The sequence below is a fragment of the Phragmites australis genome, chromosome 5 (genome assembly GCF_958298935.1).
Source record: "Phragmites australis chromosome 5, lpPhrAust1.1, whole genome shotgun sequence".
NCBI classification, from domain to species: domain Eukaryota; kingdom Viridiplantae; phylum Streptophyta; class Magnoliopsida; order Poales; family Poaceae; genus Phragmites; species Phragmites australis.
The window spans coordinates 24,524,562-24,668,740 of NC_084925.1; the positions used below are offsets into that span (position 1 = coordinate 24,524,562).

The window sequence follows — 144,179 nt, forward strand, 5'->3', positions numbered from 1 at the left end:
ACAACCTGAGGTACATTTGACATTGCTCATGCAATAGGGCCCTAGGGTCATCGGTGGTTACATGTCCGAGCGGAGCAGTTAACGCAGAACACAAGGGTCTTGCATGCAAGTTGGACACGACTTGGATTAAGTTATTCTCTTTGAAGGGATCATCATTCCCTCCACACACAACCTGCAATGAGGCATTAAGTGTTATATCGATCGTTGTACGTGTCCATAAGCCTGTACTAGAAGATCCCATCATAAATTTATTGATCTGTTCCTACAACTTCTACCTATGCACCAAAGCACAAATCCTTAAATATTTAAGAAACATTTCCTACAACTTCTACCTATGCACCAAAGCACAAATCCTTAAATATTTAAGAAACATAAAACTAGTACTAAATATCACAATTAATATGTAACAATGCTTAAGAAATAACTAATAAATAAAATTATATGCCATAATTATTTGACAAATAGTAAATAAATTAAAAATAATTAATTAATAATATAGCGAATAAGACATAGTAGGGATGACTACGACATTAAAATGAATAATACATGTTTAATGAAGAAGTATAAGTGCACCAATGAAAGGAGTGGTCTATCCATAGATGAGGATGGAGTTATTTATGGCGTATCTAAAGCCTGAGATTAGGACAGAGGTATTGTTATTTCATCGTTAAAGCTGTGTCGTGTGGTAACTACAATGTGTCTAAAGCCTGACTCATGACAAATGTGTTGTCATTTCATGCTTAAAACTTAGTCATGTGGTCACTTCGTGTCTAAAGTGTGGGTCACGACAGAAATGTTGTGCAAGCAGTAGGGAGTTGTCATTTAATGCTTAAAATCGAGTCGTGTGGTGGAGATGAAGTACTCTGTCTGTATGCACTAAAGTGTATAGTGAATGCATTCGATGCCAACCTGAAGCAAGGGGTCAGTGGATGCTGAGTAGTTGGTAGCATGTAGTCACATCGCTTATAAAAGGTGGCAGCATGCGGTCACATCGCTCAGAAAAGGTGGTTTCGTCCATATCTGAGAAGCCACTAATTTGTGGTCACATGTGATTTAGAAATGCATTAATGACATGGTAAGTAGTACATAGAAAGTAGACACATCCGAATATGTAAGAGTAGTTCACGAATCGAAGATGCATTATTAAACAAGCATGTAAGTTACAAAAGTAAAGGTAAAATCCTATTGCTGTCTCCCCCGCTGCCATCTCCCGTTCCCACCATCATGGTCTCACAGCCACTGCCGCTGGTTCGCCCTCACGTAGCTCCTAGAGTAGGTCAGGGTGTCCTATTGACAAACCTGACTGGTAAGCCTCATAGCAATCACATGTGTCGAGGCCTCCTACTGAGTTTGCTGTGTCGATAGTGGAGCACTGAGCAACCAGGACCGCATGATGATATCGTAGTCCGATGTGCCCCCGAAGAAGTCCCTCACAAGGTCTAACGGGAGGTTTGATGCAGGCTCATCCTCTTGACTTGGGTATGACGACTACGATGGTGCTACCATCGTCCATGCATAATCACTCGAGGGGCCTACGAACACATGAATTTATTAGATATAGTAAATCTGGAAATGAATGTATTAGTATAAAATGCAATGTTGTACCTGTATGGTATGCAGGTGCAGTAGCAGACAGCCATGCATGAGTGCCTAAGTAGGGTGTGACCGATGGAGGTCCAAACGGTGGAGGTGCGAACGCTCGAGGTGCAGATGAAGACATCCCAGATTCATCATCGTAGTAACCTGTAGACAGATGGTTATATTAGATATACTATTGAATATACTAAATGCAACAATATATTGATGCCCATTACCTGAGAGGCATTCGAATAGTGAAGGTGTCGGCAGTGGTCATGGTCTAGGTGTCAGCGTCGATAAGTGTGTAGGTGCACCTAATATATTTTTTAAAAGTAATGCATTAGTAACAAAAGAATATCGCTAACCGTCGTGCATATGAATAATGCGTACCTATTGTGTCTGGCCTTGGAGGCCGTAGTCAAGGTGGCGGTGTGGATGCTGGTGCCGGTGGAGGTAGTTGCACATCAGACCTCCTGGATGACTCTGCATGGACCCTGTTGGACTTGGAGGAGAACTGGTGACGTTTGCGGTGGATCGACATGAGGTAAGTTTCAGAGCCCGCATGATCTTATCAAAAACCCGCTTGACAAATCCCGCTACATCCTTCGCACTAAGCTGAATCCCTTGCCTGAGGCGCTCCATGGTTCCAACCGCGTGCAGCATTCTCATCCTAATGGCCCAGGTAGGCCTCTTTAGTCAAAGCGATGTGCGGTCGAATAGTATCTGGGGGTGTAGGTGGCCCATGTACTACTCCTTGAAGCCGGGTCGACAAAAGGATGAGGCTCCTCGATGAAATCCTCAAGGGCATGGGCCACGCCGAGATGTATGGTGCCAAGCGATCTGCCTAGAGGTTGCCACCCGGTTGGCCCTTACGTGTATACCTGCAAGTAAACCACATTAGATAGACTATAAATGAGATGAATGCTATGGATTATATATTTAATTTTAGTTACCTGTGAACATGGCCCGAAACCGTGCGGACGTTGATGAGGGGGAATGCCTGGAAGTGTTCAAATTGCCTCATCATGCGGTGGGGTGAGTACTCCTCGACGTAGATGTCGATGACGAACAGCTTCTTTGTAAGCTACTAGTTATCATTGCGGCTGCACAACAAAGATAGACCGAAAGGTGCACGGGCTTGTATCATCAAGTGCCTATAGGGGGGTCCAGACCACGTCCTTTGGACACAAACGGTTGAACTGCGACCTAAACTGCTTGTACGTGTTGTGGGCCTGCTCGTACGCCCAGTGCAGTTGTGGAAAAAAGATAGTAAGAAACCAAACTTAAAACATGTGTCAAGTGAAGAAGAGCTATGTTTCTTACGTACCCGACGTCGACACCATAACAAGCCCATGGTGGGCCCGTCCTCCTCGTGTTCCTTGTACTATTCCTTAGGGTACGGGGAGTGGTCCACAATGGGTCAATCGATCGTGAATCGCTCGTACGACCATAACTGCAACAGTAGTGGGCACCCAGCAGATATCGAATGTGGTTCCTTCTTCGTGCACGCATCGCACAAGGCCTGATACGTCACCGCCAGAACAGCGGAGGCCTAGCTCAACTAGGGGATACCATTGGGCTCCGCATCTGCGACCCCCCTCACATACGGAATAAGGGTCCTCAACACTAGGTGGACTTGGCTGCTGGTGAACATAACCTAGCCGAACAACCAAATCAAGTACACACCGGCGTCTGGGTGCATGTATGCAGGCTTGAAGTAATGCAAATGATGATGAGTAAAATATCCACTTCTTCGTGGACCCTCATGGATCTGACAGGAACTCGGGCATGTAGGCAGGTGCATTGTTCGTACGTTGAACAGGAGCGAACTGTGTGAGCATGACGTTCATCCAAAACTGCATCCATGTTGACAACTCCAACGGCGGCTCTGGCACAAGGTAAGCCTAAAAAGTAGGCTATGTCCTGTAATGTCGGAGCCATCTCACCATGGAGCACTGCCGTATTCAATATCTAGCAAAGCATGCAATAATCCTTCATGTGTATCATGAATCAAACATACATCAAGCCGGTCCAGAACAATAGCATGCTTAACCCGCTCAAGGAACCAATACCAGCTCTCCCTGTTCTCGCTCTCCATGAAAGCAAACCCCAATGGCATGACTTGGTTATTCTCGTGTACCCCAATTACAGATAATATCTGTCCTTTTTACTTTCCAGTGATGAACGTCCTATCCAAGCAAATGATGGGATGATAGTGCCTAAATGCCTTGATGGTTGCCGCAAATGCAAAGAAAACATGCTACAATACTCGCTTTCTAGGCTTCTCACTCGAGGGGTAATGCTTAATGTCAAAGTAACTTCTAGAGTGTCTCGCATATATTATGGCTAGTTTACATGGTAAATTGTCATATGAATCTTCGTATGTCCCAAACCTCATCTCAATAGCCTTCTATTTTTCCCTCCATGCCTTGGCATAGTTTATTGTGCACTAGAACCTTTCCTCAATAGCACAGATTATTGATCGTGGCTCATACTTTAGATTGTCCATAATCTCTTCCTACACAACATTGGCAACAAAAGCAGATGACAAGTTTTGATGGGAGAACTCTATTTCCTCAATGTGACAGTTATGCTCCCTAACTATTGAGCACTCTCAGTGGTCAACTCATTTCCTGCTGAATGCGTGCACCTGCCACGGATAATCAAGTTCCAAACACTTAACGTCATACTCCCTTTTGCTCAGCTTCACAACCTTGAACTACCACCAAAGAAACAACGACCATAATTTCATTGCATCAATAATAGCCTCCTTACTAGGGTACATAGCACTCTGGAACACCTCATTCTCATGATATTTCCAAGGTGTCCGATAAACCTAATGGACCACCAGCTTTGAAAATTTATGATTCCTCCACTCTGCAGGAACAGAAGCATTTCCCTCCTCATCAGATGAATCCTCATTGGCAATGGCTTCCTCTAGCTCCCGATCCTCCCTCTCCATCTCTTCAATTATGCTAGGGATTTGCTCCCCTCATCGGCTACACCCCTCGGTTGCATCTCTTGCACATCCCCAACATCTTACTCATCCCCCACAGTTATCGGGTCTGCTTCATCCACCAATATTTGACTTATTCCTGCTACTGCGTCCCCAATATTTATCTCTGTTAGATCCTTTTGGTACGCCTTAGCTAACAGCACAAGAGGGAGACCACGTTCACATGCTATATCTACATACTGCCTCCAAGTAGATGTCGCATTAATTGGGATGAGCTCCCCTAAGTACCCCTAAGTAGCATGGCTTAGCACAGCTCTCATCTTAAGATCATGTTGCTGGGGATCCAGTTGAAAATGTGCATCAGCCACTTGCACACACCCACTATGGTCCTCTCATTGGTTCTACTAACTCCCTTGATGATATGCTGAAATTCAGAGAGATCTACACTATTAGAACCATAACCAATCTGATTTTCACCATAATATATCTGAAAATATAGCTTATCGGACATCCCTAGAAATATCCAAAAATATATCCAATGTTAATACCAGAAAACTATACTTCTGATTATCAAAACTTTGACAACATTACCATAACCGATGATCACCTAACAATACGTTTAGTTCACTACAATCAATATTTCTCCTAAGCAAACAAACCAACCCCACTAATAAAAATAGAAGTCTAGAAAATTTACCGAAAACCGAGATCCAAAATCCGCAGATCAAAAATAGTAGAGCTTGCCATGCTATCTCCCTTTCCTCCCCCTCTCTTCCTTTTTTTCTAGATTTAAATAGCTATTTTGGCTGATTTTCAGTCATTTTATAGTGTGTGGACAGTGGGGGCCACGCAGGTGCAAGGCTAACCACCCCTTGAGAGGGCGGCAAGGTGGGTTATCCGCTCTCTTAGTAGGTGGTAAGGGGCGGTACGGTTGGTGAGCTAGAGGGTGGGGCCTACTTGTCCTCTCAGAGGGTGGTAAGAACTAATCGCCCTCTGATAGAGCGGTAAGAGGTTTTGCTGCCACATTGTCATCCTTACCACCATTTGAAATATTGTCATCATGTGTCTATTTATTTAAATATTAATATTAGAAAATATATAAATAAAAAAACTCACCGGTTCCAGCCCTCAAACTGGTCAGCTTTGGAGGACCAACAACCAAGATGTATGAGGGTGGAGAGTGGTGGGCTGGTGTGAGGAGTGGGCTGGATAGGTGTCGTGTGGGGATGGACGGTGGAGAATGGTTTGGATTTTAATCTTTAAACATGATTTTCTCTTAAACCGTTTACACACTTTTGAATCCGTTTGAACTGTGGTATTGTTTAGAATTAAAGCAACAAATCAGATCCAATAGGAATATTTTTATTTTTTAAAAAATCAACATTTCAAGTATACTATGTCAACAATTTGAATGTAATATTTCAATGTTTCTGATATATTGTTTCAACAATCACACATAAAATGTTGAAGTAGTTTTTCCAAAATGTTGAATTAGATTTTATAAATTGATGAATCAAGTTTTTAAAAATGTTGAGTACATATAATGTTGTTCCAACAAAATCACATATAAATGGTGAACATGCCATTCCAAATTGTTGGACAAGTTCTCTCAAATTGTTGAATCAAGTCTTTTAGATGTTGAATCAATATAAAAAGCATAAAATCATGATTTTATATAAAAATAAATTTATTACATGTATTAGAAAAAAGAACAAAAAATAAAAAGACACACCTTTTACCTCTAATCACTACTAGGATCCTAATTTAACTGTCGGGCATTAGAACGGTTAACCATCGACAACGATACCGTTGGCCACTTGATTACCGATGGTGCACCCTCGGTCATTACCTGACCACGCTAATGGAGAGAATGGTCACTCATCCAATGCCCGACTAATGGGTACACTCTCCGCCATTATGTTCTTGATTTAAAACATTATCATCTGTGCATTTTGTTTAAATATTTTAGAACTGAAAATACTTTTACTCCAGTGTGTTACTGTTTAATTTTAGTTATGAAATTTTTCATGTACAAGTACAACCTCTGCAAATGTTCAAAAGAGAATCGAAGGAAGGTCGGTAATCACTCATAAATATGAATATATGATTAGGCTTCATCAAGAAAACTTGTGCATTGGACGAAGCAAAAAACATTTTGCAGGAGTTACATACATTATAAATAAATAATCACACTACATATTACATATACAATCTAGCATATACTATCTCAGAATAAGATATCACGGACGGATGTTAAACCCTATCATAAAGGGGTATGGGTTCTGTCTCTGTAAAAGTGTCTATGATATCGAGTTTATTGCAGACGACTACAACTTCCACTACTACAGAACTAGTCATAAGTGACGCCTCATCTATGCCGGTTTAGCAAATATCAGTACTGATGTGATTATCAATGCCGGTTTGTAAGAAAAATAGTATCAGTACCGGTTTTAAAAAACAACCAGTACATATAAGTTATTATCAGTGCCGGTTTTAAAAAACAACCAGTACATATAAGTTATTATCAGTGCCAGTCTTTAATTTGAACTAGCACGGATGTGTGAATCGGACCCAAAATTTTTATAGAATTGACTTCGGGCTCACACCGCTCACATCTGCTCACGTTTATCTCTTCCCCTCATGGCTCACACCACGTTCAATCCCCTCCATCTCTCACTCACATTTTCTCTCTCTCTCCACCTTATCTGTTTTCGTGTCATCGTCCTCCACCTCCTCCCCCACTAGCCTCCCTATCCCTCATCCCCTCACTGGCCTCCTCCTCCCAGCCTCCCCCACCAGCACAACTCCACCCCTTGCGAGATCTATGCACCAATAGTGGTGGGGAGCAAGAGGCTAGTCCAAGGTGGATGAGGTTGGCACCCAAGCCAGATCATTGACGACTTAGGCGTTGGAAAGCGTGATGGAGCGGAGCCGGCGGAGCATGGTGACGCTGGAGTCGATGTGTGCGGGCAGCATGATTGGCTTTTGCTACACTTGCTATGGGCACTCGATTGGCTTGGTTTTGTTTTGATTTTTGGAATGCAATTTTTATGTGGATCTCGGTGTATGTGGTGGGTTTGAGCTCGGTGTATGTGGTGGCGGTAGTGGCGGTGGCGGAGCGACGGTGGCAATGGTGGCGGGGGAGCGGCGGGTTTGAGCCGTGGCAGTGGCGGTGGGGGAGCGGTGGGCTCAGTGTGCGGTGGCAACGTGGGAGCGGCGGTGGCAGTAGTGGCGGTGGCGGAGCGGCGACAGGTGCGGCGGTGGGAGCGGCATCCGAGCCGGCTCGATCCCAAACCGACTCGGATGCTGCTCCCACCGTTGCCAATTCTCCATTTTTTTTATTCCTTGAAAATGGCAATAGTGCCTGGTGGGCAACCTGCACTGATAGTCTCCAACTATCTGTACCGAGTAAAGAGTGCCCCTTGAAAAAACGGCACTAAAGCCATATTTTAACCGACACTGATATGCCTTTTCCTAATAGTGTTCATTAGTAACAGAGATACACATAGGTGGGTCTAAATAAAACCTAAGTCTGTAACATAGCTACACATATCAGTTTTGCAAATCTTACATACGGATCTTAAAGAAACCTATCTATATAAAGTGTCATAGGTGCATTTTACTGAAAAACTATCTGTGTGACTATTTCCCTCCCGAGAACCTATTTTGGTTCTTGGTTACCCTTATGATATGACATACATCACAAGCATCACATGCAAATTCATATAAAAACATCACATGCATATATATTGCACAGGCATATACATCACATTTAAATTAATTAACAAAAGAACATGGTTTGAAACATGGTTCACAACATTATTAAACATAGAAATGACATCATAACATGGTTCGGAATATAAACATATACGCAACATGAATCATTAATAGGTCTTGAAGGATTGAGCTTCAACATGCCTGTATTTCACCACAATCTCAAGAAAAGAACTGTCTTCATACATCTTCTCGCTATCATTAGGATCAGGCACCATCCTAACTAACTCAGTTATGCGTCAGAACCAAACAACATTGCTTCCAAATCTCTTTCCCTTGTTAAGTAAGAGATGACAGTTCACTACTATAGAAATAGGATTATATGCCGGCCCATCACTGCCGGTTTCTTACGAGCCGGCAGTGATGGAATATCACTACCGGTTCGTATCAAGGACAAGCACTAAAAGACCATTTGAAAACAACAGACAGTGAAAATCCACTATCACTGCCGGCTCTAGCCACGAGCCGGCAATAATAGTGGATGACAGCTTATTCTAAAAAATTTATAACTTTTTCATACGAAGTTGGATGGGGATAAACTTTATATAAAAAAATTGTAGCCCTCGACGAGATCTATAACTTTGTAGTTGAAAACCTTTTCATTTGATGTCATTTAGATATCTAAATAATCATTTGAAGTTTCAGACAGAATATGTCAAAAGGATTGCATATGCTAATGTTATCACTAGTACTTTTGTGGTGGGATGGTAAGGACGTATTGCGCGAGCTGAGAGGTTCCGGGTTCGAGTGCCACGAACCGCACGCGCGCGTATTTAGCGCGAAAAATCGCGTGACTTGTGACTTGCGCGAGTGTGAGGATTCCTCGAGTGCAAAAAATATTTTTTTTTTCAATTTTTCCGGCCCCAAAAAGATCGATTCAGTACCCGACTATCACTGTCTGCTGAAGCCTTCAACAGGCAGTGATAGTCGACTATCACTGTCGGCAGAAGCCTTCAAACAGCAGTGATAACCCAGGCCGACAGTGATAGTAAGGGACTATCACTGCCCATTGCCCACTGCCGGCTCCAAAACCGGTAATGAAACCCCTTTATGAGCCGACAGTGAAGGGGTTTTTTTAGTAGTGGTTCAAATCAGTTTTGCAAATCATGCAAAATATCTCCATTGTGACAAACACCAATAGAGAAATTTCTATTAGGAATAAAAGACATAAAAATACGATTCACATCATAAATTGGGTCCACTGTGGTGCCCTTCACAGCAACAAAGAATATATGTTTTACAGGACCAAAATCGACGTCAAGCATCCTTATAGTGGAAGCAAGCCTAGCAACAACCATATCCTCCCCGCGTTTGACAGCAGTGAACAAAGACATATTCTATTGTAGATCTGGGACACATAACAACAACACTCAATGCATAATGCATAAAAAATCACGATGCAATTCAAACTCACCTCAGTGTAGATCTAAACATTGATTCATCGCCCAAGTCTCGAACCTCTTTCACAAAATCAAACCCTAGCAAAGAGTAGATCGTCAAACAATCTCAACAAACCAAGCAGATCAAGTAAAAAAATAAAATCATCTGAATAAGATCTTAAACTCACCATTATGGAAGGAGATCAGATGACAACAAGGGAGACAAGTAGATGGATGAACTTCGTTGTTTTAGTGGGGGGAGACATTTTGTCTGTGTCTATATGATAGAAACAGATGGAGTGACACACCCAGACAGTCGGTTATTTTATAGACATGTCTGTTTAGTAAATATGTTTAAATATTTTATCAGTGATATATTTTAGAAAACTGTCTCTCACCCCATCTATTTTCATTGTTTCTGTGGTAGTGACAAGGAATGAAAAGTAAATCCATCTGTTGTCTCCACTTTTCCATATTGTCAGAACTCTAGAACCTTTGCAGCTCCAAATCAGACCCCGTTCGAGACAACAAATCTGAATCCAGAAAAACAGTCGAGAAGATTAGAACACTAGGATTTGAATACTATTGATCAATTGATCAGTGAAAAGAAAAAGGACAGTATGGTACATCCATAGGAAATAATAAAAAAGAAGGGATTGAAATCGGGAGTACATTTACATAGGACTATTGAATGTGCCACGGACAGTAACGTAGCCTGAAAAATAGCAAACATAAGAAGGGATTAGTTTAGGAACAGAAGGATTAAGGCCTATTCGAAGATATTCCTGTTACCTGGAAGAACAGATGGAGACTGCAGCGGGTGCGCGACGGCAACTACAGCAGATCGACCCCAGGATTAAAGTAGGCAGGCGGCGGTGGCGCTGCTGCGTGCAGAGAGGTGGGGATTGGATGAGGCGTGCCACAAGGATCTGTGCGAGCCATCCATGGAGCAGAACAAGCTGGGATCTGCTGGTTTGGAATTTTGGATCGGATGAGGAGATAAGGGAACAAGAAAGAGGCTTTGGTGGCTAGGGTTTTGGATAGGTGATTATATATGCTTGGGCATCAAAGTATGGATGATTCTGATGTGGCTACCAGATCTAACGGTTTGTGTGTTTTAACTACAACGTCGGACCAAAATATTGGAAGCTTAAGGACGGAAAAGCGACAATAGCCTGTTAACAAATATCTCTAATACTTAAAAAATTCGTAGTAATTTCCACACCAGACAAGACGTTCTGACACCTCCTCCTCGAACTCTGACAGATGGTCCCTCCCTCCGCTCTCATCTCCGCATGTCCCACTAGCTCCCCTTCGGTTCCTTCCCTCTCCCTCTCCCTCTGACCCCCCTCCCCGATCCAATCCCACTCGCGTGACCACCCCAACAACCGCAACCTTCCTCCATCCTCCTCCTCTCCTCTCAGATCCTGCTCTTCTGCACTCTCTCTGTCCTCCACGATCTCGCTACCCCACCGCCAGCTTGTGGCCTTCGATGTGGGGCACCTTGATTGAACCCGAAGCTGTGACCAGGCAGAGGATCCACAGTGGTGTGCATGGTGCAGGATCCAAGGCGGTAGCGGCGCTTCTCCTGTAGCATCACATCCACCCGCGCGCACAACCATGACGCCCCTAAGCCGCTATGCCGCCGCCTTGCCTCCTTCTGCCCTTTCTCCACTAAGGGGAAAGGAATAATGGCCCACTCGTTCCCAGCGAGGGCGAGGCCAAGGGTGGCCGCCGTGGAGGTTACCACTGAATCCAATAGATCCTTCACGAATCCAATTGATTCGAGGTACTATGTGCAAATTCTCTGCATTTATTCCCCATTTCGCGAGCCGATCGATCCGCGATGCATCCCCATGACTTCATCTTCTCCTTGGGTGGATTTTGGTATGTGTGGTGCAGGATCCAAAGTAGTGGCGGCTGCCAAATCTCTAGGAAAGGGCCTTCACTCCATCCGGAGGATGGTGACTCTCTCACCGGTATCCATCTAGTTCATGTGATGCTGCTCGCGCAGGTAGTACACTAGACTCAGCCCCTACTGCTAGGTGATATGTTTTTCCAACAAAAAAAACTTCTCCACAGATTTAGACTCATGCGTTTGTGTGTTTTTTACTTGGTGCTCCATCTCTTGCGATGTGTTCCCTGCTTGGTGGATTGCTTACAATGAGATTTCTATAGATATGCAATGTCGGTTTGCATGCATGGAGATATTACTGCCTCCATATAATGATAGGGTGTGAAACAACTGAGGTCCTCCATCACTGTCGGTTCCTTTATTCTTGTTGGTCTTTGAGATAGTTAGTTCTCAGATTTTGTATATTGGGTGTGTGCCACTGTTCATAAGATTGACTGTAAATTATTTTGGGTTTTGTTTGTGGCAAAGTAAACAAAAATCTATGTTCAATTGTTGAATTGGCAAGGGTCATATATTTGTCTACAAACAAACATCTATGTTCGTCATATGAACATGTTGCCTAGCTTGCTGTGGTTCTCCTCTCCTCTCCATAAAGGTACAACTCACCATATTGATTTTTAACTAATTTAAGGTTGCACTGCTATTTTGATCGAATGCATCTTGAAGTGTTGTGATTTTTTTGTCTGTTTGTCTCTGTTTCATAATTTAGATAGCAAATCGATTGATTCAAAATGAACTTGAAAAACAATTATCTTTTGCATATACATGTGACAATTGTGGATCTGAACTGCAACCGGTGTTGGCATGATTTCAATGAGGCACAACTATTAACTTGCTAGAGCACAAGTTATAGCTGTGCTTGCCTCAACTGAATATATCAAGAAAATTCACTTCCATTTTCTTTAAGGATTGGCATATAATATGATTCTCAGTAAGTGTTGCCCGCAATTTCTTTTTTCTATATGTACTAATTGCATTTTAAATAACATGCTTTATGTGATTGCTTTCATGGCTATAATTTGTAATAAACAACACCAGAGGCAAAATGTTTTTGGCATATGATTCTTTTTGCTTGTGTCAGTCCATAATGGTGATAAGTCATCGTGGAGTGAGCACTAATAGGAGATCCTATTTGTCAACCACAAGGTGAGTCCTCTACCGACTGATTTTTGTTCACTAGTTATGTTTTGTTATTTTTGTAGTGGCTTTTCAATAATCGATGATATGATTTGTCCCATATGACCGGTGATTGATTGTTTCATGACATGGTTGAGATACAAGTTCTCCAACATTATGCTGATCAATATACTTTTTTGAGTGTTATTTTGATTCTTTTTGCTCCACTTCGAGTATGTTCCCTATAATGAAATTTGTTTGAATGCACGCCAACACAAAATTTATGGTCACTACAGAAAATGGGACATATATACTTCTATGAGATCCTAGCTACAGAAAATGTTTGTTTGTTTTTGTCTCTGGTCATGTGAGCTTAAGTCCACTTTGTTAGGTCAACATATGAGAAGCTTATTGTGGTTCAAGCAAGAGTTAGTGACGAAAACCTTAATGCAGATTAATTACATTAGAATACCTAGCTTTCATGATTTTGGGCCTTAGGTAGAAAAAATATTTTAGTTCTGGTTTGCTGGTTATTATTTGCACAATTCATTTTATCAGTTCCTGTAATTAGATTGGCTTGGGCTATGGTGAGTTCATGCCTTGAAACAATTACCAAAGCATTAGGTCTGGTTTGTTCATTAGTTGGGCTTAGCAGATGTCCCTACAAACGTTTAATTCATGTGTACTTTGCAGTAGCTTATTTTGACGTCTAAGCATTTTCAGGTAACAGTAGTGTGTGCTACTGAATGTTGCAGGCTTGCAGCTCATAGCTTGGTAGTGCCATCATAGAACTAGAAATTAAATTTGAATTGAAGTACATGCACTTGTTCTTGACACTGAGATCCAGCAGGGAGACACCAATGTGCAGTCAAGTGATCATGGATAGTAATTTCTTCATTTTGATTTGATGTGTTTATCTGTATCATAGAAACTAATTTATTTGAATTATATGATTAAGCCACGAAGGGTAGCACTATTTGAATTGTTTCTTTCTTTCTTTGCATTCTAGGGTGCAGCAATTGCATCAACGTTTGGCAAGAACCATGCATAGGTGCACTTCTACTATTTAGTACTGGAAAAGATGATTCATATTTCAAGAAACTTTGTTGTAAGGGAGATATTGCAACTATCGATAGACGATGGTCCTTTGAATGGGGGAATATCATTTCTAAAACCGTGGCAATGGTTGTTGGGTTTCCAATTGTAGAGCACTCATGGTTATGTCCTTTCTCGTGATGAGCTGGTCAGCTATTTATGTGATATCTCTAAGTATTTGTACGTGGTAGCCAGTTATTGATTCAATTGTAGGAAAGTGTATGACTATTGAAAATTAATAGGAATGGTATGAGTGAAAGAGCTTATTGCCTATATGTTAGAATGAAGTTTTGATAGCTTGTTTATAGTGGTGTCCGTTGGCTAAGCACCAATATTGCCTACATGTTGTCTCTTTTATTGGGATAGACCGAAATTTTAATCTCCGTTATAACACATGGACACTTGCAATGCATGGACACTTACCTATTGTTTAAAATAAAGTATCATGTTTTGTTTTGTTTGTGTAGGAAGTAAACAATATTGTGGCCAAGATTTATGAACCAATCTGTTGTAATGCATAGGCATGGTACTAGTATAAAAAATGCACGCTTCCTACATCTCAGGCATAGGTCGTCGCCGGATTAGAAAAGGGGGTTTTCGAGATGGGTGGTTCGAGGTGTGAGACTTAGAGGGAGCATGGGGGTGGTTGCTGGACCAGTGGTAGGCCGCAGCTTACTGGTGTGGTGAGGTGATGGTGGTGGTGCGATGCTACGGGCGGCAGGCGGGCGGTGGACGGGGTTGGCGGCGAGGGAGCACAAAATGGAGTGGTTAGCATGGTAGGGTGGCAAGCGTGGATCCGGTTGCAGGAACACCGTCGGAGACGGCTATGGGCAGGTGGGAGGTGGGGGCATGTCGGAGCGGGATGGGCGCAGGTGTGAGGTTGAAAACAGCTATGAGTCGTTGAATGCATGTGAGGAACGGTGATATTCTAAAAGGGGTGAATTAGGACACTTAAAAACTAATGGCTTTAAAAACTTCACAAGATAAATCTATCTTAATTTCTATCTAAATGTGCTCTAGGTTTATCTAGTGTGTCTACTCTACTGCTCAAGAGGATTGCAACCTACTCTAGCAAGGTAAATTACATGTATGTAAATGTGGAAACGTAAATAAGGTAGAGAGCCAAACATGGCACAAGTGATTTTTATCTTGTGGTATTGATGGCACACAAGCCACCCCTAGTCCATGTTGAAGCTCCACAAAGGATATGTTCTCGGTCGTAAAGTCTCTTCCGGTCACGGCTCTTGAGATACCAAGGCAAGGCCTCAAGCACGATGAGACACCAAGCCACCAAGACTAGGTCTCATCACTAACCTCTCTTCCGATCACTTATACGTCGTCTTTACTTCAGAGCTTTAGTCACAAAGACAAGAGTCTCCACGTCCCCGTACAATCTTCTTGTCATCGCTCCACACCAAGTCGGAGGATCAACAAGTTACCGGTGAGTTACCAAGACTCCAAGGCGCTGGCATACCTCTCGATACACGGTTGGATCACTCCTTGATCTACTCTCTAGGTTGCAGCACCTAGTAACATTTCTCTCTAGGCGTATAAGCACTAATCACTCTCTAATCTTATGATTAATTGCCTTGTATGAACACTTTAAATACTTAGATAGCTTGGATGTCTTCTCAGATCTGTATGAGGTTATCTGGACTCTAGCACCTTCAAATGACCGAGTGGGTGGGTATATATAGACTCAAACCGGCCAATTAGTCGTTGCACCAACGGATCAGCTTTACTGTGAACATTGGATGATCCGGTGACAACAGTAGTACAAACACCAGACCATTCGGTGTGTACATCAGTGGTTACTAGCCATTAGAACCACACTCAAATACATTCTGAATACCGGATTGCCCAGTGTATCCTTTCTTTCCATCACCAGACTATCTGGTATGTTGTCTTGCGCCAAGCTGAGCCACTTCTTCTCTGTGCAATTAGTCTAGTGTGTAAACTCTCTGATTATCGGACTTTCTGGCGTGTTGACCTTCATCTGCTTTGACATCTTCCTGGAAAATACTCCAGTGTGTTGGCTTCTTCATCACAAGATCATCTGATGTGTTGAAATCTTTCCTTCCCTCATTTGAACAACTTCTGTTAAATGCTCTTGTGTACTTACTCTTCTAACACCGGATCATCCAATGTACTTAACTTCAGTTTCCTTCAAAGATCAATCATTCTATTAAATACTCTGGTGTGCCTCTGTTCCTATCACCGGACAATCCGGTGAGTATAACACACCCTGGAGGAATAGTCTGGTGTGTACAAAGTCCTGAGCACCAGACCATCTAGTGAGGTCATTTTTCTTGAGACTTGCTTAATTCAGTCCAAACTTTGTTCAGACTTTGGTGGCTTCTCCATATATTGCATCTATGAGACCTAATAATATATATTATTGACAAACATGTTAGTTCCAATGACTATGTTATCATTAATCACTAAAATCACAATCATAACCTAATATGGCTATTTTCGCTACAATCTCCCCCGTTTTTGGTGATTGATGACAACACAATCAAAGTAAGAGGCAAATGATACTAATTAAGAAAATGCATAATTTCAAAAGTTCAAAAGACCATACCTCTTTGCTTAGATGCATGGTAAGAACAAATTATGATACCAATTGTAAGGACAACCATGTTTTTACCAATATTATATCTCCCTCAACATTATGTCTCCTTTTTGTTGTGGTTGCCATGTAGATAGTTCTTCCTTTTTCTCTATTGCCACTTTCTCCTTTAATTGACTAATGTAAGAGTTTCTTCACCTTTGTCAACTCGAGATGCATCCCCCATTATTAACAATCTACTCAAGATAGTACTTGCATCTTGCATCTTGCTTTGGTCGCAAAATTCTCCCATTTGCCAATAATCTCAAAAAGACTACAAGCACATGTTCAACTCAAGGGAAAACACTCAAGCATTTGGAAGAGAGATTTATAAAACATGATCCATATGAATGATACTACTTATGAAGAATTATAAGGAATAATTGGTATCAATTGAAAAGTATAGGAGGTATTGATGTCAATTGAAAAAACAAACAAGAATCATAATTCATGAAACTCGCATGATATAATCTAAACTCTCCCTATATATGTGCATACATATAATGAGATCCACTTGTGAATACCACTTGTAGAAAAGTAGTAATACATACATAACTAGACAATAAGTAGAGGTAGAAAGTGTAAGCCATATCATGCATGGAGGTAGCTTAAATGTAGAATGAATTAAAAATGATACCAATTAAAGCATTTAAGCATTGCGTACCTTCGGAGACTTGTTAATCACTCCATGAGACTATAAAAGATATTACTTGAAATATATGTTTGTCTCAAAATCACAACCCATATGATATACTCCCCCTAAATATATGCAGATAAATATTGAATATTTGCAAGAGATATTCATTGGTTATTGATAACAATCATAAGGATACCCTATAGATTTGTTCATGGCATATAAAGAATACCAATTGTAGACTAGTGTCATATAAGAAATCTACAACTAATAAACCATGTAGATTTCTTATAAGAAAGAGAGGAATGTAAGCAAACTACCATATGAAAAACCTACACTAGGTATTGCAATAAATTAAATTGAGATCATGCCATCCTAGAAAAGGTAAATGAATTCATCAATTTAGAGAATTTAACATCTAAGTACATTTGTCTTGTTTACTTTTAGATGAAAATTTGGGTATAAATGATGATCATGATATTTATCAATATATCCAATCTTGTATACTTGGCTTCTTTGCTTAAACCTTCACTTCATCTTGTGAGCCAAGTTTCTAAATCCCTGAGCCGACTTATGAACTTCAAGTCTTCTTTGGAACCCAAACCGATTGGTGCCCTTCATGTTGGTGATGACTTCTTTAGACACTGAAATGGGTTCCACCTCCAATCCTTTCTCCCAACAATATGTGTAACTACTTTTTCATTGTTCATCTTCTTGAGCTTGTAGTAGCTGATCTTGGTCTTGTTCTTATAGTTGAGTTTGGTGTAGATGTTGGAGGTCTTTTTGGAGAGGTTCATCATGTTCTTTTTCTCCTTAGTCTACTTCTTAACTTGCTTGTATTGGAAGGACTTGTGGTATTCTTGATGGCACTTGATGTATGTCACGGTGAACTCCTCCGTAAGCTTGTTCATCATGCTATCACGATTATCTTGGAGAGGTTGGACATGTATTTTGCTCATTAATCTTGCCAAGTTTTCCTTGAACTTCTTCACTTCTTGCTTGAGCTCATTATTCTCTTGTGCAATAAGTTCATTAGATGATTCTACAACAACATTCTTAATTAATGTCTCATTATAAAAGGGTGGGCTAATTAAATCAATTAAATCCTCACAAGAAGTGGAAACATCTACCTTATACTTAAAATTAAAGGGAAAGATATATTGCTTCAAATATACCTTAGTTTGATATTCAATACATTCAAATTTAGTCGTAAGCTCTTCATACTCTTTATTTAACAAATTAGATCTACTCAATAATTATTCATAATTAGAAATAAAAATACTAAGCGTTTCTCTTGCTCTATCGCCCTCAACGCCTTCCAAATTGGAGCACCCTCTCTCTCCCTCGTTAGTACTATATTGCTAAATGTTATTAGGGAGATTCAAACTCAAGTAACACACTTAACAAGTTTAAGGATTAGATATCTATTTTAAGAGTATAGGGACTGAAATGATATTGTAGAATAAGTTTAAGGACCGCTGGTATATTTTACTCTAAATAAATCTTAGTTTCATCTAGTGTTCTATGCTACTTCCTATTCAGAAGGGGGACTTTTAAAAATAATACGACTCAGTTTAAATTTAAACTAAATAGTAAGGATTTCAATAGCTCTTTAAGTAAAAAAAAAAAAAAAGCACAACCACGATGAATCAGAGCTGGATCATTTCCTTTATCGCCTCCAACCGGACTCCAGGCGACATGTGCACGCAATGGCAGCGGATCGATCTGGCAGATAAGGTATCAACCCTCCCGATCAGGACAGATTGATGGAAGACGACTAGCTAGCAAAATATCGATCATTGAATCATGGCTGCTGAGTCACTGCAACATCAGACGCTAAACATAGCAAGGATAAGGTGACCACCTCAGCCTGACTTGTTTATTGCATTGCGTCGAACATTCTGCATGACCTTTGCATGCGATGTGACTCCACTCACTTAGCACCCCTCCCCCAACCATAAGAGCAGCCACAGCGTGAGCCTCAGAACGGTGCTCGAAGGAATATTTCCTAGCAAGCACCAAAGCCCACCACTGCAGGTGTTGGTGCTTGAAAAAAAAAGTCAGCACCGGAGCAACTACATGTATCGCTGCCAACTGAATATAAAATGATTTCTTTGCTAACATCCGAAGAATGGTTGTTGGCCTCATTTACTCATCAACGTTCATACAGCACAAGAGACTGTTATCTCATAAAACTCCTATATAAATTCATACAACCAGTGAAGAACATATAGCTACGTCATATAGACATGGATAAATTTGCTCAACTCCTCTAACACTAGTTCTGATCCAAACCTGCAACACCAGCTCAATTTCCATCCACACCACTATACAATGAAGTATCCACCCCACAAATGCCCCCAAATTTCCATGGTTACCCACACAATTTCAATCCCTTTGGAGGCCAATCAAGCTATCAACACTTCTCTTCCACATCAGCAAGCTATCATGGAGGTCTCAGTATTGGAAACTACCCACGGGGAGTGCTTGGTGCCTTTGCAGCCAACGGTCCATCATCTACAGTTGGATCGATGGCTTTCTTTGGAGCTAGTGGAGGCAGCAGTTCACGAGCTGATGAGAGCAGCCCGATTGCTTCAGCTTCTCCAGTGTCCAGAGCGTAGCCAACACCCCAAAGTCCTATAATTCAGATTGTAGGGGAGAGTGAGAGCAGCTCAGATGATAATGAAAAGAAAGCAGGGCGTCAACTTTGGACTGAAGAGAAGAACCTACGACTAGTAAGTTCTTGGTTAAAAAATTAACATGATCCAGTTCAGGGCAATTCAAAGAAGTATGAGCGCTATTGGAAGGAAGTTGTAGATTAATACAACAAGCATACACCTAAAGAGCAAAGAAGAAGAACAGCACAATGCAAAAATCACTACATGCAAAAAGTCATTAGTGACGGGTCCTATACACATCACTCTTATCGTGTCACTAATGATAGGTCATTAGTAACGGGTGATGACCTGTCACTAATGAGGTCATTAGTGATGGGTTATAACCGTGACCCGTCACTAATGTTCAATTATTAGTGACGGGTCGTAACCGTGACCCGTCACTATTGACTGAGTGACGGATTGTAATCTTGACCCGTCACTAATGATTGATGAACATTTTTTGTATTTTTTGATAAAAAAAGTCAAAAAAATATTTTTTTTCACCCGAGCCATACCAATGCAGGCTCATCCCATATGCCTCATAAGCCACGCTTTTTTCACATTATTTTCAAGTTTGCGTTCCATAGGAATCGAACCCGTGACCTCCTCCTCTCACGTGTAGCCACCTTACCACCTCTTCTATCACGTAGTTATGCTAGAAACCGGATATTTTATCTTTTAACCTTCTTTGTCAAAGGTCTTAGATCTCGCCGAGTTCTATAATATTCTTATAAAGTTTGTCGCTATCCGACTCCATATGAAAAAGCTTGTGTTCAACCTGTGCAGTGTTTAGTAAAACAACCATAACCTTTGCATACGGAGTCTGATTTTGACGTTTGACCTATACTTTTGAAGCAAACGAGGAGACGGATCCGAAAAAATACATGTCTTTAGACCTATACCTTTTTTGACCCTAAAAAAGGCTCGGAAGACCCTTGATAGGATCTCTAAAGTTTTTCATCAAAAATTGACCTTCTCCGATTTACCTAAAAAATTTTGGAGACGTAGTGCTACATATGAAAGTTAGTGCTGCGCAGACGTTTCATCAATCCGAGTTACCAATCACGATAAAAATATTTAAATTTGCAATTTCCAACTTTGCAACCATATGTGTCTTTTTCAATGATCCCTATTAGTTTTACACTAGATCTAGCACTTTAGTTTGTGGCACTGTGTGTAGTTCCTTTGACAGTCTTTATATATTTATTTGTGCATCTATATAGCTTCAAATAAAAAGGTGATCAAGTACAAAATTGTAGACCTCATCGAGTGCTATAATTTTTATATAAATTTTTTTCCCATCTGAGTTAGTATAAAAAAGTTATGAATTTTTTACATGACCAACAATGACTCAGGATCTGACCAGTCATTAGTGAATAGTCACCTAAAGGCCCGCCACTAATGAGTTAACCATTAGGTAACCCGTCACTAATGAGTGTGTCCTCTCTACTCGTCACTAATGACTCACTCATTAGTGATGAGCTTTGAGGTCACCCGTCACTAATGAGTGTCACACCCTGACTTTCAGATTTCTCCAATTTCTAAAAAAATTCAAGATTTGATTATAGTTGAACAATTAGAATAGGAGAAGTCCTAATTTCTAAATTCAAATTAAAATTTGAATTAGGATTATTATTTGTTTGAATGCATTCATGCTGAAAATAGGCATATATGTTTTATTTGGATTTTGTTGGATTTTATTTGAGCTCCTTTGGACTTATTTAAATTCAATTGTATTAAATCTAATTTTCAAAATACCAAAATGTTTTCATAAGCTCCACCAAAATATTTTATTTGGATTCTAAATATTTTCAAAAGATTGGTGATTTTTTCCAAGAGTTCGTGGGCTTTATTTTCTATTTATTTGAATTTTATTGCTTTATTTCTCTTTTGGAACTTCTCAAAATAAAAGAAAAACTCTAAACCCTAAACCGGCCCACATCTCTCTTCTGGCCCGCTAGCCCAACTGGACATCCCCTCTCTCCTCTCTCCCGCTCAGACTGGCTCAGGCCAGCTCGCACCCCATCTCCTTGGGCCACGTGCGCGTGCTTGGCCCTGCGCACACGTCACCGCTAGCCAGATGGAACCTCGTGCCAAGACGCCTCCGCCTTTTGTCGCCGCCATGTGGGCCCCCAAGCCATCATCTTCCTCACGGTCTCCTGCCGCCGAATCCGACTCGATCGCACTGCCACCTCCTTTCTAGGAGTACGTGCTTCAGACTCTTTGCCTTCACCTACTTAAGCAACCAAGAGCCCCTCCCAATCTCATACCTCCGCAGACCGCTGCCTTCTAATCCTATCTTGTCGAGACGTCGAAGATCTGATGCGCCATCGCCGCCATTGTCGAATTCTGGTTAAACTCGTCGATCCAGCTGATGGAGTCATGCCGGCATTCACATGCTCGCCCACAGCTCCACCAAGGCCTCCTAAGAACACATGTGCCCTCATCTTTGCTCTTTGGCCACCGAAGCTACCCTGTCGACGAGATCCATGTGTCCCTGCCATCTCCTCCATCGCCGACCACCTTCTGGTGCCACTTCGCTCGAGGTGAGCCTTCAAACGGATTCACCGACTCCCTCTCTTGCCTTTCCTCCACTCGTTGGTGATATCCGAAGCCGGCGACGAGATTTTCATCTAACTCCGGCGATGCTCCGCTGCATCCCAAGCTCCAGCTGCCATCTCTTCCACTCCGGTCGGTTGCCTAGCCTCTGCTCTCTCTCTCTCTCTCATCCATATGATCTAGGTTCGAGCGCCCGGATTAGATTTGTCCCTTACCCCTTCATCTACCAACATGTGGTTGCCATGTGTCCACTTTAATCTAGTCATGTAGCTTTGCCATGTCACTCTGCCACATCTTATGCCATGTCAACAAATCCACTCATGTGTCATCCTTGTCAGTTAGCCACACCACCAAATCTAGCCAGTCAGCAAGCCACTAAATAATTCTCAATTTCTAGTAAAAAAATAATTCAAGGAATCCCAATAATTGGCAATTTTGCAAATAGGCCCCTGAGCTTTCCCATTTTCACAAAAGACCCTATCATTTTTTACAAATCAGTCCCTAAACTTTTCCATAACTTCAAATAGGCCCCTCTATTTTTACACAAAGGTCCCCAAACTTTATGTGAGCTTAAGTCCACTTATGCTAGCGGCCAATCTGAAGATTAGCTCATGGAGAAAGTTCGTACAAAGTACATGTCAGTTGCGAAAAAGAAAAGACCATTTCCCTTTGAACATTGGTGGAGACAAGTGAAAGACCAAACTAATGGGGTAAAACTTTCCCACTTGAAGAAATGCACAAGAGAGCTAGGCTAAATGAATCAAGAGATTACATTTGTTCAACTCAAGACACTGATACTCCTAGACCACAGGGACAAAAGTTAGTGAAAGCCAAAAGGAAGGGCAAAATGAAAGGGAAGTCGCAATTTTCAGAAGGCAGCAGCTTTACAGATGAAAATTTGTAGCAATTCAATGAACTTCAAATGCGGAAGTCGATTGTTGCAGAAAAAATGGCTGATGCCGCACTTGTTCAAGCTGAACTCAAGCTGAAGGTGACAAAGAAATGGCTACAGCTGAGAAAGATAAGGCAAAGAATGGAAAACTGGAAAAGTACCTATGGGTAATTGATAAAGATACTTTAGATTTTGATGAAATTGCCAAGGCATGACATGAACAAGTGGTGGCTTACTTAGCTGGAGAGCTTTTTCTTTGAGAAGCTTAATTTGTACTTTACTACTTATTGTGTTGCTAGAAGTAGGTATCCAGTCTCCAACTTAATTTGTACTTTACTACTTATTCTGTTGATGATTATGTATGTGAATTGTATGGAATGAACATTTCTGTCTTTTTCCTAAATTCATGCATTAGATTGCATTTACTAGGACACATTTAATAGAGCAGTTCAGAGTTAGCTATTGGGAAAATATTTAATAGGGTAGTTAAGAGCTAGCCGTTGGAAACTCCCCTCTGTACATAGAGGATTCAGTTCACCATGCCCAGACCTCTTCTAAACATATTTTCCACTATACTATTTCATCCAGCAAACAATGGAACCAAACTCCCAGACTAATGTCCCTGAAGATTAGGTTGGTAACATCCAAGATTTCTTTTGGGATTTCATCAATGATCTAATGGAAGCTAAGATCGAGGCACAAATTCGAGCTCAGGTTGAGGCACATCAGAGAGGTATGTCTAATCAGCATCGCAGTTTTCCTAGAAGGCACATAGAAAGGGATCATGAAGTTGCTAACAAGCGATTGATAGCTGATTACTTCTCCGACAATATGGTGTACAATGATGTCTAGTTTCGCCGAAGATATCGGATGAGACGACACCTATTTCTACACATTGTGCAGACCCTTAGTAATTGGTCTCCCTATTTCCGTCGAAGGAGCGATGCATTTGGGAAAGTGGGCTTCTCACTCTTGCACAAATGCACTGTTGTTGTACGGATGTTGGCATATGGAACACCTGCTTATTTGTGGGATGAGAATTTGCGAATAGCTGAAACCACAATTATTGAGTGCATGAACCATTTTTGCCAAGGTGTGTTTGCAAATTTTGGTCAAGAATATCTAAGAAGGCCCACAAGTGAAGACATCCAACGGTTACTTCATATAGGTCAAGCTCGTGGTTTTCCTAGCATGTTGGGAAGCCTAGATTGCATGCATTGGCATTGGAAAAATTGTCCAGTGGCATGGAAAGGGTAGTATACCCATGGGGATAAAGGAGTATCCACCGTCATGCTAGAAGCCGTTGCCTCACATGACCTTTGGGATATGGCATGCATTTTTCGGTATTCCCAGGTCAAACAATGACATCAATGTTCTAAACCGGTCACCTTTGTTAAGTAAAGTACTGCAAGGAAGAGCTCCAGAGGTTCATTTTACTATCAATGGGAATGAGTACAGCATGGGATACTACCTAGCATATGGTATTTATCCAGAGTGGGCTATATTTGTGAAAACAAACCCATTGCCCCAATGTGAGAAAGACAAATTGTTTGCAAAACATCAAGAAGGAGAAAGAAAATACGTCGAACATGCATTTGGTGTTTTGCAATCTTGCTTTGCCATTTTGTGTAACCCGGCATGCATGTGGCAAATGTGATCACTTGCTAATATCATGTATGCATGTATTATATTGCATAACATGATTGTGAATGATGAAAGGGATTCTTACAGAGTTCGGTATGACCACGACTAGCAGAGCGAGTATGGCCAGGACAGCTCATCCGCACCATTAGATGGATACAGACATGGGCTAATTTATGGATTTTTCAGGGTACTGCAGGTAGAAGAAGATATTCAAGATTGAGATATGCATCGTCATCTAAAGGAGGACTTGGTTGAGCATATATGGCAGAAATTTGGAGGAGCATCATCGTGTGATGGAGGAGATCAAGCTTAGCAGCATTTAGTTTGTGTGCATTTTATAATGGTCCAAGTGTAATGGATTAGTTTATATTTCTACTTTCATCTCATGCATTCCATTGTTTGTTTGTACTTATTCAATTTAATCTCATGTATTTCATTATTGGTGCAAGAATCGTCCTATTTGAAACCTCAAATCGATAAAAAAAAAATCAAACTACTTATTAAGAACCCTAAAAGAATCAGTACAAACCTAAGCGCTACTTCTTCACAGGCTGTATCGAGTCTCGATGACCTTGATGGGCTAGGGGAGGAGCACCAAGGAATCGCATTCATGGTGCTCTACACGTGCCTCAGCTGGTCATTAGGCACCTCCCCATGACACTGGACTCCGCCTCCTTCGTCCCCATGGCAGCGCCCTCCACCATCTGGTTCGTTCCATGGCAGCGCCCTTACCGTGGTGCCATCTCTGCATTTCATTCCCATCTAGTGGCCTTCACCAGGCACCACGCACAGCGCCTCCTTCCAATTCCTACCGGATCTGTGTGAGAGAGTGATATGGGACCAAGATTTCAGGAAAGGGACCTTAATTTTGTGGGAGGTGCAAAGATCAATTTTGGGAAATTTTGCTGATAAGGGAAGAAAACAAAGGAGAAGGAGATTTTTCTAGTGTGAAGGCAGGGGAGGGATGAAGTTGTGGTTACGAAGACTTGTATATTTTTTATTTCGCATCAGGCCCACACTGCATGTGGCATCGAAGCTACACGCTGTAAGGTAGAGACAGGTTAAAGCACCTGGTAGATGTGGCGGAAAGAGAAAATTGCAAGCTCCATCTACGCTGCGGCTGGCCTAATGGATTGAACTAACAAAACTGCAGCGTCAGTGGCTCAATCATGGAATTGATGCGATCTGCGTGTCTTTGATTGCATTTGCTAATTGTGGGATAAAATAAAGTCCAGTGCGACATAGAAAGCAAAAATTTTTTGCAAGTGTTGTGAGAATAATGTTTGGTAGGCTAACGTGGAAGTAAAAGGAAGAAAAAATAGTTTTGCTAGTGATCGTCCTGGTTATTCTCAGCTTGGTCCTTGTTTTCGCAGAGCTTCAGCTATTTCCAGTAATATTCACGTGTTGTGCGTGGCTAAACAACTTCTCTAGAAGGAATATTCGCGATATTTGTCTAAATTTAGTTCACGTTTTTTAGTTTCTACGCATGCCTTTTCAGATGGTAAATTCATCGATCTCGTCTATCTTTTGTACTCCCTCCATTTCTTTTTTGTTGGACGTTTTAGGATTGGAAAAAAATCGTTTTGTAGGGCTTCTAATATGTAGTTAGTGATATGTAATACTAATTAGAAACATGAAAGCAACTTGAGTCCCTTTTTATCTTTTTTTTCTGTTCCTACAAAGTCCTGATGAAGATTTCTGAAAATCTCCCTAGCTAGCTGGCTCACTCAAGCCTCTTTAGTTGCCACAATGATTGGTGATATTTGTCAACAACACTACTAAAGTATGTATATTCAGATATGCGAGAGCAACATATCTAGTAAAGATATCACCCGTACCACAACACCAACAAATTGAAGCAACAATATGTATTTGGTTTCAAAAGAAAGAAAATGCTCACAGCAACTTGTTTGCGCCTTTTCTTCCAACCTGCCATGCTAGTGTGGTTCACAGCATCGATTCCAACATCATATACTCCCTCTGTCTAAAACAAAAAATCTCCAGCATTATATAAACCAAGTTGTATTAATGATATTTTTTAAGCCTTAGCAAACAAAAAAAATCTCAAGATCTGATCTATATATACACGTGGTGAACCCACCTAAACTCCTTAAAAAATTTCTTTGAAAAATGAAACCATCTAAACTATACTCCATCCGGTCACAAAAGAGTGTCATTTTAGGTTACGTGCAGTCAACACGTTTAAACTTTGACCATTAATATCTTTTTAAATATTTTAATTGAACTTTTAAAAATAGTATATCTAGACTTGTCTTTAAAAATAGTTTTATAATATTACAACTTTGCTATATTTTAGAGATAATTCCCTGTATGCTATTGAATACTAACGAAATTCTCAATTTGCCACTAAAAAATTATGATCCATTTCATACCACTGATTTAGTTTTTTTATCCCCTAAGTGTCATTGCAGTCATAATGGAGGTGACGGTTGTGGCACACAGGGGATGAAAAAACTTTATTTTTCATCATATATGTGCCACAACCTTCACCTCCGTTATGATGGCGATGACACACAAGGAAAAGAAAAAATTACGTGATGACATGGAAGGGATTATGATTTTTTTAATAATAAATTGAGAATTTCGTTAATATTAAGTGACACCCAAAAAATTATCTCTATATTTTAGATATATTTTATACTAATAATTAGTGATCAAAGTAGTGTGTTGGTGAGTATGTTGATGTCCAAAACAACGTTTTTTTTAACCGGAGAGAGTAATAGTTAGAAAAATCGAACCGCAGCCACTAACCACGAGACATGAGTTGCACTTGCCATGGATCGGCCTTGAAGCTCCTAGTCCACATTTCCGCCCGTGAACCTTGTGCGTCTCCACTCTCCAGCAGCGAATCTCTTTATCCTTCTGAGCAAGCTGACAAAATCCGAACAAGCAAGTGATGTAGCTGACACACGGCCAACAGCCAGCAATCAGTGGTGCGTACGAGTGTGCGAGACAGCGAGCGGCCGGGCAGTCGGCGTCGTAAGCATCTGGAGTTTCTGGACACGGCTGTCGCCACCAGGAACTCGGAATGTCACTTTTGGAACATGTACCACAGATAGAGCATCCGGAGAAAACAGAGCAAAACCTCACATAAAATGAGATGAATGGTAACGCTCTCTTTCGAAAAAAACTGCCATTAAATCTTTTTGGGTGTACAATTCGCCTTGTCTTTACCTTCATTTGCTTTTTTCTTTGAGGTCGTATCTTCATTTGCTTATATGTCTACACGGTTCACATTTAAAACTTTGAATAAAATCATATAGATTTCTCAAGTGAAAATTATGCTACTCATTCCTCCTCGTCGAATCTATTTTTGTATAATTTCTTTCGTATTTTCCTAGCATGTAATTAGAAAACTGTATTGATTAAAGATGAGTACCGAACATTCTGTGGATCACAAACTGCTCAACTTTAAGATAGTCATGAACCTATTCTCGCAACACAATATCCTCAAATCAGTTAGCTCGAGCACACATCTGCATGGTACTACAATGAATGCTCGTCAGGCACACAACACATGAAGGACAGAAAAACACAATAAAGATATAGGAATGTAGTGGCAAAACAAAGGATTGGAAAAAATATAGGAAATGAACAGGAAGAGGCATTGGAACGCACGGTCCATAATAGAGGAAATTTTATTTGTGTGGAAAACATGGGAAAGGAAAGAGGAGGTATTTGGAACGGATATCCATAATACATGAAATTTATATTTGTATGTGTGAGAGACAAAGAGAGGAAGAGATGTTCATTGCATTGGAACTATTGGAAAGATTTCCTAAAAAAGAGGAAATTTTCCCATGAGCTGACACCTCATTTTTCCTTTCCTCCAAAACTATAGGAAAGATGTAACTTTCCAAAGGGAAAAGGAACGAGCCAACACTACAACAGAAATAGTCATTCGTACCGCCTCATTAGTGCTAATTATGATAGAACCGGCACTGATGATGTATCAGTGACGATTCGTAACTTTCCACGCTCGATCAACGATCGAGCCGGGTTGAACCGGTACTGATACTTCAGTGCCGGCTCGTAACTATAAACCGGCACTGATACTGAGTATCAGTGCCGGTTCATATTACGAGCCGACACTAATAAGTCAAGTCTATATAAGATGTCGTTCTCTTCCCCAGCTCTTCGCGCCAACCTTCGTCTCTTCATGCCAACCGAGCTACCTCACCATCAAGCAGCCTCGCCATCATCTCTTCACGCCAAACGAGCACACGGTGAGCTTCGCGGGGTCGTGCTCTTCCTTTAGCGCTCCTCTTTTTCCCCTCGGCCCAAAGCCGTGCCACCTCGCAGGCTGTCGGTGGAGCTCCGGGCGGGCCCATGCCCCTTTTGCGTATCGCCGAGTCCGCATGTCCGCGTAGATTCTCCAGCCGCTGACCCTGGCCGAACAGCGCTGCTGTCGTCGTCGTCGGCGAGCTCGGCCGTGCGCCATGTTGAGCGAAGTGAACTTGGCCAGTCCCACTTTTCATGTGCTGGGCTAGGTACCGTTGAGTAAAAAAAGTACTTTAGAGCTTTAGATATTATTTTTATTTTAGTTAAATCAAAAATGCGAAATAGAATTATTATTCAATGGTTAAATCGGCTGAAAAATTGTAAAATGTGTAGAAAAATGAATATTGCTCCAAAAATTATGTAACTAATTTTGTTAGCTTTTTTTTTAGCATAATCTACATATTAAAAATGCTAGGAGCTATTAAATATATATTTAAATTTCAATGGTTAATAAAATAGGTTTAAGCATCAATAATTCATAATTAATTATTGGTAAGTCCAAAATTGGTGAAATCAATTTTATTAATCTTTTTAGTTTATTCCCTGTTCATTAAAAATACTCACCCTCATGATAAACATAATATTCATCTTTTTAGTTTTTTAAATAGGATTAAGCTTTGCTTAAGCGTAATTAATTCAGGAAATTATTAAATGTTTAACAATATTCCAATTAATACTCTAGTTGAGCTCTAATTGAGTATGTGATTATGACATTGTTATCTAGATCTCCAATTTTGTAGTAGTGATTTAAGGAAAAAAATGTTAAAATCACCTCTAAATAGATTAAAACCTAGCTCCAATTTTGTAGTACTGAATTAGTTAAAAGATTAAAATTACCTCTGAATAGATTAACATATTGAATATGAATATTGTGCTGTAGGATGGCAAATCCACCCGCTAGTCGCAAGTGGACGCGGCAGTATTTAGAAGGTGGGTCCTCCGACCGAGACCAAGTGCCGGAAAGTGATGGGCCATCTATCATGGAGCAATCAAGATGCGAGGTAATTCAATAAATTAGATGTGCATTTTGAAATATTGCATGGTTATCATTTCATTGGATTTTTATTGATTGCTAAAATGTAATGATAATCATAAATTTGCAGATGGACCGGACATGGATGTACAATTCTGACCGTCGCGGCAAAGAGTTCTTTCATGGCGCGGATGCTTTTTTGAGGGCTGCCACAGCGTACAGAAAGCCAAAAAATAAGAGTGATGATCACTATATATGTTGTCCGTGCGTTGATTGCACGAATGAGAAGCAGTTCTCAGGCATAGAGCAAATCCGTGCACACTTGCTCACTAGCTGGTTCTTGTAGAATGGAGATAATAGAGGAGAAAGGAGAAGAATAGATGATGTTTTTGTTGCTTGATAGTTTGGAGATGATGTCCTTTTTAGAATCTGTTGATGAAATGAGCTCAATTGTTGACATGTGTTGCAATTGATCAGCTAGCTCTTTGGGCATTTTGCACTACTTGATGTTTGGAGGTTGTACTAGTGGGTTCAGCTAGCTCATTGTTGAGTAGTTCTTGTTTATTTCGTTTTATATTTCATTCTATTGATGATATCCTTGTTTCACACTTTATGCTATTGTTGTGCTGCTGTTGCTAATTTGCTATTGAACCATTAGTACCGGAGGTAGTGGGAATGGCAGGCAGGATTGGTAGAGTAATAGATAGGCTTGTTACTCAATTAGAGTGCGATGAGGAGCTTATATGTTTAAATTCTTTATTTCTGCCATGTTAGAGATCCAATCTGTTTAAATTTTGGAACCTCCTCAGCTTTGCATGACACATAAGTTGGATAAGAGATGCAAAACTGCATGATATATATTTTCCTTCAAGTATTTGTTTCTCAGTTTGAGTTTGAGCATTCTATTCTTATTTTTGTCATAGCTGCAAGAAGAATCCTGCATTGTTCAAGGCATTTGTAATGCATTGCTCCTTTTCCCTATGAAGGCAACCTTGAACTTTAATTAGCTATACCATGGAGATCTAAATCTTTGCATCAGAATCTGCTGAGACCACCTCAAGGGAAGCATATCAAAAGAGGAGCTCACTAGGACAATCATTGCTCGCAACATCCTTTAGTCATTTGGCTGATTCCCGGCATATGCACTTCCCTACAGGCTTCCTTTTTAGTTAGCTTTGTTTAGACAGTCCATGTTATATGTTGAATAAGCTTGTGTGTTGTGAAATGATATTGCGCAAATATGTTTTCATTTGTGTTTTCTATCTGAACTGAGTTTTGTTGGGCAGAGGGGCAGAGGAAAGAGACTGTATACCCTTTTGTGTGCACATGATGTACCTGTTTGAATTGTGTTCTTTTCATTTTGTGTATACATGTCAAATTTGAACTTAAAACTCTTCGCCCATGCCGTACATGGGCCGAATTCTAAGAGTTCACCAGTTAATTAGTTACTGCCACTGCTTCATCCCTTGTCTGTTTTATGTTTTGGATCAGTTACGACACTGAAAGAAGAAAGGTACACAAAGATGCCCAACAAAAACTCTAAAAATATTCCTTTGGATGGCCCGTGTGTCCGCAACAAACTACACACGAAAACAAATGCTTGCAACTAACTTTGTCATGTCCTAGCTGACTACTTCCTATTATCGTCCCATCCCCATAATCTTTTTTTAATTGCTCAATTGAACCTTAAACTCGTGGGCCATTGAGTTCAACAATTGCAAATGATTAAGCATGTGAGTTGCATCCACTTTGACTAACACGTACATGATCAATTCTCAAATGTGTCTGAAAGAAAAGCCTTTACAATTGTTTAATACTCCACTTCCTCGATATCACCTTGTTTTTCTACGATATTTTGACCGGTCAGATAGGGTTCTATGTCATGTTATTGTGCACTGATTCAACTCGAAAAAATTTTAAATGGGAAATTGAGATTTAAGGATGCTTTATGTGTTAAAATATTTGGCTTTGTATGTCATTTAACTTTGTTCTGTTAGTACTTGTATTTATATTGATGTTGCAAAAAATCTGAATAGATCGAATTTTTATGTAGGAATAGCTAGTGCAAAATCAAGTCGTCGCCCACAGACGTGCCCCCCGATACAAGGCCCCTCCTCTGACCAGGAGCCAGTCGTGGCTGATGCTCAGGAGGGAAGCTCAAGTGCATACCTCAACCTGAATCAACTTGACGATGATGCTCCGGAGGTTCGGATCACTGATGCTGCTGAGGATGGTCCAACCACTGAGTCTGTGCCGGATGCTCAGTCGTCTGAAGGACCGAGGCGTGGCCGAGGTCCCAGTAAGATGCCTAAAGGCCAGTTTGTCATCACGGAGGTCGATTCAGCCGGGGAACCCATAAAACCTCTACACGTACTCGGGCCATTCAAGACAGCATGCGGGTGTCTCATAAGGGACCACGTTGCAATCACTTACAGAACTTGGAGAGGCAAACGAGGTGATAAGTGGGCGGTTCCCGATACCATCAAGGATTTCATGCGGGGCAAGTTGTCACAGTTTGAGTACCCTGAAGGATGCAACATGGCCATAGCGAAGCATCAGGCCCTAGTCATAATGGGCAGAATTTTTAAGAATTTTAAGGGTAAATTCTACAGAGATTATCACTTGAAGGGTCGAACGCCGGATTGGGATGATTATCCGATATTGAAAGATTTTTGGGATGATTTCGTGGAGTATAGGGATTCGGAGGAAGTAAAAAAGATAAGTGAAGCAAATAAGACTAACTCCCAGAAGAACATATACCCCCACAGAACCGGCTCACGCGGGTACGTTAGGAAACTTGACCAGTGGGAGAAGATGGAAGAAGACGTAACTAAAAGCGGTGTCACACCTGTGACGGTTGAGTTGATTCCACGAGCGAAGAACTACCTATATGGGAGAGGGGTGACTCTTGCGCCTGATGGAACCTTATGCTTCAAAAGCGAACGAGAATTGGAAGTCACACAGAAGATTAGAGATGCCCATGCCCATTGTTCCCAGGGCTCCTTCCAGGCAGACAGGGAGAACGATGAGCTAACACTGGCGCTGAGAAACAAGGAGCACACCGATCGCACACGCGGCAAGGGTTTTAGGCCTTGGAAGGTCGGATTTGAACAAAACGCTGACACTTACAAGAAATGAAGAAAAGAAAATATTTCAGAAATGATGGTCATGCTAAAAGAAGAACTTGCAGAGGAGAGATGGATGACAGACGCAAAAATAGAAGCAGCTATGCAGCAAGCTAGGCAGGAAGCAAGGTAGGAGCTGTTAGCCATCACAGAGAATGCTTTGGTGCCGAGCCCTGGTGATCCCCGGAGCAGCTGCGCATCCACGGGGCTTCGAGGAGAATCCTCAATCCGTCACCCCATGGACGACATCACAGAAAGCACACCATGCAAGCTTATCGTGCCAGTCTTGTGTGTTCCCACCACGATGGCTAGGGGTCTGGCTGAGAAATGGGTGGAAGGGACCCTCTTCAACGGTAGTCCAATAATACAGGGATACGCCAGGGTACGTGTGGACACTGTAATACATAAGTACCATAAAAGCAAGCTGGATTACCCTGGAGAGGCGGGGGGAACGAGGCTCTCAAAAAACGTAGGCCATTACATCCTGTGGTGCAAGCACGACATATTATTTGGCGAAGACACAGACAAGTCTGGGTCTAGTTCGGAGTCGTCGGACGCACCTAGAGGATCTCCGCCTCCTCCGTCGTCACCTCCACAGCCACCCAGAAGCTCTCCACCTCCTCCGCTGCCGCCTCCACAGCCACCCAGAAGATCTCCACCTCCGTTGCCACCTCCACATGCACCAAGAAGATCTCCACCTCCGTCTCCTCCACCGTCGCCTCCACAGGCACTCACAGGACCTCCGCCTCCTTCGTCGCCACCTCCACAGTCACCAAGAAGATCACCAACCCCTTCGCCGCCACTGCCTTTCCCGCTACAGAAGCCGGTAGCACCTGCACAAGCTCGGAAGTTGATGTCATCTCAGAAATCGACTTCATCATAGCAGCGAGCAGCATCTAAGAAGTGGTAGTCAGCATCTAAGAAGCCGACATCTCCTCTGCCTTATGATTTAACTGAGGAGGAAACCAAAAGAAAAGTGAGCGCCGATATCACTGCACACTTCAAACATACTAAGCCAGAGAAGATTCATGTGGATCCAGCAGTGGTCGGTAAGTTTCTTAACTCTTTGATGACAAGACCTAGGCCTCCACCACAAAAATCTAACTATGCGCGCATCATGGGTAAAAGCCAGTTGAGGAAGACGTCGATTGATAAGGTAAAAAAACAAAGAGTGCTACAACAACGAGAAGAATTAGAAAGAAACTTTCTAATGTTGGCTAGACTGACAAAAGAAGCGCTTTATGACGAGTCCAAGGTTGAAAAGGCAAAAATTGTATGGCATTTTAAGCTTGGCGAACCACTGGTTGAGTCCTTGTCGGAGCTAACAACCCAAATGCGGAGATTCCATGCCTGGTACTTGGAACAGTCAAAAGCCGGTAGAGAAATGTTCGTGTTCAAATACAAACATTGTGATCCCCTCCACGGGGACGGTGAAGTCTGGATTCATTTTGATGAAATGTATCAACTGTACCACCAAGACACTCTCGGCATTCAGCTCTTAAGTTTGTGGACTCTATAAGTATCTTACATGTACCATTCACAGTATATATTCTTGTGCCATTAAACTAAATATCTTAACTTCGTGTGTATGTAGAATGGAGATACATACATGCGGTCAAAAGGGAATCACTCATGTATGACTCCTCGACCCAATGAAGATAAACTAGACGACGGTCAAAACCAGACCACAGGAAACCGAGGATTATGCACTTCAATTTATTCAAATGTACCAATTAAAGCGATACATATTTCTACCTTACAACTTTGGGTACGTGTTTTCCTCCATATTTGTACTACTCTTTTTTAGCATCATGACGTTAGGACTTACGACTAATTACCTACGGTGACATATGTGCAAATTTCATTGGACCCTCTTTGTCATCCAGACTGACTACAGTTGTATTATTGTCCTTGACGGGAAAAAAAATCTAGTAGCCGAATACCAACCCGTCATAGACTTGTTACAATGGTAAACTAATTATTTCATTAACATTTTAGTAAACTTCGAATTGATTGAATCTAAGTCTAGTTATGGTCAATAATCACACTCGTACAGGGTGTACGTACGCTACGTCAAGAGGAAAGGACATCACTTTCCGTTCCGGAAGGAATGGAGTATCGTAACAGACTTTCATTGTAGCTTTCAGATCCAGGGCAATAATTTATGTAGCTACTATGTATGTGACTTCATGCATGGATGGACCGAAAGCAATTATAGTGACATTCTCAAAGCTGAGGTTAGTGGTATAGATATTGATGTTTAATTTTCAGTTCTTACTAGTGTTCAAATAGATTGATTTCTTCAATTCTGGTAATTGCAGAACCTCCTGCTGGAAACAGGTATCCTCACGCTGCAGACCATCAACGTAATTCAGGAACAACTCTATGGGTTCATCAATGACCAAGTCATTCCAGAGTCCGGGTGGTACCATGTTCCCAAATGGTGTATTTCGGACAAAGCCGTCCCTTCACAAGACCCGTGGAGTTCGTTACCTGATTCTTCAAAAGGCAAAAAAATGTAGTTCAGGGTCCTCAATCAACTAGGACAATTGAATAACATCGTTTTTTACCATTTTGTTGTATACTTCTGTTAATTATGAACTTTTGTTGTAAATTATTATTAGTTATGGTCTGTAGTCAATGACATGTGAAATAACATTGTTACGTATGCATGAATGGGATGAGATGAGAATGAATTATGTATGTGTGTGATACATTATGTGCTGAGATGATTATATGTGCATGTGCTTTATATAATATTATTTGTGCTGTTGTCGACAAAGTCTACATTCTGTAAGGGGAGCGGCTATCAGTGTCGTCTCAATATAAAAAACCGGTATTGATATGGATAATAGCAGTGCCGACTTTTACTAAAAACCGGCACTGATATTCTCTATATCAGTACCGGTTTTTATTCGTCAGCTAGCACTGATACTCATTATCAGTGCCGGGTCAAAAACCGGTACTAATAGTCCATAACTATTAGTGCCGAGTAATCAGTGTCGGTTCAAAAACTGCCACTGATGATACTTTTAAGCTGACACTGATGATCATTTCTGTTGTAGTGCAAACCTCCGTTCCAAATATCCATGTCCTTCTAAATTCGCTTGGAATGCAATTCCCCTACTTTTCCTTTGATAAAGCATTTAAACTTGTAATTTGAGATTTTACGAGCGATCTTGAATAGTTTATATGTTCATTATCGCCATTGATCCCATCAACCGATGTGATATAGGCTTAGCCGAAATATAGGGACATGGTCTGTAGAGTTTTCCAAGTCAAACACATCATAAATCTTGGTTGAATATCGCTCAAGTTATACGGGTCGGTTCTCTTATACCTAATCTAGAAGCTTTCATATTCTACAAGTTTGTTTTTAGTTAACAAAACATATATATGCTACGAGCTTTTGTTCGCATTAGTCCCACTAGGAGCAACAAAATTAGACTTTTAGGAAAAATTTGTGGCTAGAATTTTTGTGCATCGAAGTGTTTAGATTTCTAGCATGACAAATGGTATCAATAGATTCGTGTCATTGTGGTTTTCAGATTTTGCTAACATATCATTAGAGTAAAAGTATATTTATTTAGGAACTATATTCTAGTATAGGATGCATAGTGGAGCTTTTCTCATGCTCGATCTCAAGCTAATCATCATGCGCACAACACACCGGATGACACCTTCCTTGGGTTTCTAGAATACATTGGAATTTGTAATCGAGATTTTTCGAGCAATCTTGAACAGACTATTTGTTGACTGTCGCCATTCTAATCGCTGAATCATTTTACTGTAGCACAAAAATAAAAATGAAAATGCAGAGAAGAGTCAGACTTGGGGGAGGTGGTTTGATTTGGTTTGGTAAAAGGACAGGGAAACGGAAAAGTGGGTGGGCCCTACCCGAATATCCTTGAGGATAAACCCGAGAATATTCCCGCCACCACGTGCTTGCTTCGATTTCCACCCCCTCTCTATATTTTTTTCTTTTTTTTTTCCTATATAACCTGTCCAACCTGTTGCCGCCCAATTCAATTCGCCCAATTCAATAATTCCTCCGAGATCAATGGCCCAGCTGAAGGCCGCGCGCGTCGCCGATGTGCCCACCCTGGACGTGGTCGCCCCGGGCCTCGTGGTCGCGGCGGCGGCGGCGAAGGGCGCGACCGGGGGTAGTAGGTTCTCGGTGATCGGGCACCGCGGGAAGGGGATGAACGCGCTGGCGTCGGCGGACCGGCGGCTGCAGGAGGTGCGTGAGAACACGGCGCGGTCCTTCAACGAGGCCGCGCGGTTCGCCGTCGACTACGTCGAGTTCGACGTCCAGGTAATTCATACTCCGCCCGCCCCGCCAATTGATTGATCGTCAATTCAGTTTAGGCCCGCGATTACCGAGGCGAGGAGTTGGAGTCAACGAGCCTATGACGGGTGGGGCCCGCCACCGCCCCCGGTGTCTGGAACTTGTAGAATCGTCGGCGCGGAACAGGGTGGGCTGGGTTGGGTTCTTTGACGATTGCCGGCGCGATGGACTGCGTCCAGGCCTTTGACAGACGGGGACGATGGACCAGCAGGTGGAGCGGCGACGACGAGGCGCCAGCCGCCAGGCGGTGGTCGGCTCGGCTCCACTCGCCTGCCCCATGCGCCGGCGTCCCGGACAGGTCCTCTGGATGGAACCAGCCATCGTCACCAGCTACGCCATGCTACCACGGCGGGCAGAGGTGCCCGTGTCTGTGCCTTGTTGACATGCAAACAACGTGCCGGGGTTACCTCTGCTAAATCAAGAGATGCAACTAAGATTAGTCAAAAGTTCTCTTTTCTGAAAAAAAAATGATGACGAGGGGGGTTAGGTTTACCCTCCTTCTAGATATGGGAGATTCAATTCCTATCTAGAAACTCCACCAATATCTCTACCGACGAAATGAACCGTTTCGCCTACCGCCAGTACTAGGAGAGAAATCGGGTTTTTCAGGCGCGCCAAATACGATACGATACGATACGGCGTAGGGAGCATGGCAACACACACCTGGATGTTTAAGGAAGTTTCTCGAGTTGGCCCACATGATAGATTGCGCGCGTGTACGAAGGAAAGGGACTCACTATCTAAGAGCATCTTAAACAAGGATCGATGGTAGGTGGATCCAACTTATTTGAATATGGAGTGTTGGTCCACCACATCTGCCTTTGCAACGGGATATTGTAATCAAATGACATCTTTACCCTTGGTGTCACTAAATAGGTGTTCGGGACTGGGTTCCCACCTTAAGACGAAATTGCCTATCTTTACCATCTAAGATTGTAGGATTTTTCCGCACCAGCTTAGTTCCGTTCGTAATAGCTCCAAAATTTCACTAGATTCAGTTGCTAATGGATAAAAGCAGCTTGATATTTGTGAGAAAAGAATATATTGGCGTGTCCGAATGATCCTTTCCACCATGACATCTAGATCGGGAGCCTTTGTCGTTCCTTGCATTGTCCCACAACCGAAAGGTCGAATCTCGAGCTGTAACGTTATACACATGGAGCATGACATGGCGACCAAACTTTTGGAAATGATAGGTGGTATGGGTCCCATTTGCTTGAAACCATGAACCCGGCAGCTGCTTCTGATTTGGCCATTGACAAAAAAAAAAAAACAGCACGTAGTAAAATGTGTTTACAGTGCCGTATTTCTGGCTATTCTAATAGCATTGGTACTGACTGACTGTTGAAATGAATAATTGTTTCTGCTTGTTGTTTGCTTCAGTGCGATAGATGATTACTGAAAATGTTGCGAGAAAGATACTGATTTGTTTACTTTGGTTCTTGTCCTTCTCTCTTTGTCTCATGAATAATTCGGTGCGCAAAGATGTTGAGAAGAGAGCCATGAATATCGATTTTGCAGGTCACCAAGGATGGGTGCCCAATCATCTTCCACGACAACTTCATCTACACTGAAGAAGATGTAAGTTCATACTTAACGCTACTGTATCTGCAGAACACTTATATCATTCCTTTTGGCTTGGTGAATTACAGTAGCAACCATAAAAGCGCAAAAGTACGAAAACTTAAATCTCATAATGACCGTCTATTTTCAGGGTAAAATTTCACAGAAGCGTGTCACTGATCTTCAGTTGGAGGACTTCGTCCTGTATGGACCCCAGAATGAGCAGGGAAAGGTACGGCGAAACACCATCTTGCTCGTATGATGACACGAACAATCAAGGCTAAGACGCTAGGTAGCACCTGATGATATTTTTCTTGCTCCTGAATGCAGGGCGGGAAGCCTTTGCTTCGCAAAATGAAGGATGGTAGAATGCTGAACTGGAATGTGCAATCAGAGGATGCTCTTTGCACGCTTCAAGAAGCGTTTGAGAAGGTCAATCCGAGGCTGGGCTTCAACGTGGAGCTGAAATTTGATGACAACCTTGAATACCAGGAGGAAGAGCTCACTCGAATCCTCCAGGCGATCCTGAAGGCATGTATAGCAGAACAAACGTTCATGCTTCTTTCAAACGTTTGCTGAGAAGTACCTGTCTAACATTGCCATACATTTTATTTGCCAGGTGATCTTTGAGTGTACCAAGGATAGGCCTATTCTTTTCTCTAGCTTCCAGCCCGATGCTGCACAGCTCATGCGAAAATTGCAAAGCACATACCCTGTAAGTACACTGGACACATTGCAAGCATGATACATCGTAACCTTACTTTTCAGATTATGAATAGTACTGATGACCTCATTTCTATGATGCGCTTCTTGAGTCAGGTTTACTTCTTGACAAACGGAGGGACAGAGATTTACACTGACGTGAGGAGGAACTCGTTGGAAGAGGCCATCAAGCTATGCCTCACCAGCGGCCTGCAAGGCATAGTTTCCGAGGCTCGCGGAATATTCAGGCACCCTGCTGCCATTCCGAAGATCAAAGAGGCTAATCTTTCCCTACTGACTTATGGAACATTGAAGTAAGTGCCTCACAAATATTGTTTTGCACATTGCCTTACTAACATAGTGGCATGCCATCTGAATTTTAATGCTCAAATCACCATATAACCTTTGTGCAGTAATGTGCCGGAGGCGGTGTACATGCAGCACCTCATGGGAGTGAACGGGGTGATCGTCGACCTGGTGCCGGAGATCACCGAGGCGGTCTCCGAGCTCATCGCAGCGCCGGAGCCCGACCCGGAAGTCGAGAGCTTGAGCGACCAGGCAGCAAGAGGCGCCGCGTCGCCGAATTTCTCGCAGCGCGAGATCTCGTTCCTGCTGAGGCTCATCCCTGAGCTGGTGCAATAATGCATGGCCTTGCCTTCCTGGCTATGAAATGATTGTGAATGTATTACTTTGCATACAAGAAAGAAGCCCTTGTGAAGGGCACATGCTCACGTAGGTTGATATGTCTGTCCTGAAGCAAGTCCTGGTCCAGTTTTTACTTTTGTGCTGGGAGGGTAGGGGATTGATCATCCAAGGGTGGAGTGGAGTCGAACAAAAACAATCTGACAAGTGTTTGGACGCCACAAATTGGAAAGTGTTGTATCTCTAACTACTTGCTCGAGTGCATTCATAATGCCATGCTGACTATTGCTGAGAATTGGTAAGGGCAGTAAATTTTCAAGATTTTTTTAGAAAATAGAGTTTTATTAACTCTTATTATTATATCAAACTAATATAACTGCACAAGAGAAGATGCATAGAGCCACACACTAAGAAAAAAAAAAGGATTAAAAGAAAGGATCCGTCACATGAGACCTATAAAATGGAAGAAATACATCTCCTCTACCGAAAAGTTATTTTGTTTAAGCTTGGATACGAAGTCTGGACTGTCATCCAAATAGTGTAAATAGTTTCATGGCCGCCTGCTTTAGCTTCGTACATACTATAGTAACCATTACGCGATGCTCTTACCGATATAATACCAACCACGAACAAAGCTAGTATGTAATAATCTGCAAAGGAGATACATATTTCTTCTTGTTAAAGACAATATGGTTCCGGCATAGCCATAACGCTCAACAAAATGTGGCCGCCGCCATTATATAGCCTTTCATATTTTTACTAAGACCCCAAAGTTAGTTCCTAAGCATGTTTTTGACACTTCGCGGTTGGTAAAGATTTGATGCTACCTAAACTATTAGTCATGCAGAACATGCGGAACGACAATCAAAGAAGATGTGCTTAATTGCCTCTGGTTTGTGACAAAAATAAGGGGGAATTGCCCTCATACCATTATGAAGATTTGCATCTTGCCAAAATATCACTAGTGTGTCTATGACATATGAGGTTAGGTCCCATATATCATTGAGATAGTTCAGTGGTATTTTGGCAAAGTAGGAGAGAGATGGTGGTACGATTGTAATTTTTCCTAAAAACAACACTTCTGATCTCCAAGTCATTTTCTTTTCCTTAGGTTATCCCTTGTTAAGATAACCTCTTTGTGCAAATACTAAAAGAATATTTTAATTTTTAACGGTAGCTTCAATTTTCATATTTTACTCTTCTGGATAGGTTCATCACATTGCACTAAGGCCATGTACAAAGAGCTTACTACAAATTTTTCAGTTTGGTTTCAGCTCCATTTGAACGCATCTTGTCCCCTAACAAAGTGATGTTGGTTAGACAAACCGTCAATTCATTCCATACTACTAATTTCAGGCTATTGAGATCCCGTCTAAACGAAATATTTGCGAGGAATGACTCTATTGCCTTTGCTATGGCTATGGCTATGGCTGGAGTCCCATAGCAATTGACAGATAAAACGAGTCTACTTATTGAAACTATAATTAGTCAACAAAAATAAAAATCCTTAATCTATATCAAAACCGAGCCTTAAAGAAATCATAAGAGAGTTCCACAATATATTTTGTCTCTGCTACTATTAGGTAATCTTCCAATAGCCAAAAATAATTATGTAAACCCCTCTAGATGAGCCCCAACTAAGCTCCTCTAACATCCTCCCATCCTTCCTTGGTTGTCCTATTTTGCACAGCTTCTACAACAATTTCTTTAAAGGAAAAAAACTAAAGTTCTACCAAATGTCAAGACAGTAACATGTCAGCACAATGGGGCCAAGGTGATGAGGAAGACTGCTACCGAGGACCAAGCTGAGAATGAACCATGATGTGAAGGATACATCACATCTAAGTGGCTGATCGGTGCATAAGGTGTAGGGTGTCTAGTTAAAAGGAATGAGTCTGAGAGGGAGAGGGATGAACTGAATACTATGTAACTTTCCACTGAAACCCCAATCTAGCTGCTTCCCTTCCCAGGCCATCAGATCATTCTTGTAACAATTTGGCATCACAGTCTCGCAATCCTAGAACCACCTTATTACCTTCAAGTGCCCTGATATCGAACCCGCGAGCAGCAACACTGGTGAAGAGAGATCAATAGATAGCGGATATGCTTTTTTCCTTGTCACGGATCGAGTAGCAGAACAAGGCGACCCAAGAGACGGTGGCGGCCCAATCGGTGTCGATCGAGTCACTGATGAAATTGAAGATGGAGATGGAGGCGACCGTGGAAGAAATCAAGGCGGAGATGGAGGCTCTCGGCTCGATCTTGTGGGACCAGGAGTGGGTGCCCAGCCTCCCCACGCGAGACCTCGTCCCCGACGATGTCGTCCAGCTCTAGGTCAGGGACAAGGTGCCCGCGAACATGTACATGCTCCGGCTTGTCACATCCACGCTCCGAGTTGAGTAGAGCTTGCTCACCGGCGAGATTGCCTCCGTCAACAAGACCGCGCACGTGGTGCCCACAGAGGAGAAAGAAGTCTGAACCGTTATTTTGCAATGGCATGATAGGTAAATATATACCATAATTCACGATCCACAATCCAGAAGCAACCTTTCTCTGAATTATAGATTATGGTATAATCCACTTTCAGATTGTGGAATCTGGATTGTAGAATCGGTCTGTTTATTTTCAATTCTGATTCTAAAATCATCATCCTAGAAATATACTTGAATTGTTAAAAATTGAATTACATAATCTACATAAAATTATAAATTGTAACCATAATCCGCAAGCTGAAACAAATAGAGCGAAAATCAAATAGAGTGGAAGATGGGGAAAATTTTGTTTCCCTGACATCTGAGGCAGCTGGCCCACAATCAGCCTCCTCCCAGCCTCTTGGGCCTCAGCAACCAAAGTTGCACTGCGCCAGCCCACAAAGTCAGAACTCCCCAAACCTACAAGGAGAAGAAACCCTACAACCGCTGCTACGCTTGGCGGCTCCCTCCCGACTTGCCTCCGTCCTGCGGCTCCCATCGTCGCTGCGACGCCGCCTCCTCTGAGACCAACAGGCCGCCGCTCGCCGGGATCCCTCCCGCCTCCGTCTATCGACGGGTCTTACCACGCCGTTCGGCCTCGCCATGGCGCCAGCGGGGGTGGATACCGAGAAGGTGAGTTCCCGGCTCGATTTTCTTCCACTTTCTTTTTTAAAGAGGAATTGCTTGTTTTTCTCACTGACGCGATCATCTCATGGTTCCTATCTCCCACTGCAATGATGGTGCTAACAGGACGCTCTGGACGAACTGGAGATGAACATGAAGAAGTATTCGCGGGGGCATACTGCTGACCTGAAGGTAATCCGTTACTGTGCTCTTACAAGTTGCAAGTGTTAGTCAGCCTGAATTTGTTGGCCAGCTATGCTAATGTTCTTTTTTTCCTCCTTGAAACTTCCGATTGACTTGTTTGGTTTTGGAATGGCTCCTTAGTCGCTGAGGGACAAGAAGTTGAAAGGGCAGCTTGCTGTGAAAGAGAAGCTCTATGGCCAGTCTGCGAAAGCTGCTGCGAAGGCCGAAAAGGTGTGCGTATTTTTACCCCATTTTTGTCGATTTGCTGCAACATGCCTATACATTTATACTCGGATTGCAACGTCTGCTAGTAGCTCTCGCACTAGAAATCTGAGGTCCACCCGTTAAGACTGGACTGATAATACAATTGAATGTGATATAAAAACCTTAATGTTTAGTATGATGTTTTCCCGCACAGTTGATTTTTAGCTGCTCCAAGGGCCTCACGGGTATCTAAGTTGGATGAACTGATGAAATGAAGCACTCGCATATATATTATTTGCATGTTAAATATAACACGGGTCTCTGAAACATTAGTGCCAAAAAGGAAGAGCCAAAGAGATATCTATTTGTAGATTATTGATGCATATGAACTTGCTGAAAGTACGAATGAACTTAAATATACTTGCTTTGGAGCAGAACCTTTGTTGCCTTAGGTCAATTCCTAGCTCGTAGCCAATTATAGCTTGACATGCCTACCATTTTCAAGTCGCTCTGAGGGATTCTCTTGCATAAATTAGATATGCTTATTTGTATAGCAAATATAGCACCACCCTCATTTGAATTCCTTCGTTATATTTTTCATCTGTTTGACCCATTATGCTTCTTCCTCATCATACTTGATGATTACACTCTTGAATTAACTGTTGTAAATCTCAGAGAATTTGTCTTTTGCTTATCTCTATTACTCCATTTGCAGTGGCTTATGCCTACTGAGGAGGGTTGCTTAGAGCCAGAAGGTTTGGAGAAAACATACAGATTTCAACAAGAATCGATTGTGAACGAAGTGGATCTTTTGAGTTCAAGAAAACCATTTGATATGATCTTACCTGGTAAATCTGTTAAACCATTTGTGTTCTATGAGCCTATGTTAACATAGCTTGTATATTGCTCTTCTCAAAACCAGTTGGTACCTTTTTGATATTATTGCCTCATTAAAGCCTGATGTAGTAAAAAAATGAACATTACGAACAATTGTCTTTTAGTTCTCTGTACTTCTACATGATCCTGTACCAGATCCCACAATCATGCCCAGTGCTGATTTTGATTGAGAACACTTCTAATGTAGTATTGTGTATAAATTTGATATTATATATTTGTGATACTCATCTGTTATGCCTTTAAGGTTATCCCATATTTCTCTTTCAGTCGTTATCTTTTAGACTACCAAGAGTCTGGGCGAATTTTTTGCTTCATTGCACACCCTTATTTTGCCGGAGGCAGAGTAACCCTGTTCCATTTACCTAAATGAAATCTGCTTTTTGTTGAACATGTAACAATTGCTGCATATAATCTGGCTGTAGACTGCCCACAAACCTAAGCAGTCTATATTGCCACCTTCCTTACCATTAACTTTTCTGATTATGACTATTGAGGACTATGGGGATCTGACTGGCTCTTGTCTTATGCAGTACTTGGTCCTTATACTCTAGAATACACATCAAATGGCCGCTACATGTTAGTAGGTGGGCGAAAAGGCCATCTTGCAATGATGGATATGCTGAATATGGATCTCATCAAGGAATTTCAGGCCAGTTTTTAATATTGAAGCATTTTCCCTTATTGCAGAGTTACTTTTCCCTCCCTTGTTGAGAGCATACCCTTATTTTGCAATATCGGAGTTGGGTATCAGTTAGTATGGGAACTAGATGTGAGAGAAGGCTAAGATAAGAATGACTGATAAGAATGAAAGATAAAGTTTGAAAACAAAACTGGCTACTTTTTATGCTGTCATAGTTGATGAGGAAAATTAATTCTATGGAATGTATGGAGGTGGAGGCCAGAACTTCTTAGAGTTTATATATACTTATATAGAGTAAATTGTACCATAGATATAACAACTTGCAAGATGGGTGCAACTAAATTAGGTAACTTGACTGTTGCTCAAAGTTGTCCGTACTTGTTTAAGTGGACCCTCTACAGATCAAACTCACACGTGGCCTAATCACGCACACGTGGGGCTTGGCTATGACCTACCATGAATCCAGAGGTGTATGATTAGTACGTGGGGTTCATTTCACCCTGTTTATTTCCAAATACCCCTTCCAGATAGCTGTGAGCACCACAATGGCTTGAGGGTGGCGCCACTAGGGAGGTGGTCAAGTTGGCACCATCAAGCTCCCCTTTGCCACACTGGTAGCTTTAAGCACCAAATTATCTAATCTCGTCCATTGGAACTGGTTTTCTACCCAGCATGAGCACTTAAACAAATTCCATGACAATTTTGAACAGCTATCAAGTGGCAATTGTTGTAAATATGATGCATTTTTGTACCTTTTCATTTCATATGCTTTTATTGGTGGCAGCTAAATTTGGATCAACTTTGATGATTGTAGTCCACATTGGTCATTTTCTTAGGACAGTAGAAGCCTAGAAGGTCGCAAGAGGCTTTTCTTCTGTCTTCCCCTTTGTATTTTGGTCCATGTTTTCTTCGATGATCTCCATTATATGGAGGGATTTCTGGTTGCTGTAGGCTAATGGCGATGTGTCTTCTATTCCTTGTCGAAATATGTCTGCATCCTCCATTTTTTTGGAACTCTCTCAGTTTTACAATCACAATCATTGCTAATATCTTATTTCTGTCTTATTGCGCTTCATGCATATTGCGTTTCCCTGATCTGGCTTTTATTTCTGCAGGTGAGGGAAACTGTCCGCGATGTGGCATTCTTACATAATGAGCAGTTGTATGCGGTCGCTCAGAAAAAGTATTTTTTCGTAACTTTGCTTGAACTGTGTACTAAATTGTCGTTGCTCATGAATGTCAGCATGTTCCATCTTCTGATCTTAAATATGAAAAGAAGGGAGATTTGAAACCACACACCAACCTTTGCTCAGAGTCTCAGAAATAACAACCTTTAGCACATTATGCTTTAATTTGTTGATCAACCAGTCTATAAAATTGTTCAAAATGATGCTACATGTTGCTTATAGAAATATCCTGGAGTGATATCATCTCATGGAAACATTTGTGAACAAAAAGCGTAGTTTCTGGCAGCCTATTTAACTGCCAGTACATAATCTGAATTTTAACGGCTCGAGGTAGGAGCAGCTGAGAATTTCCTTTTGAGTTCTGACTGCCTTGAATTGCTTGTCTGGAACTGTTCGTTATTTCTTTATTAAGACATTTAACAATCCTTTACATTGAAATGTTTTTACTAGACTAGATCAAACAAAATTTTATGTACCAGTCGATGTTTAATTTTTCCAGGCAGTTGTATAAGGCTGTTGGTCTTTATTTCCTGTGTACTAAACATTTCATAGATTACTCATGGGAATATTTTTGAAACAGGTACCCCTACATATATAATCGACATGGTACAGAAATTCACTGTCTAAAGGTATGCATGATGAGAATGTCTTTTCTTTCTTGTTGAATATGGGAGTTGCTGACAGTTCTGTGAAATTATTATTTTTAATGTTGATTTTCACATGCTTCTAGTAAAATTGTAGAAAAAGGTAGACAAGAATGGAATTTTTCCTATTTTCTGTGCTCCTTTGATCCCCACAGAATTTATGGCACTTGAGCTACATGTAAATGTTGTGCTCGTTGATTACCTAATCACATATGCAACTTTTCTTTTCAGCACTACGGGGAAAATTAGTAAATGTCACTGCAGATCATGTGTTCTTGAAAAATACCCTTGTCTGTGAGACTGACAGGTGGCTCCCGGCCCACTTGTTAGTTGGACACACAATGGCTTTTTTCACGAGTGCAAGCTCTTAAGTGGTAAAATCCCCTTCATTCAGGAGCTCACTTGTCACTTAATCAACACCTTTTCGTTTACCTTTTTTGCCTCACTGGGCCTCCAAATGAGCTTATTTGTCTTAAACAGTTCGTTTATTGTTAGGTGGAGTTTTGTTGGAATATATTTTTGTTTTTCAAGCAGCATCAGAACAGTTAGCAACATGCATTCTTTTGGGAGTCTGATTGCTTCTTCTTTGTCCACAGGAACATGGCAAAGTGTTGAAACTCCAATTTCTGAATAAACAATTCCTCTTGGCATCGATAAACAGCTTTGGGCAGCTCCACTACCAAGATGTGAGCACTGGTGAGATGATTGCAAACTACAGGACAGGTCTGGGGTGTACTGACGTTATGCGAGTCAATCCCTATAATGCTGTTATTGGCCTTGGACATGCTGGTGGCAAAGTTACTATGTGGAAACCAACCAGTGTGAAACCCCTTGTCACTATGCTGTGCCATAGTGGCCCTGTGACTGCTGTTGCATTTGAGAGGGGTGGTCATCTTATGGCAACGGCAGGCATTGACAGGAAGATAAAAATTTGGGACCTAAGAAAGTATGAGGTTGTACGTTCTTATGCAGCGCGTGCTCAATCTTTGGATTTTAGCCAGAAGGGTTTGTTGGCCTGCAGTAATGGATCTCAAGTAGAGATATACAGGGATTTTGGTGGGCATGATTATAAACTTTATATGAAGCATAGGATAATGAAGGGCTACCAGGTTGGGAAGGTCTCATTCCGCCCTTACGAAGATATTTTGGGCATTGGGCACTCCATGGGCCTTTCTTCCATTCTTGTTCCAGGATCTGGTGAGCCGAACTTTGACACATTTGTTGACAACCCCATGGAAACTACCAAGCAGAAGAGGGAGAAGGAGGTGCATTCTCTCCTCGATAAGCTCCCACCAGAGACTATCATGCTTAACCCAAATATGATAGCCACTGTAAGACCTCCAAAGAAGAAAGAGAAGAAGACCAAGAAAGATATCGAGGAAGACATGGAAGATGCTGTTGAGGCCGCCAAGAACACTGAGCTCAAAAAGAAGACCAAGGGTAGGAACAAACCCAGCAAGCGAGCCAAGAAGAAAGAGGAAGAGGTTTTCAGAGCCAAGAGACCCTTCCTGGAGCAATATAATGAAAATACTGGGCGACCTGACAAGAAGCAGCGGATAGGCGATGAGGTTGAGCTGCCAAAAGCCTTGCAGCGGTTTGCCAAAAAGACACAATCATGATCATAACACAAAGCGTCGAGATATGGCAGTGGTCCTTATTTATCATTAGTGTGTCTTCATAATTTAGCTGGCTGTTATGTAAAATTTCCATGTGAGGAAATAGTGCACAAAAGATTGCACCAAAATTTTGTTCTGAACGTTGACATTCCAGTTGAGCATGATCCTCTAGGTTGAAATTTAGCTCTTTTATTCTCTTAGGTAAACAGGTTTTCCATTCATACGCTGAAGTAGGTGTTTCAGAGATCTGTCTTTGGGTGATCTAAGGTGGTAGCCTTGCACACAGAAAGCAATTGTAGTGGTGCCTAGGTGCCTTTGTGCTGTGAAACAATTTCTTGTGCTGAGCTTTGGGCCTTTGGTTCCCTACAGTGATCATATGCTGGGAAAGCCATTGCTTGTACACATTTGCAGCCTAGCATTCTGGACTAGTTTTCTTGCAGCTCGTCTGCCTGTAAGTAAACATGTAGCCGGCAAGGCCTGTTGTATCTCTGTACCAGCATATGCTGCAAGCGATAACTGAAATCATCTGGTTATGCGAGTTAATTTCAAATACACTAGAATGCGAATACAAACAGATTGGGCTGCTGAATGCGAATAGAGTGTCTACTTATTTTGGTCTGATATGGATGCCCGCTTTACTTGTTTAGTGCCAAGGTAGACTAATCATTCTAATGTGTGTTGTCGAAACTGCGGTCATCGTTACATCAGTTTTTTCCCCCCTACAGTTATAACAAAATTAAGATTCTACAAAAGTATGGTCCTACTACAAGAATCAAGTCGGTTCTGTCGATGCAAGATATTAAGATCTTAAAGCTTCGAGCATGAATCGAGATTCAAACAACCGCATTTTGAAGCTTGATCACCATATAAAAGTTGCAGACTCGGGCGGAAAACTCAGATAGCGACGAATGCATAGCAGACTGGACGCAGCGAGAGCGAGACGTTCGTGGTTTTCACTCCCTTCCAAAAAAACCCTTACGAAAAAGTGGAAAAGAAAAAAAGTGAAGAAAAAAATGGGAGAAGAAAAGTAAAAATCCCATAAGAGCCCGGAATGGGGTCCTCTGACTTCGAGAGGTGTAGTCAGAGTGACGTTAAATCGCTGTGAGCAGAACAGAGTAGAAGATCGCCAAGGCACTCCTCTCTCTTCCATCTCCAGCGGATCGAATGGCGTCCCGCCTCGCCTCGCGTGGATTTCAACAGCTTTTTCATTGGATCGTTGTATGGGTGGTACCGGTACGTGTAGATTTTCCATTGGATTTTAACTAAATCCATTATTTAAAAAAATCCTAGCTCTGCGAAACCTGAATAATTAACCCTAAGTGGTTGTCTGATGTGCCAGTTTTGCCTATGTATGAGTCGAGAACGGTGGAGGGAACGATCATATATATACGCCTTCGCTTAAATAGATTTCATCACCTGTAATGCTCTGTTTGTTTCTCTCTGAATTCTGGATTCTGAATTGTGAATTGTAGAAGCTCAACTTAAGTGAATTATAAATTGTGCTATAATCTAGACATATATTTGCAGAATTCACTTTCAAAATCTGACCGTTTATTTGCAAAATCCATAATCCACAATTCACAATTCAGGGCAAACAAATAAGGCCTAAGTAAACCAACAGCCTGCGTCGATCAATAAGCCTAAAATGTCCCTGTGCCCTTCCTAAGAATTCTGCTGCTTTCGCCTGTCTCTTTGCTGCTTTCTGCCGTCGATCGTGAACTCGGCAACCGTCGCCGGTGCCCCGGCCTCGGTGCCAACTTATCGCTGAAATCTCGACCCAACTTGGCATGAAAAACTAGTGGGTCGGTCCGGTCCTATAGGGTAACAACTTGCATCCTTTAAGTACAACTTAACAAGGTACACAACAGGCTACTCCATACAAAATATATACATCCTTTTTGTATATATTTTGCCTAATACAAAAATCATATATAGGCAAAATATTACAATTTTTAGCAGTCGAAAAAAATCTTTTAAGAAACAAGGTTTGTATGGTTCAAATGACATGCGTGGTTATAAAGTACCTAGCATATACATTTGCCCTTCCATATGAATGTAAGGACCTTTCCCTAGACGTTCATACTATGCAATCTCCATTAAGATGCGTTCCAGTATTCATGAACTAAATGGACCAAAAGCACGCAATGTTGGTTCCTGTAACTGCCGGTGAACTCCTGACATCGGTCAAGTGTCTCGGATAACAAAGTGAACAAGCAAAACAATCCATTTGCTGTTTACATCTGAAATCAGTATCGAATTCATTAGCTCTCCTGTTGAGATTTACAGCTCCGTAGTCCTCACTGCAAAACAGTAGCAGCAGCAACTCACTTGTGACCAGCACCGCAGTACTTCCAAAGTCAAGACTGGCCTTGAAAAAAGAACAACGTTCCACCAAGCATATCGCCCTGTAAGGCCCAAAGGAGCCCCCACCCGACCAACACAAAAGTTAGAGCAAAACTCCCCACAGGCTACTCCATCTTCTCAATAGAATATAGCAAGGAATCAATATCAGGTGTAACAATTGCACGATTTCCGACCTCTCCTAGGCTGCAGCAGTGCTTCTCCCTGGAGTCAATCGCTACAACCTCTTGAGCAAATGAGCAATTTGGGCCAGCTGAAACCTGTAAAAACTGTTGATTCTGAGTACATCGTGAAGGGGAAAAGAAAGAAATGCACCATACAGAAGTTTACAATTTTCAGTACTTACATCAAATAGTGCATCACCAAGAGTCATCTTCACTTTACCACTCTTAATCTCTTATGCACGAGTATCTTCCCCATGAGGCCACAAGGGAGCTCCTTCATATTACAGCCATGGATGGAATGATGTCTCCTCTTCCTGTTGTTTCCCTTGGATTTTGCATTAACATCCACATTTGTGTCTGTCTCTGTTTCAGCAACTGGGTCACCCTGCCTTGGTAAAGGAAGAGAAGCAGGAAACTGGAAGAAGAGCAACTGCGGTTTATGCACCCTTTCCTGTCAGGACAGCAATCAATACAAGGCAGTAGCTATAGGGAAGCTACTTAATCCACTTACAGCACGTGTAAGCTGTTCGTGTCCAAAGATTATATATACAAGACTGAATATGCAATCACCGACAGTTCGGTTAACATGTGAGTTTTGCTTTGATGTGAAACACCTGAAAATGAATAGTTTCGGAACCATGCAATATGGTATACATACCATCAGACCAAGTTCTTCAGCTGCAGTCAATTTACCATCTTGGGCTCTGCTGGAAGAAGACTGTCCGCACTCCTCTTCATCAAGAAAATCTGTCAAATATATGACGGAACATCAATGAGAAAGTCAGACAAAAAGTGACTCAGTGAATATCATGCCGCAAAATCCAGAAGAAACAAAAACAAGAGAACCTGGATCTCCAGAGTAGGGCCTTCTCAGTGGCAGAATAACAGGATAATTGGTACAGGTGTAATCCTGCAGAAGTTACTAACGGATGAAATCAACAATGAAAGAAGGTACATCACCTTTTTGTTTTTTGATGTGCCTACTCACCCATGGTTCATCATGCTCCTTTGGTAATTTTACAGCAGATATGCCTGAATACACATGGAACAAACTATAACTATCTTTTCAGTTACATAATTGCACGATACTTCAGAAATAAAAGCAGACGTAGTAAAGGCAGACAAAAAAAGCCTCTACTAATAACGAGTAAAGCCAACCTTAAGCTACTACATGACAAAGAGCTTCTTGGAGTGGGGAAAATTCTCGGAATTGAAGGGTCTGCTCGTCCAAATGCGACCTGGATACGGGTTTCTGCATCACAATGGAGGCATGGAACAGATGTTATTAATGACTTATGTAAATTAAAAACATAAATCACACAATTATACTGACAATATTGATCGTGACGCCATACAACGATGAACTAGTCAAGCACGTTTCTCAAATAGCATCCTATGACCTATGCTCCTACTGATAAAAGTAGTCCGTGTTTTTAGAACTTCAGGAAGTTTACAGTAGCTGTTCTGATAAATGAGCTATGACTTAATTCCCACTAGAGAAGTACATGGGGTATAAGATCAAATCATTGCTAGATTAAGAGGTTTATCGTAACAAGGGGTTTAAACTATAGTCACCTTGTTTCTCAGCCTTAGCTCTACTTCCCAGGGCATCAGTGCTCTGTCATATGAAACTATATATATAGAGAGAAGGGGAAACTAGTATGTACTTTTGGGAGTACATATTTCTTACTATGATTTATCACATAAATAAACTGGATATACTTCTTTATCACTATGAGTATATTTATATATTCATTCTAAGATACTTCAATATAAATTACATGAAAAAATTGAAAAAAAGTTCATCAATTTTATTAGATTTTGATAATACCTTCATATTTGTACATAAAATGTAATATAGTAAATATATATATATATATACAAACCACCTAAAAAAGTATACATACCATTTGGATGATCTTATATACTCACATGCTTCATATACATACCATTTATTACATGAGATACTGCTTATGTTATGAGATACGTATGTGAGAGTATATACTCCCGGGAGTACCAAATATGTTATATATATATATATATATATTATATACACACACTGTATGTATATTCTGCAGGTATGCTCACTGTAGTTCATGTCTGCGCACACCCCACAAGTTGTAACTCACAGTGTTTTGGGTTGTAACTGGGGAATATGCGCAATGCGAATAACAAGTTGTAACTCACAGTGCTAGCTTCTCGTGTTGCAATTATGCATTTATGGACTTGAAGTTGTAATTAATCTATCTAATAAGTTGTAACTCACAGTGTTACCTTCTCGTGTTGCAATTATGTATTTCTGGACGTAAAGTTGTAACTGATCTACCTAACAAGTTGTAACTCATAGTATTTCGGGTTGTAATTGGGGATGTGCGCAGTACGAATACAAGTTGTAACTCACAGTGTTAGCTTCTCGTGTTGCAATTATACATTTCTGGACGTGAAGTTGTAACTGGTCTACCTAACAAATTGTAACTCACAGTGTTTCGGGCTGTAACTGGGGGATATGTACAGTGCGAATAGCAACTGTGCATAGACGCAGAATAGCCTCACCGTGTATGTGTGTGTGTGTGTGTATATATATATATATATGCTTGATTTGGCAGGATTACACACACAAGTACCTGCAGGCACCTAAGTCCAATCATCATCCCGGTCAAAATTCTACAGCCACACTAGGAGTGCCACAAAGGAGTGACATCCTAATAACTGGTAACATAGAAATAAAAAAAATTCTAACGAAGCAAACAATCAATGGAGTGACATCCTAATAACTGGTCAATTTGAATTAAAAGTTAACACCCGAGTTTGATTTGGTTTTAAGCTGGTCAATTTGAGTTAAAAGTTGAGTTGAAACTTTCTTTGCATTCAAATTGAAAATCCTCATCCGATTTGAAAGTTTGATAGTATTGGAATTGAAAGTTCAAAGTCCAAGATGAAAAATATTTTAGAAAACCAAGTTTAAAGTCAAAAAGCTCTAGTGCAAGTTGCTTTAAATTAGTTCTTATGCGGAGGGGTGGTGGTCAAAGGCTGCGTGTGATAAACAAACTCTCATTGAATTATTCATTGCTTTTCTTATTTTAATTTATATTTAAGAATCTAACACATTAGGTTATAGGATTGGGAAAAAAATTATAGTAGTGTTTGGTTCAAAAATAGCAACGTAAACGTTAATGGTAATGAAAAGTGGTGGTAATGAAAATAGATCCAACGGATACATGATTTGTTTGGTTCCCTAATGTAATGGGATATGTTTCCATTACAAAGTTTGAATCAAAACAAAACAAGGAGCGTCGCCCCACCTCCTCGCAGACCTCGTGGAGTCGCATCCACCACCGCTTGGTCGTGCTCGGCACCTATACTCGCATCACAGCTAGCTAGTTCCCCAACCGTGCCCATTGTTGGTGTTGGCACCACCGCTTCCCTCGCCCAGTTCCACCATCAGTGATGGCTGATGCTGACGAAGGACACAACAGGAAGAGGGAGAAGAAGAAACTGAAGAGCACCAAGTACTCTCTGCCATCTCCTGCCCACATTCAATCCTCACATACAATCGTTGGCCTGCTCCTAGCCGCAGCCCATCTGCTGCCTTGTCATCTTCAACCAAACACCATATATGGTGTACTATATAGCACACATACATATTGCTGCATATTATATGACAGAGAACCGAACACCACATATATGGTGTACCATGATAGCACACATACATATTGCTGCATATGACAGAACCAAACACCACATATATGGTGCACCATAATAGCACACATACATATTGCTATGCCTTACAAGTAATTAGCGACAATGGATTGCCCTATCTTAGAAATTGCTATACAACTCTCATGCCTTCAAAGGGGGCGTTTGGTTGCTCGCATGCTTGAGCCTAGCTCGTATCTGCTAGCTAGGCTTAACTCAGTTAGGCTAAATGTATACAATAGCAATTTGTTTGGTTGTATGTATCTGTTTAGCCTGACTAAGAAGATATGAGGTTTGGTTGCTTGCACGAAGACATATTGTATGAGAGAAAAATATACAAATAAGTGTTATCATGATATTTATTTTATATTATTGTACTATTATAGTCATTAGTTTATCTTATTAAGTCTTAATATTCTTCAAAATACATTAATATCACTTAATATATACTAATCACATACTAATAACATCATTAGTTGGGTACTATGTTGCATCCAGTGAGCCTGGCTCTGCAGAAACCCATCTGCATCCCTTATCTACAGAGCTAGACTGAGTGCATACATTTACATCCCGAGAACCAAGCTCAAGATAGCATACGGACAATCAAACACCTGTTGACTATATTTCACGGGTCAGACCGAGCTATATGTAGATAACCAAACGCACCCTAAATGATAGAAAGTGGATATTGGTGGTGGCATGCAGATCCAAATAGTGTACTTATCACTATAGATACACATTGTACTGCATCGATCGATCGATCTATCCTACTCATCAATCGTAGCTTGATGAGGATTAACGAGGAAATTAAGGGCGAGGCTATTTTTTCAAATTGAAAGCTCACCGATGGAGAATCCTATCAGAAATCAAACCCCCGCTATAAAACCTCATCGACTTCTTCAGTTCAATTTCGCCTGAAATCTCACACCATTTTCAGACATCTGAGAAATAAGAAGCGTGAGAAATTAAAGAGTAGGGCCTTCCTTGAGTTACAAGAGCCACTCCGAGTAGCCAAGGAAGACATGCCTAATTAATCAGGCTCAGCTCAATTAAACTATAACAGCCAACATAGGCAAGTCATCCTTGGCTACCGAATCAGCTCTGTTCCTCATGCAAGGCCTCCCTCTTCTTAGTTTGCATGCAAAACCCTTTTTAATTTGTGTATGCATGCACCATGTATCTGCTTCAGGTATTTATAGGGTAAAAAGCACTCAGAAAAGCTTGCATGCCTGTATGCATCTATGCAGGGAATAATCAGGTTGATGTTTGACCCCTGCCTCCTCCACAACTTTTTGTTCGATGCTACTCTTTGACATTTGACTATTTTTTCTGTACCATTAGAATCTGTTCTCTCTCTTTTAGTTTGCATTTGGATGTGATTGATAATATCCATGAGGCCCAGTACATACCTGAGGTTGGATCGGGATCATCTGTAGTACTGTAGAGGATTCGTGTCCTCTGAGGTCCTATCTGTTAAAGATAGAATTTATATGTTGTACATTAGCTTTAGAATTGTTTTCGGTTTGTTTCCTTTAGCAACCGATCCCTGTAATCTCGTTGGTTTGTTTCCTTAACAACCGACGCTGTAATCTCATCCGATTCTGCCGGCCTTCTATAAAATAGGTGCGCCCCTGCCCTTGAGCTATGTGCGACGCTTGCGCATATCCTACATCTCTACATGGTATCAGGCTTCCAATCCTGAGCCCCATCCCCACCCCAACTCCAACCGACGTCAAGGCTCACGCTGCCGTCTCCAAGCCTTCGGCGGACTACTCCCTACCTTTGTCGCCATCTTCCGCTGCCCCACCTCGAGCGCTCGTGATGGGTTCCACCGAACCCCTGCACAGCACCTCGACTGCCATCTCCACGGTGGTCGCCACCTCCACCTCTTCTATCAACGTCGTCAATGTCAAGATGCACATTCCGATCATGCTCGACTTTGTCATCTCCAACTACTCTAAGTGGAGTCAATTCTTCACGATGATGTGTGGCAAATTCGATCTCTTTCACCACATCGACAGCACTATCGCTTCGCGCCCCGACGATCCAGCATGGGTTCAAGCCGATTATGCCATCGTCTTCTGGCTTTTCGGCTCCGTCTCCAACGATGTTCTTAATGTCACCATGGAGCCTGACCAACGTGCCCATGATCTCTGGCTTGTGATCAAGGGAAACTTCCGCAACAACAAAGAGCCCCGAGCAATCTACCTCTCCGCCCAATTTCACTCTCTCATCCAGGTCGACATGATGGTGACTTCCTACAGTCAACGCATGAAGCAACTCGCCGATGCTCTGCGCGACCTCGACCACCTCGTCTTTGATCCTTATCTCGTCCTCAATCAGCTGTGTGGTCTAGCTCCATGTCTCAGCCATCAGGCCGACCTCACCACCAGGAAAGACCCCTTCCCGTCCTTCGCCTCGGCACGTAACGCCCTTCTTTTGGCTGAGATGCATGCCTCACATGCTGCTGGCGCCGCTGCCGGGACCACCCTCATCGCCTCATCCCTGACCCCCGCTTTCGGTGCGGGTGGGTGCCAAGGCACAGCTTGCGCCAATGCCCCTTCCTCCAGCAAGCAGCTCGGTGGCAAGAACCGTGGATGTGGCAAGTAGCAGCAGTCATCTCATCCCAACCCTCGGGCGGCGACTCAATAGGCTCTAGGCCCCCAGGGTCTATGGGTCTGCTTCAGCCCTTGCGCCAGTGCCCAATGGCACCATTTCAACAACACCTCTGCTGGTCTCCTTGGCCATGGTCGTGGATGCCCCAGCAGGCTCTCACCACGTTCACCGCTCCCTCTATGTCAGCGCCAATGCAGCAATCCTAGGACCAAGTGAGTCTCATCGCTGCTATGAACGCCTTGTCAACCCAGACCAGTGGGTTGTCGACTGGGGCGCCATGATGCATATGACCACGATTGAAGGTATCCTGCATTCTAACCATCCCCTTCCCTCCCCCTCTCATGTAACTGTCGGTAACGGTGCTATTGTACCTATATTCGCTCATGGCACCTCCGTTCTCCACACTCCTTCTTCCAACTTTGTTCTTAACAACATTCTACTCGTCTCATCTCTACTGCAAAATGTAATTTTTATCCGACAGTTCACTCGAGATAATTTATATACCATTGAATTTGACTCTCGTTATTTTTCTATCAAGGACCTCCAGACGCGATGCGAGATCATTCGGTGCAATAGTGATGGAGACATCTACACGTTTGTGCCCCCACCACCATCCCCCCGGCACACATGTTCCTCGCCATTACCGCCCCTTCCTCCATCTGTCGTCAGAGTCTCGGTCACCCCGGCACTGTCGCCCTTACTACACTTCAGCAACCATCTAAATCAGATGGCAGTCTATGTCATGCCTATTAATTGGGCAAACATGTACGTCTGCCTTTTAGTAGTTCTCATACTTCTTTGTCATCGCCTTTTGAGCTTGTTCATTGTGATGTTTGGACGTCACCCATTTTAAGTTTCTTGGGTTTTCAATACTATCTAGTCATAATTGATGATATTTTTGCATTTTTGTTGGACCTTTCCACTTAAACGAAAATCTGATGTTCATACTACCCTTGTTCACTTTCATGCTTACGTCCATACACAATTTGATCTCCCTATTAAATCCATACAAGCTGATAACGGCATGAAGTTTGTCAATAATGGTACTTCTGAATTTCTGCTTCATCATGGCATCCTATTGTGCCTTTCTTGTCCATACACATCACAACAGAACGGCAAGGACGAGCATGCTCTTCGCACTATCAACAATAGTGTTTGCACTTTGCTTCTTCATGCGCACATGCCACCTCCATTGGGTCAAGGCTCTTGCTGTTGCCACCTACCTGTTAAATCATCAACCCTTGTCTGCCATTCATAATTCCACACCCCACCATCGCCTTTATGGCCAACCACCATCTTACTCCCATTTTTGTGCCTTTAGATACTTATGTTACCCTAACATGTAAGCCACTTCCCCACATAAGCTCGCACCTCACTCTGTAGCATGCGTATTCCTTGGATATCCTACCTCTCACAAAGGTTATAGATGGCATGATCTCTCCACAAACTGTGTTATAATCGCTCGCCACATATTTTTTGATGAGACGGTGTTTCCTTTTGCTTCTCGAGCTACCTCCACCAACACAACCATGGATTTCCTTGGTGTTTACCCCTCTACTCGTTCCTCACACCAATGGTCTTTCATGCACCCACGGTTCCTCACTCCTCTATGCACGCCCTAGGTGCACGGCTTGAGGTGCTCCCTGATGATGGCACAGGTCTGCCACTCATCATGCCGTACCACGCATTATGTGCCTCACCTCATCGATCGGCTATCACGGAGGTATTTTCACCTCCGACTGGTGCTCTTCCTCAACCGGTTATCGCAGAGGTGTCCTCACTTTTGGCCGGTTCCCTCACCTTCATCCAGCTGATGCAGAGGTTCCCAAGTCTCTCACTGGTACTGCCTCCATCCCCCCAGTTGTTGTAGAGGCACCCGTTGTGCCTCTGATCGGTCCTATTCCTCAACCAGCACCGGGTCATCACCATATGGCAACTCGCACTACTGCTGGCATTGTCAAATCGGTTGATTGTCTCAACCTCTTGGCTTTGCATACTTCAGTGTCACTATTCCCGACCAACTATAAAAGTGCTCTCACAGATGCCAACTGGCGTAGTGCGATGACAGACGAGTATCAAGCTCTTGTTGATAACAATACTTTGACTCTTGTTCCCTGTCCTCGCTCCACTAATGTTGTTACCAGGAAGTGGATCTACAAACACAAGCTCCATACCGATGGTTCCCTCTCTCGCTACAAAGCTCTCTGGGTGGTTCGTGGTTACTCTCAGCAGCCCGGTGTTTACTTCGATGAGACTTTTAGCCCAATTGTCAAACCCTCCTCCATTCAAGTTGTTCTTAGCATCACTGCTTCTCGCTCTTGGCCCATACACCATCTGGACGTCAAGAACGCCTTCCTTCATGGCAATCTTGATGAAACAGTCTACTGCCAAAAGCCACCAGGTTTTGTTGATCCCTCTCGTCTCGAGCATGTTTGTCCCGAGCATGTTTTGCTTCTCATATCCGCTCGATGGGCTTTGTTCCCTCTATCTGTGACAACTCCCACTTTGTCTTCCAGGATGGTGACCACCTTGCCTACCTCTTGTTATACGTTGATGACATAATCCTCACTGCTTCCACCACCTTTTTGCTACAACGGATCACCACCCTCCTACACTCCGAGTTTTCTATGACCGATTTAGGAGCTCTTCATTTTTTCCTTGGCATCTCAGTCACTTGCTCCTCCTGTGGTCTTTTCCCATCTCAGCGTCAATATGCCGCCGATCTCCTGCAGCGTGTCGGCATGTCCAAGTGTCACTCCATCGCTACCCCTACTGATACCTGATCCAAGCTATCCACCTTGGACGGTGTGCCAGTTGAGAGTACCAGAGTCTTGCCGGTGCTCTTTAGTATCTCTCACACACTCGTCCAGATTTGGCTTATGCGGTTCAACAGGTGTGCCTCTACATACATGATCCCTGTGAGCCTCACCTTGCACTCATCAAGTGGATTCTCCAGTATGTTAAAGGTACCATCGACCATGGTCTCCACCTCGGCGTCTCTCCTCCGTCGACCTTGATGGCCTACTCTGATGCTGACTGGGCTGGCTGTCCTGACTCGCGCTGCTCCATGTCCGGCAATTGTGTGTATCTTGGTGATAATTTGGTCTCCTGGTCCTCCAAGCGGCGGACTATAGTCTCCAGTTCGAGTGCCGAGGCTAAATATCGTGCTGTCGTGTGAGGAACCATCCAAATAGTATTCCAATTAATCATCAGGAGGATCATTTGCTTAATTACAATCTCAATGATTAACTGAAATACCATCCCAGTAGTCTCGGCACGTGTTTTGTGTTCAAGATCGGAACACATGCCTTTCCAATATATAACATCACAACAAAGCTTAAGAAAGAGCGAGTAATTAACATTAGATTATAAGTTCTTAAGCATTGAACTATTTACAATAATTTACACAAAAGATTAGATCAACTACGCAGCGGAAATAAAACTATAGACAACAAAATAAGAGTGGAGCCACATACCCTTAGGCTCCACCCCAAAAGCTTTACCACTTGAGAGTACTTGCCTACTCAGGCCCGCCACCAACATCGGCATGCGTGAAATAGCCAAACACTGCATGTTCGTCACCGGAAAAACTTGAAAAAGTAGCATGAGTATGAAGGTACTTGCAAGACTTAAACCATAAAGGACACATATAAATAGCCCGAATCCAAGTATTATGCATTGAGCTATTAGCAAGAAAATGCCACATGGTTAAGTAGAACATATGCAAACGCATCCTAGACACATATGTGTGAGCATCTAAACTTAACCGACAACCTCTCCAAACCTGTAACAACATGAACATAACTGTAAATAGAACCAACTCCCAACATACCATATACAAACCACCGCACACATTTGTGACTCTACAACTGCTGCAAATGGATAGAAGCATGCTTATAACCAAGAGTGCAACATTTCAAAATCTTTTCACACCCTACAGGGGTACAACTTTACCTAAATGGCTTGAAGACTATATGGCTTGCATGACTACACAGGTCTATACAAGGGGTACTCATGTCAACCTTTTCCAATAAGCCTCGACCGTCTGAACATGCGCCGATAGGTGCAGGGATCATCCAGAACTACTTTCAGAGCAAATTGGATACCCCAATCGGCCTCTAATGCTTGACACCATTGACTTGTATGCCAAAAAGCTATAGTTACTAAGGTAATCGGCTTATCGTTCCCGTATGCGATATGTAGTAAGCACAGAAAGTGCTAAAGCCAACTGCAACAACGATCAGTGCTTAAACAATGCAAACGGTCTATAACGTCCGGGGTCATCTCCTGACCTACCACGGGGAACTCCACATTGGGGCAGGAGAAATACCCCTAACAGCGCCCACATCTCTCCTCATCCTCACTGCTCAACCAACTCAACATCATCGTTGTATTTTGTGAACACTAATTAAGCCCTAAGCTTGCGAGCAATAATCAAATCATTGCTCGTCTTCTACCGATGACCTATCCATTGCTAAGCATATTAAATCAATCTTGTAACTTAGACAACAACATTGTTAACTAGGCTACAAGTATATGGATAATCAACAACTTAAGGTAGAGATCATGCAGCCAATATAGGTTCTACCTGAATAAGCCCGACACTTGATTTAATACATGCAAACATACATAAGTCATAATTTATCAATTTTATACTCCATTCAATTTGAACAAGAAGGTGCAATATGCTTATGTGCTTGCCTTGCTGCTCCGGTATCTACCTGACACTCCCCGCATAACACTCGCAACACTCTGGGAGGATGGCATCACCTTCACTCGTTTGGATTGTCGGCGCAACACTCTCTAAATAGAATAAGAATGCATTGCATAAATAATAAACGATGAAAAAGTGTGCACATGATGCATGCTTGAATAATTCTAGAGCGTCGTGCTTTGAAAACATTTGCAAAAGATCGCTAAGTTATTAGGTTTCAAAGTTTGAAACCCCGGATAAGCTAACCTAAGTCCATCTAGCTTTCAGAGGCTGGTGGTTAGACCGACATTGAACTGACGATCAGACTGCCGGTGTGCAAGAGGTTTTGGCCTATGGCGGTCAGACCGATGTTGTGCTAGTGGTCAGATCACCGATCAACGGTCAGATCGGCACTAAGTGGCGGTGTGACCCCTGTATAAGGTTTTCAACTCAGATTCTCTGGCCCTAACCGGTAGGGCTGGTAGCGCCTTTGTGAGGTCGCCAGTGAAAACTCTGGTGAAATCTTCGACGATGAAGGGTACCAAAATGCTCTATGAGACTAGTGGAGTGCTTCTAAATTGATTTGGACAATATTCACCGAGCTAAACTCAAAATACCCCATGGATTGAATCTAGGCTAGGTTGAACTTGGGTCTAAATGACATGAGGGTCGAATCGAGCTCAGAAACAATGGGAAAATAGTAGGAGATGCCTCACCTTAGTGTATGGTAGCTTTCTAGCAGATCAATCCACTCCGGAGAAGCTCTGGTTTAGAGATCGAGCTCTGGGGTGGCGTGCGAGCTTGACGTTGGACAAGCATACCTCTGGCGAGGGAGAAGAGGGGGAAGACTTGAGGGGGTTCCCACCGTCGATCTCCGGTCATCCTGGATGTCGAGGTGGAGCTCTCTTTATCTCTCTAAGGTGGAGTGGGGAAGAGAGTGAGGAAGTGAGTGAGTGAGAGAGAGAGAGAGAGAGAGCAAGAGAGGGTGATTGATTCACTTAAGTTGAGCCTCTGCACTCTAGCGGTTGGACCATCAATGCTCCCGGTCAGACCACGTTAAGTCCACATGGCAAGCCCATGTGGCTACACACCTGATGGTTAGACCGCGTGTAAGCCTGGTCAGACCGCGGGGACGGTTTTTGCTAAATTTTCCTAAGTGTCCCCTTATCTTCACTCTCCACCTTTTTCTAAGTATTTGGGGCTTCTCCAAAGTGCTCTAAACCATCTCTAAAGTACTTGAAACATATTTCAACTCAACTTGATAAACAAATACATATAATTACATGCGATGATGATCATGCGTGCTTAATTATGTAATTACCATTTTGGGACGTGACATTTCGTGCATGCTATCACCGAGTGTTACTGGATTCATCAGCTACTACAGGAGTTGCACCTCCCCCTTGCCTCTGCCTCTATCGTGTGCTGCAACAATGTCAGCACCATCTACATGTCATCGAACCCCATTTAGCATCAACGTACCAAGCACATTGAAATAGACATCCACTTCGTCCTTGAGAAGGTACTATCGGCCAAGTGCGTGTACACCATGTGTCATCCTCTCATCAGTTCACTGATGTGATGACAAAGGGCTTGCTGACACAGATTTTGGTTCAATCTTTGCATCCGAGATCCTCCCGCTGCAACTGTGGGCAGGTGTTAAAGATAGATTTTGTATAGTTGTACATTAGTTGTAGAATTGTTTTCAGTTTGTTTCTTTTAGCAACCGATCCATGTAATCTTGTTGGTTTGTCTCCTTAATAACCAATGTTGTAATCTCGTCTGGCTTTGCCGGCCTTCTATAAAATCCGTGTGCCCATGTCCTCGAGCTATGTGCAGTGCTTGTGCATATCCTACGTCTTTACACCATCGAGGGGCCATGGATGAAATTTTGAAAATTCTGCAATAAACCTACCTGACTTGCTACAAGACTCGGGTGCCATTACCAGCAAATCTGTTTGTTGTGGTTAGGTTTTGGCGGCTTAAAAAGTCTGAGTTCTAGTACAGATCGTCGCACACATATGTAAGAATGTGGTTGCAAACTTTCAGCACAAACATATATGTTACAAAAGCTTAAATCATGACACTAGCCAGGCTCCACTTATTTCCGCGGGCTATGATCAAAGGACACGCCTAAGTGGCTAAATCAAGACACATTCATTCTAGCCCACCTCCCCATGCACTGCCTCCACCTCCACCACCTCGATGGTGCTTTGGCACCAGGGCCTCCTCTCCCTACCTCACTACCCTCAAATCCGCACCTCTACCCTTGAATTTGATGGTGATTGGATGGTAGCGAGGTCTTGGGGGAAGATCTACCTAGGGTTACCCTCGCTGCCGTTGATGGGGGGTGCCGTCCTAGCTGCCCCTCCACTGTTAGAGCCCCTCCCATGCATGTTCCCTCATACTCCATGCCACCCTTTGCATCCGCATCAACCCCTCTGCATGTGGCCATCCCCTTCATCCCACATCTTCCCTCATTAGACTTGACAGCCCACACCTCCTCCTCCCGTCTCCACCGCCCCACCATCCTCCTCCATTACTGGTCTTCACATATCCACCACCCTCTCCACCCTCACAGACATCCCCACCTAGCACAACGACCCTCCTCCGTCGGTCCATGCCCTCACCAACATCTCTACCTCAAGGTCATGAGGGCTCGATCGCCAGCTCTCACCTGATACCCTACCTTTCATGCCACCGACCTCGATGTAGGTCTCCCGCTCTAGCTCAATGTCTGCATCTATCGCAACCCGCACGATCACCTATGGTTGTGCTTGTGCTAACGATGCACCCTCATTCTCTTTCAGCCATTGTGCCACCCGCACAAGACAATGGGGAATGGCAGGTGTTGGCGTCAGTTATTATGCCATTTTATAGTCAACTTCTCTTAATATATGACAGAATTATCACCATGATTATATATAATCATCACTAATAGATGATTTTGTGATATAGTGCATTTAAATTGGTTTTTAAAAATTCCCCAAATAATGGCTCAAAATGATGAATTACAACAAGTGCTAACACTAGGCCCAGTTCTCCATCCAAAGGTAGGCCGGCCAAGACCCATCAAGCCTAAAAGCATCCCATGACGGCCCACAAGATTCTTGGTGCAAGACCCAAGGCCATGACTTACCACACAAGTCTTCTAAAAGGTCAATCCAAAAGCATCATGAAATTAGAATTATTTGTGCAGTCTAGGATAACACATTCTAACAAAGATTTGGAGTCCAAGACATCCTAAAATGGAAAACTTGATAATACGAAAGTTGTAGATCTCATTAAGAGCATCGATTTGCATATATGGAAGACATACTTTGGGCCTTGGATCTAAGACATATTGCCCCTAAAATGAGTTCTACACAGAAGAGTCTGAAACAGAACGGGTTATCTTGCGGCACGTTTTTAGCGATGAAGACGACGTTTTTAGGGAAACTTAACAAGGTTATAAATATTTTTGAGGACTACAATCTAGACATCAGTCATACTCGGCGGTGGAGGTGGTACAAGATTGTTCTCATTGGAACCCTCAGTAAGATCTCCCAGACTTTGGCGGGTTCTCATCCTTTTAGAGACGACAAAAAGAAAAATGGCAAAAGGTTAAAGTCCAACTTGATGGAAATGGCACCGATCGAACCAATGCAAATGATGCACACTAGAGCATCGTAATAAGGAGAATGCATGATCAAAAGTGTAGTGCAACATATGCGAGAACGTAGCCTAGCTCACCCTCGCAACGTTTTCTGTGCAATGCCAGCAATCAGACCGCCGCTTGGTGGTCAAACCACAGGCAATGTCATGGTGAGACCGCTGCATGCCTGGCGGTTAGACAGCTGGGAGTCTGGCGCCAGTAGCAGTTTTGCCGCTGCTTTCTACACACGACGAGCTTCTCAACAACGGAAATGACTCGATTCTTATCTACACGTTTCTTTCTCGAGCATACCTCTTCGTAACAAACATCAAGATCACAAACATTTATACATACCACGACTACCAACCATCACCCTTCACGCTACTTCTTCTTTCTCGCGTGAACAGTACTTGTACATCTCGTCGCACAAGCGACATTCCATACATTTATGCCAACATATTCACTTCTCGTATCGTTGCCTTATGGGACACCCCATGTAATTGACACACGGGTAGATGACAATAACTACCATCGTATGGTGCATGTTGATATGTTATTGCTAACGTATTCACTTCCTGTACCATCGCCATACGGGACACACCAGGCCCCTACCTCGCACTGGTTGAGCCCCCGATATTATCAACCATCAGGATGCGTTCCTTACCCCTTTCGTTGATGCAACAAGATCCATAAAAACATCGCCATGCAGAAATGAACACTCAATGCCACAAACAACCTTTCATTATACTTAGGGGCATAATATAGCAAGTTTATACATATTAGCTACTAACCCACGTCTTAAGTGTTTTTAGGCTACTTCATTAAACCAAACTCTGATACCACGTTGTGAGGAACTGTCCAAATAGTATTCTAATTAATCATCAGTATGATTATTTGCTTAATCACGACCACGATGATTAACCGAAATACCATCCCAGTAGTCTCAGCACGTGTTTTATGTTCAAGATCGGAACACATACCTTTCCAACATATAGCATCACAACAAAGCTTAAGAAAGAGTGAGTAATTAAATTATATTACAAGTTCTTAAACTTTTAACCATTTACAACAATTTACATCAAAAGAAAGCTAGGATGATAAAGAACAGATCACCTCCTAACCAAAACTAGAAACTACGCAGCGAAAGATTAACATCTATGAACTAACAAAAGCTAGGTGAATCCATATGCCCTTAGGCTTCACCCAAAAGCCTCGCCCCATGAGTAGTTTGTACTACTCATTCCTGCCACCTACATTAGCAGACGTGAAGTAGCCAAACACGAGCTCCTCCTCACTGGTAGAATCTGAAAGAGTAGCGTGAGTACGAAGGTACTCGCAAGACTTAATCCATAATAGGTACATATAAATAACCCGACTCCAAGGAGAATGCATTGAGGTATTAGCAAAGAATCGGCCACATGGTTAAGTAACTTTCAAAAGCGAAATGCAACTTGACATACACATATGAGCATCTATACATAACCACAGGTACCATTCTATCCCATAATCACCACAAGAACACATATAACTGGAAGCATAATAATCATATATCTAACTAGAACCATCTCAACCATAACCCAACATGCCATACCACTGCATCTGACAATCATGACTCTACGACCGATGCAGATGGACAAAAGCATGCTCATGACTGGGAGCACGGTAATTTGAATTGTTCTTACACCCTATAGGAGGGTAAAACTTTACCCACATGACCCATACATCCTCTTGGCCCTTGAGACAACCTTTATCATACCCAAAAGTACCCACTTGTACATGCCCCTATGGTACCGGGGTTATCGCGAGCGTGTCTCAGACACCTCTGACTCCCCGTCACCTTGCTTCTCCTTTATTTTTCTTACGTGCTGTAGGGCCGTCAGGCAAGCGTTAGCATGACGTATGATACTTAGCTCATTCGTCCATTATCCAAATATGTAGTTGTACGGAAAGTGCTGAAGCTAACAGCACCGATGGATAGTGCTTAAACAATACAACCGGTCTATGACATTCGGGCTCCTCTCCCGACCTACCCCTAACACCGCCCGCATATCGCCTCATCCTCATATCTCATACAACCCACATCATTATCGTTATGTTTGTAAACAATAAGTAAGCCCTAAACTCACTAGCAATGGTTTCACCATCGCTCAACTTTTACCCAAGACCTATGCATTGCTAAGCATTTTGAATAACTCTTAAGTTAGACATCAACAATGTTATCAAGGCTACAAGGATATGGATCATCAACAACTTAAGGTAGAGGTAATGCAATTCATCAACATAGTTTCTACCTACAAAAACCCAATAATGGACCCATTACTCATACAAACATACATAAAGCGTAATTTACCAAGTTATACAATACAAGATCCAAAGTGGTAGGTTGAGTATGCTTAGATATTTGCCTTGCTGCTCTGGCGATTGCCTGATACTCTAGGCGCAATACTCACAGAACTCTTGTAGATTGGTGTCGCATTCACTCGTTTGGACCGTCGGTGTAACGCTTTCTAAACGAATCAAGAATGCATGGCCCTAGTGGCAGTCTAACCGTGAGACCCTACCAGTGCCACTTTGTGAGGCCACCAACGAAGGCTCCAGCGAAACCTTTGACCATGAAGGGTACCAAAAAGCTCTATGAGACTAGTGGAGTGTTTCTAAAGTGACTTGGACAACATTCACCGAGATAAACTCAAAATACAACATGGATAAGCCCTAGGCTAGGGTTAAGCTTGGGTCTAAATGGAATGGGGATCGATTAGAGCTCAGAAATGATGGGAAAATGGTAGGGGATGTCTCACCTTAGCGTAAGGAAGCCTTCTATTGGAGGGGATCACTCTAGGGAAGCTCTGATTTGGAGATCGGGCTCCGAGGTGGTTTGGGGCTTGAGGTGGATGAACTCGCGTGGAAACGTCACCGATGATGAGGGCGAAAGGGATGAGCTCGAGGAAGTTCCCTCTGTTGATCTCGGGTCGTCGTGGATGTCGAGGTGATCTCTCCCTATCTCTTTGTGTGGGTGAAGGAGTGAGAGTGAGAGTGTGAGAGAGTTAGCCAATTTTCTTAAGTAGAGCCTCTGTGCTATGGGGTCAGACCACGGGATGGGTCAGTCAGACCATGGGAATTCCATGTGGCAAGCCTACGTGGCTACCCCTTGGCGGTCAGACCGCAGGAATTCCCAATTAGACTACGAGAGTGGTCTTGTACTGAAAACTTGATTCTATTCCCCTTTTATGTTCTTCTTCATCACCAACACATTTAGGTTTTTCCTAAAGGGCACTAAACTATCTCCAAAGTATTTTTAAAACATGTTTAAACTCAAGTTATGAAACGAATATACATAAACATAATGTCATGATGATTATGAATGCTTAATCACGTGATTAGCATTTTGGGACGTGACAAATTTCATTTATAATTAATCTTTTTATCCTATTTTAATCTTTTAGAAGTCATAACTTGTCAATCGTAGCTTCAATTTGACTTGTTCTTTCACCAGAATGTCCATGAAAACTTGATATTATGTGTGATGATAATTGGTGTGTGATATTTGGTTCTTTTTAAATATTGGTGTTTATGTGTTTCCTTTTTGTTTATGTTTGCAAGTAGATGCCTATGTTCCCGGAAGAGCTAGAAGGACTTTAGGACCAAGACTTCGAAGATCCAATTGAGTATAGTGAATGCAAGTTGTGTTCTTGACCATATTGATCTTAGTTTTTCAAATGTTTTGTTTTACAAACATGCATGCCGATAATATTGTCGAGAATCCCAAAAGTTAGGCTTTACCCTAGTTTCCCTTATCATCCTTGTCACCATGGTTATAATTTTCTTTATGGAAGGATAGGTTATGCTTAGCCTTGTTTTGGGATGGTAATCATGATAATGCTCAATTGAATATGATAATGGTCCTCTGCAACTATGATAAAAGATGATGACCTAATTTTTGTAACTACATAGAATTAGGATTTGAGCAATGGTTGGATGAGACCGGTACATGTTGCACGTGTAAGATCATGTGATGAAAAATTAGTTTGAATGATAAAATCGGTAGAGCAAAGTGATTTAGCATAATGACCTTAGGACGATTTTCATGAGTTGCTAAGATATTGCTTAGATATGCTTCGATAGCATATATAGTTTGATGCACTATCAGTAGTTGGGTTTGCTTATTTAAGCATGTTGTTTTTGCTTAAAGTTTGTGTGATGTTGCGTGAACTGATATTGAGTCAAGTCGGGATGGACTTGTGCTCGTACTCATTTGTTGATTCATGTGTAGGTGTTGCTCGAATGTGAACGTGGTTGATGATGGATCGATGAACTAAGTTTAGGGAGAAACTGAGGTTCAGCAACTAGGTTTAGGAGGAACTAAGGTCGTAGTGATTGAGGATGTCATGTGGGACATTAGGGCTACAAAATAGTGTACGTAAAGACAATGTTGCATGTGTGCAACTAGGCGCATTACGAAGATAGGCAGACGTACGGGAGGTCACGAGAAACCAGATGGTGTATTCGGATGATGGAGTCATTCAAGTACATGGTAAGGTCAGGTTGCAGTCTGATTGGTCGAAGAGTCCATTCCCATAAGGAATTGAGTGCTAGTCTGAGTTGGATTCAAGCATGAATTGAGTTGGTGATGGGTGGATGTATTTTATTTTCATTTGTGTCCGGGTAGGATACATCCAGGATTGTTTCCAAACCAAGGTTGGTTTAGAGGGCTATATATTGAGAGGGTCTCGGTCAGGAAGTGGTGTGCGCTAGGAACAAGATCAGATCAGATTTAGACTTTTGATCTAGAGAACAGATCTATCTAGGGTTTTGAGATTTTGTGGAAATCCTTATTAGATGCTTTATAGAGGCATCTTGTAAACTCATCTGTGCAATGAAAATCAACTTCGTAAGTTGATGAGTTGCTGATTCGAAATTTTCTCTCCGTTCTATATTCTGCATACTTGGTTTTGGTTTTCGATTAATTTCATGTTTCTATCAAGTTTCATCTTGGTTTAATTGATCCAAAACCTTTCTAGAATATTTAGTGTTTGATCTGTGAAAATTTTGAGTGGATTTGGCTTGATCTCGAGTTACTTTTCCGTCAACTCGACTAGGTTTTGTTCTACTCAATTTTGGTTGACACAATATGCTTCAACTAGGAATAATTCTTGATCCATATATCCAATTGACTCAATTATTATTTGGTTAGTTTGGCATTTGAATCTAGTTTCAGCTATCTAAATTTGAGGACAATCGAACATATAGATCTTTCTTTACATTGTTTTTACTAAAGCATGTACAATCTGTTTCGAGTGGAATACCGAGTTTAAATTGATTTTCGATATGGGTGAGTTAATCTTTGAATTTGGTTTCTGCAATAATTCACTCCCCTCTGATTGCCTGACTAAATTGTAATCAATCCTACAATTGGTATCAAAACCTTAATCCTTTTTTATTTGATCTTAATAAATAATTAGAAATATGGCTTCACGTAGGTATTCCACAAAATCTTGTGTTTTCGATGGAGTTGATTTTCAATTTTTTAATGCGAAGATGGAGGCCTATAGTCAAGCATAGGGATTTGCAATTTGGGAAAAGATCTACAAGTAATACGTGGTTCAAGAGAACAATGAGGTGATGACGCAGAACTTGCCAGCCATCGAGGTGAACAGCAAGGTAAGGAATTTGATCATCTAAGACTTGGAAAGAAGCGATTTTGACCATGTGATACATCTCAAATCCGTGTATGAGGTATGGAAAGCACCCCGTGATTATCATGAAGGTTCATCTACCACTAAAGAGGTACACAAAAATTTATATAAGAAAGAATACATGAAATTTGAGATGAAACCCGGTGAGTCTCTTGATGATTTCTTCTGGGCTCGCTTTAATAAGATTCTTTGTAATCAACGTGTTGTTAATATTGTATATATTGATACTGAAAATGCATGACAACTGCTAGGAGCTTTAGACATGTTAGTATGGGAGATAAATGTGGCATCTATTAGAGAATCTACTGTCATGAGTACACTTACATTAGATATTCTTTATTCTAAATTAAAAACTCATGAGCTAGATGTTTTTGCTAGGAAGAACGCTAATAAATCAATTGCTTTGATCTCTCAACTTAGCATGTCTCTTGTTGAATCTTCTTCATCAAGTTTTTCTCTATCTTCTATATCTTCATTAACTGATGATCAGTTTGAGTTGATTCCTAAAAAAAAATTAGCACTACTCTCTACTTGTTTTTCTAAAACATTACAGAATGTAAGTATGAGGAAGAGAGAAAGTGGAGTTCCTCAAAGATGCTACGAATGTGGTGATCTCAACCGTATTCATTCCATTGTCCTAAGTTTGCAGAAAAGGCATCAAAAGAGGAGAAGGAGAAAAAGAAGCGCTCGTTAAATGACAAGAAGTAGAAGAGCTTTCTCAACCGTAAGGTTATGCATCGAGTTCTTTCAGCGCTTGAACAAGTCAACTTGAGTGATGTTGATTTGGAGAGTAGCGATGATGACACAACAATCAAGAGCAAGACATTGCATGATTTGACTGGGTTATGTCTCAGGCAAGCAACAAAGTTATGAAATTGCAAGGCTTAAGATTTTAATTCCTAAGGATGATACTTGCAAGTAATGTGACTTAATTTATACTGAGCTCACTTCTCTTATAGATGTTCATGCTTTTACTCTTGAGAAACTCAGAGAAGAATTTGAGAAGAATGATAAACTTGTGTTAAATTGCAGATAAGTTAAAAATGATAGTTATTCAATAACTGATTTGCTTGATTCAACTTCGTGTCTAATTGTACAATTCTAGAATTGAGTTGTATGATGCTAATGCTAGCATTTCTTAGATAGCTAATGACATGATTACTCATGAGGTTCTTTCATGCTCTAATGGTTGTAAACAAAAGAAACCTATGAATGTTGCTTGTAATAAGTGTCAAACTTTTTCTAAATAGGTTGATTACTTGAAAGAAACTTTAGAACGTTTTTCTAAGGGAAAGAAAAATATGAACCTGATTTTAGATTCATCTAAGGCAAGCACATGTAAACAAGGTTTAGGTTTTGGTCCCTATGCTCGTTTTAAGACAAATGCACCTAATGTTGCCAGGGCTCTTGGTAGTGGCAAATTTGAACTTACTGAATATGAACCTAAGAATATTGTTTTGAAGTCTGCTGTATTTTTATTTTCTACAATAAATACAAATGTAGCTTCTTCTTCTAAAATCCACACATCGGGTTAAGTGTACTTGCACTCATTATGATAGAGATGGACATTTAGTAGAGTTTTGCTTTAGACTAGCTGAACAACAAAGGAAAGAAAAGTTTAAGGCCAGGACTAATTTTTGAAAGGTACGTGTTATCCCTTGTGAGGTTGTTGCATCTCATTTTGTGCCTCGGGTGAAATTGTCATCACCTTTTGCTACTCGTGTAACTCGTCATGAGCCTACTCAAGCTTCTCGAGTTAAGACTACTTGGGCTGCTAGTACTTTTCGAGTTGAACATACTCGAGCTTCTCGAGTTGAGTTTACTCGGGTTACTCGTATTTTTTCCACTCGTTGTTCTAGTTGGGTGACTCAGTACTGGATTCCTAAATGCTTTATTACTAACCCCCAGTATTGAGACATCAATATCTTTTGTTGCTTTGTAGGTTTCTCGAGTAAGGAAGGAGAACATATGGTTAGTCGATTCCATATGCTCACGCCATATATATGCTGATAAGAATCGGTTCTCCTCCCTTGCCCGTGCATCTCTTGTTGAGATACGTCTTCTACTTTTGTTGTGGCAAAATATACAATGTAGGTAAATGATAAGTTTATATTTAAGGATGTTGCTTTAGTCGAGAACTTAAAATTTAACTTGCTTTCTATCACAAATGATTGATGAAGATCTTGAGGTGTGTTTTAAGAAAAATGAATGCAAAGTATTAGATGTTTCAGTGATCTTGTTTTTAGTATCTCTCATTTTAGAAGAGTTTTTATGGCTGATTTTGATGCATCGCCTTCTTCTAAGCTTAGATGTCTTATTGCAGATGATTACAAAGATATATTCTTTTGGCATCGTAGACTTAGTCATATTGGTCTAGATCATCTCAATCGAGTTAGTGGTTTAGATTTTATTCGTGGCTTGTCTAAGCTTAATGGTGATGGCAAGTTAGTTTGCTCTTCTTGTAGACATGTTAAAATGCGTTCAGGTCCATATCCTCCTATTACCATGGTTATGACAAATGCACCCGGTCAACTTTTGCACCTTGATATTGTTGGCCCCTCTAGAGTACAATCTTTTGGAGGTAAATGGTATGTACTTATTATTGTTGATGATTTCTCTAGATACTCTTGGGTTTTCTTTATGCCATCTAAGAATGAAACTTTTGATCATTTTAGGAATCTATTTCTTAGATTATTTTTTTATCTCCCAGGTTCACTTAGAGCTATTAGAAGTGATAATGGAACAAAAATTAAAATTCTTTTTTGATCACCTTTGTGCTGAGAAAGTTATTAAACATCAATTTTCATCACCTATAGTACCTCAACAAAATAGTATAGTTGAAAGAAAGAATATAACTCTTGTTGAGATGGCTAGGACTATGTTAGATGAATTTTCTACTCATAGAAAATTTTAGGTTGAAGCTATATCTATTGTTTGTTATGTTTCAAATTGTGTTTTCTTGAGATCTATATTGGGTAAAACTTCATATGAGCTACGGTTTGAATATAGGAATAGTGTATCTTATTTTAGAGTTTTTGGCTATAAGTGTTTTTTGCTGAAATCTGAAAATTTAGATAAGTTCGAGTCTAGATCAACTGATGGAGTTTTTTGGATATCCTGCTCTTACTCGTGGCTATTGTGTACTTGTTTTGGAGACTAACAAAATTGTTAAAACCTGTGAGGTTACTTTCGATAAGGCTAGTCCTGAAACTAGACCAAATGATACAGGTATAAGTACATATGTTCAGGGGGAGTCTGAGAGTATATTTATGGATGATGATGATGATGAGGATGAGATGTTAATTCCTGGGACACAGTCAGTTGAAGATCATTTGGTACCTACTACTACTTCAGCTACAGCTGGACATCCTCAAGCTACTACTTCATCTGTGCATGTTGAAGGAGAAGAAGAGATTGCTTCTAGAGTCAATGCTCCTTTGCACATTCAGTGGAGTCATTCACCTGATCAGATGATTGGAGATTTGCATGAACGAGTCACACGGTCTAGGTTTATCGATTGTAATTCTTATGCTCATTCAGCTTTTGTTGCTTCTTTTAAACCCAAAGATATTTCACATGCATTAAGTAACGAATCTTATATCAATACCATGCATGAGAAACTTGAAAATTTTGAACACAACAAAGTCTGAAAACTTGTCGCACCTCCTCCAAGTCATACACTTATCGGTACTAGATGGGTTTTTAAAAATAAACAAAGTGAGAATGATGTTGTTACTAGAAACAAAGATAGACATGTAGTTTAGGGTTTTACACAGGTAGAAAGGTTATATTTTGAGGTAACTTTTGCTCTGGTTGCTATAGAAGCTATTAGAATTCTTTTAGCTTTTGCTGTATCTAAAGGCTTTAGATTATATCAAGTGGATGTCAAAAATGATTTTCTAAATAGCTATATTAATGAGGAAATTTATGTTAAGTAACCACCTGGTTTTGAAAATCCTATATATCTAGATCATGTGTACAAGTTATCTAAAGCTTTGTATGGTTTAAAACAAATCCCTAGAGCATGGTATGATATTCTTAAAACTTTCTTGCTTAAAAAGGATTTTGTAATAGAAAAAGTGGATAAGACGTTGTTTGTACTCAAGCATGGTAATAATCAACTATTTGTTCAGATTTATGTAGATGATATTATCTTTAGTTGTTCTTCTCATGCTTTGGTGTTCCAGTTTTCAGAAACGATAAGCAGGGAATTTGAGATGAGTATAATGGGTGAACTAACGTATTTTTTGGGTCTTCAAGTTAAACAAACCAAAGAAGGTATTTTTGTTCATCAAAGGAAGTATACACAAGACCTACTAAGACGTTTTGAGATGAAAAACAGCAAGTCGATCATGACCCATATTGGAGCAACAAGGATGCTTGATCCTGATGAAAATGGTGAGCCAGTTGATCAAAATGAATATAGAAGTATGATTGGATCACTTTTGTATCTCACAGCTTCAAGGCTAGACATAAATTTGTTGTATGCTTGTGTGCACAATTTCAAGATTCCCCACGTATTTTACATCAACAAGCTATCAAACAGATTCTCAGGTATCTTCATGGCACTCAAGACTTTGGCATATAGATTTTTGCTTCTTCTTGTATTAGCTTAATTAGCTTAAGAGCTTTTTCTAATGCTGATTTTGGAGGTTGTAGAATTGATAGAAAAAGTACATCTGATACATGTTATTTCTGGGGTAATTCTCTTGTTGCATGGTCATCTAGGAAATAGTCTTCTATTGCACAATCTACTGCTGAATCTGAATATGTAGCTGATGCTAGTTGTTGTTTACAAACTCTTTGGATATTTACTATACTAAAAGATTATGATGTTAATTTAGAGAGTACTCCACTTTTCTGTGATAATACTAGTACTATAAGTATTGCTAAAAACGCTGTGCAACATTCTTGGATTAAACACATTGATAATAGATTTTATTTTCTTAGAGACAATGTGAAAAAACCGAGCATTGAACTTCTCCATGTAGATACTGAACACCAATTGACAGATATTTTCACAAAATCTTTGGATTCTTCTCATTTTACTTTTTTTTTTGGGAGAACTTTGTGTTATTCATCCTATGAGATTGTTTTGAGGGGGGTCCTTATATTTTGGAGCTTGTCAGAGTTTAAAAATGAGAAAATAATAAAATATGATGAGCATCATATCTGATACATATGTGACTTTTGAAGCCAATGCTTATGCTACATGGGAGTTTTTGCACTTTCATATCTATATGTTTAATTGTGTAATTTTTGTCATAATTTTTTAATCGGAATGAAAACTCGAATTAAATCTTGTCATGATCAAACTCTCTTGATTACTTTGATCTTTGATATAAATGCTATATGTGAAAGACTCAAAGAAATAAAAAAAAGTGTTGAACAATAGATGATAGCTAAAGATCAAGGAAGTACGCACAATCGCACTTCTTCTTTACGAGACTGCTTATCTTTGCACTTTGATATGAACTTGGAAGAAGTCGTATATGACCGTAACCATTGTGTTAAGCTTCTGATTGTCTTTTTGACATAGGCTTGGCATAGTTGGATAGAATAAGGCTGATAGTGCATATAATTCCTTGCAAAAGAACATGAGACGTTCTTGATAGCACAATTGGTATCTTGTTACATGTATTTTTGATCAAAACAATGACATATTTTTTATATCCATATTTTTGATAGCATATAAATTAATGATTCGAGTGATTAAGTTTGGGAGACCATGCCTTGCAAATAAATCAATATTATATTTGATAAGTTGTGCTCACACTATATTTTTACATATGTAGACGAATTGGTGCATATATTCTTGATAGTGTGGCTTGGTCAAGTATCTATTATATATGTGATTAATCTATGGTGCTTATTATTATGATAAAAAAGATTCTCTCTTTTGAATTTTTGATGAAATCATTGCCAAAGGGAGAGAGAGTTGCTCATTTTGGGAAAGATTTTTGGTTTTTCTCAAAGGGGAGAGATTTTTTGTGTTTGATTTTTTTTCACTATGCGTTTGATTTTAAAATTAAATCATGTCTGTTCAGAGGTTACCAATGTTCATATGAGGGTTGCCAATGTTTTCATCAAAAGGGAGATTGTGAGATCATGTGATGAAAAATTAGTTTGAATGATAAAATTGGTAGAGTAAAGTGATTTAGCATAATTACATTAGGATGATATTCATACGTTGCTAAGATATTGCTTAGATATGCTTCGATAGCATAGATAGTTTGATGCGCTATCAGTAGTTGGGTTTGCTTATGTTAGCGTGTTGTTTTTGCTTGAAGTTTGCATGGTGTTATGTGAACTGATCTTGAGTCAAGTCAGGAAGGACTTGTGCTCGTACTCATTTATTGATTCATGTTCAGGTGTTGCTCGAAGGCGAACATGGTTGATGATAAATCGATGAACTAAGTTCAGGGAGGAACTGAGGTTCAACGACTAGGTTTAGGAGGAACTGAGGTCATAGTGATTGATGATGTCATGCGGGACATTCAGGCTAGAGAACAGTAAACGTGAAGATAATGTTGCATGTGTGCGACTAGGTGCGTTACGGAGAAGAGAAGACGTACACGAGGTCGTGGGCATCCAGATTGTGCATTCAGATGATGGATTCATTTCGAGTACATGGTAAGATCAGGCTGTGGTCTGATCGATCAAAGACTCCAGTCCCATAAGAAACCGAGTGCTAGTCTAAGTTGGACTCGAGCACGAACTGGATTCGGTGATGGATGGACGTATTTTGATTTAGTTTCTGTCTGGGTAGGATACAACTAGGATTGTTTCTAAACCAAGGTTGGTTTCAAGGGCTATATATTGAGAGGGTCTTGGTCAGGGAGAGGTGTGCGCAAAGGACGAGATCAGATTTAGATTTTTGATCTAGAGAGTAGATCTGTCTAGGGTTTTAAGATCCTTTTTGGATGCTTTGGAGAGACGTCTTGTAAACTCATCTATGCAATAAAAATTAACTTTCGTAAGTTGATGAGTTGCTGATTCGGAATTTTCTCTCTGTTCTATATTCTGCATACTTGATTTTGGTTTTTGATTAATTTCATGTTTCTATCAAGTTTTATCTTGGTTTAATCCATCCAAAACCTTTCTAGAATATTTAGTGTTTGATTTGTAAAAATTTCAAGTGGATTTGGTTTGATCTCGAGTAGCTTTTCGATCAACTCGACTAGGTTTGTTCTACTCGATTTTGATTGATATAGTCTACTTCGACTAGTCGTAATTTTGATCCACATTTCCGATTGACTCGATTCTTATTTGGTTAGTTTTGTATTCAAATCTAATTTCAGCTATACAAATTTGAGGGCAATCACACCGACGGATCTTTCTCTACTTTATTTTTACTAAAGCATATACAATCTATTTCAAGTGGAATACCGAGTTTAAATCAATTTTTTATTTGAGTGAGTTAATCTTTGAATTTGGTTTTCACAATCATTCACCCCCCTTTGATTGCCTTATTAAAGTGTAATTGATTCTACAGTACGGTTGGGTTATGGTGGTCTTGCTCAAATCTAAGGGCCGGTTCGTAGATAGATCTTTTCAAGTAAACAGTACATCCACAAGCCTAGTATGGGACGGGCCCAGGGGCAGATTTAACGGGGCAGCAAGGGGGGCTCGAGCCCCCCTACATGGCTGGCGGCCCGACGCACTTCAGCAGTTGAGCGCCCCCCCTGAGCACCCCGAAGGCTTCAAGACGGTCAGCCCCCGCTGTCCGCTGAGCGCCTGAGCCTCAGCTGGTCTGCTCTCGGCTCTCGGCTGGTCTGCCTCTCAGCTGGTCTGCCTGGAGAAGCCAAGCTGTCGAAGTGCCGACTGCCTGCCATGGCCTGATGGGCTGGCCCAACCGCCCAAGTGCTAGTATGCTACCCAAAGCGGCAAAGCCCAACCCACGTTCGGACGTTCCCCAACTTCCAATCGCACATGCACACAGCACAATCGGGCAATCGGTAAATCCCTAAATCCCCAAATCGTGGAGCAGAACAGCACCTCGACGGTGCGAGCGATCTCGACGAGCCGGCGACTCGGCAAGTAGTGGAGCAAGGCGGGCCGGGAGCACGGTGAGCCGGTGAGCGACAGAGCAGCTGAGCAGGGGCGCAGGCGGCCAGCGGCCTGGCGCGATGAGCAGCGCTGCAGCGGCCAGCGGAGTAGGGCGGGGCGGCAGCCAGCAGGCGTGGGCACGCCGCGCGCGGTGAGCAGCGCTGCAGGCCTGCAGCGGAGCAGGGCGGGGCGGCAGCCAGCACGCGCGCGGTGAGCAGTGCTGCAGCGGAAGCAGGGCGGGGCGGCCGGGCGGCAGCCGGCAGGCGTTGGTGCGCTGCGAGCAGGCGAGCAACGACCAGACCAACGGAGAATCAGAGAAGCCGAGAAGGGCTGGCGTGGGCTCAAACTGAGAACTGAGAAGGTATAAAAATGAGAAATGTATGTTTATGTGAATTGGATAGACAAGCAAAATGAGAAATGTATGCTTCTTTGAATTGATTAGCTAAGAAATTTCATCTTTTCTGAATTAATCTGCAAAGAACCGAATTACAAATGTATTCATGCACAGTTCACAATCTTTAGACTCTGTAACTATAATGCATATTTTAGTATGTGATTTATGGTATATTTTTGATAAAATTGTAGATTTGCAACATGTCCAAAAGAACATTGCTGACATATTATTCAAGTTCAAGCAATGCCAATACTAGTAATACTGATGAGGGCACAACTCAACCAAAGAAGTCTAAAGTGGAGTTTCGTTTCTCGGATATAGTAGGTGATCTAGGGAATCGCAAACCAATTGATCACTATGCATTTGAAATTAGAGATCAAGTAAAGAGGGCATATGCTTTGAGTGGTCCAACTCAACCGGTTAATCATACATTTCCTCGTAGATGGCAAAGTGGTGAATGGAGATCCTTTCAAAAAATCTGGTTTGAGAAGCATGATTGGCTAGAGTATAGTGTCTCAAAGGATGCAGCCTTTTGCTTGTATTGTTATCTTTTCTTTGAGCCAGGAAAGCCTGAAAAATTTGGGAGTGATGTATTTGCAAAGTCTGGTTATGTCAATTGGAAGAAGGCTTTGCATACTTTTGAGAGACACGGTAATTGCAAAACTCATAACAATGCAAGGCTGAAGTGTGACGACTTTATGAACCAAAGAACAAGTGTTACTCACAAATTTATTAATACCAGCAAGGAAGATGAAATTCGTTACAAGATTCGCTTGACTTCTTCTTTAGATGTTGCAAGATATCTCATTGAGCAAGGTGATGCTTTCCGTGGACATGATGAGTCTAATACTTCTATCAATAAGGGTAAATTTAGAGAGATGATTGACTGGTACAAAAACAAGAAGAAGAAGGTTAAGGATGCATATGAGAAAGGTTCTACACGGTGTCAAATGATATCTCATCATATTCAGAAGAACCTTACAAAAGCTTGTGCACGACGAGTCATGGCAGTGATTATGGATGAGATTGGAGATAGGAACTTCTCTGTGCTTATTGATGAGTCTCGAGATGTATCAATAAAGGAGCAAATGGCTGTGATCTTGAGGTTAGTAGTCCGTACTTTACTTTGCATTTTTATTGCTTTTGTATAATTTCAGATTTTATGTACTACTAAGTATACTAACATAGAATAAATTGGGTTGTGTAGGTTTGTGAATGATCAAGGAAAGGTTATGGAGAGGTTTCTTGGACTTCAACATGTCAACAGATGTATAGCTGCTGCATTGAAAGAAACTTTGGTTAGTATGCTTTCCTGTCATAAGTTAACCATTTCTAGGCTTCGAGGGCAGGGTTATGACGGAGCTTCAAATATGAGAGGTGAATTTAATAGTGTGCAAAAATTGATTCGGGATGAAAATCCTTATGCTTTCTATGTGCATTGTTTCGCCCATCAGTTGCAGTTAGTGGTTGTTACCGTTGCAACTCTAGTCCAGTCATTGCAGATTTCTTTAACTATGTTCCTTTAATAGTGAACATTGTGGGTGCATCGTGTATGAGAAAGGATGTCTTACTTGCAAAGCATCATGATGTGTTGCTACAAAAGGTGGATAATGGTGAGATTAGCACTAGAAGAGGACTGAATTAGGAAAGTAGCCTAGCTAGACTTGGAGATACTAGATGGGGTTCACATCTTAAAACATTGCTTTGTATTTTCCAAATGTGGGAAGCTACCTTGGAGGTGCTTGAGATTGTAAAGCAAGATTCCGTTAAGCTGACGTGTAATGGTGGAGCATTTGGTTTAATTGGTAAAATGCAAAACTTTGATTTTGTATTCATCATGCTTTTGATGATAGACTTGTTAAGCATTACAGATGACTTGTCGCGTGCTTTGCAAAGGAAGGATCAAGACATTGTTGAAGCAATGAGTTTAATTATGGATGTGAAAGATCGTTTGCAGGATATGAGGGACAATGGATGGGAGTTGTTATTCAAAAGAGTGAAGTCCTTTTGTGACAAAAATTAGATTAAAGTGCCAAAAATGGACAATGAAGTAAATGCTAGAGGGACGTATTCACGTAGAAGGCAAAAAGTAACAAATATGCATTTTTACCATATTGAGATTTTCATTGCTGCCATTGATGCCATTTTGTCAGAGATGAATCATCGTTTTAATGAAGTTAGTTCGGAGTTATTAGTATGCATGGCTTCTCTTAATCCAAGGAACTCCTTCTCTAGTTTTGATGTGGATAAGCTTGTGAGACTTGCTGAGATTTATGCTGAAGATTTTACAGTAGCTGATTGTTTGTTGTTAAGGAATCAACTTCAAAGCTTCATTCTCAACATTAGGAGAAGTAAAGAATTTCTTGGATGTAGAGATCTTCCAAAGGTTGCTGAAAAAATGATTGAGACCGGAAAGAACAGATCTTTTCCATTGGTTTATCGGCTCATTGAGCTAATATTGATACTTCCAGTGGCAACGGCATCAGTTGAGAGAGTCTTTTCAGCTATGACTCTTATAAAGACAGATTTACGCAACAAAATGGGGGATGGATGGCTTAATGACTTGATGATATGTTACACCGAGAAGGAGATATTTAGAAGCATTAGCAATGAAAAAATCATACAAGAGTTCGAAGACATGAAAGAACGCCATATGTTAGTGCCAAAAGATAATTTAGTGGTATGCTTCATTCTCTATTTCTCTTCTAATTTGAAAGAGCACCATATTTGAAAGTCATTGTTTGTAACTAATTTATCTTTTGTTTTACAGATTGCTTCTCATGAAGATTAATAGGCTATCGTCATGTACGCACATGCTATCCATTGATTTGGTACGAACATATTGCCGATTCATCTTTTATTCCTTCTTCTTTAATGTATTTTGCACTTCATCTTTTATCTTTGCGTATGAAATTGCCTTGAAAAATGAAACTTGCTAATTTTATACATGAGACATATTTAAACTTATATTAGCTAGTATGTTCAGCCCCTCCTATAATTTTGGTCTGCGTCCGCCCCTGGACGGGCCTACCCGATTAATTTACTTTACTCTCAATATGGTGTAGGCAATTTTGTTGCGAAATCCAAAGTTTCCATTAGCATAAGAGGGAGATGGATTCATGCGGCGATGAAACCTTAGCGTGTATGCACATGCTGAGATGGGCTTTCTAAAGACTTTGAAATAATTTCCTCATCGTACACCTCGGAAGTGTGTAAGTGTTTGATTATCACAGGCATAATGGATAATCATAACTTGTAGGCAAAGTGTACAACCTTTGTAGAGTGTAGAACTGGTTAATTAGCTGTACTCACGGTTATAAGTGGCAAGGAAAACCTCACGTGATCAGAATTTGATAGTTTGGTTGGTTTGGTCAATCATAGTGGTGGAAACTATGATTGAGGTGCCGTTCAACCTTTGTAGTGGGAACCATGGTTGAGGTGTGGGAAGATTAGTTAAGTTAAGATGGTTAGAATCTTGAGGTTTTTTGGTTTATTTATTGTTATTCATTTAATTATTTAATTGCTTTTAAATTGTTTCAAAGTAAATATTCTTTCCGAAAATGAGCCATATTGTCATATTATCGTCAAGCCTTCATATGCATAATATTTCCTCATAACTTGCTGAGTACGACATGTGCTCACTCTTACTATCACCAAACACTCAGTTAAAGAATGTGTTGGAGAATTTGCTAAAGATAGATCATTTTAAGTTGCTTTCTATGTTGGTTTGCATGTGGAGTCGGTGTAAGGGTTTTGTCGATTGGCACCGGCGACGAAGAAGCGTTGAATGATCTAGTGGAGGAGACTCACCTCGTTGCTGCTGCTAGCCTGGTGAAGTACCAAGTAGAGACCAAACATTGGGTTGACAAAAAAATCACTGGTGTAGCCTACTGGCCTAGAGACCTGGTACTCCGGCGCAAGTTGAACCATGAAACGGTGGGGAAGCTCTAGTCCAAACGGAACGACCCGCTCATCGTAACAGAGCCCGGCGACCAGGCTCGTATCGCTTGACCGCTTTAGGTGGTGAAACACTGACTCACACGAGGAATGCGGATTCGCTCCGCAAGTACTTTCCTACAAAAATATATAAGTAAGTACCTTTAGAGTTGTACTCTTTTCCTTGCAGGGAAACCTCAATATGTGGTGCAAGGTTTTTTATGAGGCAGCCTCCTTATATAATCCCTAGAGGAATGAGAATTAATTCCCCAAAGAAGAATGTGCATTTCCGTGTTGTGTGATAAAAGGTGATAATTTGAGGACTCACCTATGGCCGAAGTCCAAGGGCGCACCATCTAAAAAACCAGATGGGCCCCAGGGCCCTGGAGGGTTGATACCTAAGGGGCTCACCCGTAACAAAAGAGGGTAGCAGTCTAAGAGCTCCCCTAGGGCTGAAGTCTAAGGACTCATCCATAATGAACAGAGGGTTGATACCCAAGTATGGGGTTGACTCCTTCGATAAGCTGACTGGATCTAAGGGTTCTAAAGGGCTGGAGTCTAAGAACTGACCCATAATGAATAGAGGGTTGATACCCACTTATGGGGTTGTCTCCTCCGATAAGCCAGCTGGACCTAAGGGTTCTGAAGGGTTTGAAGTCTAAGGACTCGCCCATAATGAATGGAGGGTCGATACCCACGTATAGGGTCGACTCCTCCGAAGCCGGACGGACCTAAGGATTGCAAAGGGCTATAGTCTAAGGACTCACCCATAATGAACGGAGGGTCGATACCCACATGTGTGGTTGACTCCTCTGATAAATCGGCTAAAGGGTTCCGAAGGGCCAACATCTAAGGATCCATCCATAATAAATAGAGGGTTGATACACACGCATGGGGTCGACATCCAAAAATCCAACCAGATCTGAAACCGCGTAACACCTCAAGAATACCAACGCCATTGTACAACATCATAATGGCGACTGTTCACTTCCTAACGCCGTTGTATCAATGTCAACATCACATGATGTTCACGCTCAACCAACATTCCCTCCCACCATCGAGCCAGCAATGTCAAAACTCAGTGAAGTCCCAAAAAGCTAGCCATGGAGTGGGCATGACTCCCATGGCCAGGCCTTCATGCCATCATCGACTACCTCGATGAGCCAAAGGACTTCATGTCCTTCAGGACAGTTTTGCTCTGAATGGCGCAACAATGTCCGCCGCGGAGAGCACTCAGAATTCATCCCCTGGATCCTCCAGATAGACGAGGTCCATGAGTCAGGCAAAGTTTCATTCTATTCACTGACATAGGAGCAGATCCTCGTCGTGCACGCCCCTTCATTCACGGGGCGCAGAACAAGAATCATGACCTTTGAGGAGAGCTACCTGATAGGGTTTGACTGCGATGATGACTCTGTGAGAGTCACAAACCCGTTGACTTGAGAAGCATTTGTGTTGCTCCCACTCACTTGATGTAATAACGAGAAAGGAACAATTATTACACCAGCAGTTACAGTATTATTCATTATATTACGATCACGACCCCAACAACTCCCCCTCTTCTTAATGAATAAGTTCCAAAAAAAAAAGCTAAATCAAAATACTGTGTCACACTTTGAGATTGACTCTGTAATTAACAACTGAGCTTTAGTGCATCTAAATAACAACCTACATCAAAACCATATCTTACCTACCATAATTACCATGTCTATCATAATTAACTCTTATCATTCTCAGTTGAATCATGGTTTCTGACCAACCACCTGTTCGACAATTTTCAAATCCGTAGTTCCTTTTGATATTTTGTCTGTCCTTTTGACATTCTTTCAGTTGATAGGCATCACATATCATGAAGGACACTAGCAACTTTCCATCTGTATATATGTCAGTACGTGTGTCAATCTTGAGTGATCATGTTTTTATTCCACCAGTGTGCATCATGCGCAAATCAAATGCTGCTGAAGTGGGAATCTGGCTGACCTCTTCGACCGGATAGACTAGTTTAACTGATCTCTTGTCTTGATGCAAACAAAAGCCGGTATCTAACTTTGCTTCTCTGATATTTTGGATACAGTAAGATGACAATGTGCAAATACAATAAAAAGAACTTGAGTTCAGTTACTTGATTGGCACTTGATGCAAAGGCCGCATCTCTCCAACTAAAAGATGCTCCGGAACTTCCCTCCTTTTGTAACAATTGATTAACGCTCTTATGTTTGTTCAATGGTATGAGTCAGGGGTCCTAAATCATAAGGTTTTCTGCTCTTATGTTTGTTCAATGGTATGAGTCAGGGGTCCTAAATCATAAGGTTTTCTTTAGAACAAAGGAAAAGTGAAGGAATTTAATCATATGAAAATATTTTCAATAGGGCTCTTTCGGGAAAAAAAAAAGGAACGAGCCTCTTAAATTTTCTATGCAATGGCTTTGTTCAACAACAAATTTGGAGAGATTCTAATATAAGGTTCAACCTTATGGGGAAAGTCTTTTTTTTTCCCCTTCTCTCTCCCTCTCTCCAAATTCATGTATTTTTTATCCTGTATTCTATGCAAACAATTATTATTGCAATTTTTTTATTATTTATGCAACTCACTGCTTTACACTTGTATTCCTATGGATTCTTGAACTGTTCTCTGTTCCTTTGTTCCGAGGAGGTCCTTGTTAAAGTGCATTTTCTTGGATAGAGCTAGTTTTTCTTTTAAGACAATGTATCATATATGAACTGACACAATGAGCATCCAGTCCATTGTACAGTACAAGTCTATATTTATCAGTTTGGCTATTGCGAGAGCATTATGCAAATGATCATGGGAATTCCAGAAAAAGATTCGGTTATATAGGGTACGCTATCACAAGAAACAAAAAGGAAGACAAATTTTGAGTAGCAGCTTTACCTTTTCTTTGTTTCTCCTTTTCTTTTCGAAATCCCTTTTCAACATAAGTTGCCATCTTTGTTTTTTTCGATTTGTCTAAAAAATTTCATAGTCATTCGCATTTTTAAAAGGATTAGTAGCGCTTGATTTATTCTCCTAGATGGAATGTGCTTGTTATATCCGGCACATCTTACACTTTCAACGCATCCTAACGAAAAACACAAAGGTAGTTAGAAATATTTTGAGGAAGCAAATTCAAAGGGTTACATGATATCAAATATCATTCAAAATTAAATATGTAGTTTTGCGATAGTTTCGTCAATTTGTATAAAACTCTGTGAAATTTACTCTTCATAAAAGCAACCGGCGACCATCTAAAAATTCCACCAAAAAAATTCCACCAAAAAATGATAACCATGATCCACATCGACGCGAAATGGACCCAAGTGTGGTCTCTCTCTCTCTCCCGTAACGTTGAAAGTTATTGCTTTTTCATAGGGTTGGAAGTTATTTTTATTATTGGGGAACGCTAGGGTGATGTTTGGTTGAGGAATGCAAATGTAAACGCAAATGGTATTACAGACCACTAGAAATAAAACAATGTAAACTAATACCGATTTTGTTTGGTACACCTACGTAATAGAATACAGAAATCGTCATCACCAGCCAATAGCCCTCTACATCTTGCAAATCGCTTGTCGTCCTTAAAACGAAAAGGGAATCCAACAATTGCGAGGAGAAGGTGGGTGCATAGGCAAGGACATTCCTCGTGGTGGTGCTTGGCATGGTGGCATCGGGTAGGACGGGAAGGCGACATCAGTCCAATAAGCACTGATCACGCAGGGCTGCGGCGGTGATGGCTTATGCCGCGAGCACGTCGTGTAGGGGCAAATCGAGTCCCTGCGTCGCCGCCGCCGATGACCACGTCCGACATCGTTGATACGGCCAGCGGATCGAGGCACGGGGAAATCCTGCTATCACGGGAGGAGAAGGGATTATAGCACTATTGTGCGTATGAGCCGAGTTTTTCATTTTGCGTGTGTAGGGTGCGGTATCTGTTTACGTCGAGAGTTCGGTGAGATGAAGTTTCTAAAGGGTTATTAACAGATCTCACAGGATCTATTTACATGCCTACCAAAACAAACGAAAGTAACATATTTCATTACCAACGTGATCAGATTATAGGAGAAATGGCCGAACCAAACACCACCTAAATGTTCTTGTAGTATCAATGTCGCATTTGGAAGGCCCAAAGCTTAAGCCTGCCAATTCGGATAGGCTATTGCTGTCAAGCAGGACAGCATCCCAACCAGGCCCACTTTGCCACTCACGTCCACAGAAAAACAAAGGATGGCGCTGGCGATAACGCTCCCTGCCCGCGTGGGCTCGCCTCCACCACCTCACCCTGTACACCGGCAGATCGCCCAGCGTGCGGTGCCCCTCGTTGCTCGTTGGCACGTCCTCCACGGAGCGGGCAGGTCGACGGTCCATGGATGATCTGGTGAACCCTGATCACGTGGGGCTGGTTCGTTCTTGCACATGGCTCTAGCACCAGTAAAAGACGGGGAGGGAAAAAAGAAAAAAAAGAAAAGAAATGAATAACACCATGGGAATCATCGAGCGCTCTTGCTAGCTTGGTCCAGGAGCAATCCGTGCCGGGGGAAGAAGAGGCTAGGTGGCGAAGCAATCCCGTTCCTCCTCCTGTCATCTCGCGCTGCCTGCAGGTTGAATCTTTTCCTTTCACCTTGTTTTCTTGGCGCTTGTGCGTCGTCTCCTCCATCCCCTGGCGCAACAAGAAATGGGGATTAGGTTTAGGAGGAGGTGGATGCTTTCTTGAGCATTTGTTGTTGATTGAAATGATCTTGCTTCAGCTTCGGATTCTAGGTCCTAGGAGTGGACATATACATCCTACTAGTGGGAAACATGGGTTGGAATGCTCGTGTGAAATTGTCTGTTTCATCTGACCACGCAGTCTTCTCTGCTAATATAATGGCTTCTGTGACGACTCTCGGCTCATCAGGAATTCTCATCCTTGTTTTCTCGTCCAGGAATGCATGCTTCTTTCTCCCTGTGCGCCTTTGCGATGCACTGATCAATAGTCAGGAGTCATAGTAATCTGTAATGGCTGAATGTTCCCTGGCAACACTGAGAGGCCAGTATCGAAGGAGATGGACACAGTCCAACAGCAGGCTCTCCTCAAGGAATATGCCGATTAGGATGTCAACGAGGTTGGTTTGTCTCTGCAATTTTTGTAGTCCTGGTCATCTTTTCGGTTTTTTTTTTGGGGGTCATCCTGATCATCTTGCGTTGCTAGGTTGTAATTGATCTTTGCTTTTTCTATGTTTGCAGGAGCTACACCCACAGGATTCACCTTCCATGCCAGTCCAATGCTGCTAGAAAATGGAAAAATGCTGCATTTACTCCTTCTGATTTTCATGGAAGGGGTCACTGGGTGGGAACTTTGGTGAAGTGTTCTTTCTTGGAGTCACTGATGGATTCTGAGAGCATCGTCTCACCAAATGTAATGCTGATTTCGGATGAAGCTCTTCTCACCATCAGCATAGTTTTCGCGTATTTGGCCGGTGTTGTACCCTCTGGGCAGACATCTCATGCCAGAAATCAGAGTGCAAACCAAAATCTTACAGCACCAAGCTCATCTGATTCTGGTAGGTAAGAGTAGCTGCATAAAGTATTACTTCTAAATTTCAGACTGTTGGCTTATCAGGAGAAATGACTGCTCATTCAATTGCCTTTTCCAAATTTTAGGGATATAAAATGCTTACCTGAAAGGAATACTGGGTTTGACCCCAGCGATATGTGGAGTGAAGTGAGAGCTAAACTTTCCGAAGCCTTACAAGCAAATGTTCAAGATGCCAGTTTGGATAGCAGAGAGAATGAACTCACTAGTGATAGGAAAAACTATCCTTTGAGTATGCTTGCAATTCATGGTGGTCCCAGGTTGCGGCTTCTTCTGGTCACATTCCAGCTTCTTGAAATGGAGGCAAGATGCGCACCGCAACTCTTTGTTTAAAATGGATTGCCCGTATATACTCACCTAGTATCTGACCTATTTTCTATTGAAATAGGGGTAGTAGCACTCTCCTGCTGTAGATTTTTGTTGGCTCAAGTTGTATAATGTTCTATTTTGTATCCTTTGCCCCTCTATTTGTCTGAAATAATTATGGTTTTGCACTAGAACTTCTGTACTAAAGTGGAACCAGTATAATGATTTTTTTCACAGTAATATTTGACCCAATTCTTATAAACGTTGAACATATTGGAATAAAATATGTTGAGTTGCTCTAAGTTGGTCTGATATCATGCAGGTAAGAAACATCTCCGGAAATTCTGAATTTATCGATGGGATCAGGTGGTTGCAAGTATCAAATACGTTGATAGATGGTTTGATTCAACCGGCATTTGTGAAATGGATTGAAGAAGAACAAGCCTTGGAAAATGGCAAAATCAATGAAGTATGTCACTGTTTTGAACTGCTGTCCATTTCTCCATATTGGATATGCCCCAAGTCACTGATATCCTTTTCTGTTCCTGAAACTTATGAAGATGATAGGTAGCAAAATAAAGGAGGACGATAGGATCTTGAAGAGGTTTAACAGATTCGGGAAATCTGAACTCTATTTGGATCTGCTCTTTTTCCTAAGATTTGGTTCTGCAAGGTACTATTCAAATGCTATTCTTCATCCTTATAGCAACTTTTCTGTTCAATTTCTTTCTGTCCTGAAAATTATATCATATTTAAGAAGAACTGTAGATATTTTGATTGGTTAATATCTTGACTTATTTTGTTCTTTTGCCGCTTGCTGAAGAGTGGCCCTTTGTGAGGTGCATAAATACATTCTTACCCTGATATTGCCTGATGGTAGGTCTGATAGCTATTTTGATGCTAAATTTCTGGCTGAACATGGAGCAAGAGTTTTGGAGGACCTGGTTATTTCCTTAGCTGATGTGATTGCTAGTATTTATCTGGAGCTTATGTCAGTTGATGGAAATATGTCTACTGAGGTTGTTAGTTCTAGCTTAGCTCTATGCTCTCTGTCAACTAGAGAACTTCAAAAGTTGCGTAATGAGGTAATAATTGTGGATGGTACATGGTCTTGTTCCTTCCTTTGTTATTATTATTATTTTAGTGAAAAGATGCTACTTCTTTAACCTCTTGTCTTTTCCTGTTCAAATGTGCTTTAAATGAGATTATAAGTTCTTGTTCACTGTTTATTTTTTATTTATAAGCAGGGCATCAAATCTTGTAGGTTTACATGTAATTTCAACTTCTTATTTAAATTTGAACTCCTGTTCCCAGTGATGAATGGCTGGGAGCAACTTCTCAATTCAAACTTGCATTTTAATTCAAGTGAGAAAACCATCTGGTTTCTCCCCAATTCCTGGCGGTAATTGGCTGGGAACCAGTACCATTCTAGGCCTTGGATTTTCCAAGAACTGGTGTCTGGAGTTCGGACCTTTGGATCTTCCTAATGACTGCACCTAAAGGAACATATTTGTGCTCAATGCTAGGAGAGTCTGTGGCAACAGCCCAATTACAACTGGTGGAATTAGATAAATTGGGTACTTCATAATTGTGTTTTACATAATATTATGTATGATTGATGATTCATCCAACCATGTTTCACACCTTTAATTTACGAGAATATCTATTATCTCTTGGAAGGTGGCTATTAATTGGTGGTTGCACCAATACTTCGAGTCAGTTGTTTCAATGTATGAAGACAGGCTCGAGTTGTATGTTCTATGCAGAAAAAAATGTGAAAAACCAGCAGATAATCAAGCTGAGAAGACAAATTGGTGGAGGCTTGCATTTGGGAAGCCTAGTGCGCCTACTATTCTGAATTATGTTAACATCAGCCCATTTTCCCTTCCAGCGAGAAGGACGAAGGAATTAAGAGCTTTGACTGGATGGTATGCCCCAGCTCCTTCCAGTCCATGTTCTTTATTTCATGAAAAAATTGTTGCAAAATTTCACATGCTACCTGGATTAATAGATGGTGAATTTTCAAGTATCTTGTTCGCTTGTTTTGATTCCCCAAGTCCAACAGAACTAGGGGAAGCATTTGTCTTGACCTAGTTAAAAGTGCCCCCCCCCCCCCCTTTTTTCTTTAAGAAAAAGAAAGACAGCTTCTTTAGGGGTTGTTTGGATCTGTATAACTCAAAATTCTGTGTGCAAATCGAGTCCAAGGCGTTTTTAACAAAACCAGCGTACTCTACGCTTATTTCTCTAGCTGCAAATCTCACACTCCTGTTCATTCACATACCTAACATGCTTTGATGATGAGGATTGGATTGCATGGTAATTAATTGTGTGTAGTTGTTTTCGGAGCCTAGCACACGGTTGAGTACTTGCAATCCAAACACAATAATGTGTAAACCAAGAATAACAGAATAACCATTTAAAACTTGTTTTTCTAAAATTCCTAATAAATGTTAAGGCCCATATTAGTCCATCTCATGGCTATATATACACATCCACCCTAATGACGTGATCAAGGTTTCTAATCCCCAAGGTTAGTAACCTGTTTTCTGAAAACTGATTTCTAATCTTGAAATCTAAACAACCACCTAGAATAGTGCCACAGATCCATGTTGTGTTACTTTAAAAGGTATTGTACTTGTGACTAAATTTGCAGATAACCATTTTACGGTGTGGTAAATGGATTAATTTTTCGTTTTTATCATACATGAATTGAGAAAACATAACATTGCTGTCTTCATCAATTGCAGGAGGTATTACTTCAGCCTGTTCTTAGAGTTGTCAGACATTGCCATGCCTTTCGTAAGGGCTGCTGTCGGTAAAGTGAGCACTGCAGTGTCCTACTTCTGGGTGTCCATGATTGGAAGATCTCTGGGACTGATTTTCTCAGGGGTAAGGCAGGCACTCGGCTGGAGATGAAGTCTATGCATGTTCAGTTTTGAATCTGACTTCTTTTTTCTTCCTCCACTCTACTGCTACTGAATGAATCATTGATGACTCCTGCAATCTCTATTCAGCTTTGTCAACTGTTAGGCTATGCATTGGAAATCTTTATTACCCTGAGAAGGCTGTCTTTTCCCTCTCTTTTTTTTTGTATTTCACATCGCATTGTGTAAGAAACTTTATTAATTTCGTCAAAGATTGAAGAATGATATGGAAATCTGAGAATTGCTGGAATCAAAATCATTTGCTTATAGCATTTGTCAAAAATAGTTGAAGACAACATTACCATAATGTATTATATTCTGTACAGAGTTTCTCATTTCACCCATGCATCTATAAACAGAAAGCCACGGGATCTTGTTCCAGTAATATCAACAAATAACAAATACTATTTCACAAATAGTAACATGAAAAGAAACTGAGAAAGAAGCTTGTGATCTTAGAACTTGTGCAGGAAACTGAACCAGGGGTTCGATGTTCTTGCATTAAACAATCAAAATACATAACGTTTCCGTCCTACTTCTTTCCCTTAACAACACAGACGGTAGAATGAAATAATATTGAACCTACAATACATCGCTACTTACACACGAAATTGCCTAAGATCAGTCAGCATTTGTCTGGTATGTGTCACAAGGTTTCTGCAATGAAAAGAGAGAAGATTGTTAGATGGTCCATGACAAAAGGTAACCTGTGAAAAGAGCTGTAAAACAAAGACATAATATCTAGGGGCACTGAAGAATCTTATCCTTGCTACGGACCACATATAACAATGGAAATGCCATGGTTCTTTGGCACAGCCGCACATGTTCAAATCCATGCAAGCAGCCTAGTCCTCCCTTAGCACCTTGGGAACTCATAATGATACTAAAATTAACAAGCAAGAAACATGCTAACATCATAAGTCAATGGTATGTCGTATGGTCATTCTCCAATTACACTTAATATTCCAATTTGTGTGTTCAAATCGTTCCATATTATTTTTCAGGAAAGAACATAACAATCACGTTCAAAGAATAAATTTTCGTTGTTCGATAAAAAAGAATCATTGCTTCCAAGCAAATTAAGCAAAATACACCTAGGGACCTAGCTCAAAATTACTGAGAATTGCCCATGACAATCTTGAAAACAATGATGAATAATCTATGTCACGCATAAGATTCCAAGAAGAACTTCTGTGTGGTATAAATGTGATTGACCATTGAATTAAAGGAAGCAAGATATTTTAAAACAAAAGGCAATGGGGATCCATCATCTTTCAGTAGTTACTTACCCTTCATCCTTGTGCTACTTGTAGTTATTTTTGCTGCGTGCTGGTGGGACAAATCAGCCAGTGACAAAGGAGTTAGTGGTGGGGAAGAAAGATCACTGCCTTCTCTACTATGTCTAGCCTCCAACAACCTATTCACGGTGATGATGGGTATCCTCTGGCTATTTGATGGTATGGAATAGCTGCGAGTGAGGGTAGCAGGCGGTCGTGGAAGTGGCGAGGCTGTTTGCGTTGTTGGTGAGACCCAGGCTGGTCCTGTAAGAGTTTGAGTTTGGCGCTTTGATACAAGGGGACCTGAGTAACCAACCAAGCCAGAAGGTTTGAGGGACTCCACATTGGCTGGAGGCCTAGGCAGCTCATGAAGCTCACTAATTTTCGGTGATATTGTTGGATGTGGCAAGATCTTAGGGGGCACCTTTGGGGACACAGATGATGGCTGCCGAGAATGGCCATGCAATTTTACTGGCATTGCATGAGGCTGAGTCATGGGTGACCTGTGATCATTCAGAGAAGATGGTTTGCTTGACCCTGGTTTGCTTGGAATTGGACCTGACCAAGATTCCCTCTTCATTTTCTTGTAATCAGAAATCGACTGGGAGAACGTCGATAACCCCTCAGTACTTGATGGCATTTTAACATGGCCATTCGGCTTAAAATCTTTCGTCAATGGAGATGAATGCCACAGATTCCCTGCGACACGAGGTTTACTTTCAAATTGCTGTGAATGATGTGATCTGTGAGAACCTATTAATCTGGGATTCTTGTCATCAACTGGTGTTGGGAGTTTGTACGAATGCTTGGCTGAAGGTGGCTTCATTTGCCAAAAGCTCTCAGATGGATCTGGCAAATTGCCCGCAAAAATTGGTGCGGAATGCGTAGAAAACTCAGGCTTCACTTGTGGAGCTAAGACATCTCCCTTTGTTTGTTTGGCCTCCTCCTGCATATAAGAGGACACCAATATTAATGACTTCAGAATATGGCCGTGGTTTGATAATAACTAGTTAAGTATCAAGTTTTTCTAATATTCTATGCACTTAGTGGAAGCATACCTGCTTGCTTTCTTGTAGTGGCTGTGGAGAAGTTGTCACATCTCTTCTATCCAACTGTGCACAAAATTATAGATTTTTAATAAAAAAAAAGACAAGGTAGGTTTCTTTTATCATTTTACAGCAAAAAATGAAACAGAAGAATCTGAATGAGAAGTATATCAAGAAGATGAAGAGCAGTGAAAAATATAGCAACAGCCATACTTTCTGAAGTAGAAAAATACAAAACAATAAAAATAGAAGCTACTCATATATCAGTTCTTGATCAGAATTGCACTATTACGCGCTAACAACAATACCTCTAACTCAGCACTGGCCCATGCCAATTGCCAAATAGAAAATCCTTTAGAAACTTAGTCTCTGAGGCCATATTAGTTCTGTCAATCAGTTCGGACAGCAAACTGTGAAACTGGAGTCCTAAACACTATAGAACACATCAACTGGCACTAATTAGTTCTTTTTTTTAGCCTGGCACTTAATAGTGTTGGAAGAACAAGAATGTAAATAAAAGAATAGTACACATTTGGTAGGAGTTTTGATTTAATTTGGTGATGCAGTTTCTTCTGACATCCTCTAAAAAGTTTCTTCCGACACAATGCATCTAAACTCAACATCCTTTTTCAGTTCTAACAATATTTGAGCTAAATCATCTTAGGCTTACACTGGAAATGAAATACTACTGTGATACACTTTGCATGGTAAAGCAATTTTCTACAAGTAAATATTCTTGTTTAACAAATATAAATACATTGTTAAGAGCAGTTTGTTAAACATGCTGTGCTGGCATAAATCTATAAAAAGCAGAACTGGCCAATGCTACAAAGGATGAAAAATAACCTACCTCAAATGCTACCAATAATGCTTACTGACAAGGTATTTAAGTTGCGAGAACAAATGCGACAACATTAATAGAACAAATGTGACAACATTAATAGATGGACGAGTCTATATGAGAGGCCGCTAGTTGCATAAAAGAGAAGAACAAAATTACAAACAGAACTTACGTCCATTGAACCTCTTGAAGCAAGATAATCTTGATCCTTATCATTTATTTCATAGTCGAAACTAAGTTCTCCATCGTCACTGCAATTATTCTGGTCGGAGCTGTAATCATCGTTCTCATATTCATCATCCTCAAGACCACTGAACTGGTAGTCAATATGTTGTTTCTCAGCTATTGCTTTTACATGAGGTTCGAGTGTCTCAAGACACTTCAGCCCTCTCCTGAAAAAACTTAACTAAAAGTTCAAAGAACAGTAAGATAGTTAGGTTATGTGTCACTCAATCTCAGGACCAATCGACAGCCTTCAAGGAAAAAGAGTAAACCTACCTGAGCAGCATGATGGCGAGCAGCCTGTGTTAAAAGACTATGGAATTGCCCTTGCCTCAACGATTTTAAGCGAAATATGAACAGTGCTGCATCCTCTTGATACTCAGCGAAAGAACTTTGCAATTGTTCTGTGGAGAATGACTCGATTTTGGAATGCTTTGACCTTCCTTTTTCTCTATAGGATGCCCTCATAGCTTCATATGCCTCCCTGTGATGAAAGGAAAAAACATTGGTCAAAACAGAGTATCAATTATAAATGAGGATAGAATGATTTCACGTGTATTTGAACCTTTTCATGTCGCATTGTTGCTTCATGTCCTGCATCAATATGAAAGAAAATAAAATGTATTGCATGTCAGGATCTCACAGAAAAAATAAAGTAAATTAAGGGTCTATTTGGATTTTTTTTGGGAGGGGTGGTTGCATCCAAATCCTTATAATATAGTTCATACTGAACTAAATCCTAAAAGTTCCCAGAGCAATCCCCCTCTTCCAGACAGGGGCTAATTGTTTGTTTTCCCCTTCTTATTCACAGAAAATGTCCTACAACCATATTCATGATCAACAATCTTCTAAGACCTAATAGAAAGTTTGTAACAAGTAGCTAGTATTTTCATATTGAATCAGAATACATAATTGTATAAATTTAAGGTAAATTTCATAAATCAAACCTCTACTGTTTGTAGCTCCTTGAGAAGTGACTCCGATGGGGTTGTGATTGTATGAATAATATTTGAACGCTGGATAACCAATGTAATCATGTCAGCGTCACCATATTCTAATGCACTTAACATCCGGAAAACCTGATGAATTTTCCAAAGCATGTTTATGCAGAGCAATAGCGGAAGGAACTTACATAAGTATCTACAATTTTTTGTAATTCAAATTGGGCCTTTCCCAGCATCATCAGCACTCTACCTGCAGTCAAGAGAAAATTAGTATACCCCGCTATGCTCTTTTTTAAAAAGACGCTACCTTTCATGGTTTCCCAGACACAATTATTTTTATAACTTTGCATTAATACAAATGAATAAATTACAATATTAATAAAACAATTTAAATGACAAATCTAGTGGTACATTGTTGACGGCCAGTTTGATAGTTTTAAGCATATTAATTCTCACATTTTAGAAAGTTTCAGCAAGAGGATTCTAAAGCGTCATTTATGAAAGGATGAAGGGAGTCGTGAACAGTGTAAATGTTTATAGAGAGCAGTAACTCCACAAACAAACACCACAGCAGTTTAGCTTACGGGGTCAAAACTTAAATATGTAAGCTCGGAAAAACAAAAGTAGTATTATGAACATGAAAAATACTAAAATCAACTTACTTTGGCATTTTTGGCATTTTTGGTCCAAAAATGCCAAAGTCCAAATCCTGGGCTATATTTTAGGAAAGACCCGGTGGTCTAGTTCTATATGAATATGTATGGGAGATAGCATAAAAAATTAAGTAAGCTGTTACGATTTATTCAAGAAACTTGCATGACAGCTTAGCATATTGTGCTTCTATAAAAATTGCCTCTACAGTCACTGGCGACTTACAATCTGCTTTATGTTAGATTTATATGCGCAGTTGTGTATTTACTCTCTAGTATAGGGTGTTTTTTTATATGTACCATACCCTTTATATCCCCTTTGGGGCTCAGTAATAGAGTGAGTTGCTCATTTGTTTCATGGTATTAGGACCATGTCCACCACACTGCCGCCGACGTGCCACCGTCAATTCGTCGGTGAGCCACCACCGCCGGCCGGCGAAGGTAACTCCCTCCTCTCCCTCTTCTCTCCCTCTTTCCCTCTCTTATTTCAGCCAAACCCCACGCGCTGCTTAAGCCCCGCCGGAGCTGCCACCGATTCGTCGGTGAGCCACCACCACCGGCTGGCGAAGGTAACTCCCTCCTCTCCCTCTTCTCTCCCTCTTTTCCTCTCTTATTTCAGCCAAACCCCACGCGCTGCTTAAGCCCCGCCGGAGCTGCTCAGACTCCTAGCCGATCCAGGCCGCCGCCGACAGAGCTGCTCGATTCGCACCTGATTTGGCCTGCTTCGCTTGAGCCTCCATCGGCCAACTGCCTCCACCTCTAGTTCAAGGCTGTCGTCGCCCAATCCCCTGCGTTGGGACATTGTGGCCGCGGGCCTCTACTCTTGCGCCTTCACAGGAGCTCCATCGCCGCCCAAGCTAAGGGCGCTAGGCCCGTGCACGCCTGGGGGGGGGGGGTTGCAACCCTGCTCATCCCTTGCTGAACCGCCGCCACTACCAGAGCCGCGCTCTGCCAACCGTCCGTTGTCGCCTGCTGGCGTGATCGTCAGCGCCGCTCGCTTGCGTTGTCGCCTGTTGCTGAATCGCAGGAGGTAGCCACGACTGTCTGGCGTGATCGCCTGCTGCTTGCTTCCTGCCTGTGTACTTGCGTGCATGAGTAAAAAAAAAAGTGTTCTTCTCTAGCTGTTGTGTTCATGGCGTCCTTCAGGAGGCCTGGTGCTATTCTGATCTTGCGGTGTCCAGTCTTCTTCAATGGCACCAACTGGGGAGTTCGCGTTTCACACGGAGATCTACATGAATGGTCAGCAGCGAGGGGCTACCTCACCGGGGAGTAGGCATGTCCTCTTTATCCCCTTCTGACTCCACCCAGTTACCCGCTGGATGTTGATGATGATGCTAAGATTGCTTTTCTCAAAGCGTTTGAGGCTAAGATAGAGACTTACCAGTTTGATCTCGCCGTCTACGAGACTTGGTTGTGTGAGGAAGCCTGTGCCAAGGCCATCTTGCTTGCGACCATTGAGGTCGACCTCACGATGTCCCTTAAGGGTCTCGCCACTACATAACTGATGTGCACTCACATTCGCCATAGTTAGGAGATTCGCAATGAGACGATGTACTTTGCTGTTGTGGAGGAGTCTCAGCCATTTCGTCAATTGGACTCTACTGTGGAGGAGTTCCACCGTCAGATGTTCGCAGTTTGGCAAAGCTTGGACAGTTTGGGTCCGGAGTTATGTGGTGCTGGCACTTGTAGGTGCTGTGACCATCATAGGAGTCAGAGAGAGATTATTCGTCTTCACAAGTTCCTCTCTTGGCTCCGCCCTGAGTTTCAAACTGTCAGATCACAGCTCCTGACACATCGTCTATGCCCATCGCTTGATGAGGCGATGCCTGAGCTACGTGCTGAGGAGACGTGTCTTCGGGTAGGGGGTGTGAGTTGGGCTCCACGGTCCCCGAGTGTCCTAGCTGCTTCTTTGGCTCACAGCTCCTCAGGTGCCTCTACCTCCTTTGACGCCACAACCCTCCCTAGTGGTGGCAAGGGCCCCTTCTGGTGTCGTCTGCGACTACTGCGACAGGCTCAATCACATTGCTAAGGCTTGTCGTAAGAAACAGTGTGACAAGCAGGCATGTCGTGGTGGACGCTCCCCTTAGGGGTCGGGTGGATCCTCTCAGTCGAGCTCTCGTTCTGTGTCTGCCGTAGGGTAGGAGGTCCTCGCACTGTTCCGTCGTCTCACCACTGCAGTTTCTACCTTAGTACTCGGGACTACTTTTCAGGCTTCTGATTACACACCTCCTCCTCCTCACCCAGGTATATCATCCACATGGTTCTTTGATTCCGGTGCCTCCTTCCACACAACTCCGAATTCAACTCTTTTGTCTTCTATGTCGTCTCCTAGCTCACCTCTCATAGTTTAGACAACAGATGACACCTCCCTTCCTGTTATAGGACGGGGCACTCTCTCCATTTCTTCATTTTATGTTCCTACTGTCTCTCATGTTTCTAAACTTACAATGCAACTTTTGTTCGCCAGTTAGATCACTCATCATAGATGTCGTATCATTCTTGAGGCTGACTCTTATTGTGTTCAGGATCTTTGCACTGGCCTTCTGGTGGGGACTGATCCTAAGCATCATGACTCTCAGAACCTCTAGGAGCTTGATTGACTGTGTCTTCCTTCAGTTGTTTCGGTCAGTCCGTCATCCAATTCTACCGCCTCCGTGTTAGCTGCTTCCTCTACCACAACTTTTGCACAGTGGCATCGTCTAAGCCATCTCTCTGGTTCTAGGCTTTCCACTTTGGTTGGTAGTGGTGTCTTAGGTCCTGTTTCTGATGATACTACTTTTCATTGTATGGGTTGCAATCTTGGCAAACGGCTGCAACTCCCTTATCCTTCAAGTGATTCTGTGTCTTAGCGTCCCTTTGATCTTGTTCACTCTGATGTATGAGGGCATGCTCCCTTCGTTTGGAAAGGGGGTCACTCTTATTACGTGATCTTTATCGATGATTATTCGAGATTCACTTGGATTTACCTTATGTCCACTCATGGTCAGTTTCTTTCCATATACCAGCAGTTTGCTACTATGATTCGCGCTCAGTTTGACTCTCCCATTCAAGTGTTTCATACCGACTCTGCTGTGAGTACATTTCAGATGTGCATCATCGCTATCTTGCTGACCAGGGTACTCTTGCTTAGTTTTCCTGCCCTGATGCCCATGTTTAGAATGGTGTTGCTGAGCGCAAGCATCGCCACATTCTTGAGACTGCTCGTGCTCTTCTGATCTCTTCTGACCTTTCAGCTCACTTCTGGGTTAAGGCTATCTCTATGCTATGCTCAGAATGGTGTTGCTGAGCGTAAGCATCACCACATTCTTGAGACTGCTTGTGCTCTTCTGATCTCTTCTGACCTTTCACCTCACTTTTGGGCTGAGACTGTCTCTACGGCTATCTTTCTCATTAACAAGCATCGTCCTTTGTTCTTCAGGAATGTACTCCTTATGAGTGCCTCTATAGCACACCTCCTACCTACAGTCACCTTCGGTTCTTTGGATGTGTCTGCTATGTTTTTCTTCCACCTCATGAGCGCACTAAGCTATCTGCTCAGTTAGTTGAGAGTGTTTTTCTTGGGTACAGTACGAAGCACAAAGGTTATCGTTGTTATGACCCTGTTGCTCGTCGAATGAGGATATCTCAAGATGTCACCTTTGACAAATCCCGTTCTTCCTATCCTTGTTTTTCCACCCTACTCCATCCACTTCAGCAGAGCCTTTCTCTAACTTGACTCTTCCTAATTTGTGTTTTTCGCTACCATCCTACTCCACACAAGTACCACTCTCCCCAGCTCCTTTGCCCACACCACCATCATCTACATGCTCACCAACCTCCGCTCCACCTTCAGTTGGTTTACCTCCTTCGATGGTTCCTCCTTCTCATGATATCACTCACTTCTACGCCTGCCGTCCACAACATCCTCCACCATCTGATTCCTCTCCATCCCTTCTCGGACCTGCTCCGAAGTCTCCACCTCTGTATGATCTATGTAATCATCGTACTATTCGGCCACCGGAGCGCTATGGCTTCGCAGCTGTTGTTGCTCTTGTCGAGCCCAAGACCTATCGAGAGGCCGCTGTTCACCAGGAGTGGAAGCATGCTAGGACTAAGGAGATTGCTGCTTTGGAATGTACTAGCAATTGGGATCTTGTTCCTTTGCCATCTCATGTCACTTACATGTGGGTCTATAAGGTTAAGACTCGCTCTGATGGCTCTTTTGAGCACTACAAGGCTTGTCCTATGGCTCGTGGTTTTTAGCAGGAGCATAATCATGACTATGATGAGACTTTTGCTCTAGTTGCTCATATGATCACTGCTTGGACTCTTTTGGCTGTTGCCTCTATTCACCAGTGGTCCATCTCTCAGCTAGACATCAAGAATGCTTTTCTCAATAACGAGCTGCATGAGGAGGTCTACATGCAGCCACCTCCAGGATACTCTGTTCTTAATAGCATGGTCTGTCATTTGCATCACTCTCTATATGGTCTCAAACAGACTCCTTGGGCTTGGTTTGAGAGTTTCTCTTCTGTTGTTACTGATGCTAGCTTTAAACCTAGCGACCACACCCTGCTCTCTTTATTCACACTGCTCATGGTCGCACGCTTCTTCTTCTCTATGTTGATGACATGATTATCACGGGTGTTGATTCTCAGTTCATTGGCTTTGTGAAGAAGCGTCTCAGTGACAAGTTTTTTATGTCTAACTTAGGCCCCCTTCGCTACTTCCTTGAGATCAAGGTCTCTTCCACGTCTCACAACATCTACCTCTCTTAGGAGAAGTACATTTAGGACCTTCTTGCTCGTGCTGCTCTCACCGATCACACATGGCTGAGACACCTATGGAGCATGGTGTTCACTTGCGGCTCACTGACGATAAGCGTCTTGTGGATCTCACTCGCTATCGCCACCTAGTTGAGAGTCTTGTCTATCTTGGGATCACTCGTCCTGACATTACTCACTTTGTCCACATCCTCAGTCGGTTTGTTTCTTCTCCCACTTAGCTACACTAGACCCACATTCTCCGTGTTCTGCCCTACCTTCGTGGCACCGCTTCTCGTCGTCTTTTCTTTCCTTGCTCCAGCTCACTGCAGCTTCAGGCATACTCTGATGCGACTTGGGCTAGTGATCACTCAGATCGTCGTTTGCTCTCTGCCTACTGTGTTTTTCTTGGCTCCTCTTTGGTTGTCTAGAAAACCAAGAAGCAGACAACAGTTTCCCATTCGAGTGCTGAGGTTGTTGCGGGCTATGACGGCGTTGACAGTTGAGGTCACCTGGCTACTGTGGCTCCTTGAGGATTTTGGTGTGACGGTTACTGCATCGACTCCTCTTTCCTCTGACAGCATTGGTGCGATCAATATTTCTCGAGATCCTGTGAAGCATGAACTTACCAAACACATCAGAGTTGATGCTTCCTATACGAGATCGCAGGTGTAAGGTGAGGTTGTCTCTCTTCGATATGTGCCTTCAGAGCTTCAGTTAACAGATTTCTTCACGAAGGCACAGACAAGGGCACAACATAGTTATTTCCTCTCCAAACTCAGTGTTGTAGATCCACCATGAATTTGAGGAGGGTGTTAGATGTATATGCATAGTTGTGTCTATACTCTCTAGTATAGGGTGTTTTCTGTATATGTACCGTACCCTGTATATTCCCTTTGGGCTCAGTAATAGAGTGAGTTGCTCATTTGTTTCATTTTACATCATAAAATTGTATGTGCTTACCATTATCATCATCATCGCCATTAAGTGCAGTTTTTGCGAGGAAGCAACCTCCCATTTCCTCCAGAGCCTCAGAAAACTCTGCATAGACCAACAAGCTCTCAGTTACAAACATGGGAACACAAACTGAGTAATTCCAAGCAATCCAATATCTGAAGTAAGACCATAAGATACCATATACACTATTTGTTGTAGCGGCCGCAGCTGAAATCAAGCCATCATAGCAGTTTCTCATGTCTTCCACCTCCTGCAAAGAAGTTGAAAATCATACTTCAGTGTCAATAATGCAACATTGCCAAAAGGATGATTGTTTACTTGGTATATCCTTTACGATTTAACTGCCGACCAGCAATAAATTGCAATAATTCCATCCCTAGTGAGTGTGGCTGGTTGCAGCAGTTAGAATATGTTAAAAATACAAGGTATGGCTAACATCGAAGTGTTTAACCTATATAAGTGAACTAAATCAAGCAAAAGCAGGCTCTTATGCCATTGGCATTGAACAAATACTTATGAGATCCTACATCATGGCAAATGCAGCAGCTGTTGTGCCAAATAAGTAATTTGAAACTGCTTCTCCGCGGTTATATTTTTATGTTCTGCCATGCTATGTTATTGAACAAGATAGTTTTTTTAGAAAAGTTCCGTCCTTTTGCATTGTGTAATGCATACAACACTTAGTTCATTATTACATCATCTCAGCTCATAACTGAATGTTAAAAGGAAATGAAATGAAAGCGTAAACATTAGTTGCCGAAACTTCCAGAAGTTAGAAATTGTCATTTTCAATGGGAAAGTTTTCAAAAAAATTATCAAAACACTGCATGTCTGCATCCTGAAACAGTCAACCTATGGATCACCGTTCAAGCATGGAGCCTAAGACACGAGCAAAATAATCTTAAAGCTAAAACAGTAGAACTTGATTGTGAGAGCTTCAAAAACACGCTTGGACAGCAGCGTAATTATCCGAAGTCCAAACAGCGTAGGCCCACACCACGCGGAATCCGAAATGGAATATGTCGTGTTTCTCAGCAAGCGTTCATACAACGGGGCGACACTTGTTGATATCGGAGTAAGCCTAGCATGTCCATTAATCCCGAAATGCACCACCTCCAGTCAAGATAACGTCCAATGGCTGACATTTTTTTATAGCAACTTTCTCTTATCCACGTTTCCTTCTGAAACTTTGACAAAGAAGAACCAAACCCCGAAATGCCAAACTGATTCGGCGCATACACGTAAAGAGGTTGCAAGTCTTCTTCATGGGTTAGAACCTAACAACAACCTTACCCAACCGATACTTTGACATTTTGTTTTACAAAAAAAAAACTCCTACTTGAATTGAAAGAGAAATATTACTTTCCGCAAGATATTGTTTTCAATAAACATATGGCGATATTTTGATCCTAAAACTGTTGACACAGTTTTTTTGGTCAATAAACAAAGAATCACCGTCGCATAGTCTTTCCACTCAACAAAAAAAAAAAATCAAAAAAGAGAAAAAAGGAAACAAATATTGTGGAGGCGTGGCCATGAACGAGCGTGGTAATTCGAGGGAGAAATCCTGTTTTCACACGAAGATCATTTCCGATTAAAAGAAACATTAATCTCATTCGTTCAATCGCACTAAATGATGAAGATTCTACCGTTTGATCATTCCCACCTAACCAATAATCGAAAACTCACAACAACCAAGAACAACCCCCTCCACTTGGAAAACGGCACAAAATTAAGCTGCCAAAACCGCAAAATTTTCAGAGGACACCTCCCAAGATCCAATTTTGACTCCGAATTCGCCATGGAACCACAAAATCAAACCCCAAAATTAACCCAGAAATAACAAGAGAAAAGGGGAAAGCTACGAACCTGGGCGGCGCAGACGAGCTCGTCGAGCTTGGCCGGCGGCGGGTGGTGGCCCCTCCGCTCCTTGGGGTGGTGGTGGCCGAAGCCCCGCAACTTTCGCAATGGTGACTTCATCCCCGTTACCGCCCAGACTCCACGCGGCTCAGCTCTCCTTGTTTCTGTCTCTAACCTCTTGTCTCCTTGCAATGGTAATTAACCAGAGAGAGGCTCCAGCTTAATCAAGTCTCTAACCTTTTCGTAAGCCCGTGATGGAAAGAGCCTTCTTTTCTGTACGTCCGATCCTCTGCTGCCTTGGAGTTTGGATTATGGAGGACTAAAAATAGCCACTTGGGATGGAACTTGGGGAGAGAGAGAGAGAGAGAGAGTAAAAATGGAGGTAGGGAGAGATTTAGTGCTCATCGCACTACTTATAGTTTCTCTGTTTAATAGAAATGGAGAAATATGGCCCACGCGGCCATGCCCATAGTTGACCAAGTGGAATTGTGAGGAAGGAGAGAGAAAGCACCAGGTGTGCAAATAGGAGCACTAGAATTTGGCGAACTCAATGTTCTTTTGGTAAAGTGGAATTGCCAAAAAAAAATTTAAAGAAATTGACTCGTAGGATCCAGTTGGCTGAAAAAGAACATTGTCGTAACTATGGTCACAGACCAAATAAACAACAAACTTGCAATGTAGCCTCGTCTCATTTGATGCTAAGGATAGACTTTACCAAGCTTTGTTGGATAGACTTTACCAAATATTCAACGAAAAAATCAAAGTTGATTAACTTATCCATTTTTGACTTTCAAAATTCTTTTGTTCCAATAATAGCTTTACTCTAACTTTTACAGTAATTATTTCTGACATGTGACCAGTTTTCTGTCAAAGAAAAGAAAAGAATTATCCCCTTTAGCTGAAAGAAAACTCGTCTACGGAGGAGGGAGAGTGGCCCATTGGTCAGGGATTAAGCAGAGTTGACCCATGAAATCTATGGCTTGTTCACGCGGTCTCTTTCTTCTCCTCCTTTTCCCTTGGCATTGGTGGACGACCATAGCGGAGAATGGACACAAGCAACCTTGTGAGGATCGCAATCCTAGGCAGTATCTTTCCTGTTCCTTTAGAAACAAAGCACAATGATACCGTAGGATCGTATTGCAAGATTAGGATTCTATTATATTTGGTATGCCCGAGTATTATTGCAAACCGTGAAGCACAAAATGTCGAGCCAAATGGGCAATGGCACTTTGCTGGTTGCTTCCGAAGCACGGAACAGATATTTGATCTCTGCTCCTGTAGCAACGTTTCCTTCAGCTGCATGCCACGCCACGTCCGGGTCCAAGGAGGGCCGTATCTAAGAATTTGAGGCCCAGGTGCTAATCGCAAAATGAGGCCCTACATTTGAGAAATACCGGTAACCAAAATATATTTCTATTTCATTATATAACTGCAGCATGTTTTTCTTTAAATACTAAAACTTGTTTAGCAAACCTCCGGCTCTAAGATTTATGTAGGATTTAAAGTTTATAGGATGAAATAAAATGGTTTAAATATATATTTCAGTCCAAATTAAAAACAAGATGTATAAATCAAATACCCTTGATTTTTCACAGCTCCAACCTCAAATAATTTTTTAAGTCAAAGATGACTAGCTCTAATAATTACATTAGAGTTATACTATACATTCATGCTAAAAAAGTAAAAGTAGTCTTCAACACCTCACTGCTTCAAAACTAAAAAAACATAAATATTTAAACATCGACACATGCAAGTTAATGTTCAGCAAGAAATAAAAAGACATGCTTTTGCTCGAACCTTCCTATGTCGAGTTGTAGACCCAAAGATAATAGGGATTCAATCTTGAGCAGAGAGAGAAAGAGGAAGGGAGAAACGTGAGGAAAATAGACAGAGTAAGATGTGGGACACGGAAAGGACGTGTATCCTCTGACTTTGCTTCACAAAGTCACCGGAATGTACAGTAATATGAGTCTGGATAAACAGTACCCTATTATTATTTACTGTATCATAATACTGTAACAATTTTACTTTTTATGAAGATAATGTAGAACGTAATCTGATACATCCGTTCCGAATCTAACGGTTTAAAAGACCTAATGTCATGGTACTGTTCATCCTAAAACAAAGTGATAGGATATCACACGGAAGGTGCCTTGGTGCCTAGGAAAGGAAACAAATGGAGGCTGTTAATTGCTGTACTGTTTCCTCTTACCTAATATGGTAATTAGTTGCTGCTTAGTATGTACCTCAGCAAAATTTGAGGCCTCTATTTTTTGAGAGCCTGTTCGATCGCCTAGCCTGAACCTGCTAATATACGGCCCTGCGTCCAAGTCGGACGCGCTAGCTGCTTTGACCATTGACCTGTCGATGCCCATGCCGATGGGCTACGTAACCATTGATGATCCGTGCTCCAACCAGCAAGATATTCCTGGAATTTCGCTTCTGCCCTTCATGTGCCTGTGTTGACCAAGAGGACGCGTGTACTGAATCAAAAGGTGGGTATTCCTACGAGATCACTAAACGAATAAAAGATTCTGAATATGACGTCCTAGGTCTAACAGAGCAAGTGTTCCAACTTCAATTTACTATTTTACTTGGAGGCAATTTGTGAATAAAACTCTTAGGAATGTAGAGTGCATGTACACTTAGGGAGACAGGTGGTGGTCAAAATGTCTTACTTGTCAAATGGGACATTAATATGCTTATCTCGATGCCTAATAGATGCTTACGCATACAATGGCACCTAATTTATTTATAGAAAATATCACCATTCAAGTGGTGACAGTAGATGAACCTTATATAGGTGCTTCACGACATGGCTATATTATCTCTTTAAGCACCATCAATTCATAAGAATCTTGCACTCTGCATGCCCATATAGGAAAACGTAAAACGTATTTCACTCATACGCAAAACAGAGATGAATGTACAATATTATTGAAGAACCACAATCCACCATCCAAGTGCAATATACGCAAAACGCATTTCATTCATACTACGCAAAACAGAGATGGATGTACAATATTATTGAAGAACCTTACAGTTTCATTCATACTACGTAACCACATATTTCAAAAAATTGTTTGACAACGTCTAATTGGTCAAAGTCAAAGGTGACAAGTATGTATGAATGGAGGGAGTGAATTCAACAAACAAGTTTCATTCATACTACGTAACCACATATTTCAAAAAATTGTTTGACAACGTCTAATTGGTCAAAGTCAAAGGTGACAAGTATGTATGAACGGAGGGAGTGAATTCAACAAACCTTGGTTTGATGGGAAACCTTCATCCAATCCTCTTGTCTAGTAGTGTAGGAGTCACGTACGTAGCAGCAGTCAAGCATTGTTGTAAGACAGACTCGTTAGTACGTACGTCTCCAGCCCTGCACGCACACGCTGACAATGCATACACTGCTATTGTCAGCACACCGTGCACAGACACCCTATCCTATCCAGGTCTGCAGGTCACTTGGTCCGCAAGCCATGCAAACAGTTTTGCAGTAAAATTCAAAGAGCTCAATGTCAAGATGTCACTGCAACACAAAAATTGACAAAACTATGGCCCATAAAGTGACTACTATAATGATAATCGTGCAATTTCATGACCATCCTATTTTCCTTGTCGATAAACTTCAAATCAAATCTCAAGCACTTGTAAGATCTACACATTTATTTTGACCCAAAAGGAACGAAACAGCCAGTTCCAACATAGAGAGCAAAAACAGTTCAGGCACAGGATGTATACAGCATGCAACAAGCAGGTGGCCTTTCTTATGTACAGACAACAATGCATTCTCTCATTTGAAGTGATGGTATGATATCAAGTGCTATGTGCGCTACGCAGGTACAGCGAAGCTCGGCTCGGACCAGCGGGTCAGATCCACAACAAGGCACGGGTCGGACTTCTTGAACTCGGCCACCTGCAGAGTCCAGCAGAAGATGGATGAAAAATCTGAAAGCAGAAGCTGAGGAGAAAATAGAGGTTGATGTGTGGGGAGAAGCTGAACCTTTTCCCCGCAGCTGGGGCAGTAATGGTATTTGTGCCAGAGGCAATCCATTGAAGGGCACAGGAAGCAGACCCCCATCATGAAGGGCATCATGCAAGCCACAACAGATGCAAGGCTTGGCTTTGACCTGTTCCAAGGAACAATAGGTATAAGTGATTTTATTTTAGCTGTGACTAGGGGTCGCAACGGGTCAGGTCGGGCCAGATGGAGCAAGAATGCACCCGATCCAAAACCCAAATCATCAAACCCAACCCCAAAATTAATACTGGGTGCAAAACCACCCCTGGCCCCAGCCCCGGCGGGGACCCAAGACCTGACCTGCCAGCAGCAGGTGCAGTTAACATATATATATTTCTCTGTTTCTCTCACAGTCAAGGAAATAACTCACCACCAATATACAACAGGGAAGATATGGAATCTGACAATCCAGTGATTATGAAGAAAATATTTGCAATTCTATAAGAACCTAGCACCATGTATATGTTTTGCTAACTAGTGGAATGAATCTTTGAGAAGGCAAGAGGCCAGATCCTTCCTTCGAGGCCCAACTCAAGGTATGCACTTCAAATTCTTGATTTAGGCCGTGTTTCCTGAACAATGTAGTAAGCTGAAGCAAAAGAGCAGGGATCGCATGCTATTCAGCTATCCAAAACTACAGAATTGATTCTGCAACTAGCAATAAAAAGTAGTGTTGATTAACTTGGAAGAAAAAAGAACGATTAAAATGCAACTTTTCGCAGTGACACATGAGCACATGACTCTGAATTCTTTAGAACAACTATTCTACTACAGGGGTGCGCACTAGAGCACTTCCACTCTGACAAATGAACACAGGATAATCTCCAAAGGGCTTTCCGTTCCGGCATTTCTACAAACACCTTGCAAGAACAAAGCGGCCAAGGAGATTGCTCCTACACTCAGCAATTCCACAAGCAGGCCGCGCACACCAAGCACTGGCGAAAAGAAACAACACAGATTAAGTTAACATACTAGGGTATGGAAGAGAGTAGGATACCTCCGTACCGGGATCCTCGGTGACGCACGGCGGGGAGGGAGACGGCCTTCTTGATCGACATGAGGCCGCATGCGGGGAGGAGCGAGCTGGCGAAGGCGTGGGCGGTTTCGATTGGGCTGAGGCTCGGGGTGGCGGCTTCTGGAACGGCGTGGAATGGAAGAGGAGACCGAGAGACGAGGTGGGGATTAATGGACCAGGTATTAATGGACCTTAGGATTTCAGGGCCCGTGGGGCACCCACGGGTGCAAATTACAACCCGAACCCAAACTTGGCTCGAATTGGGCCCCCAGCCGATGACCCCATGGGACGATTTTTACACCCAAACCCACCCCCGTCAGGTCTAAAACCCACAGGGCCCTGACTCAACCTAGCCCGGCCCACTGCCATCCTTAGCTATGAAGCTTCACCTATTGATTCGATATGTATAATGTATGTCTTGCTGGCCCCGAGGAGTGGTGTAGAAAATCAAAATGCCTAATACAAAAACTGCTTGCAACCAAAAATAACATACGGGTTTGGATTTAGCCAGGGTGTATCAAATCCATTCCAACGTTAGGGCAAAAGAAGATTGCAGCAAGAAATGTGGCATTCTACCAAATCTTAAACAACTAAATGCCACCTTCGCATATTTGGGCTATTCTAGACAAATCATGCATTAACAACTTAATGCCGCCTAACAAAAATTAGAAGTATTCTCAGCAACCGAAATTTAAAGTAGAATAGAGAAACTCAATTGATCACTGCAGAACTGTTACATGATAGTTGGATGGAAAAAATGACTACCAAACTAGCTCCCTCAACAGATCCATTGATCATTCAAAGTAAAGATAATGGAGACCAAACAATGTAAATAGCAATAGCACGGACCATGAGCAGATACTACTCAGATGGTTTTATGATCTTTTCAAAACAGTAAAATGCTTAATTCAAGTCTAGTTTGCTAATTAACATAGATCGTCTTTCAGACATGTCACCATTTACAACTAGCATTCCCAAGTAGGTGTTCCAGGGTTGAGGTGGCCAGCAAACATCACCAAACTGGTCCTTACAAAACAAGTGTTTGATTCAAGTTTATTGATAATTACGATTCACCACATGATTGCCTGAATCAATTCTTTCCAACAAACTAACAATTCATGTTCCTGAAGACATACCCAGGCTGCAGCAAATAACGAAGACAACTTGAATTCACCATACAGATCTTTGGGGCTAATGTTACTCCAGGGGATCATGGAACTTCAGCAGAATAGCCCAAAACACACTATGTTCAAGCCCAATGCTGAACTCAAGATAAGCTCAAGAAAGTTCAGATAGGCTCATGCTCACTTGGATTGGCTAGATAAGTTCAAAATAAAAATATATACAGAAATAAAATTCGAGCTTTAGTGACCAAGAGATCAGCAATTGGTTTAACAATAAATTAACAATAAACACTATGATGGTGACAATTAATGACAGTTCATACTTCCCCATGTGATTAATACAATGGCTTTGAACATGTCACCATTTTCACCTAAGATAGCACCTCAGGATAATCAAAATTTTGTATCTACCTCTCAAGATTGCAAGCCATCAAAAGCCTTGTTTTTTATCTACTCAAACCACACATAAAGATTACTGTAATTTTATTTCCATTTTTATCGAAAAGCTATAGATCTACCACAATCTCATCATTATTTTCCACTTGAATAACTAGATATCATCACAACGTCATCTCTTTCTGACAAGAAAAGGCCCAATAAATCTTTGATAACTCATATGACCCACACCAGTTGCACATTTGAAACATACAAATCATAATCGAAGTCTCACATTTTCCATCGGGATGCCTGTACATACTAATATATAACAGGTTATCCTTCAGCTTGTTCATAGAGGTGGGAACCATTGAGCACGAAGCAAAGAAGGTTCCACTTGATCATAGAAAGAAGGTGCCACCAAGAATCTTGCTCCTGTTCGTCGTCTTGCTGCAGACAACCAAGCTTTCTTAGAATTTCACCCTGATTTTTTCTTGATTAAGGATCAAGAGTCGAAGAAGGTGAAGGTGGTTTGTATCCCCTCACCACAAAACCAACCAAGCAGGTGCTAGGTGTCACTAAGCCTCCAAAAGAAAGGTGGCACAGTCATCTAGGGCATCCGTCCCTTCCTATCGTTCAACGAGTCATTAGTGAGAATAACCTCCCTTGCTCTAGTGAGAATAATGTTGAGCCAGTCTGTGATGCTTCTTAGCAACCTAAGACTCGTCTGTTACCATATTCTAAATCATCTAGTGTGTCTAGTGCTTCTTTAGAACTTGTGTTCTCTGATGTATGGGGTCCAACACCTGATTCGGTTGGAAGGGAAAATTATATGTTAGTTTCATTGATGATTATAACAAGTTCACTTGGATATATTTGCTTAAGCATAAATCTGAAGTGTTCCAGAAATTCCATGAGTTCCAAAAATTAGTCGAGAGACTGATTAGCTGGAAAATTATTTCCATGCAAACAGGCTGGGGTGGCGAATATGAGAAGCTCAACTCTTTTTTCCAAAAGGTTGGGATTACCCATCTTGTTTCCTGTCCCCAAGCTCATCAGCAGAACGGAGCTCCAAAGTGAAAACATCGCCACATTTTAGAGGTTAGTCTCTCCCTTCTTGCTCATGCGCCAATGCCCATAACATTTTGGGATGCAGCTTTTCTTGCTGCCACTTACCTAATAAATCACACACCTAGCAAAGTCATCCAATACACCACACCCTTAGAGCGTATGTTCCATCAAAAAACTGATTATTCATCTCTTCACTTTTTTAGGTGTGCGTGTTGGCCGAATCTTCATCCCTGTAATTCTCAAAAACTTCAGTTTCGGTCTAAAAGGTGCGTTTCTTGGCTATGGTAACCTTCATAAAGGGTTCAAATGCTTAGATATTCCCACAAGTCATGTATATATCTCCCGTGATGTTATCCTTGATGAAGGTATTTTCCCGTTTGCATAGTTTCATCCAAATGCAGGTGCTCGATTGCAGTCTGAAATCCTGCTCCTTCATTTAGAGTTATCACATTCTTCTGTTACTAGGGGTGATCAATTGACTAATCATCTGATTAATACTCCTGTTACCAGAAACATGTGCACTGATATTTCTTGTCCAATAAGTGTTTGTGAGTCTTCAGATAATAATAAGTCGGATGCAATTGATTTGGCTTCGAGATCTCCGCCAGTCTGTGTGCTGGGTACAAGCGCAACACCAAGTGCATACGAATTGGGATCGTCGCCTGGCGTTGTGCGTAATGGAGCCTCATCCGGATTACTGTGCCGCGAATTCCCGTCCAACGTGCCTGGAGGTGTGCGCAGTGGAGCCTCGTCTCGATCCCTGCGCTCCAATTTCCCGCTGGATGCGCCAAGAAATGCACTAGGTGCGGAGCTGCCCGCCTCAGGATTATTGCTTGAGAATCTTCTGTCTAGCGCTCGTCTAGCGGACGGGGCGATTGCTGTTGACGGCGCTACGATTAATTAGGACACGGCTGGTGGCATGGCCGGCACTATGACCGATGCTACTACTGATGATGGCAATGACTTTCCTCCTATACAATCAGATATCGATTCTTAACGACAACCGGCAAGCCCCATGATTTACACGAGCCTTTGCATGATAACAACTAGAAACAAGCGATGGACAATAGTATGTGGCTCTTATTAAAAATAAAACATGGCATTTAGTTCCGCCAGAAAAGGGAAGAAATGCTATTGATTCCAAATGGGTGTATAAGATTAAACAATAGTCAGATGGTTCGATAGATAGATACAAAGCCAGACTTGTTGTAAAGGGGTTTAAGCAAAGATATGAAATTGATTATGAGGATACTTTCAGCCTTGTGGTCAAGGCTACTACTATTAGACTTGTGTTGTTTGTTGCTATATCCAGGGGATGAAGTCTTCACCAGCTTGATGTACAGAACGCGTTTCTTCATGGTGTTCTGAAGGAGAATGTTTACATGAGGCAACCACCAGGCTATGAAGAAAAATCCAAGCAACACTATATATGCAAGTTAGACAAAGCACTATATGGTTTAAAACAAGAGCCCAAGGCATGGTATTCACAGCTTGTCAAGTTACAAGAGCTTGGTTTCTGTCCTTCTAAGGCTGACACTTCACTGTTCTTTTATTCAAAAGGTGGAGTCACGATATTTGTTCTCATTTATGTCGATGATATTATTGTTGAAAGTTCTTCACAAGAAGCTACTATGGCTTTACTTCCAGATCTTAAGTCAGAGTTTGCTCACAAAGACTTAGGTGATCTTCGTTATTTTCTAGGAACAGAAGTAAGAAAGGTACGTGAAGGTATTTTACTAACACAGGAGAAATATACTTCAGATTTACTGAAGCATGTAGGAATGATAAATTGTAAAGCGGTCACTACACCTCTTTCTACTTCGGAGAAGTTGTCAGCACATGTTGGCGAGGTGTTAGGACTTGAGGATGCTACACGGTATAGGAGTATTGTTGGCGCTTTACAGTATTTGACTCTAACGCAGCCAGATATTGCCTTTCCTGCAAATAAAGTCTGTCAATATTTGCATTCTCCTATTACACAACACTGGACGACAGTCAAGAGAATCTTGAGATATCTAAGTTATACTCTGGGTTTAGGACTAAAAATTGGTAGATCAAGTTCTATGCTTGTCAGTGCTTTCTCTAATTCAGACGAGACAGGATGTTCTGATGATAGAAGGTCTACTGGAGACTTTGTTGTGTTCTTCATATCTTGGAGTGCAAGAAAGCAAGCAACAATATCGAGGTCTAGTACAGAAGCTGAGTACAAGGCTTTGGGCAATGCAACAGCAGAAATTATGTGGGTGCGGACATTACTTGAAGAACTAGGTATCTCTTCCCCAAGCTACATGATTATGGTGTGATAATATTGGTGCAACATATCTTCAGCAAACTCAGTTTTTCATGCAAGAACTAAGCATATAGAAGTTGATTATCATTTTGTCAGAGAACGTGTTGCTCAAAAATTGTTAGACATTCAATTTGTGCCAACAAGAGATCAAGTTGTGGATGGTTTTACTAAACCATTATCAGCACGAAGCCTAGAAGAATTCAAACACAATCTAAACATGGACAAATTATGATTGAGAGGGGATGTTAGATATAGAGACCTATCGTGGTTGGTATGGAGTCCAAAGAGAGATAGATTCGGTCAACATCTAGAGATAGACATGTATTCAAATATGAGACCGAATCCATCATGACGTTGTAATTTTATCTTCCCTGTATTGCTGCCGTATCAGCGTATATATGAACCCTCGGTCCACAGAGAAAAAATGTAGGATTGGTGCCAACAGTTCATCACGATGCATGTCGCGGCCTCCTTGGTGAGGTTCAAACGCTTCTGCAAGTTGTTAGCTTCTTCACATACTTGACAAGGCTCTTACTAACAACAGTCCTGTCATGTACTGGCTAAGCTTAGGGAGATATCTTGTATGCAGAGTGGAATTTGTTGCTATCTACAATAGCGAGGGGCTCAAGCCTTCTCACTCATAGGTTTGTATGGTCCAACGAAGCAAAGTATGGTCTCCTAACTTTTAGCCTTCAGCACAAGCTCTGATATATACTGTTCATATGATTCAACTGTGGCTGACAGCCTGACACATTGTGGACCTCCTGGTGCAATTGGGGGAGACTTCAGGGAGAGATCCTAATGGCAATCAAGGTAACTTCCCTTAGAGGAAGGCACTTATCCAACACCCCTTGAGGTACTCCAGCCTCGTTCTTTTAAGGCTAAAGTGATATCACATGGTTGTTACAGCGGCATGGTGAGGCGCGGCGACCCACCACCTTCACAACTTTACAACGCTATGACGCGTGGCGTGGCAACACTATACACACGTGGCGAATACACACATTATAGTCTAGGATATTAGCAAATGACAATGTAAATGTAGCTCAACAGTTATAGTATAGGATATTAGGAAATGTAAATGTAGCACAAAAGACAAATAGTAATGTAAATGTAGCATAAAAGACAAAGAACTCTCATCTCTCAAAGTTTCAAATCTCTCATCTCTCAAAAGTCATCCAATGCAAACTCATCGAGATCGCAAATGCATAACATGCTTCAAGTAACAGAATATGTGCTAACAGCCTAACACTAACAAGATATGTGCTAAGTGCTAACACTGACAGGATTGAGTTTGTGCAACAAATATGCTCTCAGACAGCTCTTAAAAATCTAGCTGAAAAGTCAAGACATCCCACACATGTACTAGAGCAAGATGCAAAGCAATTGTGCTATACTGGATATGTGCCACTGCTAAATGCTAACACTAACAGGATATCATGCTTCAAGTTTCATTGTGAACATTAGCTTCCCAGGGAGCAAGATGCAAAGCCAACACTAGAACAAGCCATCCCACACAAGTACTAGAGCAGCAGCTAGATCCCAGTCATCAGCACACAGAGAGCATACTAACAGAGCACATCAACACACAACAGAGAGAAGTGAGAGGAGAGAGCAGTGACAAACCGGGCGCAGGGGTGGCAAAGGGCAACCGGAGCAAACCCAGGGCACAGGGGTGGCAGAGGTCAGATGGAGCAGGCCCAGGAGTGGGCGCAGCCGGCTCAGGACACAGGCACACGACGAGTGCGGGAGTGGGGGCGGCAAACTTTTAGGCGGGCCGACAGAGACGGGCGAGTCGATGGAGACGGGCATGCAGACGGATCTGAGGGCCACGAAGAGCACGGGCAGCTCCGCGACGAAGAGCACGGGCGGCGGACGGCGCGCAACGACGGCGGCGACGGGGATCCGTAACTCTCCCGTCGCTAGGTCAGGGAAAAGGTATGGAAGTCCGTCTCGCCTCTCGGACCCACTCGACCTCTCCTCCCCTTTCTAATCCCCTCTGCCTAGCCGGTATGGCACCTGCTGCATGAAAATGGATGCCACACGACACCTTATCGGCTCCACGACAACGCCATGCCGATATGGTAGACGCCATAGATTGCGGCTTCATGGCTTTGCCGTGGCGAGGCCCAAAATACCGCCACGCTGCCATATCGTTGTTATGGCAACGATATGGCGACACCATGATAACTATGGCGATATGATGTCAATATAAAGTCAAGAAGTCCGTTGATGACACCCTTTGTCCTTGGTTACTCCTGTGGCTATTCAATACTATGGTAAAACTGTTATAACCGATATGCTAAACAAAAACCATTGCAACCAATATGGTCCATAGTAACAGATTATCCTTTAGCTTTTCAATACAGGGCAGGGACCATCAAGCAAAGCAAAGAAGGATCCACTTGATCGTAGCAAGGGGTCATGAGAGGTGAGAGGAAGAAGATGATCTTGATGTTTGTCGTGATCAATAGAGGTGAGTGTAGCAGGCCTCTGACTCAGGTTTGGATGGTCCAACGAAGCAAAGTATGGTCTCCTTACTTTTAGCTTTCCGCACACAATCCTGTTGTGTCTAACACGTAGCGGACCTCTTGGTGCAGTCAGGGAGTCTTCAGGGGAAGATCCTGATGGCAATTAAGGTATCTTCCGTTAGATGGAAGAAGGCCCTTATCTAGGGCCCCTTGAGGTACTCCGACTTAGTCCTTTTAAAGCAATGGGGACCTTATCCGTTAATACGAAGTTGAGAAGTCCATTGATGGCACCCTTAGTCCTTAAGTACTCCTGTGGCTATTCCATACGTGTGGTAAATCCATTAAAACCGATATGCTAAACAAAAACCCCATTGCAACCGATATGGTCCGTAGTAACAGATTATCCTTTAGCTTGTTTATAGAGGTCAAGGACCATCCAGCAAAGCAAAGGGGCCACTTGATCATAGTAAGGGGACCAGAGGGGTGAGAGGAAGTAGATGATCTGGATGTTTGTCGCCATCTGTAGTGGTGAAGAGCACAGGCCTTCTCATTCATAGGTTTGGATGGTCCAACGAAGCAAAGTGTGGTCTACTTACTTTTAGCACACAACACACGATACAATAGTGGCTGGCAAGTAGTGGACATCCTTGTGCCATTGGTGGCGCCCTACAGGAAGAGATCCTGATGGTAATCAAGGTGACTTGTGGTAGATGGAAGAAGGCCCTTCTCTGCTTCCTCTCAAGCTACCCCAGCTTGGTCCATTAAAAGCTACAGCGATATGGTGTCAATAGGAAGTCAAGAGGGTTCTTTCTTCTTCAACTCATATTATCAATTTAGTACCATTCTTAAGTTTGTAAGGAACAATTAGAACCAATTCTCACGCATCACAATAAACTAGACCGGAGACAATGCAGTGAAGCACACCACCTATTTCCGAACCAGATTGGACCAATTGGAGTTCCAAATAATCAACATTTCATCGTGACCTTATCGATAACTAAAGCGTTTCCGTGTCCAGGCTTCCACTCAAATCAGTCATAGGACATCCCTCCTACCAACGAAGAAGGCAAGCTATATTTGCACTTCTCCGTTCGATCGAATTGCACTAAAAGCCATGTAGATCGAATCTTTTCCTACCAAACCCGCACAATAACACACGACCATATAGGGGTGGGGGGGGGGGACCACGGGCTCACCGGACGGTGGAGACGGCGGCGGCGCCGCAGGCCTGGCAGTGGAAGGGCGCGGGCGTGTCGCGGAACATGGTCTGCTGCAGGGGCACTCCCTTGGGCGCACCGGCGTAGATCGCATTGGGCGGCGGCATCCCCGCCGCGTAGGGGTTCGGCGGCGCGTAGTAGTAGTGCCCCTGGACCTCCGCCGGGTGGTACGGGACGCCGATGGCAGGCTCGCCGGCGGCCGCGGAGGCCTTGGTCGCCATGGTCGCCGCCGTCAGCCGGTTGGCGTGCGCTGGCCTGGATTGGCAGGTTGGGTCGTCCGTCAGCCGTCAGCCGCGTTGGAGGTTGGAATGGAACACCAGGCTATATGAAGGAAGACCTTCTCCTTTGTTGTGCATACTGAAAAGTTTTCAACTCTTCTAGAAGATCATTTTTTCTTGGATTAAAACTCTTCCAGAGGATCAATTCTCTACGCGTGAAAAGACCTAATTTTTCTCATCTTCTTGAGGCTATATTACACAAAACCTTTTAGATGGTGAAGAAATTGGAAAGTTTAGTATGCTATATGGGCACGGACGAAGCTTAATATATACGTCATGGGTTATGGTCCCTCGCTTTGTTCATTCTTCACGCCACACCTTTGCAAACTTGTTAGACTCCACCCCAATGTGTACGATCAATCTATTTTTCTTCATGTTTGGCTCTTCTTTCTCCATCTGCTTTAATTTGTGCATATGTAGAACGCTATATGCCTACTAAATAGAAGTTTACGGTTCGACGGTAACTAAGTGAGGCATGAACAAAGAGTGTACGGGCCAGATGCAATTATCATGCATAATTACAGAGTGACGGGAAAGGTCAGCATTAACTTTGTTGAGTAAAGGCATATTTGAGAAAAGTGCTTTAAGATCAAAGTCCCTTTTATTATAAACTAGAAATAAATTCTAAAATTTCCTAGTGCGATCCCCTCTTTCAAATTATATATATTTATATATATATATATATATATATATATATATATTCAAAATTTGCAATACTAGGTGTCCGCTTGAAAAAATAATAGATCTAACCTTCTATCGCCTGTTGGAAGGGCGACACTTTAAGTGGCACGCCAACGTGGCAACCGCCTGACATGGCGCTAAAGATTTCGTCCATCCAACAGGCGACACCTTCTGTCGCTCAATCAAAGAGCGACGTCTTTATATCGCCCATTGGATGAGCGATATGAAGGTGTCATCCAATAAATATTTGACATCTTCCTAGGGTTGTTGGTTGCTGAGTTTAGCGTTTCGTTATCCGTTTTCGGTTTGCGTCAGAGTTAGTGTCGTCCGTCGCCATTTGTTGTTTTCAAAGTATTTCAAAGTCTGTCGCCATTCGTTGTTTTGAGATAATTTTATATGTGGAATTGTCGGATAAGGATAGTTGAACATGATAATTTTATTTGAAGTAGTAACATACACGATGGCATGTACAGTATATGATTATTCTAATGTATCTATGTACCGAAACCTAATAAGTTTTAGGGAATATAAACAACATTATTACAGCATTAACTCTATTGAGTGCAACATGGGTACTCCCTTCCTCGTAGCTTCCAGACCTGCCTCACGCGTCCGGCGTGCCCTCTCGCGCTTCCTCTCCCTCTCCGCCTCATGGGCCTCCGCCTTCTTGTGGTTCTGCTCCTCTCCGTCTCCACCTCATGGGCCTCCGCCTTCTTGCGGTTCTGCTCCTCCCTCAGCTTGTTCGCTCCTCATGAATGCGTTTGTGCTTAGCTTTCCTCCTCTCATCAGTATTCATTTCATGGAATCATCTCCAATGCCCTGGTGTTGCTCGTGTAGTAGTAACACATCTGTTGGAGACTGCTCAGTATCCAACCACTGTATGAAGTCACATAGTGGTAGTGGAGACTGCAAAGGAGACCAAAATGATCACTGGTAAATCACAGATAGATTTGAAGTAGTTTGGCTAAAAGTGTTTACCTGGCGGCGGTAGCCATCATGGATGCTGCCATAGGGTGGATCGTACTCGTAGTTCTAGCACACGAAGAATCTCCTTCTTTAGGTGTCAGAGAATTCATTTGACTTCATGACCCTACAAAGGTCTACACACTAGCACATATGCATTTTGACCCTAGCAGGCGTAGTATTTGACATATATTTCTTAGGGAGAGGATTGGATGTCATTGTAGTAGGAGTTGTGGAGGTTGAGGCTACTGGTTTGGTTCTAGCGGTGAGGGACCGAGGAAGAAGGGGGGCAGGGAGGTCAGTGGTGAGACGAGAGGGTTCCTTTGGTCCAACTGAGTACGATGAACCACTTCACAATTTCCCTTTGCAGGATAAGAGTGAATTTTGTCCTCCAAGTCACCTTAGGAATTACGATCACCCGAATGAGGCCTGGCCCATGTTCTCCCATGACTATAACTGTGTTGTCAAGATGTACAGTAGGAGCATTCATGGTGGGCGTCGATTCTTCTGATATCCTCTTGGGAGGGTGAGAACTATAACAACTTGAATGTCAATATCATGTTTTTTTTGGACCAATGAAGATTGTGATCACTACATTTCTGCAGGCCTCAGACAATAACTTCGATAACTGCCAATACACGAGGTGTGCCAATCCTCCTGCTTTACAGCACACTCAGCATATCTTTGACTTGTAGCAGGAGGTTGATTCTATTCCAAGCCATCCTGTCATACACCTCGATGATCCTACTGTGAGAACCATCTAAATTGCATTCAAATTAATCAAATCGGCGATTCATCTAATAAGATGAGAGCTAGCATGTGCCCATCTCTCGACATGCCACATGCTAACCCATTCTCAAAGCCACAATCGCAAATATAAATGATTTAAGAGAATAAATTCTGGTAGTCCCGGTATGTGTTTATACCCAAGATTGTAAGACATACCTATACAACAAGCCTCATCACATCAAGATATAACAAAGAGCATGTAGATTAAACACATTACAAGTAGTTAAAATTATTACAAGTTCTACGAGTTTAAGTGCTACATGCCGAAATTTAAAAGATGAGAGCCAATAGCAAGTTTGGGCTCTCCAAATGACATCAACAAGTGCTAGAATTAACAAAATACAACAAGTCTTTATATCCTAGCATGTTTATGTCAATGCGCAGTGGATTATCATCTAAAAATAGCAAAAGAAGTGACGTCGTATGCACTAAGGTGCCACTGGAACACCACGAGTAGTACAACACTACTCTTGCCCATCGCCATCATCGGCGGACACAAAGTAGAAATCATCATTACCTGCAAAACTTCAACAATAGCATCATGAGTTCCTCATAATTTCCTATTTATCCGAACAATACAGCTCGGGGTGTGTTTTTCCCACTTGACCATAACTAGCCACAATGACTGACTGTGGTGTTGGGCAATCCCACGCAACGCACGAATCCGTCTTGGATAACTATCACTTTTTGCAGCAGCACATAACTTGTTTACAAGCAAACAAGCGAAGGGTTTTGATCGGACACCTTGGGGATCGCCGTCCGGATGATTTACGAGCAAATCAACAAAGAACTACCACCCAAATCACGGGAATTTGAAGTAGCAGCGAAGAACTACTCTAAAACTACCCTAAAGTGTAGAAAAGTAAAGTAGATGCAATAGTTGTGATTGACTGAGTTGTTGCAATCGGCCTCCACCCCTCAACTATATATAGGGCGGCTTGGGCTTTGCCATTACAGAAATAGGACTCTCAACCCTAAAACCTACGCAAAAACATCATGTTCGGCCAAAAATACGAAAAAAACTGAATAGATCTACAAATCTAACTTGATTCAGTTTCGAACTGAACACAAAATGGTCCGGTGAGAACAAAAATGTTAACACTAGATCATCCGGAGAGTTCAATTGACTAGAACCCTAGACTCTTTCCTAATCTGCACCGGATGTTCCAACTTGTGAATTGTACTCACCGGACTATATCTTCTAGAGAACAAACTCTATGCAAGAAATTGATTAACCTCACCGGATGGTCTGTCGCTACCCCGGATAACACACCAGTCTAATTTTTTTTGGAGAGCAAACTTCTCTGCACAAATCGTCTTTACATTCACCAGATAATCTGGTGTATTCACTGAAATATGCACCAGTCTGAGTCTTCCAAAGAGCAATTCTCCCTGACAAATCGTCCATATGCTCACCAGATAATCTGGCGTTCACTACATACCTCATCGGACTAATTCTTGCAGAGAGCATGTTTTCAACGAGGATTAAGCTATGATCAATGGATAGTCCAGCGTTCGCCGGATGTACCGCCATACTAATTTGTCCAGAGAGTATGTTTTCAGCACAAACTTGAGCTACATTGACCGGATAGTCTGGCGCTCCTTCATGCCTCATTGGACTATTTCCCAGAAAGCATGTTTTTTCCGGCAATAATTGACTTAACTCACCAGATAGTCTGGCGACTACAAATTCTCCGTACCGGACTAACCGGTATTCACAAAAAAACCTGGGTCGTGCCATTTTTTTCTATCAACACATGCCCCCTTGTTTTTGGTAAAGTTTGCGTACTGAAAAACACTCTTATGCGATATAATCATGATGAACTCATTATCTACTTCAGATTAGATCTTAGGACGATAAGAACAACATATTGGCCATGCATGTATATTCTAAGGGTGATGATAACTACATCAGCCATGTACAATTATATTACTTAGGACGATAGTAAATTACATCGGCCATGTATACTTAACTCCCCAAGCATTTTTCCAAACGCTTGGATAATATTTCTTCAAGTACTTCCCATTGAGAGCTCTAGGCAACGTGTCTCCTTGTAAATACTGCAACATATACGAATTTTTGGGTACAATTCCTGCAATCTTAAAAGGACCTTCCCAACTAAGAGACCACTTCCCGAATTTATTATCTTTGGACCCAATAGGTAAAATTGTCTTTCAAACCAAATCCCCTACTTGAAACGATTTTGCCTTCACTTTCTTCTTATAGGCTTTAGCTACTCTCAATTTATCCTTCTCAATTTCTCTCGAAGCTCTAAGCCTTTCATCATTGAGATTATCTATCCTATCTACCATAGCATTATAAAAATCTACGACCGATAAGTCATTTTGTCGTGCCACTCTCAACGCACCAAGATTCACCTCAACGTGAAAAATGGCCTCTTGTCCGTACACTAACTCATAAGGAGTAACTTTGGTAGCATTATGCTTAGATATGCGATGAGCCCACAGTGCTCCACTCAAAACCTCATGCCATCTTTTGGAATGTTCTTCTATCTTCCTTTTTATGATCTTAATCAAAGTTTATTACTTGACTTGACCTGTCCATTGGCCTAAGTATAATATGGTGAAGAATTTAGAAGCTTAATTGTAAATGATTCAGCAAACTCACATACTTGATGAAAAATAAAAGAAGAACCTTGATCGGTAGTTAAAGTTTGTATGATACTAAATCTATAAATAACATGCTCTGAAATAAACTTGATTACCTCCTTATGTGTCATGTTCTTCAATGGAACGGCCTTGGTCCACTTTGTAAAATTATCCGTAGCAACCAAAATAAAGCGATGACCTTTGGAAGATGAAGGATAAATTCGGCCGATGAAATCTAAAGCCCATCCATGAAACGACCATGATTTGATAATATGATATAACATAGAAGCATGAGCTATTGTATATCATCAAACTTTTGACATGCTCCACATCCTTTGTAATATCTAGAGCAATCATCAAACATCATCGGCTAATAAAAATCAGCTCTCCTTAACAACCACATCATTTTGTGAGCCAATTGATGCGTACTACAAATACCTTCATGTATTTCACCCATAGCAATTTTACTTTGCTCCGAACCCAAAGCATCACATATTTTAAAGCTTATCGCCTAATCTTTCTATCTACCAATGAACTAGGATTTTCTAAATACTCAATCATCAGCTTTCTCCAATCACTAAGTGTAGACAAATTTGATTTTCGGGGCAAAACCGAACTCTCTTCTTGCTGTTCGGCCAAATGAACACTAGCAAAAGCCGACAACGATCTTTCTAAAACAAAGAACATCCCTCCACTTACTCTTTAACCGGATGCTTGCTACGCTAAATCATTTGCCCTCATATTATTTTCTCTAGATATATGAGTGATGGTGAAATCATCTAAATTTGCTATGATATATAAACATTTATCTAAATAGTTATTTAGTGACCATCAAAGCATTGAAAATCTTAGAAACCTACTGCACCACTAATAATGAATCATCAAATGCTTCTATATGTATAACACCCATGGATTCTAAAATTTGGAAACCTAACAAAAGAGCTTTGTAATCGGCTTCATTATTGGTACAAAAGTATTCTAAACGAACCAATATTTCAAAAACAGCACCTCTAGGTGAACTTAAAACAATACCAACACTTTAACCTTCTCTACAAGCCAAGCCATCAAAATATAGTATCCATGGATACACACTAATAACACTAACCGATGTATCATTATCAATACGATGATCAATAATAAAATCAACAACAATTTAGCCTTTCATAGATCTTAACGGTTCATAAATTAAATCATACTCTATTAAAGCATACACCCACTTTCCGATTATATCATTCAAAATCGGTTTTTGCAACATGCATTTAATAACATGGGTTTGACACGGAACCACACAAGTACTAAAAAGCAAATAATATCTCAACTTGGTGCATGCATAACACAAGGACAAACACAATTTTTCAATAAACACGTACCTCGTTTCTGCATCCAAGAGACACTAGCTTAAATAAGTGATTACATTTTCTTTCCCTTCACTTTTTTGTGTAAGAACAACACATATGACCGTCTCTTGTGCATCAACATGCAGCCGAAACAAAATCCCGGCTTTGGGCTCCCTCAACACGAGGGGTGATGACAAATATTTTTTGATCTCATTAAAAGCTTTTTGCTATTATGTGCCCCAAGTAAAATCTTCAACCGAAGTATAGGAGTGAACGCACTAACCTTGCTGGATAAGTTAGATATGAACCGCCTTAAGTAATTAAACTTTCCTAGCAACTTTTGCACATCCCTTGTTGATTTTGGCGCCCCCAATTTTTCTATAACTACTATCTTATTGGGATCTATTTCTATGTCTATCTGATGTATTATGAAACCCAAAAACTTGCCCGCTGATACACCAAAAGCACACTTAAGTGGGTTCATCTTTAAACCATACCAACGCATCATTTCAAAAGCTAAACATAAATCGGCTAAATGACTATCTGTAGCATGTGATTTGACAACAATATCATCAATGTATCTCTAAGATAACACAAAGTAAATCATGAAAGATCAAATTCATAGCTCTTTGATAAGTAGCACTGGCATTCTTTAAACCAAATGTCATGACAACACATTCAAATAAACCAACAAAACCTAGGCAACGAAAAGCCGTTTTAGACATATCTTCTTCGACCATGAAATTTTGATTATAACCAGCATTACCATCCAAAAAACTAATGACTTTATGACCCGAAGCATTATTAATCAACATATCGGCGATATCCACAGGATATTCATCTTTAGGAGTAGTTTTATTTAAATCTCTAAAATCAATGCATACTCTCAACTTACAAGTATTTTTCTTCTCAACCGGGACAATATTGGATATCCATTAAGCATACCTACTAGGATGAATAAACCCTGTAGTGAGCAACCGACTTATCTCTTGTTTGATCCGCCCATACATGTTAGGATTAAACTTTCTAGCCGGTTGTTTGTGAGGCCTAAAACCCGATTTTATGGGAAGCCAATGCTCTACAAGCTCACAACTAAGTCCTGATATTTGATGATATTTCCAAGTAAAATAATCGATATATTCCTTAAGCAATGCAACAATTTCGCCTTTTTGGATATCATGCATGTTTTTGTTCACAAATGTCGGCCTAGGAATAGTACAATCTCCTATATCTACCTCTTCTAATAGGTTGGCCAACGAAAAACCTTGTCCTAGATTTTCTACTTCATCAAAATCATCAATAGTTTCACAAATATTGTTCTTTTTCGGACCAATATTGTTTCACACGCTGTTGTAACCAACCTAAATTACTTTCTTTATCCATTTATATCATTACATTGCTAAGCGAAGATGAAGAAATCAGCTGTACAGACACATGTACAAAACTATATCTAGTAACACTAAGGAAGTCATAACTCGAGAGATGTTGACTGGATAAACATTAAACTTATGTTGCCAATCTACCAAAGCATCGGCTAAATCAACAAAAGCTGATGTATCTGCATGAACAACCTCTACTTCATCATCTACATATTGAATCAAGAATTGGTGCAAACTAGAAGGTACACAACGATTTGCATGAATCCAATCACATCCTAATAATATGTTTTAATTACCTTGCACATCAAAGCCGAAGAAAGCCATAGGCACTGTCTTGCTCCTAATGGTGAGCTCCATAGAAATCACACCCTTAGTCTCCATAGGATTACCGGTGAAGCCATTAAGCACCAAGTTCATCTTCACGAGCTCATTGTCCTTCTTCCCTAGTTTCTTGAAAACTGAATATGGCATTAAGTTCACGGTAGCTCCACCGTCCACTAGCATCCTAGAAATTGTCCTTCCATCAATATGTCCCTTAACATACAATGGTCTCAAATGTTGGCTCGATTATTTAGGTTTCTCAAATATGGCTTCCTTTGGACCAAGATTTAGTTGAGCAACCTCTTTATCAATGGCTCGAAACTCCAAAGGCAAAATGAAAACCATATTGATGTCCATGCTATCATGTGGTGGAGTGTCATCTCTAATCACTGGAGAGTCATCTAGCATATCATCCTCATCATCACTAGGTGTCACAGTAGATGCTACAACTTGCTTCCCTCACCTTTCGGCCGAATAGGCAACATCGGCTTGATTTCATTAAACACTTGATCCCTCACTTTTTCCGCTTGCGCTTCTCCCATCTCTTACTTGTGTAATCATTGTAGCCTTCTCTTTTGAGAGTGTGAGAGACCTCTAGGACACCATCGAGGCTGTGGTTTTAGTTCCGGCAGCAAGGACATCTTTCTTTCAATCTTCTGATCGCCCAAACTATCGATCGACTTAGCACTGGAAGTGGCTTCTTCAAACTTTGCGCCACGGGCTATGGTGTTGCTGTAGGAGACACCAATTTAGTCCTAAGATCAGTACCAACCACCTCTATAACTTTCTCTTTGTTGCCACCTACCAAACAATCACTAGTCGCTTGTTTTTGCACTTTGTTTTCATCAACAACTGGTTGTTTTCCCTTCTATTTCAGATCTGATTTTTCATTAGAAACGCTTGTACTATTCACACGATATACCTTTTTAACTTCCTTTCGATCCCTCCAATCATTTGACCGATTGTTTGAACTAAATTAGTCTTGTCTAGAATGAGATAACCGGTTGAATGCAGAAGGTTGTGGTGCTTTCCACCCGGATGGAATGGTGCAACCTACATAGGAGGTGGTGCCCAAGGTCCACACCAACCCCATGGCAGACACAGAGGAAGCACCATATGAGGAGGCCCCCACATCATAGGCATCGGTGGCCCGAAAGGAGGAAAAGGAGCTGCTGCACTATTATTCTCCCACTGCATGTTTCTCCCTTCAAACTCACATTTTGGAGGTGATCTTGAACGTTTTAAGAGTATTTGGCCGGAGGCATGTGAAGTAATGCGGCGGGGCTCCACTCTAGTGGCGGCCCAGGCCAGCGTCGTGCCAGGCCAAAAATATCGCACGCCCTAACATGCAAGAGCAGAAGGGAAACTCACTGTGGCTCGAGTTAGAAGGAGGGGCAGTAAACTATGCCACACAACAAAGGGGTGGAGGTGGTCGTCGGACTTGGGGAAGAAGGCGTTAGAGAGCTCAGCTTGTTGGGGACGGTGGATTCGCCTAGGGAAGGGGAAAGAGCAGGGAGTGGAAATGTCTCTCCTAGCTCCTGAGCGCTTAGGCCCTACGGATCGGTGTGGTAGCGTCTGTTTTTGGATGGGGCAGCGCCGTAGTGGCACTGAACTGCTCAGTATGCTGTGCTCTATGCTCGATGTGAGGGAAGTGAGAGGGAGATAGGGGAAGATAAGGTGGACCAGCTCGTCGGGCATGATTGGCCGGTGTGGGTGGTGGCAGGCATTGCGAGCCATGCAACATCTCGCTTTTACTCAGGTCGAACTGGAAGGAGGAGCCACTGATAATGGGTTCGACTGGAGACTTTGAACAGAGACACACATAATCCCTCCCTCTCTCTTTCTTTTCAAACAAGGATGTTAGATTGCTCCCAAAATCACCAAACATTTTTTGCAGCTCCTATAATTCGTGATGAATCCATTATAAAAGGATTCACTCCAATAGCCCAAGTAGATTTTGAATTAAATTCTCCAAAGAAGGCTACTTTTTATACTTCTAGCAATTTTTAGGACCTTAAATAAAATTCCAAAAATCTGGAAAAATTTACTAATATTCCTCTAACATTACATACTAAATTCAAAAATTATTTCCAGTCCTAGGTCAATAGGTGAAAAAGTGAGTTCCTATGTAAAGCCCCATTTAAATGATTTTTTATCAATTCATGTGATATTCTATTTTAAATTAACTTTGAATTCAAATCTATTCAAACTAGACCATAATTCAATCAAATGCTTATGAATGCACATGAGTTGCATGTAAACAGGAATATGTATGAAACTGGGATGTGACAAGCCTCCCCCTTTGAAAGAATGTTGTCCCGAGATTCGGGTGAGTTAAGGGGAGAGTTCAAAGAGATAATCATGAATTATTAGGAGTAGATCAACAACGGTATAAAAGAGATGATATAGAGGTAATCTAAAATATAATCATCATGTATCCAAGAGTTGGAGTTCGGTGTTGGGAATATAGGATAAGTTCCTAGGCTTCTTGATGCCATATTCACCTAGACATGGCAAAATCCTTAACAAAGGATCTACAAAGGAGAAAGGGCGGGTTGCTCAAGTGCTAGCGAGATTATCTTCTTCTTTCTCCTTAGCTCACTAACATGATAAGGATAATCACCCCTTCTTAAGTTCAAAGAAAGAACAAGGTGGTTGGGTAGATCATTCGGTGACTCAATGGTGATTGCATGCATATCTAAGATCCTAGAATTTTTTTAATTTCTACCAAGAACACGGTTATCGTGTGTGTGGGTGATAGAATTACTACTCCCGAAGGTGATGCATAACACCACTATAAAGAAAGGCTCATGCATAAAGATCACCAACATTACTCAGATGGAAGAGAAGAATTCAGGAACCTCGGTATGTAATTGATCTTCTTGTTCCCATGTAGGTTCATCTTTGGAGTGATTACTCCATTGGACCTTGAGGAACTTGATTGAACGACATCGTGTCTTATGTTCGGCTTCTTCAAGAATGCGAATTGGGTGCTCACAATAGGTGAGGTCGGGTTGAAGTTATTGATCATCCAAAGGTATGACCTCGGTTGGAACGCAGAGACACTTCCTCAATTGAGAAATGTGGAAAACATTATGTACGACGGAGAGTGATTGAGGTATCTCCAATTTATAAGCCACCTTTCTTCACCGGGTAATAATTTGAAAAGAGCCAACATAGCGAGGTGCTAATTTCCCTTTGACTTGGAGTCGTTGGGTCCCTTTGAGAGGAGCGACCTTGAGATAGATAGAATCTCCAATGGCGAACACAAGCTCTCGCTGATGATGATCGGCATAGCTCTTTTGGTGAGATTAACACTTGCGAACGGTCCTCACATGTTCTTCCACTTGCTTGACTAAGTACAGACCTAAGAATGGTCTTTCGCCGGACATGGACCAATTTAGCGGCGTTCGACACCTTCTTCCATAAAGGGCATCAAATGGAGACATTTTGATGCTCGATTGATAGCTATTATTATACGAGAATTCCGCAAATAGAAAGAAAATCTCCCATATCTTTCGATACATGAGAGTACAAGCCCTCAACATGTCTTCAAGAATTTGATTAACACTCTTGGTTTGGCCTCTGGTTTGGGGATGGAAGGTGGTACTATGGAATAATTCGGTACCTAAGTGGACGCTTCTCAAAAAATGAGAGGTGAATTGAGTGCCTCAATTGGAGACGATTTTCTTAGGCATGCCATGAAGGCACACAATCTGAGAGAGATATAACTCTGCATATTGCTTCACGGTGAATGTTGCCTTGACAGGAAGGAAATGCATGGACTTTGTGAACCGATCAACGCTGACCCATATAGAATTGTATCCTTGAGATGCCTTGGGTAAACCAACGATGAAATCCATGCTGATTTCCTCCTATTTCCATGAGGGTATAGGCAAGGGTTGGAGCATTCCGATCAGTTTGAGGTGATCCACTTTCACCCTTTGACAAACATCACACTCAGAAACATAGCGAGCACTTTCCCACTTCATATGAGTCCACCAAAACATTGGCTTGAGATCTTGATACATCTTGGTGCTTCCAAGATAAATGGACTAGCTTCATCCAATATCTTCTTCCTTAATTCATGGTTAGGGATGACTAGCCATTTTTTGAACCATAGAGTACCTTGATCATCCACAGAGAAACAACTAGCTTTGCCATCCTTCATCTTGTCACGAATTTAGCCAATGCCCTTGCCATACTTTTGGCTTTTTTGGTTTGATCGAGGAGGGTGGATTTGATTTCAATGTTTGCAAGAAATCCCTCACAAAGCATGGTAATTTTGAGCTTTAGCAAGAGACAATTACACTGAACCTTACAACTCAAAGCATCGATGACAACATTCGCCTTGCTGGGATGATAATGAATTTCCAATTTGTAGTCTTTGATCAATTCAAGCCATCTCATTTATCTCATGTTGAGATCAACTTGGATGAAGATATATTTGAGGCTCTTATTGTCGGTGTAGATGTTACAAAGATTTCCTAGGAGATAATGGTGCCAGTTTCAGCCAAATTTGACCAAAATTACCAAAATTTCGGAGGCTGCAATGATGGAGTCCGGTTTTGACAGCATAATTCGATGAAAAATGTAAATAATTGTGATATATGTCGCAAATAATCTAACTAAACTTGCAAACAAAAAATAATTTGATAGGAAGGATAATAAAACTCAGCTCCCAATTTGATGCGCTACAGAATCAACATAGGTTTTCTAGTTGAAACTCTAAGGCAAGGTGAACAAATTTTAGTTAACAACACAACAAAGAAAAACTATATAATCTCTTTCAAAACTATGTTAAACAAAATGAAAAGACCTATGGAGCTTTTGGGGAAAATGTTTAGGAGCATACATAAGGAAGATTGGTCACGAAGCATGACATATCATAAAATCAACAATTAGGCAGATTTTGAGGTTAATGTGAGCCCTCAGCTTAAACCTTTTCTATGCATGTCTGGTTTGCCACATATAAAAGCATTTATTCCTTCAGCATAAACAAACATGCAAACACTAAGGAAACAAAAATTCACATGCAGTTATCAACCAGCGAGGCCAAGAAAAAGGAAGATAGTATATATAAGATAATTATCATTCTGGATACACAGAAGGTACGTTTTCAAATATCACTAGCATAAGTAAAGCTACCTTACATGAAAGCCTCAACTGCCTTGCAGTATTGATTAAGCCAAAAGCATGAGAAGAAATACATCCAACCATCAGCAAAATATATTATATATTACCAAATTATAGTCAATTTCATTTGGGAGTGCAGATCCAAAGGACCAACCAAAACTGGAATCAAATGCGATGGAGATAAGCAGAGGTCTCAACGGATCATTCGTAGGTGCAAATCTCGTCTAGGAGAAAAAGTCATTGCACTATAGACTCAAATCCTGCCACAAACAACGGTGGTACCAAGAAAAAGGACACCAACCACATACAACATTGAACAACCAATCACGCTTATGATTTACTTATTATCTCTTCTGTCACTGGCAAGAAATACAGTTACCACAGAGCTCATTGAACATGAAAAGATTGCAGCACTTTGTGAAAATCACAACATCCTTACAGCAAAGTTCATCAAATTTTCTCAACAGGAGCTAACAATCACAACAACTATGTTATTAGCCTTCATGCATACAGGAAAATGAAGGATTCATCTCTCAGGTGTAACTAAAGTGCATATGAATAATTATTACTTCTTTGTGAACACTACCAAGAAGCCTGCTGATAGTTCAGGAATCAGGATAAGCTGGGACTAGAACAACAATAAACTGTTAAAGTTGTTGGAATTGACATGTTTCCTAAGGGGAAATCGTAATCACCAGCACTTGTGTATGGTTCCTACAAGTCTTAGGGAACTCAAGCAAAGAACTGGAGTACCTAGGTTTAGGAGTTTGAGTGAGGAACCAGACTACCAGAGTACCTAGGCCTAGGAGGAATTGATGACATCGTGCAGGAAACCAGAGACAGCCCATGCTGTTGTGCCGCACCACCCATGTCGCCCTGCCCGTGTGGCGCAGATGCCGTCGCCACCACAGTTAGGTGGGAAGACAAGTGAGTTTGGCTGCTCGGGTGGGGAGCCAAGATGATAAGGTCAGAGAAAAAAATAAAATAATTGAAAATCGGCTGCACATTTTTGGGAGTTAGGGTTAGATTTGGAATGGACATAGACTGCTCTATTGATTGGGACCGGATCCATTCAGACTGGGTCAGAATTTTTTAACCGGAATGGGCCAATTTGTTTTGGGCCAAAATTAACAAAATTCGCCAAAATTTAGAATTTTGTCTCCTTCTCTCTACTATGCCGCCACAGTTAGACTACTTCATCCCGCTGCACCAGCATGCACCGGTGATCGAGAGAGAAGGTCTCTGGAACCCGTCATCCTTGGGTAATCGATAGAGCAGGTCTCTGGAACCCGTCGTCCTTAGGATCTTGCATCGGGAGATGACGAATAAAGTTTTGGAAAACGCTTGGCGCGATTGCTCACGATCTGCTTGCCTTTCCTCAACGTCCATTGCATCAGATCGGTACGTTCACTGCAAGCGGCATCTTATTCCCTCATGTTTGTCATGCTTAGTACTCTGTTGTTTCTGTCATCGAGTACATTAGAAACATACACTACTACATAAATGATTTAGTAAGACGCCCTTGTACAGACAGGTATGTGGAGTCGTCTGTACAAAGATTATCATAGATGGCTCTAAATAAGAACCGTCTGTGATAATGACGAGACCCCTCTGGAGGTAGTGGGATGCTTTTATTACAGATAGTTACTATTGGAAATTGTCTGTATTAGTATTAAAGACGGCTCGTATTTATAGTCGTCTTTAATAAAACCAATATCACATATGGCTCCAAATATGAGCCGTCTGTAATATTAATACAGACGGCTCATATTTGAAGCCGTCTATAATAAAATAAATATCACAGATGGATCCAAACATGAGCCATCCGTAAAATTAATACAAACGACTTCAAACAAGCCGTTTGACAAAATAGCCGAGGAGAGGTGGGACACTTTAGTACAGACGGCTCCAAACATGAAGCTGTCTGTACTATTAGAACAGTACATCATCCCCTACCTCCGGATCAAAGCAGAACCGTAGCGACCAAACATGCGCAGCTTTTGGAGGGAGAGGGCAATTTTGATCAAAAAAATTGTTAGATTTCGGTGAAAACTTAAAGATTCATTGGCATTTGTTAATCAAAGGTAATCATTATCTTCTATTTTAGTTTAGATGGTCTATATTTTGGTTTGGAGAGCTAGCTAGATCTAGATCTTGATTTTTTCCATAATGACATAGTTTTGTTCTATTCATTAGATGATGTAGATTTATGTTCTAATTTAGTCTTGAGAGATCAACTATATCTACATCTAGACTTAGATTTTTTTTTTCATGATGATCTAGAATATATTAGTTGTTCTAGGTATATATGAAGCTCGAACTATATATGAAGGTTTAATTATGTGTTACTATAAATGGCTAGCTTTAATCTAGTGTTGTAGATAAATTTTGGATTTTTGGTATATAAACATAAAATTATCAAAAATATAGTATTTAACGACAAATTTTGAATTAATGTTTGCCCTTAATTTTAGGTATTCGTGTATATAATATAATAGTAATCATTAATTATTTTCAAATTAATTGTTATTTATATGGTTCATTCATGCATGGATGCATGGTAGCTCCATTTTTTTGACGAAAAGCTTGGTTACTCTCTTTTATTAGATTGATTTGACATTAATTTACTTCGTATATTGTAGATGGATCATGGCTAGATGTATGGTTCTCGTACGAATCAAGGGTACCTTGATGGTGTGATGGCTTTTCTGGCAGTTGCCGAGGAGGATCGATTGGAGAAGGGTGTTGAATTTATATATTGTCCTTGTTGCGATTGTTGAAACAAAAGATCCTTTCTTAGATGGAACGTAGCCCTACAGATCCAAGCGCACTTGATTATCAGGGGCTTTAAGGCGGGCTACACGTGTTGGACCAAACATGGTGAAGAGCAGAATGTGTTACATGACGACGTTGGTATCGTCGAAGAACCCGAAGTTAACGTAAGAAGAGAAGATGACGAGGAATTTGGTGCATATGATGATAATTGTGGTGTTGCATGCGATGATGATAGGTTGGATCAGATGTTATGCGATGCAGACATGAACTTGAGTACTTAGAGAGACTTTAACAAATTCATGTGCTTGATTGAGGACTCGAAGAAGCTGTTGTTCCCTAGATGCAAACTGGAATACACAAAGTTGTCATCCGTACTTGAACTGCTTAAATTAAACAAGCGATGGTTGGTCAGACAAGAGTTTCACGGTGCCATTAGAACTCTTATAGAACATGCTTCTATATGGAAACGAGCTACCCAAAAGCACATACGAAGCAAATCAGGTTCTTTGTCCATTGGGGATGGATGTAAAAAGGATACATGCATGTCCGAACAACTGTATCCTCTACCGTAAAGATCTATCAGACTTGCATTCATGTCTAGTGCGCAAAGCATCTTGATACAAGTGTAAGAGTCAATTAGACGATAGCGAGGTGAAGAAAAGAGTTCCTGCTAAGGTGGTGTGGTATCTGCCTATAATTCCACGTCTTAAGCGTTTGTTTGCCAATCAAAAAGAGGTCAAATTGTTGTGATGGCACTCGGAGGGCCGCAAGCAAGATGGAAAGCTAAGGCACCCTGCTGATTCTCCCCAGTGGAAAAACATTGACACAATCTTTGATGACTTTGGTGCATAACCGGGGAATATAAGGTTTGCTTTGAGCACAGACATGATGAATCCTTTTGGGAACATGAGAAGTAGGCACTGCACTTGATCAGTTACTCTCAGTATTTACAACCTACCTCCTAGGTTGTGTATGAAGCGGAAGTACTTGATGATGTCGCTGCTTATCCAAGGCCCAAAACAACCTGAGAACAACATTAATGTATCCTAAGACCATTGGTGGAAGATCTAAAAATATTTTGGAACAAAGGGGCACAAGTATGTGATGCGTACAAAAGAGAAAATTTCACGCTATGCGCCCTGTTGTTCTACTTGATCAATGATTTGCTTGCAATATGTAACCTTCCGGACTAGAGTAAACAAGTAGACATGGCATGCCCTCATTGCTTAGATGGTACCGCGAGTATGTGGCTACCTCACTAGCACAAAACGGTGTTCATGCGCCATCGTAGGTTCCTTAACAGGTATCACTCGTACCGCAACATGAAGGAACAATTCGATGGAACAAGGGAGAGATATTTATGTCCAAGGCAATACAGTGATCAAGAGGTGCACAATATGGTTAAAGACCTTGATGTTGTGTTTGGAAAGGGGGGTAAAAAATCTAAGGATAATACTGGTGGCATGTGGAAGAAGAGATCGATATTGTGGGAGCTACCGTATTGGAAGCAGCTTGAAGTTCGCCACTGCATCGATGTCATGCATGTAAAGAAGAACGTGTGCAAAAGGTTGGTTGGTCTTTTACTTAATATTCCAGGCAAGACGAAGGATGGCCTCAACGCAAGGCTTGACTTGGTTGATTTGAAGATTAGGCCCAAGTTGGCACCTAAGCCCTCCAAAAAAGGTAGAATGAGGCTTCCTCCAGCCTACTATAATTTGAAAAAGTTTGAGAGAACCGAACTGTGTCGGTGCTTGCATGGTGTGAAAGTTTTGTCCGGTTACTCCGCCAGCATCTCAAAACTTGTTTCAATGCAAGATTTGAAATTAGTTTGCATGAAGTCCCATGATTGATATGTGTTGATGATACAGATGCTTCCTGTTGCAATCCCAAATATCCAACCGACCTATCTCCAAGACACAATCACCAAGTTGTGTTACTTCTTAAACACAATTTCTCAAAAGGTCATCAATCCCGAAGTACTTGATGTTTTACAGGCCGATGTGGTGAAGATACCGTGTCATCTTGAGATGTACTTTCCTCCGTTGTTTTTCGATATCATGATACATGTTATCGTTCACCTCGTGAGAAAGATAAAAATATGTAGCCTAGTAATCCTACGTCAGATGTACCCATTTGAGAGGTACATGGAAATTCTCAAGAAGTATGTACGAAATTGATCTCGTCCGGAGGGCAGCATCATCCATGGTTACACAACCGAAGAGGTAGTCAAGTTCTGCATCGATTACATGGAGAAGTTCAAAACATTTGGTGTGCCCATGTTTCACCATGAGGGGAGACGGGATGGGAAGGGGACCATAGGTAGGAAATCAATCATTGCTAACTTTGCCATGTTATCTAAAGCTCATTTCACGGTCTTGCAACACATGACTGAAGTATCCCCGCATATCGACATGCATAAGGATGTGCTACGTACAGAGAATCCAGGCCATACGGAGGCTTGGATCACAAAACAACACAACCGTAGCTTCAACAACTGGTTGGCAGTGTGATTCAGTAATAATAGTTCAACAGAGGATAATATTGGCTGGTTGGCAAGATGGCTAAGTTACACAGTCGTGACATTTGAAGCATACACCATAAATAGGTACACCTTTTATACCAGAACATGGGATAGTAAGAGCATGGTACAGAACAGCGGTGTGCGCATAGATACCTTCAAGGACAAACGTGGGGTTTGTGCGTAGTATGGATACATAGAGGAGATTTGGGAACTTGACAATGTACGTTTCAATATCCTCCTCTTTCATTGCTGTTGGGTCGCACTCTTAAGTGTTAAGGTAGAAAAGTACGGAATGACTACTGTCAACCACAAACATGCCGCATACAAAGATGAAACATTTGTACTCGCTAAGCAAGTTGTCTAGGTCTTTTATATGCAAGGCCCAGCAAATCCAAAGCTTCACGTAGTCCTTCAGGGAAAAAGAAGGATTGTTAGAGTTGAGAATGTCGTGGATGAAGAAGAGTACAATCAATTTGATGAGTACCCTCTTGGAGATAGCATCGCCCTTAATGAAGAACAACTTCCGACTGGGGCCGCTTGCTATCTACGTGTCGATCATCAAGAAAGGTTGATTGTTAAAGTTGTATGATGTTACTCGATTGTTATATACCTATATATTGCAATGTAATATGTAAAAATGAATTAGTTATGAATGTACTTAAAAATTTGCTCTCATTAATTTAGAGTTCGTATGAATTACTTATGAATTTTGCTAGTTTTAGTTCAATTTAATATTTAGGTTTAATATTCAAGTTAAGTTTTTGGTTACAGTAACAAGAATGATACCTACACCATGTGATAGTACATATGTAATCATAAATTTATATAAAATTTTGTCTCATTTGGAGTTTGTATAAATTTTACAAGTTTTTAATGATTTTGGAAAATCAATAGTACAGACGGTTCTATAATAAAAGTCGTCTATACTAATATATTAGTACAGATGGCTCAGAGTTATAACTCGTCTGTACTATTTGTACATATGGCTATTTATAAAAAGACATCTCTACTAATTATATTAGTACAGACGGCTTACAGTTACAACCCATCTATACTAATGCCGCTATATATACCATTTCGTCCAACCCGCGCCACACCATGTTCTCTTAAAAACCCTAGCCACCTCTCGTGCTCCTCACCGACGACCGTGCTCATCCCAGCGACCGTCCTCCTCCCGGCAACCTCCCCCCAGCGACCTCCCTCCCCCCAGCGACCGTGTTCCCCGGCGATCGTGCTCCTCTCGGTGACCTCCCTCTCCCCGGTGACCATGCTGCATCCATCCATGATGGTGAGCAGCCATTCCCTCCCGGTCGGGGCCATTGTAGCTGGTGCTCCAGCCGAGCTGTGGTCCTCTTTTCTCTATGATATGCATGATTATGCTCTGTGATGCCTGATTACGCTAGATGATGCTCTGGATAGTGCAAGTCTTGTATGATATTTGCTCGATGATGATTAGGATTACTAAAATTGGGCATGGTCTCTGAGTAATCTAGTATAGACCTGTGAATTCTCTAGTTCCAGCTCTGTTCTATGCACTGAGATACACCTGGTGATTTGTTCGGTATTACAGTGATCTTTGTATATGCTTCACTTTTTTTTTGGTACCGGATGAATTGCTAAGTCCAAGATGTTGTCACTGTCTTGTACGGCTTGAATCAATTTCAGTTTTCGCTCCGCAGTGGTTTGATACTACTGTTCTAAGTCCAGGTCTTTTTACTAGTTGATGCTTAGGAACATTGCCCAATTGATTATGAATTCGCTAGGACAATTAGGGAGTAGGACTTTCAAAGTCCTAGGGCCAATTGTTTCCTATTGTTTGAGAGCAATTTTTCCTTCAAAAAATTGCCAAAATTGCATCCCTTGAACATTTTTTGGCCGATGGAACTTTCAAGCAGTTTGGCAGTTTTGGATCATACAGGTTATCGGTTCCTTTCTCTGTGGTGTCTACATTTCCAAGTTCGAATGTTCAAATAAATGACCAGTTTGAGTTTTCGATAATAAGTAGTACACATAATGAAGCATTTATAATTACTAATTTGTAAAGTTTATATGAGACTGGCTTTAAGCTTTGTCATAGACTGTTGTGGAGGAGTCTAATGGTCCTTTTAAGCTAATATAATTCCTCATCCTCTAAAATTTCTAGCAACTCACTCTGTAAAACATTTTTCTACACATTTGGTTAGTTGATAACACATTATCCTTCTCTATCTGTTCTAGTATTATAAGTTTCTTGTATACATTATAACCCTAGCCTTTAAAGAAATGATTGAAATGTTTTAGCTTGATTTTAATCCTATCAAATGATGTTTCAGCATGACAAGGCTTATCTCATATATTTTCCTTTTTTTTTTTTTACTTTTTGGATGGATGATTGAGCGAAAACAACTCAAACTTACACTTATACATTGTTTTATGTACATCTTGTTTCGTTTTTCATGGAATCCAGTATGTGCTAATGTTGCGAAATTTAATCACCTTTATGCGAACTCGTTCTAGTCTAGGACTGATCTGACACTTATGCTTTTTTTTTTTTTTGCTATGAGAAAGGTGATTTTGCCATCTAGTGTATGTCAGGTCCAGTTAGATTATTTCAATGGGATCTAGGCATCAAATTGCTTTATTTTTAGTTTACCTTCTTGCCTTGCCTCTCTCACCTGCTCCTTTCATCAATTTTCACTGTTACTTTTAAATCTCTTTGTCCTGAACAGCATGGTTGTATGCGTATGTATGCTCAATGATGATAATCTTTACTGAAATTGGACATTTAGGCTAAGTACAATAGACTGAGCTTGTAAACTTCTCTGTTACTATTTTGCTCAAGCTGGTTGTGAAAGTTGTGACTTGGGAATCTCTGAGTAACCCCTGTATACTGAGTTTTGCAGCTCGATTGCTTCTCTGTGCACTTTTTGGTAACCTGAAATTTTGGATAAAATGCTACTAGATTGGTGGAGCTATAGAATTGTTGGTATGTTTAGTTCCATCTATTGCTCTACAGCTCGGTTTTTGCAGTTGATGTTACATTATGCTTTTTTGAACCTGTTTAGTAGCTCTGTCCAGTAAGTTTGTTTAATTTCAAAGAATGGATGGCAAGTTCTTTTTCTAGGTGTGATCTTAGCTAAATGCCCAATTGTGATGTGTATTATGATCAGCTAGGGAGCATAATTTTATAGTTCTGGGGCTAGCTGTTTAAACTATTTGAGAGCACATTTTAATCATTTAGCTTGTTGTTCATTACTGTTTTATATACATGATGGTTGATATCTTTGATTATGCTCTGATGGCTCTTTCTTTCAAGTTCATGTATATCAATTTTCATCAGTTCTATTCTTGTTATGCTTTTTATGGAATATGGTTATTCATACTCTCATTTTCTCACATATTACAACTTGCCTGTTGTTCTCAAGATACTTCTCCATGTTGTTCTTCTTTGAAACTAGCTTGAGCTAAGTGATAGTTAGCAAAATCCTTCTACTGAATCTTTCCCCATTCTTGAGCTAAGTGATAGTTAGCTTGAGCTAAGTGACTTCCTATTTTGAAGATGGCGTCTGGAGATGAACGCGAACTACCTCCGAACTCTTCTCCTCAACAACAAGAGGTGGTCACTGCTCAACAAGATGCAGAGGCCACTTCTCAGGAGAAAACAGAAGAAACTCAAGCGCAGAAGAGAAAGCGAGGTGGCCAGGGCAAAAACCAAATGCCCATGAGTCACTACACCATAACTCACGTTAATGAGGCAGGCATGCCAACATAGCCTCAGCAAGCCCAAGTTGCATTTCGTAGAGCATACGCCTCACTGGGATGGACAAGGGTTAGGATAACATATCCAAACTGGAAGGCCATGCCGCAGAGCAAAAAAAGCTTCTTGTGAAAAATAATTAAAGTCTAATTTGACTTCCCTGAAGGATGCTCCTTGGAGGACATGGAAAGACACGTAATAGCCAAGATGGGCAAGACGTGGAAGACCTTCAAGAGCAAGCTATATAATACATATGTGAAGCAGGATCTCGTCCCCAATAATATTGCTTATGGGTACTTGGCGGAAATGGGCAGAGTTTGTGGTGAGGTGCCAGTCTGAGGAATTTCAGTAGTAGAGTCAGGCTCACAAGGCACACCAATCACGCAACACGCACCCCTATGAGCTCGGCACCGGTGGGTACAGGTGCAAGGAGTTGTACTGGGACAAGGAGGATGAGCAGGCAGCTCGGGAGAACCGCTCCACACCATTTTCACAGATCCCAGAGAGGTGGGCCCAGAACTGGTTCCGAGGAAGGGCCGTACACTCGGCCGATGGTTCCGTCACCTTCAGAAAGCCAGAAACTGAGCAAGTGGCTCAAAGAATCCTACAACTTTCAGAAAAATCCACTCAAGGATCATTCCAACCATCTTGGGAAAAAGACATACTAACCTTGGCTCTGGGGAACAAAGAGCACCTGGGTCGCATACATGGCATAGGTGTTTCTGTTCCATAGAATTTGGGATTCCCTGACGACGTCGATTCATATAGGAGCCAAAGGAGAAACAAAGCTGAGCGCGAAACAGCCGAACATGAATGGATGAGAATGGAGATTGTCGCTGAGGTTGAAGAAAGGATGAAATAACAAATGGATATGCTTGCAGAAAGGATGGAACAACGGGTCGAGGAGCGAGTACGGGCAATGAGGCAGCAGGATGCAGCCACGACACTTGAATCTCCACCGGCTCAGCACCGGAGTAGCTACACATCTGCACCAGATAACGATTCAGATAACATGCTCGATCAACATGACTTCCCTATCTGCAGATTTGAAGGTGACCCCCCCCCCCCCCTCGGCGACGACATTCGAAAAGTGGTCCCTAGATAGAGATATCCCGTCGATGATGTAGAGGCGGCCACCAAGTGGAAGCTCTTACTGCCCACCACTGTTGGTTCTAATAACATCATTGAGGTTGGTACAGGCTTGGTGTTCCCATGTGGCGGGGAACAGACGGTCCATGGACTCACGCTAGAGCTTGGTTACGATAGTGTCAGTGGACATGGTATACAGGAATTGCACGTCCCTCCCACTTCCTATTCCCCAGAGGACGATGTCAGGACACTTGGGGAGGCCGCCCACTCCTTCATCCAGCGACTGAAGAACTTCATAACACTAGTTGCCCCTCCACCGCCTCCACAGCCTCTGTCTCCAATATGCGATGGCAGCGACTTCTCTTTTCGTCGTGCTCCATCAAAGGTCAAATCTCCTTTTGCACCATATGAGCAACAACAATTGTCCAGCAAAGCTAGCCAACAGTCCACCAAAATGGCACCTCTCGGAAAGCGCAGAGCCAACAAATAGAAGGACAAGAGCAAGAAGGTAGAAGAAGAGACTCTATCAAACACCTACATGGCAGGCTAGCCGTTACTGAGCAAGAAAGCATTAAAGCAATTGGGTTGGGCAAGTATGATTCTGAACGACCTATACATGAAGAGGTTCTATGAGGAGAAACATCTTTCTCCTTGTTTCAGTGCCAAGTACAAGCGGCAACATTTCGTAAAACCAGCTGGATCCTTCCTCATGACCTTCGAGGATTTATTCCTCCTCTACCGTCTTGACAAGCTAGACGTCGGTTTAGTGAGATGCTGGACACTGTAAGTGTTACTATTCATGGTCTATGCTTAATGAACCGCCTAACTCCTTGATACGCTCATTCATCTATATTACTCTTATGTGTAGACTTATGATTCAAGAAGCAAGGAGAGAGAATCTGAGAATTGGATTCCTCAACCCATAGGTCGTATGTGGGTCAATGATCACTTGGTCTCCTGGGGAGGTTGAAAAATACGTAGTGGAGGCCATGGTCGCTCTCTGTGGATCAAAGGACCTTATTTTTCTCCCGTACAACTACCAAGACCAATGGATGCTAGTTTATATCTATACACACCATCAATACTGCATATACTTCGAGTCGATGTACTACGACCCAGATATGTATTCAGATCTGACAGATTTGTTGATAAGGGCATTCACGAAGTATGTTTTGATGGGCGGGATTGTACGGAGAGATAAACCCTCAGCGACCCACCAACATAAGTTCCTGGTAATAATTCCTCCGTCACACATCAATTTACCGTTATAATATGCATTCCATAGAACTAAATGTATCATGCACAAATTATTGTAGTGTCACAGGCAGCCACAGGGCACCAACCTCTTGGGTTCTATGTTGCCCGGTATATGCTGCAAATCGTTGGCTCTAGTCCACCAGTATATCTGCCGATTAGTATAATATAGTATATTAAAATGCATTTTTCATCGTTGTTCCTAACTATTTTAA

The 144,179-nt window shown here is 41.6% G+C and overlaps 8 protein-coding genes, 1 long non-coding RNA gene and 1 pseudogene across 13 annotated transcripts; 6 read left to right on the forward strand and 4 right to left on the reverse strand.

The window, feature by feature from the left end:
• Nucleotides 1-1,032: 1,032 nt before the first annotated feature.
• LOC133918989 (uncharacterized) lies at nucleotides 1,033-10,697 on the reverse strand. Of its 4 annotated transcripts, none has more exons than XR_009909877.1 (10): nucleotides 10,480-10,697; nucleotides 10,360-10,402; nucleotides 10,086-10,220; nucleotides 9,876-9,964; nucleotides 9,723-9,786; nucleotides 2,532-4,958; nucleotides 1,969-2,459; nucleotides 1,815-1,892; nucleotides 1,606-1,743; nucleotides 1,033-1,532 (listed from the first exon to the last, which is right to left on the reverse strand). It is a non-coding gene; the product is annotated as an uncharacterized LOC133918989 (long non-coding RNA). The 4 variants fall into 4 exon arrangements; XR_009909875.1 differs by having other exon boundaries at nucleotides 1,034-1,532; nucleotides 2,532-2,810; nucleotides 2,906-4,958; nucleotides 9,876-10,220; XR_009909874.1 differs by having other exon boundaries at nucleotides 9,876-10,220.
• A 13,147-nt stretch (nucleotides 10,698-23,844) lies between these two features.
• Nucleotides 23,845-25,123, forward strand: LOC133917881 (uncharacterized; annotated as a pseudogene).
• Nucleotides 25,124-37,224: 12,101 nt separating this feature from the next.
• On the forward strand, nucleotides 37,225-40,715 carry LOC133918990 (glycerophosphodiester phosphodiesterase GDPD1, chloroplastic-like). Its single transcript, XM_062363166.1, has 7 exons — nucleotides 37,225-37,525; nucleotides 39,080-39,139; nucleotides 39,273-39,353; nucleotides 39,452-39,652; nucleotides 39,741-39,836; nucleotides 39,941-40,137; nucleotides 40,237-40,715. The coding sequence occupies exons 1-7, from the start codon at nucleotides 37,271-37,273 to the stop codon at nucleotides 40,463-40,465; spliced, it is 1,119 nt and encodes a 372-aa protein (XP_062219150.1). The 5' UTR covers nucleotides 37,225-37,270; the 3' UTR covers nucleotides 40,466-40,715.
• Nucleotides 40,716-43,352: 2,637 nt separating this feature from the next.
• On the forward strand, nucleotides 43,353-49,114 carry LOC133918991 (probable U3 small nucleolar RNA-associated protein 7). Its single transcript, XM_062363168.1, has 8 exons — nucleotides 43,353-43,569; nucleotides 43,687-43,752; nucleotides 43,885-43,974; nucleotides 44,663-44,795; nucleotides 45,375-45,493; nucleotides 46,600-46,667; nucleotides 47,252-47,300; nucleotides 47,912-49,114. Exons 1-8 carry the CDS (start codon nucleotides 43,540-43,542, stop codon nucleotides 48,932-48,934), a joined length of 1,578 nt encoding a protein of 525 aa, XP_062219152.1. The 5' UTR covers nucleotides 43,353-43,539; the 3' UTR covers nucleotides 48,935-49,114.
• A 2,285-nt stretch (nucleotides 49,115-51,399) lies between these two features.
• On the reverse strand, nucleotides 51,400-56,944 carry LOC133917882 (uncharacterized). The gene is given in 8 exon segments (XM_062361708.1): nucleotides 51,400-51,552; nucleotides 51,639-51,683; nucleotides 51,686-51,907; nucleotides 52,115-52,203; nucleotides 52,303-52,366; nucleotides 52,445-52,488; nucleotides 56,562-56,622; nucleotides 56,933-56,944. Coding segments are annotated over 8 exon segments (690 nt in total).
• A 29-nt stretch (nucleotides 56,945-56,973) lies between these two features.
• LOC133917883 (uncharacterized) lies at nucleotides 56,974-57,762 on the forward strand. Its single transcript, XM_062361710.1, has one exon. It carries the CDS (start codon nucleotides 56,974-56,976, stop codon nucleotides 57,760-57,762), a length of 789 nt encoding a protein of 262 aa, XP_062217694.1.
• Nucleotides 57,763-80,431: 22,669 nt separating this feature from the next.
• Nucleotides 80,432-83,022, forward strand: LOC133917884 (uncharacterized). The gene is made up of 3 exons (XM_062361711.1): nucleotides 80,432-81,336; nucleotides 81,439-81,529; nucleotides 83,002-83,022. The coding sequence occupies exons 1-3, from the start codon at nucleotides 80,432-80,434 to the stop codon at nucleotides 83,020-83,022; spliced, it is 1,017 nt and encodes a 338-aa protein (XP_062217695.1).
• A 5,585-nt stretch (nucleotides 83,023-88,607) lies between these two features.
• LOC133918993 (uncharacterized) lies at nucleotides 88,608-93,233 on the forward strand. The gene is made up of 9 exons (XM_062363171.1): nucleotides 88,608-88,762; nucleotides 89,087-89,266; nucleotides 89,388-89,708; nucleotides 89,805-90,039; nucleotides 90,365-90,511; nucleotides 90,603-90,715; nucleotides 90,923-91,127; nucleotides 91,723-91,970; nucleotides 92,790-93,233. The coding sequence occupies exons 2-9, from the start codon at nucleotides 89,160-89,162 to the stop codon at nucleotides 92,956-92,958; spliced, it is 1,545 nt and encodes a 514-aa protein (XP_062219155.1). The 5' UTR covers nucleotides 88,608-88,762; nucleotides 89,087-89,159; the 3' UTR covers nucleotides 92,959-93,233.
• Nucleotides 93,234-93,252: 19 nt separating this feature from the next.
• LOC133918992 (uncharacterized protein At2g33490-like) lies at nucleotides 93,253-105,907 on the reverse strand. 2 transcript variants are annotated; one of them, XM_062363169.1, is made up of 11 exons: nucleotides 105,515-105,907; nucleotides 103,823-103,895; nucleotides 103,652-103,729; nucleotides 97,485-97,546; nucleotides 97,300-97,368; nucleotides 96,918-96,946; nucleotides 96,629-96,836; nucleotides 96,303-96,536; nucleotides 95,302-95,355; nucleotides 94,256-95,189; nucleotides 93,253-93,623 (listed from the first exon to the last, which is right to left on the reverse strand). In XM_062363169.1, exons 1-11 carry the CDS (start codon nucleotides 105,623-105,625, stop codon nucleotides 93,613-93,615), a joined length of 1,863 nt encoding a protein of 620 aa, XP_062219153.1. In that variant the 5' UTR covers nucleotides 105,626-105,907; the 3' UTR covers nucleotides 93,253-93,612. The 2 variants fall into 2 exon arrangements, with proteins under 2 accessions (XP_062219153.1, XP_062219154.1); XM_062363170.1 differs by having other exon boundaries at nucleotides 103,830-103,895; nucleotides 105,515-105,576.
• Nucleotides 105,908-109,041: 3,134 nt separating this feature from the next.
• On the reverse strand, nucleotides 109,042-119,538 carry LOC133918994 (GSH-induced LITAF domain protein-like). The gene is made up of 3 exons (XM_062363172.1): nucleotides 119,075-119,538; nucleotides 109,515-109,641; nucleotides 109,042-109,427 (listed from the first exon to the last, which is right to left on the reverse strand). The coding sequence occupies exons 1-3, from the start codon at nucleotides 119,314-119,316 to the stop codon at nucleotides 109,344-109,346; spliced, it is 453 nt and encodes a 150-aa protein (XP_062219156.1). The 5' UTR covers nucleotides 119,317-119,538; the 3' UTR covers nucleotides 109,042-109,343.
• Between the last annotated feature and the right edge of the window lie 24,641 nt (nucleotides 119,539-144,179).

Coding starts and splice junctions, on each gene's coding strand:
- LOC133918990 (XM_062363166.1), top strand. CDS start 37,271: ATGGCCCAGCTGAAGGCCGCGCGCGTCGCCGATGTGCCCACCCTGGAC. Junction 39,354..39,451: donor CCCAGAATGAGCAGGGAAAG/GTACGGCGAAAC, acceptor TCCTGAATGCAG/GGCGGGAAGCCTTTGCTTCG. Junction 40,138..40,236: donor CTGACTTATGGAACATTGAA/GTAAGTGCCTCA, acceptor ACCTTTGTGCAG/TAATGTGCCGGAGGCGGTGT.
- LOC133918991 (XM_062363168.1), top strand. CDS start 43,540: ATGGCGCCAGCGGGGGTGGATACCGAGAAG. Junction 43,975..44,662: donor CTGCTGCGAAGGCCGAAAAG/GTGTGCGTATTT, acceptor CTCCATTTGCAG/TGGCTTATGCCTACTGAGGA. Junction 46,668..47,251: donor TATGCGGTCGCTCAGAAAAA/GTATTTTTTCGT, acceptor TTTTTGAAACAG/GTACCCCTACATATATAATC.
- LOC133917883 (XM_062361710.1), top strand. CDS start 56,974: ATGGGTTCCACCGAACCCCTGCACAGCACCTCGACTGCCATCTCCACG.
- LOC133917884 (XM_062361711.1), top strand. CDS start 80,432: ATGTCCAAAAGAACATTGCTGACATATTATTCAAGTTCAAGCAATGCC. Junction 81,337..81,438: donor CAAATGGCTGTGATCTTGAG/GTTAGTAGTCCG, acceptor TGGGTTGTGTAG/GTTTGTGAATGATCAAGGAA. Junction 81,530..83,001: donor CTGCATTGAAAGAAACTTTG/GTTAGTATGCTT, acceptor TTTGTTTTACAG/ATTGCTTCTCATGAAGATTA.
- LOC133918993 (XM_062363171.1), top strand. CDS start 89,160: ATGGCTGAATGTTCCCTGGCAACACTGAGAGGCCAGTATCGAAGGAGA. Junction 89,267..89,387: donor CCGATTAGGATGTCAACGAG/GTTGGTTTGTCT, acceptor CTATGTTTGCAG/GAGCTACACCCACAGGATTC. Junction 90,512..90,602: donor AAAATGGCAAAATCAATGAA/GTATGTCACTGT, acceptor AAACTTATGAAG/ATGATAGGTAGCAAAATAAA.
- LOC133918992 (XM_062363169.1), bottom strand. CDS start 105,625: ATGAAGTCACCATTGCGAAAGTTGCGGGGCTTCGGCCACCACCACCCC. Junction 96,947..97,299: donor AGGAGCTACAAACAGTAGAG/GTTTGATTTATG, acceptor ATATTGATGCAG/GACATGAAGCAACAATGCGA. Junction 96,837..96,917: donor CAACAATGCGACATGAAAAG/GTTCAAATACAC, acceptor CTTTCATCACAG/GGAGGCATATGAAGCTATGA.
- LOC133918994 (XM_062363172.1), bottom strand. CDS start 119,316: ATGGCGACCAAGGCCTCCGCGGCCGCCGGCGAGCCTGCCATCGGCGTC. Junction 109,642..119,074: donor GCCGCCGTCTCCACCGTCCG/GTGAGCCCGTGG, acceptor TCCTTGGAACAG/GTCAAAGCCAAGCCTTGCAT. Junction 109,428..109,514: donor GCCCCAGCTGCGGGGAAAAG/GTTCAGCTTCTC, acceptor TGGACTCTGCAG/GTGGCCGAGTTCAAGAAGTC.